At 35.6% G+C, this 121,896-nt stretch overlaps 2 protein-coding genes across 5 annotated transcripts; one reads left to right on the plus strand and one right to left on the minus strand.

Moving 5' to 3' along the window:
* Nucleotides 1-13,181: 13,181 nt before the first annotated feature.
* Nucleotides 13,182-93,719, minus strand: atp11a (ATPase phospholipid transporting 11A). 3 transcript variants are annotated; one of them, XM_067405382.1, is made up of 31 exons: nucleotides 93,275-93,719; nucleotides 54,066-54,188; nucleotides 52,701-52,790; nucleotides 52,516-52,596; nucleotides 52,314-52,421; nucleotides 50,686-50,814; nucleotides 50,102-50,205; nucleotides 49,816-49,866; nucleotides 47,880-47,944; nucleotides 47,241-47,322; nucleotides 46,621-46,771; nucleotides 45,509-45,706; nucleotides 45,239-45,412; nucleotides 43,286-43,452; nucleotides 43,012-43,083; nucleotides 41,389-41,462; nucleotides 38,974-39,077; nucleotides 36,118-36,299; nucleotides 33,206-33,457; nucleotides 32,939-33,119; nucleotides 30,847-30,949; nucleotides 30,566-30,711; nucleotides 30,227-30,286; nucleotides 29,249-29,376; nucleotides 27,100-27,235; nucleotides 26,503-26,526; nucleotides 23,423-23,488; nucleotides 23,217-23,320; nucleotides 22,971-23,136; nucleotides 19,108-19,207; nucleotides 17,212-17,351 (listed from the first exon to the last, which is right to left on the minus strand). In XM_067405382.1, exons 1-30 carry the CDS (start codon nucleotides 93,311-93,313, stop codon nucleotides 19,118-19,120), a joined length of 3,450 nt encoding a protein of 1,149 aa, XP_067261483.1. In that variant the 5' UTR covers nucleotides 93,314-93,719; the 3' UTR covers nucleotides 17,212-17,351; nucleotides 19,108-19,117. The 3 variants fall into 3 exon arrangements, with proteins under 3 accessions (XP_067261481.1, XP_067261482.1, XP_067261483.1); XM_067405380.1 differs by lacking the exon at nucleotides 19,108-19,207 and having other exon boundaries at nucleotides 13,182-17,351; XM_067405381.1 differs by lacking the exons at nucleotides 19,108-19,207; nucleotides 26,503-26,526 and having other exon boundaries at nucleotides 13,182-17,351.
* A 1,202-nt stretch (nucleotides 93,720-94,921) lies between these two features.
* tubgcp3 (tubulin gamma complex component 3) lies at nucleotides 94,922-120,041 on the plus strand. 2 transcript variants are annotated; one of them, XM_067404627.1, is made up of 22 exons: nucleotides 94,922-95,137; nucleotides 95,801-95,908; nucleotides 97,834-97,901; nucleotides 98,028-98,111; nucleotides 98,207-98,418; nucleotides 100,948-101,120; nucleotides 102,324-102,436; nucleotides 104,211-104,336; nucleotides 105,917-105,985; nucleotides 106,411-106,543; nucleotides 106,708-106,874; nucleotides 109,036-109,146; nucleotides 110,659-110,767; nucleotides 112,647-112,836; nucleotides 112,968-113,103; nucleotides 113,206-113,274; nucleotides 115,158-115,293; nucleotides 115,400-115,488; nucleotides 115,577-115,708; nucleotides 115,828-115,968; nucleotides 117,286-117,402; nucleotides 118,707-120,041. In XM_067404627.1, exons 1-22 carry the CDS (start codon nucleotides 95,062-95,064, stop codon nucleotides 118,866-118,868), a joined length of 2,721 nt encoding a protein of 906 aa, XP_067260728.1. In that variant the 5' UTR covers nucleotides 94,922-95,061; the 3' UTR covers nucleotides 118,869-120,041. The 2 variants fall into 2 exon arrangements, with proteins under 2 accessions (XP_067260728.1, XP_067260729.1); XM_067404628.1 differs by having other exon boundaries at nucleotides 102,327-102,436.
* Nucleotides 120,042-121,896: the final 1,855 nt, after the last annotated feature.

A 121,896-nucleotide genomic window follows, 5' to 3' on the forward strand; every position in this document is an offset into this window, starting at 1 on the left:
TGTCCGATAAGTCACCAGCCAAAGCATCCCAGAATTCCTCTTGGGAGCTTGCCAAAAGATGTCAATCATCTGTAAACCAATCCAACATAAGAGTAGGAGGGTTCCAGAGATCATGTTCTGGTTGGTTTAGGATCTATGGATCTGCACGGCACCAAGCGGCCTTCAGCGATTACTGAAGTCAAACATCAACCGTCTCACGTTAACCTGCCTTCTGATGAAACTGATAAAACCTTTCAGGAGGCAATAATGAGAAAATGCAACCAAGAGAGCCACTGTTTTACAATTCCACTGTGTTGACAGGTTGACAAATTAAAAACGCTGGATTATCTTTATGGAGTCTCTAAATGTGTATTTGTTTGTAAAAATGTAATGATTTCAAACATCCACCGACATCCTGCAATACTCCATAAATCACAATCACCCATTTCAATTACGATAGCAATGGGAATGTTCTGTCTGCAGGTTACCTGATTGAAGTCTCTTGAGTCGATGTGTATCTGATGCGATATGATGTACCTCAGGGAGGGTACTTGACGAGAGAGAGTGTCTCACAGATCAGAGATATCACTGATCCCATAATAATCCCATGATAATCCTACTGTGAGACAGCACTTAATCATCCTGTTTGTAATGTGATATGGATTAGGCCATTAGCAATCAGCATGAGCCCTAAACTGACACGCCATAGGCACTAATATAACCCAAACAGACAGGAATTGAGCCATTGACAAAAAACTGGGCCCAGTCAAACCACCTCATCTCAGGTCACTGTTAACATGCCTCTCTAAAACACAATTCTCCAAATGTCAATACAAATCAAGTAAACAAAAATACTCAACACTAGAGGTAAAATCTAAAGAGGAGGCTGATGGCCACTGTAACTGTTTTTTATTTGAATATATTTTAAAACTATTCCTGTGATGCAAAGCTGAATTTTCATCATCATTACTCCAGTCTTGGGTGTCACATGACTGCTCAAGAAACATTTTGGTAACACTTTAGTTTGGGGACCAATTCTCACAATTAACTTGCTTATTAGCTTGCATTTTACTAGCATATAATATTAGTACTTATAAAGCACATATTAATGCCTTATTCTGCTTGACCACATTCTCCATCCCTTAATCCTACCTTAAACTGCCTTACTAACTTTTAATAAGCAGTAAATTAGGAGATTGAGGCAAAAGTTAATGTGTCCCGCAATCTAAAGAGTGACCAACATTTCTTATCATTATCACTGTTGAAAACAGTTGTGCTGCTTAATATTTTTGTGGACACAAACCGTGATACATTTCGTTCGCCCTCAAACTCATAATTGTCACATTGATTTGTAGCCATAAGTACTTCTTATGTTTCATATTTTTGCAGAACTGAAGAGAGGGAGAGAAAGTCTTTTGTCAGAAGACTTAGAAACTAAATATGGTCATTACCAGTACTGTAATGCAATTTGGTCAAAGATGTTGAATTGGTTTATTTTTTTATTTTATTTTTTTACTGTTCTGTGATTTATGTTCAATTCTTTAGTATTTCTTTTCTTTTCTAGTGCTTTTCATCTACTGAAAGATCTCTTTACAGTGTAATGAAAATAAACTTTTCTTAAAGCTTACTGTTGAATTTCACTGTATCTGCTATATATAACATATCTGTTCTGTTTATGTTGTAAAACTGTGATAGACATGGATCTGTAAAATGATACCAGGTTTTTGTAACACTGTTTTGAATTGATCTCACTAGTGTGTAAGACTATATTGCAGTGTGTGTGTTTTTGACGGCCTGTGTGTTTTGTTCGAGGGCATGAGTTTGGTTTTTCAGCAAGATTGAATGGTTTTGAGTGGAGACCTTCATTTTGACCTGAAATTAGGAAGTTTGAGGAATTTGGATAGAAGTTATGGATTAGTGTTTCGAGTTTCGAATAAAGGAGGCACAATTTCAAGAAATGTGTTTAAGCAATTGAGAAAAACTGTATATTCAACATTATATATAGTAGTATATTTTAGTACTGACACTAAAACTCTGTAAACTTGGATTTTTTTCTCACGGTAATTTTCATATTGTCACTATCCACGATACAATATTGTTGCATTTTTGTATTGCGATATATTTTGACACAATATATTGTTACACCCCTAGTAACTTTCTATAGTAATAACAGTAAATTATGCATAATTACAAGTACTAAACCTTACCCTATATAGTACATGTAGTTAATTGATATTAATCAGTACTTATTTGAGTAAGTACAATGTAACTATGTCACCTTAAAATAAAGTGTAACTGGATTCTTTGATGAATAAAATGCTCAAAAGTACAGTTTTTATTTGAAAAAGAAACCTTTTGTAACATTATAAATGGGTATATTTGTAGCAATATCCAACAATGCATTGTATGGGTCAACATTTTAGATTTTTGTTTTACGCCAAAAATCATTAGGATATTAAGTAAAGATCATGTTCCATGAAGATATTTTGTACATTTCTTAACATAAATATATTAAAAAAAATATTTTGTGAGTGGATATGCATTGCTAAGGACTTCATTTGGACAACTTTAAAGATATTTAGATTTTTTTGCACCCTCAGATTTCAGATTTTCAAATAGTTTGAATCTTAACAAACCATTAATCAATGGAAAGCTGATTTATTCAGCTTTCAGATGATTAAAAAATTGACCCTTATGACTGGTTTTGTGGTCCAGGGTCACAAATGTCACTTTCAATGTATGTAAAGCATCTTTGCTCAATAAAAGTATTAATTTCTTTTAAAGACTCCCAAACATTTATACGGTAGTGTAAATAAAACAATTTAATCACAGCAAATGAGTCTCAAAAAAATCTTAAATTATTCCTTATTTTACACATTAACTTAAAATTCAACACAAACAATGCCAATCAGTTATTTAAATGTAATAATTTCTACCAGATCTGTTAATCAAGTGGGCAGTAATCTCAAAATGGCCAAATAATGTCTGAATAATCAGTCTTTCCAATATATCAGTCCATCATTAGTACTATATGAGGTAGAAGAAATGCATGCATGCCTTTCCCTGCATGTAAACTGATGCACTGCCAATGAATCTACTACATACTCCAGATATCCCTAACCAGGTTTGTGTGCATGTGTATCAGTGACTCCATGCAGTAAAAGCCTTTAATTTGACCTGTATTGTTCAGTTAATTCACTATACCGTGAGTGTCCCTTTCTTCCTGTCTGACACACAGCCAAAGGGCAACTTTCATCCCGGATCAGGTGACTGAGTAAAGCTTCATCAAGTATGATCGCTGCAGCGGAGGGACTCATGAGATGATCCTGCACACAAAAACACACAGTTAAACTCAATAACACATGAGCTATTCTTTGCATATAGAGAAAAATACTATTTAAGAAAAAAAAAAAAGCATGGTACAATCACAATTTAATGCAAGGACACTGGTTTCCGAGAAAATCCTCCTATGTTCCTCTTAAATTCTTACACTGTATTCAGTGGACTGCGACACACAAGACTCCTCTCTCGGGTCCTTCAGAACGGTTCTTATTATGTGGGACGGTGAGATCAGAGAGACCTCAGTGAGAAAAGGAGCCCTAACGCCCTATGAGTGATATCTGGCAGCAGAGCTCAAATACATGAGCTCTGCATATTGTGTTGATGAATTGAGTTTGTCTTTGATGACCAAACCCGGTCGATAGTGTACCATACCTCGGTCTGAATGCTGCTCAAGGCTACGTTCCCGCTCTAAATGAGAAGTTGATTGGGTCAATACTCACGCACAAACATATATTTCTTTATGCGTGTCGTATTAGATACGCGTGTGTCGGTGTGAGACGGTACTTCTTTTCACTTAAATAGACACCTCAGCCTTGTGCACTCTTTTGATTCAAAAGCAAGATATTGCTGAACAAAGAACTGTCACCCATTTTCTCAATTAGAAACTCGCTGTGAAAACAAGTCTTTTACTGAGAAGACATCTTTGTGACATTCAAACAAAAAACAAATGGCAGAATTTGCAAGGCCTGGAAAGAAGCGAGCTGCTTTAAAGCCAAGTCTTAATTTCCTTGGATTGTGCTCATGACTGTTTCTTTTTCTGAAAAGTGTGCAAGCACCAGTTTGCTTTCAGTGCGATGACACCAGGACAGTAGACAAAAATTGAATGAACATAAAGGGTCATGGCCTGAAGAAATGTAACTTTACAGTCCCTATAAATGGGAATATGTTTCTTCAGTGAACACACACACACACACACACAGCAAGGGACGGTCATGTGGGATGTTCAAGGAGCCGTGAGTGCTATCCTGTTTACACTCTCTCAGATGGTACCCCGAGCACCTGGTAATTAAAATTGCTAATCATGCACAATTACCCATCCAAGCTCCCCACTCTGAAAGTGGCCTCTCACACTCCCTGGAAGTGTGGGGTAAAAGGGGGAAGAATGTTAGTCATCTTTTGATTAGCGTTCTGTGGCAGGAGCACCTCTCACCGCAGTTTTGTCTTGCGGAGCAGCCACCGCGAAGTCAGCGACAAAAGAGAGATGAACATCTGCTAGAGGTTGTCCGATGTTGCCAAGACCACCAGGCCAGGTGCGGATTTTACTGAGAGAGCTCGTTCCAGGGGAAAGGAGCACGCCGAGGCACCCTCGCAGGGCAAACATCCCTACGCCGTCACCTGTTTCTTTGTGCGGCACCAGCTGAGCGTGCAGGATCCACAGCTGCCTCCAACCCAAATCCCCCTCTTGTGTTTGTTTTCCTTTCCAAAACGAGTCACCTGTTTTAAGTTGGTCACCTCAGGGCCTGTTTGTAATGGAAACCATTGTTTGATCAGAAAACATAAGTAAACATCATTTCTGCTCATCATATTTTAGTTGATAAAATCAGTCAGTACATTTTAATAAAAAAAAAAAAAAACAGCAAAAAGAACTAACTAATTATTTGATAACAGACAAATAATGACAGTATAAATAATAGGGCAAATATATTGAATGTACAGTACTGTGCAAAAGTCTTAGGCACGTTAGTATTTTCACCTCCCAAAAATGGATTTAAGCCAGTTATTTATATCTTTTGCTGTAGTGTGTCAGTAGGAAATATAAGTTTACATATCCAAACATTCCCTTTGCCATTAATTGTAATAATCCAGTGAGATTTTTGTATGCACAAGGAGTCTGTCAACAGATCTGATCTCACCATCATCAAGTCCATATGAGATTACATGAAGAAACAGAAAAAAATGAGAACTGTGGCAATGTCTCCAATACGCTTGAAGATACCTTCCTGCAAAGATACCTGAAAAACTATGTACAAGTGTACCTGGATGTACTTTAACTGTACTGTAGCATTGGATGTAGTTTCTTCAAGCGTATTGGAGATGTTTCTGCAGTTTTTTATGGATTTAGTCTGTCTCTGTTTTTTCTGTTTCTTCATGTAATCACAGAATGACTTGATGATGGTGAGATCAGATCTCAGTGTGGAGCACACCAAATGTTGTCAGACTGCTTATGTATACAAAAATCTCACTGGATTATTACAATTAATGGCAAAATGAATGTTTGGAAATGTAAACTGATATTTCCTACTGACACACTACAGCAAAAGATTTTATTTTAAAAAATTGTTTATACAAAAGACAGCAGATTTTACAATTCTATATAATCTATATCTCACTTCTGGGTACAAATTTGTCCCTAAAATATGGTTAAGCAGGTACACACACACACACACACACACACATTAGGTTTACATGTTTTAAGGGAACTTTGATCAGACATATTTTTTATACTGTACAAACTGTATATTCTATACTGTAACCCTAAACTTTCTGAATTTTTACATATTCAAAAACATAATTTAGTGTAAGATGTTTTCATCATGAGGACCAAAATAAAAAATAATATTTATTATTTAATAATATTATTTGATAGTATTATGGTAGGCTAGTAGCCTATTATTTTATATACTGGTATTATTTGTAGGGACATTTGGTCCCCATAACGTAAGATTTACCATGTCCATGACCACACACCCACACACACACACACACACACACACACACACACACACACACACACAAAAGATGTATAAGCCTAATTGTAACGTAAAAACAAATACATATTTGTAAGACCCCACCAACCTTTCGTTTTAACTTTTAGGGAGGTCCAAGTTTTAATTAGGGGGTCAGACCCCTCCTGCATCCTGGTTAGGTGCAGTCCACTGAGTAATTAGCAAGGCTAGTTGGGGAGGGCTGCGGAAAACAATCGCTCCTGCTGTTTGCTCAAGTTCGAGCCCGTTGAACTGACTTAATTGGCCGTGTAATAATGTCGACCTGAGGAAGGCTTGCGTGAAAGGGCTGTCCCGGTTCCCACAAACCCCGGGGCCAGCGCCAATCTAGCCCCTCGCTGAAAGACTGACGGGAAGAAAAGCGACACCGTACAATGCCTCGCTCCGCTCGCTCGGGCGGGTGAAGGATTTCGCCGTCTAATTAGGCGCGCCCTGTTTCCATAGCCACACACGGCCCAGCAGGCCTGCTGCGCGCGGGCCATGCAGAACACTGTGGGTAGTCAAATTCAGACCGGTCGCTGATTAGGGTATTGTTCCCTTGTTTATAATCGGGGATGTTAATTACTTCGACGAATGGTCGTTATTAATGAATTTCAATTGGATGTTGTTTCACTCATATTAGGCTTAAATGCGTAAAATCTAAAGTGCAACATTTCGGAAGACCTTTCCTATTATATCAGACTGGTTTGTACTCACAACAAACACAACTGTTAATTTTGATGACTCGCAGGATAAAATTACAGGCATATTATGACATTTTTTTGTATTTATTTTTATCACAAGGAATATTTCCTCTATTCAAGAGAAATGTGTCCACCATCATCTATCATGTCATCAATTAAAAAAACCCACTATATTCAGACATGATGACAGATAAAATATTAAAGAGAAAAATTATAGGCCTAATATTAGTTTCAAAAACTGTCCCTGCGTGCTTGCATTATAAAAGTGACAAGCAATATTGTAAGCAATCAGCATTTCTTTTCATTGTAAAATATCTAACACATGACATGTCTCTCACGCTGGTTGTCAGTAGCATAGCGTCCTCCACTGGCAATGCTTGTAAAGAAATGCTTTGACTGAAAGAGAACCAGCCTGTTCAATCATTATTAAGATCAATAATAGGTAATTATGTGTTGTATAATACACACTGTAGCTCATAGGCATATATGTCTCACACGGGTGCATGTAGAGACTGTCAACACAGATTGTTATTGACAAAACCAGCAGCTTTAAATAATACCGTCTGTCAAAAATAAATCTATTTTATTAGGACTTTGAAAGAATACAAATTCGATCATAGTCTGAAAATTTCATACAGCGTCTGTGTCGATTAAAAGAGCCAGAACAATCTGTTTTAGCACTTGTTCTTTTATTTGTAATATTCCTCCGCTGGATTTCATTTTCTATATTGGTCTTTAAAAACACTTACGTGTTTTGGCCTTTTAATATGATCAATATAAGAAGGCATATTCTTCTTTTGATATTCAATCTTCTAAAGTCTGCTTAGGCAAATAGTGGCTTTCAAATCAAGTTTGCTTTCAACTTGATCCATCCTTGCTTTTGAAAGTGATGTCTGTAATCCTCTGATATAATTTAGTGCTAAACCTGCATGTCTCTCTTCATCAGAGGAGAACCTCACGGTCACTCTTTAGACCTGGGCACTATAGAGGCCAAGACACACCAAATGATGGGGTATTCAACTTAGACAAAACAAGGTTTTTGATAAAGCAGTTTAAAGGTAATAAACTGGCCTCTGGTTAAAAAAACAACAACAAAAACACACTTTGCATAAATGAATATTGCATGTGAATTTGTCATGTCTTTAGATGACCAAGGTGCAGTTCTAAAACTGCTGTGGTCTGTGATTGTCTACAGAATGACATATATATATATATATATATATAATATATATATATATATATATATATTTTTTTTTTTTGCAAAACCCTCTAAGTCCTCTTCTTTGGACAAGAAGACAGTAAAACATCCATTTTTTTACAACAGCACAAGGAACACTGTTGTGTTTACTTTCTACTCATGAAATCTTGTCATTGCCATTGTAACAATGGACACAACCAGACTGTAAATAAATATGGACGACGCACCTCCAATCTCTTCCATTGAAGCCGCCAATCTCCCAATATGGAGTTGACATCTTGATTCGGGACCGATTCTGCACAGTACAGTTAGCATCAAGTTTGAGCCGCGGTATCAAGGCCCCGCCCACACTCCCGCAGAATCAATTTGTACAGTTTACTGCAGAACAACTCATTATGTTGGTGTGAAATAAACAGTTAGGGAAATGTAGAAATTAAAGTTGAAGCTCCAATCTCCTACCAAAATCCTGAAAAGGTCACTCAGAGAAGCTGTCAATCTGAGCTGTCAATCATATAGTCAAACCCCCATTTTTATAGCATCAAATAACTAACTAAACCCAAACTTTTTTAACTCCTAACTCTTATTTGAAGTGTAATTTAAATGCTTAGTTTGTCTCACGTCCCATTAAATTACATGGAGAGGGGGGGTTTATGACCTACACTACGACCAACCACCTGGAGGTGATTGAGAGGCTTTACTTTTCAGGACTTGTGCAGCACGCTTGGACAAAACATGATAAAAACTTGTAACTCGGCAATTGAAAGCCAGCTCATGTGCGCACCGTCATTCATCCTGAAATCATATGATTTGATTCGCATCTTCTGATTGGTTCTTCTGTGAACTTAGAGGCTTTTGTTGACAAAGGGAAGTGGCGTTTAGCGGTTTCTGTCAACCGTGGAGCACGTTTTGCTTTGGATGGATGCACTTTCTTTAGCTTCATACTCATTGGTCCCATTCACTGCCATTATAAAGCTTAGATGCGGGATATTTATTTATTATGACTAGGATATTTATTAATATAACTCCAATTGTGTTCATCTGAAAGAAGAAAGTCATATACACCTAGGATGGATTGAGGGTGAGTAAATCTTGGGGTAATTGTCATTTTAAGGTGAACTAATCCTTTAATTGCGATTAATCGCATCCAAAATAAAAGTTTGTGTTTACATAATATACAGTATCTCACAGAAGTGAGTACACCCCTCGCAATTTTCTAAATATTTTATTATATCTTTTTATGTGACAACACTGAAGAAATGACACTTTGCTACAATGTAAAGTAGTGAGTGTACAGCTTGTATAACAGTGTACATTTGCTGTCCCCTCAAAATAACTCAACACAGCCATTAATGTCTAAACCGCTGGTCACAAAAGTGAGTACACCCCTTAGTGTAAATGTCCAAATTGGGCAATATTTCGTAATTTGTCATGTGGCCACCATTATTTTCCAGCACTGTCTTAACCCTCTTGGGCATGGAGTTCACCAGAGCTTCACAGGTTGCCACTGGAGTCCTCTTCCACTCCTCCATGACAACATCACGGAGCTGGTGGATGTTAGAGAACTTGTGCTCCTCCACCTTCCGTCTGAGGATGCCCCAGGGTGTAGGTCTGGAGACATTATTTAGCAGGGCAGTGGTCATCTTGGAGGTGTGTTTGGGGTCGTTATCATGTTGGAGTAGTGCCCTGCAGCCCAGTCTCCAAAGGGAGGAGATCATGCTCTGCTTCATGTCATGTTACATGTTGGTATTCATGGTTCCCTCAATGAACTGTAGCTCCCCATTGCCAGCAGCACTCATGCAGCCCCAGACCATGACACTCCTATCACCATGCTTGACTGTAGGCAAGACACAGTTGTCTTTGTACTCCTCACCTGGTTGCCGCCACACACGCTTGACACCATCTGAACCAAATAAGTTTATCTTGGTCTCATCAGACCACAGGACATGGTTCCAGTAATCCATGTCATTAGTCTGCTTGTCTTCAGCAAACTGTTTGTGGGCTTTCTTGTGCATCATCTTTAGAAGAGGCTTCCTTCTGTTACAACAACCATGCAGACCAATTTGATACAGTGTGCGGCGTATAGTCTGAGCACTGACAGTACCTTGTAACACTAACGAGTCACATGACAACGGGGAGAGAAAATGCCTAATTGGGCCCAATTTAGACATTTTTACTAGGGGTGTACTCACTTTTGTTGCCAGCGGTTTAGACATTAAGTCTTGAGTGTTGAGTTATTTTGAGGGGACAGCAAATTTACACTGTTATACAAGCTGTACACACTACTTTACATTGTAGCAAAGTGTCATTTCTTCAGTCTTGTCACATGAAAAGATATAATAAAATATTTACAAAAATTTGAGTGGTGTACTCCTGTGAGATACTGTATGTGTATATTTATTATGTATAAATACACACACATAACATGTATAAATGCATATTTGTATATGTATAATTTATATTATAAATATTTTATATATACATACACAAACATATATTATGTAAACACAAACTTTTATTTTGGATGCAATTAATCGTGATTAATCTTTTGACAGCACTTATATTACTTACAGCACCTTCAACATTATCATCAGTTGTGGTTCATGCTATGATTTATCTTGTCTGCTTTAAAGGTGTATCTCAGTGAACTTGTTCAGCATCTCCATCAATGCACTTCAAATATAATGAGAGAAGAGTAGGAACACTATCAAATGTCAGTACAATTTGTTTTTTTACATTAAGAGGTTAAGAGGCGACAGTTTGACGACTCACTCGCTCTTTCTCTTATTTTTTCTCTCTTTGGCTTTGCTCTCTGCTGCATTCATTGCTCAAGGTCAGTGCTGGAGGCAAGCATGAGGTTACGACTGTGACGGCAAGGTCAGAATCTTCCCTGCTGTCTGACATGCGTTCTGCCATGGAGATGTAGAGGTGAAGATGGGGTGAGTCGAATTGCCCTGTTGCATGTAACCAGACATTTTTTTAATAGGCATGAAGAATACTTTCACAATCCTTGACCCATTTAAAGCATTCTTAGTGTGTAAATTATAATAGCCTCATTCCGTACCATATATGCTACATATTTACACTATATGAGGGTCGGTTTCGTCCACAGAACTTGGATTGTAAATCAGTTGAGAAAGAGCTTTGTTTAAAATCCATTCACCAATAAAATGGATGAAAGATTGTAAACATGTACCATAATTCCCTTCCAGGAGCCACAGTGATCCCCACACAAATCAAACGAGTGTCTGTCATCACATCATAGACATCCAACTCAAATCAAGAGTTCTTCAGCACCACCTCTATGTGCTCTGGACCATTGAAAAGACATTTTAAATCAATAATGAACCAAACCACTGCCAGAGAGAGCGCAAAAGTTAAATGACTCATAAATAATCTTAGCAAATAACAGCAATTTCAGATCTAATAGAGCGATTTCACAAGTCAGTGAGCATGGCCACACACACAAATTTAAGAACACATAACCATACACTCCATTAAACATTTTAAATGAAGACTTAGTCAGAGGATTACAACTTCAAGACACCTCCAGCAGTGCATGTGGACCACAGTCCTTATTTATCCTGATTCATTTTAATTTAATGAAGTGGCCAATTGTTATATTTTAACACTGACCTGTTGAGTGTGTTGACTGGACACATCAACACGATATACAACAGTTAACAACAATCGTATTATCATAACCTGGTCTTCAGCAAAGCTTTTCAAAATCCTTATGGGTCTATATTTAAACAGTATTACATGACTCTTTCGTAGGCACAAGGCTGGAGGTAAGCTACTGTAGCTGATTGCAAATGTGATTTTACTTTTACACAAGAGTTAATATGGATCTAAACAGTACCAAATTAGAGTTCTTTGGCTTGTAACAATAGCAGAACTCTTTTTGGGTGCTAAATAGAACCCTTTTTCTAAGGTTCCATAAGGAGCCATGCTTTGAAAGTGCTGTATAGGACCTTAATGGTGTTATAAATAACCTTTTTATTTTTATTAATATCAGTATCTACGGTTACAGTTACAATGTGTCGCTTCTATTTGTAAAAACAATTGTTTATGAAGGCCAAAATTAGCATGTATGTGAGTGAAAAAAGCAATAGATAAAGACATTTTTTTTTTTGTGACTGCATGTTTATGCATAAAATAATCTAACAATATGGATCATAAATTCAATAGTCTATCTCTGCTACTTTGTGGAAGAAGATATGATAAGTATCATTAACTGAATAGAGTTGCTCACACTTTGCTGTTAAACTAAAAAGAGAAAAAGACATGACTAGTTAGAAAACCATTAACAACTTGAAAGTTAAAATTTATAGACATTTTAAGAAAGAAATAATTTACCTGTTGAGAGTCTGTTGACAGATTGTGTAATTGAATGGCTGCAGATAATAATAAGCTCCAGAAAATCAGTAATGAGGTGGCTTTGACAGTTACAGATTTGAAAAACAAAAAGGCGGGAAAAAAGAACCCTAAACTCTAACACGATACGGTTCTAAATAGAACGGTTACTACGTGTAAAAAAACATCTTTAGTTAAAGTGTACTATTATAACTTCCATAAAAGTAATTCGTGTAAAGTTTCTTATGTTTATGACAAACACTGTTCATATAGACTTGACGCATTACCGTTATAGCCTCATTTAGACTTTACTTTTCAATATCATTGAATTATGAAACGACTATAACCCAGTCGTTATGATCTTATATTAAAATGGGCTTAATGCAAAAAATTCTATGTCTATTTGTTAGAGTATTACTGTTGCCAAGGTAATATTCTAACAAATCATGTGAAGATAGACCTATTTCCATATCCACAAGTTTGTCGCACACTTAATGTATGGGAGGTCATAACAAATATAAGTAAACATAAAGAGGCTTTAGCTATTCCAAAATGGTTATGTCAAATAATTTTTGTCAAATGATGAATGAAGGGTCTCTCTATAATATTATAGACCTAAGATATGAATGAATTCTCTTGGATTTAATCTTACCAATTAAATATTAATAATAATGACCAGTAAGGTCCTGATTGTATCGAGTAGTAGAAGTGAATTGTTGAAGCAGCTTCAATATGTTACAATTTGCTGCCACCTAGAGGTCATAATATATAACTACACCTGTTGTGCCATGGGGTTTCACCAGAAAAAAATGGCCTCTTGATGTGAGGTAAAAAACAAAACAAAATCCCTTCTGTCTTAAGACAAAATAAAAGGCACAAGGCTTTCAAACATTTAAATCTCTTTCTTTATTACAAGCAAATGTACATTTTCTTGCTGTTAATAGCTACAGAAAAAACTGGCAAAAATCCACATATCTACAGATATCAATCTTTTAAAAACTTTTATACAAAATGAGCCCAAACTGTACATGAATATTACTACATATATGCTGTAAAGTGTACAGTAGTATACATATATATAATAAATTTATGAGCAACATCACGCTTTGTGCAGATAAAACAACAAAGAAAGCAATAGATATTTAGTTATTCTGAATAGGCTGGCACAGATTAAGCCCCACTACAGGCAATAAAGCCTTTAGTTATAGCAGTAGACATCTAATCAAATATTTGGTCACACCTGCTTTAAAAACAGTGAGTGTATTTCATCTTCCTACTGTCAGTGTGAGCAATGACCATGCACGTCATATTTAAAACTACCTCAAACATATTTAAATTCATCTAAGGGGAAAAAACAACAACAGACTGTTAAAGCTATTTTTTTCAAACTTTCATCTTTACTGAAGTTGATTTCTCCCATAACCTTACATTTGGTTTTTTATTTTTATTTTTAACTGAACAGTAACATTCTAACTCTTAGAACAGTCTGAGTTCTCTTCATCCTCTAAATACAAAAGTAGCAAAAAGACATTTTTTTTTCACAAGATATACAAAATACCTATTTCATATAGCCTTTTTTTAGACAGACAGAATACAGTGTTCGCCAGTGCCTGAACGCACCCCTGAGGCAGACAGCGTTCAGTGATCAAATTATTCTTATATCACAAGAAATAGTTCTGATTCAAAACAATAGTTTGTCAGAAACAAGAAGAAAACACATTTATGAAGGGACATTTGTTCTGGAACCACCTTCTTTTAGCTATGGTAGTTTGTAGTTGTCATTCGTGGCTATCCAATTAACGCTCTGCAATTTTTGCTTAGAGCACAAAAGTGGCTTTTTTCTTTTTTGTTACATTCAGGAAGCCAGAGATAGTGTAATAGTGAACACAATAGGAAATACAGTGAAACGCAAAACAAAAATAAAAACAACTGTAAAAATTACTTTACCTCTATTATATTAGTCTTGGCTACTTAAAATCATAAGTTGAGAATCTGTGGATAAACACATTCTTGTTTTGTTTCAGATCTACCAGCATTGATTAGTACTTGGTATCATAGAGGTGCATCACTTAGACTGGAAGTTTGAATCAAAGTTATAAAAGTGGTTTATATAAATAAGAATATGACTCATAAATGTTTGATAAAGCTCAGTGGTTGGTCCATCACTACGGCATGCAAAGTTCAGACTTCGATAATCATTAAAATAGACAGTGTTTGACTTCAGACAGATTTTACATTCATACAAATTAAATACACTTTTGGAGCAGAAACAAAGTTATTCAGTTGACATGTTAGAACATTATGCTATTTATTCATTCATTCATCCACTCAGCCTTTGTAAACCTTGACATCAATATACTCATCAATATATAGTCTATATTTAGATATAATGTGTGCATGAAAAGAGACATTCTTTTGTTACTATTCTGTGACTTTTCATCAACATTAACCCAAAGATGGTGTTCAAAAACGACCCCTACACCCTTTAACAAACTAGCTATACCCATAATCTGACATTCTCTGTTGCAGGCCAACTGACGGGCAATGAAAACACATGTATGTGCACACTGGAGTTTCCCAGAATGCAACGCTTCACTGAATTGAACGCATGAACATACATTGAGGTTAAAAAGCACCAGAAGGCACCTACTCACAAGAAGCTTGGAGTAACCATCAAAACCGTGATCTTGATGGTCTTTGACACCACCTAACTTTTTCTCTCTTTAATGGATGATGGTTAAAATGGTGAAACGGGCCTCATCATGAGAACTGAACGACAGGGTGACAGAAGGAAACTCATGCGAGGAAAGAAGTCGAGATGAAGAGATGATGCTCCGGGAAGGAAAAACTACATTCAAGAATCAATGTAAGAAAAAACAAAACAAGAAAACAAGCATGGAATGTGAAGGACAGCAGGGAAAGAGGCTTGCAGACAAACATCTGTGGTTTTGATGAGCAAATACGCTGATTTTCAGTTCGCTTCAGTTCCATATCCATTTCTTTCGTGTTGTAATGTAACTGGAATTTAATCTGAATTGCATTCACACTGGATTCCAATTCAAATTCAACTCCACGGACTTGATGGAGATGGAACTGAACACACTTCATAATATTATTATGAGAATGCTACATTAAACAAGTAGGTCGTCAGGTGTGAGGCACATTTCCTGGGATTCATTTTAAACGGCTCATTTTCTGTGTCCTGGACACTAGAAAGAAGCCATTTCTCTGAACACAGTGCCCAAGATAGGCCATCTTTGATGCTGACCTTAACTGGGCTGTTAGATTAATGAGTTGTTTGTGAACACTAGCATCTTACATCTGACTTATTTATATCAGACAATCATAAATCAGTAATGTGCAACAAAGAAATGATAGCAACCCAGCACAGGGCTCCAAAAGTTCCATTAATACAGACAAAAATGCTTTGGGAACAATCATAAAAAAATACGCTGACAAAAAAAAAAAAAAAAAGTTGGTTTGTACTTTTTGTGAATGCACAAACACGTCTATACCAGAACAACAGAAATGTTACAATTCATTTGTTTTTCCTCAGGAGCCCTGGGTTGTGTTGGTGGCACTGGAAGATGTCGAATACTGCTTTTATAATTTCTCCATCCTCAGCTGGTGCAATGTCAACTTAAGGCAGTGTGGTGGGATTCTTGGGAATGCCATCAAACACTTTCCCTCCTTTTCTCTTAAAGCATAAGGCAACTAACACACACTTATATACTCCGTATTTCACTTGGATTACAACCTTTGGTTCCAAACTGTGGTGTAAAAGATGGGAAACATTAGCATTAAGGCAGAACAGTTAAGCTAAGATGGCTAGCGTAGCCTTTAGCATCGTGTATCTGGTTCTACTCTAAAAAATAAAAAACTAAAAGGACTGATTATAGGGAACTAGAGAATTTTAAAGCAAATCGTCGAGCAGCTAGGACAGAGTAACTGGTTGTCATGATGACACAACGTCAATGGTTTTAAAAACTTTGGAACAGTAGAATGTGAGTAGATTTCTACCTTTTTGAAAGTTAAAGGGTGAAACAATGACAGTCCAGTTACAATTTGTCTTCTCATAGTTGTTCTAACAAAGGCCTACACACACACACACACACACACACACCTAGTTCACACTAGTACAGTGCAGCAACAGAAATGGCCAAGTTTAGCCACTTACAATGCAATCGGACAAAGACATTCGCAGCCTATGGAGTGTTCCTCGTTAACAGGTTTGCACAAAGGCAACACCAGTTTGTTCTATAAAAAAAGTAGGACAAGAAAAGAGAAGGAGCACGGGATAAAAAAGGGAAGGGGAGACGACAGAGAACAAAGAAAAGAAGAAAAAACAGGACTGTCAGTTTTAAGAGCATCCAAGGCCATTTTAACTGTCATCCACATTAATATTCAGTGGTAGAGGTTGCGTTTGAGATGGAAAGATTTGTGCTACTACTGCCCAGTGTTGTTTTCAAGTAATTTTTCACATGAAGGATTACAAGGGTAGGTGAGCGAACACGTAAACCCACAGTCTAAAGGGAACACGCTCACACGTACACGCACAGAAAACAAGGTAAAGAGGTCCCAAGGCCACTTAGCGCAGTACGCAACACTTGCAGATGGTGCAGCCAATTCTGTTTGGCCTTCCTCCAGCTCCTAAATTAGCGCACAGAATCACTACCGTATACCACAAGAACCAATTTCAGTGCTTTTGTTTCAGATAAAGGGGGGCAAGTCAAGATTGGTCTCCTAATAGTCGAATTTGATTGGATAAGTAGACTATTTGCTTTAGAGAGACTGTCATACAGACGTCTCGGGACCCGGTGTGCTGTAGGCGTAAGCTGCCCCAGAGAATCTTGGGTTTTCTCCTATTCGGAGAAAGGAGCTGAAGGTGCAGTAGTCAGGCTTGCCACCCCAGAAGGTACACATGAGTTTTTTGGGAGGGGAGGAGTCAGACCTGCGGTGGGTGTGGTTCTGGCTTTCGTTGCCACGTCTGTCATGTTTCCGCGCAGGTGGAGCATGGAGGGAGGACAGGGGGGTGAACTCGGACAGGTGGCCCTTATACAACTTATCAGCATCCTGGAGAAAAGAACGAGGGAATAGAGAGAAAGAGAGTGAGTTAGAGGTTTGCATCATATACAGGCGTGTAAATGCAGGCATTGGTCACATCACAAGCTGAAACAACACAAATCCAAAGCCCCAGCAAGAAGCAATGCAAAAAAAAAAAAAAAAAAACAGAACAAAATATTACACGTCACAAAATCACATATCCATTGTTTACCACATGCAAAAGCCCAGTCCCAGAAGATGCCATACTGATCGATTGAGGGGATGTTAAAAGATATACTGTTGAAAAAAGAAAGCTAAGGCCAGTGAAAAATACTTTTTTTCTTTCTTTAAAGGAGGGCGAAAGGTTACAATTCACCCCAAAATCAATAGAAAAAGTACGTTTTTTAAAATTAAATATATTTACTGTAACGTTCAAAAGTTTGGGGTCAGTAAAATGTTTTTGAAAGAAGTCTCTTTTGCTCACCAAGGCATTTATTTGAGTAATTTTGTGAAATATTATTACAATTTAAAATAATAGTTTTCTATATTAATATATTTTAACATAGTTTATTTCTGTGATGGTAGAGCTGAATTTTCACCATTACATGTTTTTTTCATTATTTTCATAAAGAAAAAGCATATTCCACCCCCATTCCATTCACATTTTTTTACAAAGGCGATTCATTAAAATTCTCATTACTGTAATACTGTGAATTTTTTTTAAACTTTTTTTTAACATTAATTTAATTTATTTTATTTTTTGCAAAATGACAGAATGCAAAAAATGCAAAAAAAAAAAAAAACCTCAACAATCCTAAAACAGATTTCATTTTCTTTAAGCAAAATATAATTTATTGTTTTTTGTTTTGAGTTTGCGGTTCTACAAAAAGAATAATAATAATAATAATAATAATAAAAATAATAATAATATTAAATGAATAATGTAGTAAAGTAAAAAAAAAAACCTGTATTATAGTAATTTTTATGAAATATTTTTCACAGTATTACAGAAATGAGAATGAATCACCTTTATAAAAACACATGAAAAAAATAAAATTGAACTATTATAATGCATGATGTTAATTAATAATAATGGTGGTGGAATATGCTTTTTCATTAAAAAAAAAAAGAAAATAATGCAAAAAACATGTAATGGTAAAAAACAAAATGGTGAAAATTCAGCTCTACCATCATAGGAATAAATTATATGTTACAATATATATATAAAAAAAAAAATTCTGAGATTTTCTGAGATTAACAGAAATAACAGTAACAGAAGTAACAGAAATGATCATAAGCATGTTCTAGGAATGGACATTTAGAAATATATCAAAATAATATTTTCACTGATGACAGAAAGATCCAAGAAAAGTAAAAATACTCATGCATGCCAGTGTGTTAGATGTTAAACTGTATGTCAGTCTGCTGTGTGTATTTGTGTACGTGTCAGAGGCCCCAGTCCCCATGTCCTGTTAACTGCATATATACAGTACTCCACACCCCAAACCACAACCCAATACCTTCATTCTGAAGCTTTAAACCAAACCAAACCAAACCAAACCAAACCAGTCTGTAGGATTCACACCAAACAACAGACCCACACATGTGCAGCAAAGGCTTTTTAATCCAGCGTGCTTTCACTGGAGGGAGCCAGTTAGCAGGATTCTAGAATTCTCAGACTGGTTCTAGAACTGCACACTTCATCTGAGAACTCTAGAGCTCCACCGGAGTTGAGTGTGGATTAGTTCTTTCTGGCTTTTAGTCTTCAACTTCACATTCTCTTTACCATAGAGTTGCTAGGCCTCAGTGGTGTTCTGAACCCCATCTAGCAGTGAATCATGAATGTTTGTCTCAACCCTTTGAAAGATCCTGTCAGCCCTCATTCTCTGTGAAACATCACACACACATAAATTGACTCAAATGTGGCATAACAGACCCATATGCAGAATATTTTCTAGAATTTGTTTTGACACTGAAGTATCTTGCTGGAACTGAAAGTACAGCAGCAGAAAATGCATTTCCATTAAACAACTTCAGATCTGCAACATAAAATACACATATACAAACATAAACATGCACGTTTCATGCACGCAAACGTGAAGATTGATGGAATATAAGGCTTAGAACATAAACAGAGACACCACAGGGTACTTCGACGGATGCTATTGGCATGTTGGGTAGTTTGTGATCCTCAGAAATGTTCAGTAAGTCCCGTGATACTCATGACCCTGTTGTGTCTTCACTCACTGATACACACACGCACATGCAGAGAGAGTGTGTAGGTTCACCTCCGTCTCAGTTCAGAAACTGACACTGCTGGAGGTCTGGGAGAGCATAAAGATGGTGGACTGCTCAGCAGTGAGACACTGCCGCTTTGTCTGCCGTTACCACAGGTCACAGGCCAAGGGTTAAACACACAGGGGAGGGGGAAGGTCAAGCATCAGAGAGAAAAAGAGAGATGGAAGAGGAATATAAGAAAGAAAGGGTTTAGAGAGGTTAACAACCTGACCAGTCCTCAGAGATTAATAAAGGAATTTTAGCAGTGCAAGAGCACTTTGTTTTTCTTGCAGAATTATTAGTAAAACTTTACAATAAGGTTCAACTCATTAACCAGTTCCGTTATGGTTAAAGCTGCTCTCCGTAACTTTTTTGTGTTCAAAAATTATATAATGAGAATGTACAACATGAATCCATTTTCCAAACCGAGTTTTTGTTTTACCCTGAATCATTATGGTACACTTATAATAAGTGTTTATATTCGGACTATTCAGACCGGACTGGTAGGACCCGCCGCAGAGCATCACAGTAACTCGCCATAGACATACATGGAGAAAAGTAGCTCCGGCTACAATGCTCCTCCGCAAGACGCGTGCAGTTCTGTTTATTAACCACTAGAGGACTGCAGCTTCACGGACTGCAGCTTTAACTAAAACTATTAAAAATCATTTTTGTGAATTGAAATGAAGCTGAAATTAAACATGCACATTTTAAAAACTTAAACTTGGCAACTAAAATAAAATAAAATATATAATAAAATAAAATAAATTTAAGTTGAAGTACTATAATTACTAAAACCAAAACTCAAATTTAAAATAAAGTTAAATATAAAAACCAATAAAAATGGCAAATGCACAAAACAAAATGACTAAAACAAACTAAAATTAGAACGAAAACAAACATAAAAGCTAATTAAAAATATTAATAAATACTATAATAATATTTAAATAATACCAAAGTAACAATCTTTCATTAAGAATCGTGAAATAACTAATCTAATTTAATTAATTAATTTTAAATTAATTTATTATTTATTCATGTTCATTCAAAATACATTCATTTGCATTTGATCATTCCTAAAACTTAAAAGAGTATAACTATAGCAATAGAAAAATATTTAAAATACATACAGTACAGTATATATTTACATTAACCAAGATTGATAAAAGTGTTCATTGTTAGTCCATGATACCGAAGATATTAAAGGTGCTACAGAGGATGTTTTCGTCGACTGAGAAACCAAAGACTGTTACTGAGTTTTTGAAATGAGCGCATGCGTAAGAACAACCCCCCTCCTTCACAGCTGATTTCGAGGGAACGCCTCCCAAAACTCGTGCACGAGTATTGGAACACGAGTGTTTACCACCGGCATTCGCTGTGTCGTGTTAGTGGATTCATTATGTCGGACTCACCGCAGGTAACTCATAATCTGCAGTTGTTACTCCTGTCTCCTGACAAAAACATTGCATGCGGCGCCTGTGGAGTGTGGAAAGTTACTGGAGCGCGCAGCCGGGCTCGTCTCTCACAAGGAACGTCATGGCAGTGATTGACAAGCCAGAGGGCCAATCGTTTATGCGATGATCGCTGATGTTTTTAAGGCCCTACCTTGTGCACAGATGATGTATATTAATATTATTCCTTTCAGTGCACCTAATAAATAGTCTTTTATCAGTTAGTAAAGACAGTTTCAAGTAATATTGCAAAAATGTATAAAACAAAACATCTTCTGTAGCACCTTTAACTAATGTAAACAAATTGAACCTTATGTAAAGTGTTACTGAAGTATCATATTGTACAGTTAGATCCTAAAGTTAACATGAAATCAAAACTGACCCTATTTACTTTCTTAATACACATTCTTATACATGCTTGTTTTCACTCCTCTTATTTTAACCCTTCCCCTCCCATCCAGATTTGTAGCACCTACCGCTCCTGATCATTTCCCCAAAGATAAAATCTTGTCTATGTATTAGATTACATATTATTTATTTTTTTGTTGAATATGCTGTTGAACTCAGAAATGCATCACATTATGGATGTTTCATGTTGACGTTAATGTGGCAGTAAAATTAGCGCACTGGGAAATTTTAGAATTTAATAGGGAAGGTGAGTGAGAGGAAAAACATCACATGGGTTAAACCAGTGGTAAGGTAAGTTTATCACACACACACACACATTCAATTTCTTTCTGAAATTTTTCACCATAGTATGGTGACATACTATGTGTGCCAACACAGTAAAATACACAGTATACGTTGTCAAAATACAAGTCGACAGATCGAATAAGACCATTGAATGTCTCAAAGAGTCATCCAATGAAAAGAAGCATCCACAGCTGAAGAGAATCGTGAACTGCACCCAGAATTCACTTACATCCAACACACTGGAAACCAGTCCCCCGCAAGTGTAAATCTGAAGACCAGTTAGTAGCCATTATCGCAAACTATAGCACTATTGAGCTGGTTCAGATCAACAGTTATTTAGTTAAAAATAACAAACATTTCTCTTAAATAGCCGTATTATTACACAATTTTTGGTACATTTTGAAGTTGATGTGAATTAAAACAAAGCTGTTATGGATAGTGCAATCAGTTCAATACACTTTATCTTAAAAAAAAAATCAGCTACAAACTACAAAATGCTATAACTTATGATCTTTACAATGGAACTGAATCAACACTGAACTGGCTTCAGCTGAACAATGACACTATTTTCTTTTAGAGCTGCTGTATAGCAGAACTGATCTGTCTGCATCATTGAATCATTTTCCTGTTATCATTGTAAAACTGCTTTGAAACAATCTGTATTGTATAAAGCAGCACTATATAAATAAAGGTGACTTGACTTGACAAACTGTGCAGAAAACATGGGTTGTGAAAATTACATCAATATCAATAATAAAAAAATGTAGGTAACACTTTAGTATAGGGAACACATGGTCACTTTGAACTACAACTTTTGCCCCAAACTCCTAATTTACTGCTTATTAATAGTTAGTAAGTCAGTTGTTATGTTTAGGTATGGGGTAGGATTAAGAATTTAGAATAAGGTCATGTAGAATAAGGCATTAATATGTGCTTAATAAGTACAAATAAACAGCCAATATTCCAGTAATATGCAAGCTGATAAGTAACTAGTTAAAAGATGGTAAAATAAAGTGTTACCAAAATGTATTTCTATCCCTCACTACTTTGTTATAATTTGCATCAAATTAAATGTGGCATCTACCCAAACTAATGATCATGGTCATATTTTTTAAAACAGCTGTCTATTACTGCAGTGAAATATAGACACATTTATATACGTTTGACATGCGATCTAACTGTATTCTTGCATCTCTACGCACATGTACTGTAGATACTGGGGTCGTACCTGTATTCTCTCTGTGGTGGTGGGCCATAGAGCTCTACACAACACTTTCTTTACCACATCGGGCAGCAGACTGACGATAATCAGCAGAATTATACTGAGCCATGCGGGACCGCTGGACAACATCTGCATGAACACATAGTACATCCTCTGATAGTTCAGGAAAGGCCTATAAAGAACAGAAAGATGTTATTAACATGCATTTGATTTGGTGATAGTAAGTATACAGTCTATTGGGGCAGGCCGTACCAAATGATGCCTCCCCACAGGAGGGAGAAGATGACATAGAAAAGCAGTGACCCCCATATGACAAAGTGGTTGATCCACGTCCAGTAATGTGTGTCCAGGGCAAGCTAAAGCATGCAGACACAGTGAGAAACGGGAACACAGAGATGGTTAAGTTGACGCCAAATTAGCAACAGTCAACATCATAACACATGCGTCAGATGTATTACCTTTAGTGTGACTGTGAACACGAGGATAGTGAATACAAGTGTTCCAAAGGTCCAGTTTCCAAACATCTGGAACAGAGAAATATTGAAAAAGGCAAAAAGAGATTGACACTGATGTAGAAACAGCCACTTGAATGGGTGTTAGTGCGCAACTCACCCTCTCATCACCATAAAAACATGGTTATACATGTCAAAAGCTTATGTGCCTTTAATTAAACAATGAAGCACTCGGGAGAAAAAGAATATATAAGCAATACACAAAACATCAGTATCTGCCTTTAATATGCTAATGGCTGACCTAACCTATCGGGTGCATCTGTAGTCGTATCAGTTGCGCTCAACTAAAATTCTGCATCAACACCGCATTCACAGAAGCATAAAATATATACACAGGACACTCATCAAATGTTCCTTTAAAAAAATCTTCTGTGAATAATTTGCAAGAAATAGTAGCATTGTGTCGTTATATTTTAATGGCACTGCAAATGAAAGCACTTTGGTGACATCCTATATTGTTTTACAGAGATTATTAATGATTCCTGGAGCTCGCTGATGTCAAATGAATTTTAAATTTCATCTATAAAAGCATCATAAATAAATAGTGAGATTAGAAAGCCCCTTAAAATGTTATAATGGATTCAGCATTAGCGTTTGGGCTCAATAAACCTCTGCTCGGGTGCGGAAAGCCTTTCTGTGTGATTGTTTTTCTCTTTTGGGGGGTTTTGTTCCCTCATTGTTTACAGTCTTGGCAAATGGTTGAATTTAGACACAATGGATATCTCTTCTAGAACTTTCCCCTGTCTGCGGACCGCTGTTGATGACACTATGCAAAACAACATTGACACTATAATGAAAGCGCTTTATAAAATCACTCGATGTTTACCTTTAAAAAAATACTAATCGCAATCAAAGTCAACAAACCATAGCAAAACACGAGCAGGTCAAAGATTGTACGGCACCAAAGTGAACAGTACAATGTGAACAATTTTAGTGAACAATACAATGTTGATGAGTAACCAGTTTAAATAAAAACAAGTACAAGGACACACAATAGATGTCAACAAGTTTGAAGAAAATGTATTAACTTACCTCCATGAGCAAAATCAAAATGAAATTTAGTGTTAAAAGAACTTGTCAAGGGCAAATGATATTTAAGGATGTGAGGTTTTCAAAATAATGAATTTGATATTTCAATTGAAAAAAAAGAGAAAAGTGAAAAGTTTTCTGTTTAATCTGATAATAGTTAATCTAATAATGTTAGATTATCTGCCACTTTCCACAAACAGGGTAAAATCAATAGGGGCTGAAGTTCTTTTATTTATTTCTTATTCAACAAATTGTCAGTGATAAGAGGTGCTTAAACTTAACATTAATCATCAATTTTTGGAGGTTATGGAAGCTTGTTTCCACCTCAGAATAAAAAATTGTGATATAGTTGCAATTGCAAGTTATAAAATCAGAATTGCATGATATAAACTATTTCTCAGAATTTTGAATCTTTTTTTCCTCAGAACTGGAATTTATAACTCGCAATTGCGAATTTATCTCACAATTCTGAGAAAATAAACTCACAATTGCAAGAAAAAAGTCAGAAGTGCAAAAATAGTCAGAATTGTGATATATATAAACTCACAAATGCAAGGAATAACATCAGAATTGTGAGATATAAAGTCGTAATTGCAAGTTATAAAGTCAGATTTGCGTGATGTAAACTCGCAATTCTGAGAAACCAAGTCAGTTTTTTTCCCCCTCAGAACTGGATTTTATAACTTGCAATTGCAAGGTTATGTCTCACAATTCTGGGAAAAGAAGTCAAATTGTGAGATATAAATGCGCAAATGCAAGAAAAAGTCAGAAGTGCGAAAAAGTCAGAATTGTGGAAAATAAACTTGCAACTGCGAGAAATAAAGTCGGAATCGTGAGAAATAAACTTGCAATTCAGATTTTTTTCCTCACAATTCTGAGAAAAAAAGTTAGAATTGTGAGATAAAAAGTCACATTTATCTTTTAAATTGTTTTATTCCATGGCGGAAACAGGCTTTCATAGGAAGTCGAACTTAATACTATATATAAGCTATTTTATTTTCTCTAAATTTTATACAAGGTTTGCAATTTTTACAACCCTATAACCAAAATTACGTGACGTTTGGTGCAATTTTTCTAAATGTATAATAATAATTTCTATAAAATATAAAAATTTTGGTTAATGCATTAACTGTATTAACTAACAAACAATGAGCAACACACTTGTTACTAGTTGTTACTAGTTAATAAAAATATAACTTCAGTGTTAGTTCATGTTAGCACAGGTCAATTAAATAATATTAACAGATAAAACTTTTGATTTAAATAATGTATTAGTAAATGTAATTAACACAGACTAAGATTATTAAATGCTTTAGAAGTATTTTTTATAATTAGTTTATGTTAATTAATATAGTTATCAAATGTTAATTGGAACCTCATAAAGATAACTTTAAAACAATTCTTTAAATCTAATATATTATCTTAAAAAAAGATCTTAAAAAGATGGTTTACAAAAGCTAACGAGACACCAAAGTGTACCCTATTTGTGGAAAAAGCCTCCAGAATTCCTTCTAATTAAAAGTTTCTGAATAGCTTCTCTTCCGTTCAACATGTACCAAATGAAGCAAAATGCTTAATCCACATTTCCTCTTGTTCATTCATTTGCCCTTGCAGTGAGGCATGAGAGGATGGACGTGTATCCTACGGGCCAATGAGGATGAGTATGACAACACCCCTCCAACCCGGGCGTTTGCAAAAAAAACACAGTCGCAACGTGACACACGGGACGACACAAACTCCTACTCGATCACAAGATGATAGACAGAGGAAGATGGACAGGGGGGCTCGCTACTCTATACCTACAGTGGCTGGTCCTCGGTACAGTGGACACTGGGATGTTGTACGGTACTGTTTGAAAGCTACGATGGCAGTGAACGATTAGTGTTAGTAGACACTATGTGAGTGGGGGTGGCTTTAGGATGAGGGGAGGGGCTGAGGAGGGAAACAGTCAAACTAAAACTAAAAATAGGATGAGAAACAGATAGGGACAGGCTTACCATCTGTGTGTTGGTGGCCATTAGCTGAGGAAAGGAAGAGAAGCAGAAAAGAAAAGAAAGGCAAAAAGGAGGTAGGTAAAAGGAGGAAAGAGAGAGGGAGAGATATAGAAAGAGAGATAAAGAAGAAAATGAAAGAAAAGAAGGGGACAGGGAGCAAGAAAGTAAAGAAAAATTAGGATGTTATAACTTAAAGTAAATCAAACAGGTAAAAAAGCAATCCAAAAAGGTTACTATGATTTAACTTAATGGCACAGAGAAAGATGTCTGATCTGACTGATTAACCAGCATGCTTTGTGTCGCATAAATGAATGGAGAAGCACCTGTAATGACTTCAAACATACGCAAAGGAGGACAGACAAAAGTCTGCAAGCTGGATCAAGACGTCAGTTAAACCACAAAAGTGTACATTATAAGCACTTTAACCACAAAATAACTCACTCAACAAGCATCGGCCACCCATTCAATCTGTATGCGACTTTTATTTGACTGAGAAAAAGATGAACTAAAGGAAAAAAGTGCTGGTTAAGTTGATTAAACAAAACACACACACAGAAAAATGTTGAAACAAAATCGTGGTTTAGACGGTGACTGCATTACCTGTCCGTTGCTGGTGAAGGTTGTGTTGTCAAAAAGGAAGAAAGCACCAAAGAAGAAGACCACGGCATCAAAAAGCCCCAGAAATGTCCAGTAGATGAAGGTGGGCCATCTAAGGAGGGAATTCTTGGCAATATCTCTGTAAAAAGAAATTCATTCAAAATTAGAATATCACATAAAACATTTGCGAATAAAGCACCGTTTCCGTGTGTTCAAGAGTAGAAAAAGGTCACTTCCTGGAAAACTGGCGCAAAACGTCTTGTTGCAATCAGGGAAACCATTGTAGGTATTTTTCTCCCCCCTTCATAAATGACTTGTGTCTGTGCAGACAAACGCAATAAGCGCGCTCGTGTTATCTTGCGTTCAGATGCCTGGCATTTGGGAACACAATCGTGTGAAACGCTTCTGGAAGGTCATTATACCAAATCATTCTGATGAAACACTTTGGCTCAGGCATTTCAGAATGATCAAACCAGCATTTGAGATGCTGTGCAATGAAACTGATCCACTGGTTAGTTCAGTTATCCAATCACATTCAATTATTCAATATATGTGCTTCCATCTTATAGTTTATACACATGCCTTCTTTAAAATTTATGCAATATCACAAAATATGCATACAAATTGGTGGATGGAAACATAGCTAATGTCTCAAACTGTGCTCAGATTTTCCAATAAACTGAAGTCAAAGATCTGACCTCCAACTCCAAGATCAAATGATCTGAGCAATGCTATCTGTTCATTTTATACTGTATGTCCACAATAGTCTTAATAGTACATAAGAAATTTATACTAAATGAAGAGCAATCTAACATTTCATTACAAGATCATATGGTTATTTGTGAGCACTCTATGAAACGTTGGTTTAGTCTTCAACCGTACTTGAGACTGGATGGAACATTTCAAATGAAAGTGCTTCATCACCGCACCACAATATTCAAAAATGAATGTTAGATCAGCTTTTTCTAATTAAAATGTCCTTGAAGTGCTGCACTGTGTGTCAGTAGCAAACACTGTGTATAATGTACATACTGAATAAGCAATGCAGAGGAATAAGAGGAAAAAAATTGCAGCGTCAGGACATTTTGTTGAAAAAATGTAGAGTGGTTCTAACAGTATTTCTGCCCAGTGCTGTGTGTAAATTGAGTTTAGTGCAAGAGTATACGCAAATATGTTTGCCAAAGGCTGATTGAACTGTCCAATTATTGCAGGCTTGTATTTGGTGGCAATGTGTTCAAGTGAGAATACCTGGAGGCTCACAATCAGGAAAAAACATTTTATTAAAGAGGAAAATACAGAGAGCAAGATTGGGCTACATCAGGCGGTGTGTTAGTTACAAAAATGATGTAAGGAAAATAAAAGTTTTTCACTATGACTTGCAAATAAATTTTGCTGATTAAATATCTTACCTGGGTGACATTAAAAAAATAGATGTTTATGATTCTTTATTAAATATAGATCTAAAAATAAAATTCTGAACTACTGATCCAACTGGGTCAGTCAGAAAAGCATAATAATAATAATAATAATAATAATAATAATAAAATCCCATACTTCCATCATTTATTTTTGCTATTTCAAATGCTCTTTACCATGTATATTTGTCGTTCTTTTATGATTTTATTTTTTACACTTGTCCCAGAGCCAGGCTTTCAAATAATTTAAAAGCAATGATAATACTACTACTATTAATAAAAATCCTGTAAACATACACAATCACATAACTATTTCAAAAGTGTAGGTTTGTCTCTGGGAAAAAAAAGGTGTGACAACAAATGTCAGGATGTGAAACAATGTGTGTTATGAGTCTCAGCAAGCCAACAGTCATGCAAAAAGGAGGCCAAGGTTGGTATAAATAGCCTGCGTGTAGACAGGGATTTATCAGTAGGTCTCAAAGAGGGAACCAGAAATAGATGATAGCGAACATGCTGCTCCAAAATACCTCCCGTGTACACGTGATGAGATGTATCACATCACGTATCGTCCATATATCTGACTAAAAACAACTCAAAACTAACCATATAATTCTTGTTTTTGGGGGGAAATATTATTTTATGATTCTCCTCTTTGTTTAGGCCTATGTTTTAAAGTTTAAATTATAATCACAGTAGTGGGTAATGGGAGTTGTTGGTGCAACCAGAACATTCCTCACCTGTAAAGAAAGGGGTCCCGTTTGAGGATGTCCATGTTGATGTGCTGCTCCATCAGACTGTAGAGGAGGATGGGTAACGAGGTGAAGCTGATATTGTACAGGGTCAGATATGCCGTGTCGTACAGTGGCTGCAGAGGGAAAAAATAATTCAACCGTTTTGCCATTGTTACAGTAAATCAAGTGAAAAAAAGCACAACAACTTGCACTTTCATTTGGCAGGTGTTGACTTACTAACAGATTGATACTTTTCTATTTTTGTTATATGAGGGTCATTCATTTTTCCCCATGCTTCCATCATTTATTTTTGCTACTTATAATGTATATGTTTTTATTTTACAATTTAATTTTTTTTACTCTTGTCCCAGAACCAATTTTAAAATATCTTAAAATTATCATTTAAAAAAAACAAAACACTTTTCTTCAAAAGTTTGGGGTCACTAAGATTTTGTAATGTTTTTGAAAGTATTTTATGTTTATATTTACCAAGGCTGTATTTATTTCACCAAAAATACAGTAAAAACAGTAATACTGTGAAATATTACAACAATGAACTGTTTTCTATTTTAATATATTTTAAAATGTAATTTATCCCGGTTTATTTGTGGTGTTATAAAAGTCTTTACTGTTACTTTTGATCAAATTATTGTATCCTTGCTGAATAAAAGTACTAATTAATAATATTAACAATAAAAAATAGCAGTAAATATAAGTTGCAATTGTCAAATGATAAAAAAATTAAATAAAATTTTCACACTTTAAGAAATGCTACCTATGAAATTACCCGAAGCAAAACAAAAGATTCTGAAATGTTATTTCCATAAATGTTTAAAATATCATTCCCATCATCAACATTTCCACCAAAGAACGAAAAGTTTAATTTCTAAAGGTGCATTATTGAAGAAACTCAAAAAATATAAAGACAGAATGTTCCATTTCAAATGTCGTCTAATGTGATAGACCTTTGAGATATGTGTTTACCTGCTGAGAGAAGCCACAGAAGAACTGATAGAGAAACTGAGGGAAGATGAAGCACACATTCTGTGGAGAAAAAACAGACCCTCAGTACCTGATGAACTAAACACTTTAGGGGGTTTATGCGTGTGTGTGAATTATGTTTGCTATAAATAGTGTGGCATTACAAAACTCCTGGGAACAAAATAGCATCCACACACATTAAGCAACTTTTTTTCTGTGTTTACAACTGCAGGTAACGTGGTTTGTGTTGTGTTGTGTCAGCTAGTGATCAGCAATTTTGCTTGGGATTATCTTACTTTTTTTTATTTTGTGTGTCTACACATTTTGTTTGTTTGGGTTCACCTTGTAGAAGAAGTACTGGACCAGCTCAGCGATTCTGATGTAGTAGTAGTGCCCGTGAACCAGCAGCATCTTCTTCAGGTGTTTGAACTTGGTAATTGCATAGTCGCTGTTACGGGCCGCCTGACGCCCCTCTTTACCCATGATCCCTAGAGGCAGAATAACCAGTCAATAGGCATGTAACATACTGTTGCTATAGCTATTGAACAGAATTCTATCAGGGAAGACTGGAGAAGTAATGACATCTAAAATGATTAGATTTTTGTATGCGAGCATGAAATCACCTATGCCCACGTGAGCTTCCAGAATCATGCTGACATCATTGGCTCCGTCCCCGATGGCCAGCGTAATGGGGTGTTCTTTTGACGCTTTTATCAGTTTAACAATCTGAAAGAACAGTTTTGTTTCCACAGGTTAAATCCAGAACAAATGAGAGATTATAAATCAGGGTTTTTGGCTGAGGTGATGGGATAATATCATACTCATCAGCCATCTATCTTTTCTCATATGAAGCCACTAAAATATCAGTTTGGCTTTTAGTACACATGAATTACACAGGATTTTATTGTATGTTTGAGTCAGTAATTGTCTTGTAATACTGTGAGTTCTCTCACTTCTTGACTTTACAGTCTCTGGCTTTCCCAGCAGCCCCAGAGAGTGACTGACAGGTTTAGCATGCAGTAAATTAGATAGAGAAATAGACCAGAGTCTCTTTTGATTGCATCGTGTAACTCACAGACTGAGAGATTACAATAAGTGAACAAGGACAACCTTTCTCTGGCAGGTGGCTGTGTGTGTGTGTTCGAGTGTGTGTATGGCTATGACAAGGAGAGGGTGACTTATGAGGACATTACCCCATGTCCCCATTTTTCAAAAGGCTTATAAATCATATAGAATGAGTTTTATTGAGAAAGTAAAAGTGTGCACAGTTTTCTGTGATGGGTAGGTTTAGGGTTAGGGGTAGTGTAGGGGGACAGAAAATATGGTTTGTACAGTATAAAAACCATTATGTCCCCACAATTCACAAAAACAAATGTGTGTGTGTATGGGTCAGGTTTTATCATCATTGTGGGGACAAAATGTCCCCAAATAGATACTAAGACCTTAAATCACCCATAGTCACTGGAACCCACAAGGAGAATGGCTTAATAAACAAACTAAATAACATTTAATGAAACTGTCTTTATGACTAAGTCATTGAGTTCTTCACTCAATTGATTTGTTTAAAACCACTGATTCATTCAGGATTAAATAAGCCAGGGGTTCTCAACTCTGGCCCTCAAGGTTTGCACTTTCCTGCAGATTGCACGTTATAAACTCGCAATTCTGACTTCTTTTCTCAGAATTGTGAGATATAAACTCGCAATTGCATGTTATAAAGTCAGAATTGCGAGATATAAACAATTCTGAGAAAAAACGTCAGAACTGTCAGTTTATATCTCGCAATTCTGACATTATAACATGCAATTGCGACTTTATATCATGCATTTCCGACTTTATATCTCTCAATTCTGACTTTATAACTTACAATTGCGACTTTATATCTCATAATTCTTAGAAAAAAAAAAGAAGTCAAAATTGTGAGACAAAAAGTCACAATTATCCTTTTAATTTTTTATTCAGTGGTGGAAACAAGCTTCCATAGAATACCATATCCCAGTTTCCACAAAAATATTAAACTGTTTTCAACATTGATAATGAAAGAAATGTTAATTTGAGCAGCAAATCATCATATTAGAATGATTTCTATTAGAAGGATCATGTGACACTGAAAGTGATGCTGAAAATTTAGCTTTGCATAACAAGAATAAGTTACATTTTAAAATATATAAAAATAGAAAAACAGTTAATTTAAATTGTAATAATATTGTTATGGCTGTCAAACGATTAATCACGATTTATCGCATACAAAATAAAAGTTTGAGTTTGCCTAATATATGTGGGTGTACTGTGTGTAATTATTATGTATATATAAATACAAACACATCCATGTATATATTTGAGAAATATTTACAAGTATATGTATTTATTTATATTTTTATATAATTTATATTATATATAAATACATTTTTTGTACATAAATAACATATTTCTCTTAAATATATACATTCATTTGTGTGTATTATATACATATTATTTACACACATTACTCACACATATATTATGCAAACTCAAACTTGTATTTTGTATGCGATTAATCGCGATTAATCGCTTGACAGCCCTAAATATTTTACAATATTAGTTTTTTTTTTACTGTATTTTTGTTCTACTAAATGCAACCTTGGTGAGACTTTCCTAAACCATTTTAAAAAATCATACCAACCACAAATGTTTGAACAGTACTGTACACTCTTAGTGAGTGAAGCGCTGCATTACCTGTGCTTTCTGTAAGGGTGCCATGCGGCAGCAGAGAACAGCACTGCAGTTCCTGCAGATTTCCAGGAAAATTTCCTTGTAGTTCCCTCCGTTGCTGTTTCCATCCTGTGTTGGCTTCAGTACAGCTGACAGTGTTGCCCCATCGATTATCAGACCATAGTCTTGGAAATCACCTGAGAGCCTGTGGGGACCGACACATATGTGTGAAGATGTCTGTGTGTGTGAGTGCCTGTGTATAAGTGAGAGCATGTATTCCACCGTACCCACCCTGAGAAAGTGTCCCTGGTCATGCTGCCATGATGTCTCAGGACAGTCCTGCTCAGATCGAACAAAACATCATGGAGACTCTGCTCTTCTGTCCGCTTGGTTGTCAGTTCCAGGATCTGTGTATTGCGATGGAACAACTTGCTAGCATAGCATGTGGCTGCTGCAGTCTCCATTTTGTCCCCTGTGAGGACCCAAACCTTCATACCAGCCTTGTGCAGGGACTCGATGGTGTCGGCCGCTTTATCCTGCAGCCTGAAACATCCAAGAACATTTTATAAGCATTTCATGTACATGATTAACACAATGCAGGTATATTGAGCAAGTAAAGGTCCCTTTTTAAATGAACAGTCGCTAGCTAATGCACTTCAGAATAAAATCTCCAATTTACTTAAATCAGACAAATTCTGTAAAACTTGGGGGTGGAGCTTCATAAAGGGTCAAAGTACTACATAAAATATCCAAAGCATTTGTTGCTTTTTGACTGCCCAACTGTCTTAACTGTATAGTAGCAGCAGCAAGATTTGGCACAGTATGTAGCGATCCTGTGTGCTTTATTCTTTGCGCAGTGGCGGAGTGAAAGTTAATGGACAGTGCTCTGCATGGCTCGGTGGCGGGGAGGTCTTATACGGCAGCGTGATGTCTCAGCCCACTTCACTCAGTAATTAAGCAGCCCAGCAGTCAGGATTCACAGTGCCACACTGCTGCCAGATAATTAAGACTCCACCCCCCACTGCACCTCACTCACAGCCCAGCCATGCAGGAAGTGACATTCTCACAAAGACTCCCGGGAAGAAACGACAAGACATTCTATTACACTCCTTATTAAACATTCTAATAACATGAATTGCATTTCACTCAACAACATTATATTGAAGTTAAACAAATTCCAACATTCTAATTAAGTCATAACATTCCTTCTTACTTCCCCAACATTCTATAACATTCGAAGATTCTAAAACCTTGGCTTAAAGACTGCATTAAAGTCAAAGGTCACCTTTCCTCTGGAACTCGACTCTCTTGTGAACGTGCATACAGCTGTTCCCCTAAAGTCAGTTATTATAGTTTATAAAAAAAAAAAAAGGATATTTTTCTTACAAAAACCCCTCGCTTTGCTTCAGAAGGTCTTTATGACCACAACTTTACAGAAGAAAAATGATTTACTTTTGCCGTTCCATGTTGTGTACGAATGTTTTTGGATTTTTACATTTTTTTAAAGCTGTTACAAACAGTCAACAATGACTCTTAACAAATTAGCTCCCTGTATATTTGACAATAACACATGATCTTGAGTGACCTCTTGAAGACACAAACAGGCTGGTGCCTACAGGGCACTGATTGCAACTAATTAACATAGCCTGACAAAATAAGTTCCCATCCAGTAATCACTATTTGTTTGCTCTGTCATATTCATTAAGGCAGTCGACATGGATTGATGTGTTTATTTATAATGTTGGGTTGGACGGCCTCCATAAGTGCATAAGCCCAAACAGTAGTTCATCAGAACCGCGTCTGCCGGCCCCCGATTGATTCAAGAGGGGGTCTAATTACGTTAGCTGCTCATTATCAGGACACTGGAGCCTAATGGATGGACTCTATTGATTGCCTGTGCAATTAACGTTAACTCACACTGGTTCTGTCGGGGCCGCGGGTGCTCACGTGTGCTTCAGTTGGACGCTGGACCTGTAACTTCCACCCAGTTGGGCCAATACTTGGCATTCAGCCAGTTAAAAATCTAATACTGCTAATGCACATCTATGCTCAATTTCAGTACAGCGTATCTTGTTTACTTAGGTAAATGCATGACGCACTTTATTGAAAACATGGGGTCATTATTAACATGCTGATGTTTTTACTTGGCAACATACATTGGAAAGCAATATCGGACTTGCTTAGAAATGCATTGGACGTCATGGTTCCATATATCCCGACACTATGGATTTTTTGATGATGTAGTGCAGGCATCCTCAAATAGTGGACCTACTGGACAGTGGTACAAAATGACAACTGTCGCACCATTTTACGGTTTCTACGGTTTAAACTAAGCAGGGTGTCAAAACAACAGATTTGTTTACACCACAAGCGCTCAGGACCATTTATGGTAATGACCGTTCAGCGCTATATCTTCTAATATTTTTATATAGGGCCAAACACGCTTCATTCAAGCCCATGCATTTCTTCTCTATCCCGATAAAGATGTAGATGGCAAGGAAAAACGATTAAAACTTACAATTGAAATTACTAGTTAAAGGTGTAGTTCACACAAAAATGAAAATTATCCCATAATTTACTCACCCTCGAGCCATCCTAGGTGTATATGACCTTGATTTCAGTCAAACACAATCAGAGTTATATTAAAAAAATATTCCAAGCTTTACAAAGGAAATGAATAGTTACCAATATTTTGAAGCCCAAAAAAGCGCATGGGGATAATAAAGGCCTTCTGAATCGAAGTGATGCGTTTTTGTAAGAAAAATATCCATACTTATAATTTATAAACTAGAATCACTATTTAAATGTACTATTCACTATTTACTACCGAAAATGACAACATCACAATTCTTGCTTTCACTGAAGCACAAGATGCTTTTTGGATCATTCTCAAATCATGCTGGAGAACAATACTAAGATTTTTTTTCAAATTTTCACTCAAATTATATATTATGTACACATGATAATTTGTTAAAAACATGAACCTATTAAAATGCAGATGTTTGGATCTCACTGTATCTTAGTGGCAGAGTTATTTGTATTTGCATTCTGGATTTGATCTTGACAAGGGAATACCGAACATGAGATAGTTTGGATTCCAGTCGGCTTGTGTTAATTTCTGAACTTTGAAATCACTTCAGTACAAGTCAATCAAACTTAGACGGTATTTGGTAAATGTTAATCAGGTTGACTGAGTGATTCACCTATCTTCCACAGCCGTGGCTCCCAGCAGGATGAAATCCTTTTCGATGACATCATAAGCTTCAGACAGTTTCTTGTCTCGATCCTGCAGAGCTAGTTTAGCGCTGTTGAGGAGACGGCACGTTTCTTCATACTCCTCATGAGTCAGCTTCTTATAAGCCACACAAAGAGTCCGTAAACCCTCCTACAAGGGAAAGATTTGAAACAAGTTGTCAGCTTAGCCTTCCAGGATTTGAAACAAGTTGTCAGCTTAGCCTGCCAGGTCCATTCATTTACAAAAAGAGCCCAAATTCAACACCAGAATTCATTCTTTGTCCTAAAACTGCATTAATCTTAGATTATGACTAAATATAGGTTAGCTCAGAATAAAACAATATAAAAAGGAAAGAACAATACCAATGCTAAGAGACATGAAACGTTGACATTATTTATTCACTCTTGTATTTTTCTGTCTTCTGTGGTACAACAAAGACATTGTGCTCACACTGCTCTTTTCTATAGATTCAATTATGTGATGACCACAAGCTGTAATGCTCCAAAAAGGCCAAAAGCAAAACAAAAATAGCCCATTTGACTTATGTGCAATATTTAGAGTCAAATGTTACCTTTTACCTCTTTTTTTTAAATTTGACTTGCTCTTGTTGTATGCAAAAGAGCAGCGTGAACATTCTGAAAAACATCTAATTCCATGTAAGAAAGGAAGTCATAAGGGCTTTTCACACTGCAATTAACCCCGGGTTATCGTTGTATTCATAAGCTGATGTTTCACATTGTACATTCCTAAATCCTGAGTTAGTGTTCTTATTTGCATATTTGCGGAGTCAGTGTCATTGATTGGATGAACTCAGCATGCGACCTGTTTACATTCTTGTATTGCCGACTTTACTATTGAGTTTATACTGAATGGACATTTCAGACTATAAAGGTAAGAATGAAACCGTCTCTTCTTCACTCAAACTGTCATGTTTTCTGTCAGCATGTTTTTCCTCTCAAACGCTGAATTTACTGTTTATATACAATGCACAGTGTTTCCGTGACTGTCCAAAGCAGGCAAATATAGGTACGTAATAGGTTGACTGTGCGTCTAGATGTAACATTCTAACACTGCATTGTTTCATACTGTACAAGTTTGGCACTGCAAAAGTGGAAAACCCTCCAGAGCAGGGTTTCATAAAATTAGAAGCGTGAAACGTTCTTTTATCCAGGGTTAAAAGTGCTATTTAGAACGATGATAACCCGGGGTTAAGTGCATTGTGAAAAGCCATATTGTTAACCCCTGGTTAAGTATGAGCAATGAAAAGATAACTCAGGATAACCCAGGATTCTGTTTAACCAGGGTTTAGAATAACCCAGTGTTGACTATTTTAAAGCCCTATTCAGACGGGATTAGTTTTACATGGGGAGGTGGGGGTAAAGTAATTATTACCAGAGCTTCTCTGTGATTTTAGTCCCGTCCGAATGTGCCATCTCGGTAATCATTACGGACAATGTCAGTAAAGATTACGACGACTTTTACCTTCTGTAAAAAGGTCCGGAAAAATTACCTCAGGTAATACTAATACCGTCCGAATAGACCCGCTGTAAATATGTACGGTAAAATTCCATCATTTCCTGTTTAAATGTAGTTTTCTGCGCATTTATCAAGCATGGAAGCACTTGAAGAAACATTCATTTGTGTTGTAGGTGGTGGGACAAATCTGTTGCAAACCTCAAGTATTTTCTACATACCATTCAGAGCAAAAAGAAGATCGAAGCACTTATCAGAGGCACAAAACTAAGTGCCTATTACCATCATAATCCAATCAGAGTTTAATTAATAAGTCATTTGACCGGACCTAACTGTTATATATAGTTTATATATTGAGATTATATGTGTTTGCGCCATGTTTGCGCACATGGTGTGAGAAAGCAACATATGATTGGGAGGGAGGTGACGGCAGTGCGTATATCGAGTTACCCCCCCCCCCGCTTCTGCTAGTTTTACTGAGATATCTTGTCCCGTGCGAATTGGCCAATTAATATTACAGACGTCCTGAGGTACAGTTACTTTACTCCTCATCCCCATGTAAAACTAATCCCGTCCGAATAGGGTTTAAGTGTGAAAAGCCCTATACAGGTTTAAAACTACATGATGGTTACATAAATTACAATTTTCATTCACTTTCAAATGTAGGTTATTAAATGATAAAATGCTCTAGTTGAAAAGTTGCCATTATGACTGTTAATAAAACACTACTGACAGAACTGTCATTTTGAGCTTCCTCACACTGTCTTTAGAACACAGATTCTGTTTAGTCTGCCTCTACAGAAACCTTTTCACTATGGCTACCAAAGTCATGAATCAGCACGATGCCAGTGCAACCAAACCCTTTCTAAAGTGATGTAATTCCTGACCCAGATCTGTGAGTAACACAATGAAGTAATATAGAGCTGCATCAATCTATGACATTAGATCCGTTCCTTATGCCTGGAGCCAAAATTATAGAAATTTTCCTTGATTTAATATATTTGATAATTATATTTATTAGATTATAAATAGCAAAAAGTACTAATAAGTTCTGCTGCTACAGGTACATAGAGATATTAAACTAATAACAGTTGTTTATAATACTCATCCCTCTTAGGAAAGCTAATGAGAACATAGTTGGGCTGCGGTGCGAAAATACATAACTAAGAAGAAGTTCTTTCTGAAGAAAACTCTCTTTGAGGGTGATGCTCATGCTAAACAAAAGTTGCAGAAGCAAACACATCTGAGATGAGCTTTTTTTATATCAAGATCTATAAAGGTGCTTTTGTGGCCTATTAATAGCTCTGCTAAAATAAGAAAGAAGATGAAGATGTTTCCGATTTGTGCTCACCACAGCATTGTGCTCCACTCGCGCTCTGACCTGCTCCACCTTCCCAGAAACCACCCGTGGGAAAACAGAGGAATCTGCACCTTTACAGAACAAGTAGTACTCTCCTAGAACAAACAAACAATTATGATCACAGAAAAATGTTAACAAATATAAAGAAGAAACTGTATAACCACCGGTACAGCATGCTTTCAAATTCAAATTCATAATAATAGATATTAAAGAGATAGTTCACCCAAAAATGATAAACAGTACTGCGCAAAAGTCTTAGGCCACCACCAGATTTGTTGTTTTAGCAATGTTTTAATGACCATCTATATTTATTTTTTGGTCGTTATTACGATACAAACAGAATATACAGGAAATAGGTCTCTCTTTTTTTTCTTGGACTTGCAGTCCTTTTCCGTTCCATTTAGGTTTAAGAGAGCCAGTTCCTGCTATTGCTCAAGTATAAGGGGAGGTCACTAAACACTTGCCACTTTAGCCTATAGAAGTCATTTTTTTCTGTTTTTTAATACTGCATACAAATTTACTGTATTTTCTGGTTATATTCTAATAAAGAAACTGAGAAATAATTATATATGTTCATTATACCATTGCTAAAACAACATCTAATGGTGGCCTAAGACTTTTGCACAGTACTATATATGACTTTTTTTAGATAAACACAAAGATTTTTAGGAAAATAATCCATCTCTTTGAGTCCATATAATGCCACTGAATGGGTGCCGCTTGGTTGATGCTTGAATAACAACACAAAACATTTGTGACGGTAATACATAAAACCCCAGTGGATGAATTAATGTCTTCTGAAGTGAAACGATTGGTGTGTGGAAGAAAAATACTAATATTTTTAACTTTTAATATAAAAATTGTTGCTTCAAATCTACTGTCATAAGAGCGTTCATGAGAGGCATGTTGTGACACATGACGTAAGTGCGTTGTGAAGTTGGCGCCAGAAGTGGTGGTCCTCTATGCTTATGCATTACTTATCGTGTGAACTTCACAACGTGCTTACGTGCTTACAAGTTGAAATTGTAAACACGCCTAGTTAAAAGAGTGTAATATATTAGTATTTTTCTTACACCTATCATTTTGCTTCAGAAGACTGGGGTCGAATGGATTACCATCACAACTGCTTTGTGCGGTTATCAAATGGCATTATATGGACTCACTATTTTCCTAAAATTTTTCTTTGTGTTCATCTGAAGAAAGAAAGTCATTTACATTAGAGATGGCATGAAGAAAAGTAAGCGATAAGAGAATCAATTTTGGGTGAACTACCTCTTTAATAATTGTAGCCAAAAAAAAAAGTTAACATTAAGTAAATATTGACCCAATTTTATATCCAGTTTCAATTACATATTAGTTATGCGGTCAGGTTCTCTCAATGTATTCAAGGATATCTTATTTGCTTTTTAAATGAGAAGAGTAGTAATCAGGTCAATTGTATGTGACTGAATGGATTCAGGAATCATAGAGATGTCTAAATCTAGCTCTCGTTTGTATGCTAGTAGCACATTGACCCACTTGCATTAACCAATTTGGGCACACATGGTGACTCAGACACTTTCACTGGAATGTGTAACAGTCACTTGCTGTTCCAGTATGAGTGTGTGTGTGCGTGCGTGTGTGTGTGTGTGTGTGTGTTTACTCAGATATGATTTGAGGACAAAATTATCCATCAGCTAAATCCTTTTGAGCATGTTCTCAGATGGGAAAATCATTCATAAATAAAGTGAATAATTAGGGCTGCCAATCTCTAAATATTGTAATCAAATTAATTACATTATATGCAGATTAATTAATCAAATGGATCAATTAACTGCATATATCAATATTTGCAGAGATAATACAAAGACATTACATTATTGTGTGAGAATAAAACATTGAACAGACATAAAGTTCCCTTGTAAGTTAATATATTGTTTATTTTATTTGCATTTCATTAAACATTAATGTATAACAGTATGGGATTAGATTACTGTTCAAGAGGCATGATTAGCTGCATTCAATTTTGATTTCTTTTTAAATAAATAAATCACACTAACATTAACATGTTAAACTGACATATTATTTCTTGTATTAGAAAAGGGCATAAAGGTTTCCTATAGTCTATAAAAATATATAATAATTATAATTAGCTTTATATAAAAAAAACAACATAAGTGTAAGGCACGTCCTCATTTAGATTGTACGTGTGTTTGTGTTTGTGTGTGTGTGTGTGTGTGTGTGTGTGTGTGTGTGCACCTTCTTAACTTTGGGGACATATTTGGACCCAGAAGTGAGCTAAATCAAATTACCCTTTTGGGAACATCCTCATATGTAAAAAGCGGTATCAAAATAGTAGTAGTATATAAAGTACATTTATGTAATGTGATCATGTGTGTGTGTGTGTGTGTGTGTGTTTCATCATACCTGAGCTTGATCTTACGATGACACTCATTCTCCTCCTCACTGAATCAAAGTTCAAGACCTCCAGCAGCTCAAATCTGTGAATGCATAAACACAAACAGACAATGTAAGAAGTCTTTAGATTTAAAAGGAGAACTATAAACACAGATAAATCAAAGGTATCGGTGGCTCTGACTGGGTCCTTTGGGATACATCTTTATCACAGACGGATTTTATGCGAGTGCGCTCTGTGTTGACCCTCATGTTCTCAGCTGTAGGACAGTGTGTATCTGCACTAATTATGGCTGATCCTTGTCATTCAAGGACACTCACAAACACAAACACACACACACACACACACACACACACACACACACACACACACACACACACACACACACACACACACACACACACACACACACACACACACACACACAAGCTCTCCATCACACACACTCATAAACACTGGTCCCTTCACAACACTCCCTGAACAGGGAAACGTCAGTGCCTCCCACAACATACTGTATAACGGTGTTATTTTAATAAACACACAAATACATTAATATGACAGCATGCTGAGTAAATACACAGATGATTACAGATTAGGCTGAGCAAACTGTTCCTTTGCTGAGGTTTCCTTCTCACACCACATGTGGGAAAAATACATAGTATGACAAGAAAATTAAAGCTGCAGTCACCACAGGGGGTGTTTGCAGCCCTGCTAGTGCTATGAAGCTAAATGCTTGTTTGAAAATTCTATGAAACAAGAATTTAAAATGCCTAAAGGTGTGTAAACACACACACACACACAGACACATATATTACTATATATATAAAACTATTAAAAACTATTATTTTACTAATTATTAATTTCTTTTTTTAAGTAAAAAGTATTAATTCTCATATTTGAATCTATATTAAAAAATGTATAGATTTGCAGTGATATGTAGATTAATTAAATATAAGTATTATATAATGTATTTATATAACATATTATCATATGCAAATCTATATTTAACAATCTTATTTTTTTACTTTTACAGTCTTATACTCATTTTACTATTATTTTAAAAAAATACTATCACAAGCTATTAAAAACTGATGTTTTACTATTTATTAATTTTGCTTCTCTTATTTTTTTAAGTAAAATGTGTGCAAATTTAACATATCAATACATGTAATTTTACAGTAACTATCGCAAAATACTTATACATAATAATTTTGCATCATTGTTAACATGTATTCATTACTTCCATGAGCTCATTGTTTCTGCCTTAAATTAATACATTGCTTAAATGAATAGACTGTTAGCTAACTGTGTGATTTGTATATGTACATTTCTGAAACTACATAATTTAGACACAGTCACCTCTGATAACAGATTACTCTAAACTGTAATGTTGACATGCATTTTCTGTAAAGCTGCTTTGAAACGATATGTATTGTGAAAAGCGCTATACAAATAAATGTGAAATTAAATGAAAATGAAATACAGACATAATTTTTTTGATTGTGTAGTAAAGTAGGATTGGGGGTAAGACCACTTTCTCAGACTGACAGACTGGGCTAACTGTCAAAAAGACATCCAAGTGCTGCTAGTTTCCTGTTGTTCATTGCGCTCATGCTGTTGTCCAGATGGCTCACCTCTCCATTTCATCTTCTCTGTTAAGAATCTCCATGTGACTGTCCTTCAGACGGAGATAGGTGAAGCCCAACCTGAGCAGGTGAGTGAAAGAGAAAGTTTGTTATTGTGATGAAGGGGTCGTGTCATAATAAAATCAACTTTTCTTTTGACTGTTTTTGGCACAAAAAATGAAACATAAGTGGTAACACTTTACAATAAGGTGAACAATACAATACAATAAGGTAATGTGAGTGCATGTTTATGAGTGTGAGCGTATGAATGCATGTGTCTTGCCTTTTCATGCCCTCCACCAGTGCAACCTCATCTGGAGAGGAGGAGATGTAGAAGGAGGTGGATTTGCCCTGATGGATCCCTCTCTTAATGCCATCCACCGTCTCCTCTTCCTTCACCTGGACTGTGTGACACAGGCACAACGCACGGAAAAACAGCTCCTCTCGCTCCTGATGAGTGACACACACACACACACACACGCACACGCACCAAGAGTCAGAAATGATGCCATGCTATGAAAGATTAAAAAGACAATTGCTTAAAATTCCTGATTAATTCAAGAAGACATGTTTGCCCTGAAATGCTGTGCACAAAACTGCTCAAAATGTAAATTTGCTACAATGAGTTTCTAATTCAAATAGAGTAATATAACGGTAATATACTGTATTGTAAAAAAGAAGTCTCTTCTGCTCACTAGGGCTACATTTATTTGATCAAAAATACAGTAAAATTGTGAAATATTATTACAATTTAAAAAGAACTGTTTTCTATTTAAATATATGTTAAAATGTAATTTATTCCTGTGATCAAAGCTACATTTTCAGCATCATTACTCCAGTCTTCAGTGCCAATCATTCTAATATGCTGATTTGGTAAAAACAGTTCTTTTAAACTTAAATAATAATAATATTTCACATTATTGCTGTTGTGCTTTTGATCAAATAACCTTGGTGAGCCAAACTTTTGACCAGCAGTGTACACACACAGGTTATGTGACACTACCTTTACTTAAATGTGAGTCAGTCAGCTCAGTAAAACAGAATCATTCATCTGTTTCCTCACACACCAGAAGAAAGGGAAATAGAGAGACTAAAAAGAGATTAAGTGACAGAGACAGAGATATAAAAGGAGAGAGAGAGAGAGAGAGACAGAGACAGAGAGACTATTTGTGTCTAACTCGGAACAAAATGCATTCAACATACCCGTGTATCCAGTGAATATTTGGATACATTTGATACAAGCAGGTATTAAAAATCTCAACAACACTGAACTCTAATATTTCACTTTATGCACATGCACACAATATCATCTTCACAGAATCTAATTTGAATGGAACAAATTGAGTTTATCCATTATTCACAAATCACATGCAAAAATACAACTGACAAGAGATCTGAGGTGAAATTCCAGTTACCAAATTCTTTAATAAATGTTTTAGCTAATCTTCTGAATTAATGTGTCACATTGCTCTAATCTCATTTATCAAAGATAAAATTAGAATCCATCCATCACTCCACCCATCCACAGCTAAAATATTCATGCAAAAACTTGCCTTGGTGAAAATATGATTCATCTGTGCAATGGAACATAACACGTTCATTCTCTAATCTTGTCCAAAAGTTATTGTAGCTTCTTTAGCTTCTCTTATCAAATGTTTAAAAAAAAAAAAAAAAAAAAATCACCTTAGAACCAGATGGTTAAAAGTATTTGCAAAAATAGAAAAGTCTGTTTGTTTGAAATATTATTTGGTTTAATATTTTAATGATTATGTACAAAATCATGAGATTGGGGCTTTAAAAAAAAAACAATTTTAAATGACTGGTTTCTATTTTAAAATGTAATTTATTTTCTGTGATGTCAAAGCTGAATTTTCAGCATCATTACTCCAGTCTTCAGTGTCACATAATCCTTCAGAAGTCATTCTAATATGCTGATTTGATACTCAAGTAACATTATTATCATCAATTTTAAAAACAGTTTTGCTACTTAATAATTTTTTGGAAATTGTGATACATTTTACCAGTTCAAAAGAACAGCATTTACTTGAAATAGAAACCTTCTGCAAAAGTCTTTACTGTCACTTTTGCTCAATTTAATTTCCTTTCTGAATATAAATAGATCAGAAAAATCAAGAGTATTTCATGAGAGGAGTACAAGTGCAGTACAAGTTGAATATATGTCCAAATATGTCCAAATGTTAAACAGAGGTTATGGAAACACAAACAACAAGCTCACCTTTCCATCTACACCCGGAGAGGAGTCGATCATATCCATTCCTGCAGCTCCAGGTAAGATCTGCCCGTTACAGATGGCATGTGGCACGTAAACGTGCCCGTCCACACAACATTCCCTCAACTCCATGTTATTTTCTGTCAAAGTGCCAGTCTTGTCTGTGAAAACATATTCCACCTGTGAAAAAAAAAAAAAAAAAGAAAGCGAGAAAGTGAACAAATATTGACCCAGACAGATCAGCAGTTTTGGAGTGGACTGAAATGTTTTTTGCACCTGTCCAAGCTCCTCATTAAGATCTGAGGTATTGACGAGCGGTCTCTCTCCGAGCTCCTCGTCAAACATGTCATCATCCCACAGGATGAAGTACGAGCCCAAGAACTTCTGCATTTCCACGGTGACATACATGGACACAGGAATGATGTAGTTGAACAGAACCATGAAGGCCAGGAAATCTGTGAATGCCCGGATTAACTGAGGAGACAAATGAAGGGAATCAAATAGTGTAAGTTTTGTTTTGAGCATTTGTTTTGCTGTGTGTGTATGTAAGCTTGTTTCCACCACTGAATAAAAAATAAAAAGGGTAATTGCGACTTTATATCTTACAATTCAGACTTTTTTACTTGCATTAGTGAGTTTACATCTTGGAATTGCGATTTAAAAGTCAAAATTGAGTGATATAAGGTCAGAATTGCGTGTTATAAAGTCAGAATTGAGTGATATAAAGTCAGAATTGCAAGATACGGTATATACTCATAATTGTGCGTTATAAAGTCAGAATTGCAATTTATAACGTCAAAACTGAGTGATATAAAGTCAGAATTGAGTGATATAAAGTCAGAATTGTAAGTTATAAAGTCAGAATTGCATGTTATAAAGTCAGAATTGTGTGATATAAAGTCAGAATTGCGTAATATAAATAAAGTCAGAATTGCAAGATACGGTATATACTCATAACTGTCCTTTATAAAGTCAGAATTGCGAGTTATAAAGTAAGAATTGTGTGATATAAAGTCGAAATTGCGAGTTATATTTTTCCTCAGAATTGGACTTTATAACTTTCAATTGTGAGTTTTTATCTCAATTCTGAGAAAAGAAGTCAGAATTGTAGGATATAAACAAGTTTACATCCCTTAATTCTGATTTTATATCTTGCAATTCTGACAGTATAACTGTCAGAGTGAGAAGTCAGAATTGCTAGATGTAAATTTGCAATTGTGAGAAAAAAAGTCTGAATTCTGAGATTTACATTTTGAACAATTAAAAATGTCAACTTTATCTCCATTTTTCTCATTTTTAAATAAAATAAAATAAAAAGAAACATAAATAATAATAAAGTATAATAATAAAAAAAACTGTAATAATAAGCATTATTTTATAGCACGTACTACATGCCGTTGCCTCTCAGTCTCAGTTTTCTGGTTGTACCAGGGCTCATCTCTGTTTGGGTCAGCCTGCCAGACGTATTTCAGGAGCGTATTGATCAGAGCTTTACTGATCAGAATGCAGAGGTACACAATCAGGTAGGCGTTCATAGACCTGCAGGACATACAGTGATGAGACGATCTCAGACCCATACAGTATATGCATAATCATTTATGGACCTAATGTAAAGACACGTATCATACATCAGGGTGACAAAATCTATCTGCAATAACTTTCCCTTAGGGTCTCGTATCCTGTCCGAATGACATCTATAATATTAAATTAAGGACTAAAAAAATCCCCAACATTTATTTGATTGAAAAAGTCAATGATATCCAAACTTTGAAAGAAGATCTCTGAAAGTACACCTGCTTATTCAATATAAACAGTTTTGATGTATTTTCTTAATGGCTGCATCTATCTGTCTGACAGAATTGTCAACGAGACACATGTGAGAGGAACTTGATACAATTCGTGACATCAAATACAGAGGCCCGCAATTTGCTTTACAAACAGGACACTAAATGCATTACACAGTACATGCTGACAGTGAGATAAAGCCTATCATATCATTGTGTCTTACTTTTCAACAGCGGAGCGTTTCTGGGACTTGGACTGGTAGTTGAGGGCCATCTTGGTTTCCATGCCTGTGTAGATGGCCACAGCTAGAGAAACAAGAGAAGACAAAGAGCATTTTTAGATCATAATTCTCTTATGACCATATCTATGCAGCCTCTTTGATGTTATGATAATATAAAAGCCGTTGTTACATAACTGAGCTCTTTTTGTCTTACCGTACGGTAAGTCATAATGGCTCCTCTGTAACAAAGTTACAACATTTTTAGAGCTTGCCCTGCACTTAGAATCCTCACGTGTATACTGTGACATTCATCTCCCTCTCTCACCCTTTCTCTCTCTCTCTCTCTCTCTCTCTCTAGCAATTAAGAAGTTCTCTCTGATCTCACAAGCCTCAGTGACTCATTTAATTACAGTGGGAACGGAGTGACAAAATGACTCAATCAGCAACTCTCTTCTCTCATTCTCCTGCCCTTCCTTTTGCCTTAAAAAAAAAAAAAAAGAAAAAAAAGAAAAGGTATACACAATATACACCTTGAACGCACTGCATGATATTCAGGATAAAATGCATTCAGGATTCAAATGCATAAATATAAATGATTAAGTGTCTAAATGAGATGTTAATATATAGTGTGGATTTTATTACCATGTATGTATTCAGTGTTTTTCAGAGTGGCTCCCCGCAGCAGCAGGTTCTCAGAACCCAGGGGTCTAAAATAATCAAACAGATAAAAACTAGCATTACAAATATGAAAATAAATTATGCTCACATCTTTTAACAGTGAACACACTGTAGCGCAACTTCATTAGGCACACTGCATGGCTATTTTAAATAAAAAATTAAGGTAAGAAAAAGTGATTGAAAATTGTGAAAAGGTGAATGAAATGGTAATTGACCCTTCGCAAAGACCCGCCCCCCTTAGTTACTTTTGCTTTGTCCGACAAGCTGTGTCCGACAATGCATCACGGAGCAAAGAGGACATTGACAACACGTCGACAGACAGGACAAAGTGGGTTACTTATGATCTTAAACAAAGCCCCAGCTTTCAAACTGTGTAGTTTTTTAAGAAATTCAAACAATAAAAACCGTTTTGTGGCTCTTTAATATGGCTCTTTTATATCATCTCTTACTACTAGTTCATGTATAGCATCAAATAAACATGAATGAACATGAGAAGGAATGTTGTTTCAAACGCGGAAAGACGTCAGTATACACAATTTTTCAAGTTTATCTCGGCCGAGGTTAATCTTCTAACTACTGACTGCTTTGTCGGACAAAATGGCGGATTCGGCGTTCTGATTGGTTAGATCGCTTGTCAATCAAACTCCCTATGAAGGGTCAATTGGAAATGGAAAATTAAAAGAAATGGTGACCAGTAAAAAGCAACAAAGCAACTCACATATAATATAATTAATATAATATAATATAATATAATATAATGCAGTATTATATAAAATATATATATATATATATATATATATATATATATATATATATATATATATATATATATATATATATATATATATATATATATATATATATATATATATATATGTATATATATATATAGATCTGCTGCTCAAGAAACAATTAATGTGTACAATTGTACAAAATATTTGTGTACAATATTTTTTTTCAGGATTATTTGATGAATAGAAAGTTCAAAAGAACAATGTTTATCTGAAATCTAATCTTTTGTAACATTATAAATGTCTTTACTGCCACTTTTGATTGATTTAATGCATCCTTGCTGAATAAAAGTATTCATTTCTTTAATTTCTTTTCAAAAAAATAAAAATAAAAATTCTTACTGACCCCAAACTTTTGAACGGTAGTGTATAATGCTACAGAAGCTTTGTATTTCAGATAAATGCTGTTCTTTTGAACTTTCTATTCATCAAGGAATCCTGAAAAAAAAAGTACACAACTGTTTTCAACATTGAAAATAATCATAAATGTTTATTGAGCAGCAAATCAGCATATTAGAATATTTTCTGAAGGATCATGTGACACTGTAATGATGTATGAAAATTCAGCTTTGCATCACAGGAATAAATTACTTTGTCAAATATATTTAAATAGTACACAGTTATTTTAAATTGTAATAATATTTCACAATATTACTGTTTTTACTGTATTTTTAATTAAATAAATGTAGCCTTGGTGAGCAGACAAAACTTATTTTAAAAACATTAAAAATCTTAGTGGTTCCAAACTGTACTGTATATAAACATATTTGTATATTTGAAGTGCACCAAGATACAAATATTTGCATTATTTATATTATATAAAATGAAATACATAATATTATATTAAATATATTATTATATAATATTAGGTATTTATTTTTTAACACTGTGTATGTTCATATTTATTTACATATTTGTATCAAAATTATTTATTAAAGTTAGAGTGGACTGCAAGGAAATTTGAATGAAATGATGGGAGTATTTCTTTAGTAAGAATCAGAATTGGAAGAGAGAGCTGTTCTATGAAAATGATAAATTGTCCCTCCTGAATTCAATCTTTCACATACTGGCCCTTTAATTAAGAGTCAATTTCCTGAGTATAGATTTACCTCGCGATGGGCTCATCTCGATCCAAATAAATATTGATGCGTCCCACAAATCTACAGCGGGAGAGGAAGAAAAGACAGAAATTAATGTAGAGTCTGGGCTCTGTGTCAATGTGTGTGTGTGTGTGTGTAGTTAAGACACCATGTGAGGATATTTATGTGGGGTATCTGGAGTGTGTGGCATGCTGTTGTGTCAGTCCAACAGCAGTCCTATGCACAGCGTGTGTTTGTAAGAGAAAGCGAGGGCTTGTTTATGCGTTTACTGTTGATATATGTGCGTATTACTCACTTGTAAAGGTCTGGCTGGGGTTGTTCGCATTCTATCGTGGCGTGCAGTGTGTCCACCTCCTCTGCTGTGCTGAATGCCTTTGTGTCCTGAACTGCATAATAGGTCTTTGTGTAGAGAGGAGAGCACGAGAGAAACAGTCGGCATTCCAAGGTCAAAAACTCTCACATACCTCCCATCTAATAGTAACTGGCAGTGAGATGTAGTGCGACCAAAACATTTCAGTCACAGTGTAACATTTCAGTCACAATGTATGAGAACAAAACTTGAACTGAGTCGTGCTGGATGATGACACTACTGTCTTCTGCAGAGCTGCTTTATAGCTGACACGACTTTGTTTCATAATTGATGAATTTTGCAACATCAACAATGAATCAATACTTGAGCTTGAGCTGAATAATATCACTATTGGCTTTTTTAGAGCAGAACTTGAATTCTATTGTTTTCCAGTTGAAGCTGCTTTGAAACATTCTGTATTGCATAAAGCGCTATATAATGGTGACATGACTTGTAAGAGTTTACAATAAACTCCTAATATTTAGGATTAATAACCATGATGTTTGCCTTTCTATAAAATGACAAATCACCTTATGGCTGGACTCTCCGTCTAAGCTGGCTGTTGTGACAAAACATGTCCCGTCTTCTCTACTGGTGGAGAGCAGAATGAGGTCACATGGAAACGTCTCATCCTCCTTCACCTGGACAATATCACCCACCTGAAGGGTCAAAGAGCAAGAAAGGGTCCAATACAACATTTATGTGGGACAGATGGTATCTACATACACTTACTTCTGAATAAAGTAAAGTATACCGTTACACCAATATCAACAAATCAGCTATAGATAATGAGTTGCATCTTAGGTCACAGTGGAATGAAAAAATATATATATTCATGAATCTACATAAAAGAAAATCCTGATTCTGCTAGTCGTTCCCACTGGCCTGTCTGCATGTGTTGCGTAACGGATTACAGATGCTGGCCGGATTATCAAAAGCTGTAATGGTAAGTATTTAAGCACATTCTCTCTTTATTGTTACAGCCAGTGTTTTTTTTTTTTTTTTTCTTCATTTTATTGCATGAAATCATCCAGAATCAAATTCAGAATAGCAAAAATACCATGGAATACAAAAAAAAATTTAAGAAGCAAAATGTTCCTAACATAAAATACTAATTATTTCATATTGAAAGAGAGTGAGAGAGCAGTAGTACCACAATTAAATAACAAAAGATTCCCAGTGCATTGTGGGTAACGTGGGCACACTGTCATCCTGCTTGTTGACATGCCAACATTCTGTTTCCAAACAGCAAGCTGGCTGTGTAAGCAGAATGCTGGTTAGCAGAGCGAAACTTTGTTGATTTATTTCTCTGAGAATAAAATAAAAACGCATTTTCAGACTAGAAGTGTGTCATTTTTTCAGCATTAAAATATTTTCTCTGATGTCAGCTTAATATGCATAGATAGTAAGCCATTTATAAATGGGAACACTGTGGGACTTTCAAAACACTGCTGTTTATTTAAAGGGGTAGTTCACCCAAAAATGAAAATTCTGTCATTAATTACTCACCCTCATGTCGTTCCAAATTAAAATATTTTTGATGAAATCCAAGAGCTCTATGACTCCTCAAAAGACAGCAATTTAACCACCACTTTCAAGGTTCAGAAAGGTACTAAAGACATCATTAAAACAGTTGACGTGACTGCAGTGGTTCAAACTGAATTTTATGAAGTGACGAGAATACTTTTTGTGTGCAAAAACAAAACAAAAATAATGACTTTATTCAACAATATCTTCTCTTCTGTGTCATTCTCCTACAATGTTTTTGTTCAGCGCTTCCAGGTTCAGAAACAGAACGGCGACTCTTCATTGGCAGGCTCCTGCATCAGCGTCACACGCATGCCTCGTGCTGCTCACATGTACAGTATGAAGGTCTTACGGGTGTGGAATGACATGAGGGTGAGCAATTAATGACAGAATTTTCATTTTTTGGGTGAACTAACCCTTTAAGTGTCTCGACAAGTCCCAACACTGGCTCAACCAATGGGATGAGTTTGGGGCAGGTCAATTTGTTTGCTTCACCAATGGAAAAATGAAAAGGACTGTTTGGGAAACCTGTTTGAAAACAGTATTTTTTTCAAATCCATGTGGTGGCGCTAGTGACACTTCACCAAACCACATGTGAGTCATGACACATTTTATACGTATGCTTACGCACCCGTAGCTTTTGACTCTGTTTGCGTACGACTTTGCCATGCTGGATGACGTGGACTGGACATTGGTTTATAGCATTGTCCGCTCTGTGCCTGATCCAGTCTTCATAGCCCTGCAGAGAGGAAGTGGGGAGAGAGAGACGAGTGAAGGAGTGACATCATAATTAAGACACCTATTAGAGAGGAAAGTCAGGGGTCTTTTCTCACCTGTTTAATGGCTGTAACAGTGATGACAAAGAAAAGAGGCAGACCGCTGGTCATAGGACTGGTGGGTGTGTCAATGATCAGCTACAGAGAGAGATGGTGAGAGGGGAAATATCACACATCACGCTGTCACAGAAAGGTCAGCTCATGCTAATAGGACAATTTCCATAAGCGACACCATCACACACCTGCACTAGAAAGATGATCAGAAAATAGAAATTGGCGATTCTTCTGAACTGCTCAAAGAGATTCTTCGGTATAAAATTCCAGAAAGTATACTGTGGAGAGAAAGAGAGATGTTTCAAAACAATACAACTGAAGAAAAGCCAGGAACTTGCTACGCCTTAAAAATTGTCCAATGAGGTGAGTGGACCAAAAACTCCAATTAAAGGTGCTAAAGAGGATCTTTTCGTCGACTGAGAAACCAAAGACTGTTAGTGAGTTTTTGAAATGAGCGCATGCGTAAGAACAACCCCCCTCCTTCACAGCTCATTTCGAGGGAACGCCTCCCAAAACTCGTGCACGAGTATTGGAACACGAGTGTTTAGCACCGGCATTCGCTGTGTTGTGTTTGTGGATTCATTATATCGGACTCACCGCAGGTAACTCATAATCTGCAGTTGTTACTCCTGTCTCCTGACAAAAACATTGCATGCGGCGCATGTGGAGTGTGGAAAGTTACTGGAGCGCGCAGCCGCGCTCGTCTCTCACAAGGAACGTCACGGCAGTGATTGACAAGCCAGAGGGCCAATCGTTTACGTGATGATCACACAAACGATTGGCTGATGTTTTTAAGGCCCTACCTCGTGCACAGATGATGTACATTAATATTATTCCTTTCAGTGCACCTAATAAATAGTCTTTTATCAGTTAGTAAAGACAGTTTCAAGTAATATTGCAAAAATGTATAAAACAAAACATCCTCTTTAGCACTTTTAAGGAAACACTTCAAAAAAGCCTGCGCACTCTAACAATGAAGGGGAACCACCAATAGTAAGATAAAACCAAAACAAAAAAACAAAACAAACAAACAAAACAAAAGGAAATAAAACAAAACAAAAAAAAACAAACCAAACAAAATAAAAAGGAAACAAAACAAAAGACAAACACAAAAACACAAACACTGCAAGTATTTTTATAAAATGACCACTAAATTGTATATACTGCGAATTTTGTTTAAATCATATCAAAGCAGCATAAGAAAACTTTTATTTTTACCTGTAATTTTTCAAGTTTATGCTTAAAACAAGCAAAAACGGGCCAATGTAAGAAAAATAAACTTAGTTTAATATATATTTTCTAATGCAATCATTATCCTTTATATTATTACAATTATTTAGATGCAATTATTATCTTTTTCTATATACCTTTTTTATAAATATAAGAAAATGTGTTTTTCTTCAGCCGGTCATGATGATACAAGACCACCTGATATGTCCTGATCATCCTTTCAGTGTTTATTTTGTGATAACGACCGGATGACTGTACAGTACATCTACCCTAACGTATTGTTTTTGGCTCAGATAGCTGTTTGGCCATGGAGCACATCTAACCTTTGAGGAGACGATTCTGTTGTCAGGAAATCTCTGTGGAATGTACGCTTCTGTTCCTGGTGGAGGCTCTTTTTGTCCAATATAAACCGTCCTGCTGTCCACCCAGCTCTCCTCTCCTGTACACTGAAACAAAGAGACAGAAAGAGTGGACTATTTATTTATTCATTCATATATGCATCATCCATTCATGTGACTACTTCCTGTTGGAGAGCACACTCTTTAATCAGTATTGACACAGTCGGCCGGCCTGACTTGAGTTCACAGGTCAGACCCACGCACCGGAGGAAACAGGTGCATGAAATGAGGAACCGGCTTTGAGCTACAACTATAGAGTTTGCTCTGATGAGAAAGAGAACAAATACAGAACTTATGGTTCCTGTCATGCTTGATTTGACTCTCAAAGGCAGAGCGAACATAGTTTCATAACAAAGAGCGAGAGACCGAGAGAGCGAGTGGGGAGAGTAACAGACAGGAGAAAGAACAATATAATACTAGATTTCCTATAGAAAATGATGCCTAGGCAAAACTCGGCCTGAAGACGCTATGGTGGTTGCTAAGGTTTTCTGAGTGGTTTTAAGTGCAAAGCTATGCATTTGCTGAGGTGTTCTGGTGGTCACTAGGTGGTGGTCTGTATGATATTCTGGTCTGAGTCCCTACTTCAGTGTAATCACCCGTTTTATCACACACTAGGCAAAAATTGCAAGCCTGATTGCAAACTGCATGATTTTAGATTCATGTTGTTCCAAACCAGGGTTATTATGGTTAACTAAAACTATTATTTTGGCTAACTGATATAAAGATGAACTAAAAAAAAAAAATATATATATATATATATAAAAAAATTAGGCGAAAAACTAAACATAAATAGACTTAGCAAATAACTGAAATAAGTTTATATTGGAGCACTAAAATTACTAACTGGAAATACATAAACTAAAACGTAACCAAAACTAGAAATTAAAATAAATAAATAAATAAAAATTATAATCTACGCACATAACAAAATTACTAAAAAGTAAACTAAAATAAAAAAAACAAAAACAAAAAAAAAACCTCTAGCAGGGTTTTCACAACAAAAACTGCTGAATTGCTATTCAAAACTGGTCCAATCGGGGGTCCCCTGGTAAAAAAAAAATCGCATTCTGGGGGGTAAAATCAGCATTTTTGGCAGGGTTCCCTGGTAAAATTTGCATTCCAGTGGCTAAATATCATGTTATTTGGGCTCGCTTTAACCTGCGGACATGAAAAGAAAAACAGAGGCAACAGGGGAACAGGGAAACTGCAGACTTGAAAACACTGATTATTACTATATATATATAATTCTAAAAACACAATGTTCGAAACCTGTATGAGGACGACATGAGGCTGATAACAGAATGTTAATTTTTCTGTGAATTTTACTGTTAGGGGTTAAATATATGAGAAACAGCAAAAAAAGATGCCAACTGCTACTGTCTTCAACATTCATTTCTCATACTACATTAACTAAAAGCAAAAAGCAGAAAACTATGTGGTAATAAAACCAACAGCATGAAATATTCATCCTAGCAGGTCTGCACACATCTTAATTTCTTTTTCATTTTTCATTAATTATACTTCTCTCAACATGTGCTATTCTGAAGTATCTGCTCTTGCTACTGTTGCTGACTTCATATTGCTTTAATAGGTTTGGATTATGCAAGGAAATGTGATCTTGGATCAGGGTGAAGGGAGTCACCCAACACCGTGTGTCTTTACATTCCAGCACTATACAACCTGGCTGCAACCGCAGCGAGTGTCAATGACCGTGATGGTATTGGCTGCCGCACAGCTCCGCCTTTCCCTCTCCGTCAGGGCGGGATTAAACCAGGCAGAGCCTCTTAAGCTCTTACGTAAGATGAGAAATATGAGCTATTACCACTTCAAACACTGCCTGTATCCAGCACTGCATGCAACAGGACATGCATGCAGAAATCTGTCATATTAAGGCCATTGAGAACATGTCAGATGTTCTTGTGTTTGGCTTTGGCAGGGATTTAAACACATCTGAGGTCAACTGTTGACAACATCAATTAAATAAATTAAATCCTAAACCACTCAGACTGACGTCATGAACCACAGCAATGTCAAATTCCTCGCATCACCTTGTTCATCATGGAAAATCCTAAGAGACCCACGGGAAGTCAGTCTGAAGTTACTCTTTGTGACTCATGCATCTCTATGCCTCTGTGTATTTGTGTGTGTGTGAATGTATGTCTGGGTGATTTTGACCTTGCAGAGTGAGCTCAGACACCATCCACTACACAAATTACTCAAAATGTCTTTTAGCTCCCCTAAAATGAAAACACACATTCAAAGAAAACAACTTCAAGGATAAATCTCATAAAATACTTTCACAATAAAAATCAAAAGAAAACAATATAGCATGCGTAAACAAAATGAACCCTATTTTAGCAATTATTACAGGCATTTTCATGACAAAGATAATTTTTCAAATTCTTATTATAGTAATGCATATATAATAATTCTCATTACTGTATTGTGAAATATTATTATTCATTTATTATTGATATATATTTAATATTAATATTTTAACACCATATACATAATGCTGCAGATCAAGTATGGACTTGTTACTGCTAATAAATACACAGACATGCTGCTGTGAGCGTGTAAGATATGCAGCTGCTGCACAAATAGGCATACAAAAATCCCACAGCAAATCTAGGCAGGTGGAGCTGGGGGAGGTGGAGGGGTTCAGAGGACTCTGGATTAGCCTACAGCAAACAATGAACCAGACTATTTAAATGTTAAGCAAGCAATATCATTGGCTGAAGGATCAACAGAAGCCAATCAGATTGGGCCATACGGTAATGGTGTGATTGCTTGCAAACTGCATGTAAAGAACCTATCAGACCGTGCCCTCTAGAGTTCTTAATAAAAAAACAATGAGAACTAGATTTTCATTACTCACTGCCACTGGAAATAATAGGACTTACAAAAATCCAGATTAGTAATGTGAAAACATGCTGAATTGACATTATAATAACGTCACAACACACACACACACACACACACACACACACACACACACACACACACACACACTTCCACCCAAACTTAAAGGGTTAGTTCACTCAAAAATCAAAATTCTGTCATTAATTACTCATGTCTTAATTTGCTTTAGAAAACAAATTAAGCTATTTTTAATTAAATCTGAGAGCTTTCTGTCCCTCCACGACAGCTACGCAACTAAAACTTTGATGCTTCAAAAAGTTCATCAAGAGATCGTAAATCTAATCCATATAAATTGAGAGGTTCAGTCCAAAATTTCTGAAGAGATTAGATCAATTTATATGATGAACAGATTTAATTTAGGCTTTTATTCACATATAAACATGAATCAGCAAACATAAACCGAACCTGCAAGAACAAAACTCTTCTGGAAGCTCAAACATGCTGTGTAATATGAGAATGAACCTCATTGGTTCTCGCTCACCAACCGAACTTGATGCTTGAGCTTCCATTGTGTGAGTTGATGAATGTTTATATTTGAATAAAAGCCTAAATGAAATCTATTCAACGTATAACGCGACTGAGTCTCTTCAGAAAATTTTGGACTAAACCACTCAATTCATATGAACATTTTGAAGCGTCAAAGTTTCCGATGCGTAGCTGCGATTTCATTAAAAAGATCTTTATTTCTTTATTTGTGTTCTGAAGATGAACAAAAGACTTGGGGGCCGTTCACACAGAAAGCGTCTTTGCGTCTAAAACGCAGGAGTGGTTTTAAAAAAAGAGCAGCGTAGAACGCGAGTGTCTCGAGACGCGCTTTTGAAATGTGATGCAATAACGACAACAACGGAAATAATAAAAATAGGTAAACAGCAGAATTGACAGATACAAGTTTTGACATGGAAAAAAGAAAATAAGATAATAATGAGCGCCTCCTCCGCCATGTTGCCGTCATATAAAACAGTTGTCATGCCAACTTGCTACTGTAAACAGAAGCTTGCAACGTTCGCCCCGCCTCCGAGTTCTTCTGATTGGTCCACTGTTTTCGAACTGACATTGATGAGCGGCGCTGCGTGTAAAAGTTGAAATTCTTTTAACTTGACACGGCGTCTTAAAAATGTGGCGCTCATGTGAGAGGCGCTTCAAAAGACGCGAGACGCGAGCTTAACGGTCATGCATGTCCGTCAAGCGCGTGTTTACATAGAAAAACAATGGGAAAGTAGCGCAATGGAATAGAAAAATGCGTTCTGTGTGAACGGCCCCTTACAGATGTGAAACCACATGAGGGTGAGTAATTAATGACAGAATTTTCATTTTTGGGTGAACTAACCCTTTAAATAACTCCATAAAAAAGGCTATATTTTCTTTTGATGGACTTTTTTTTTTTATCAAATAATGTATTCATATTTTAATTAATTCTTTTTATGAGATTCCCCCTCAAATATAAAGCTGCTTCACAGAATGTGCTAGAAAACGATTAAAATGAGTCATAATTCCAGTAATGAGACTCCTTCAATGTGGCCAGAGATAAAATTCAAATACAGTAGAAACAGACTGAAATCACATAAAGAAGTCTTCTGATTTCCTCTCACTCTCTCTGTCTTTGTGTTGGAGAGGTGGCTTTAAGCAGACGGAACCGAGCATCTGGTCAAAGGCTCAGTGAACCCTGAGCCCCCATAATCACACCTAATCCACTGCCCGAAAACACACTCACACCCACAACAGCCAGATCAACACTCGCACAACAAATGAGTCTGTTCTGTGTTCTTCTAGTCACCTGATGGATCCGGACTGACCCAAATAAACCAGACATCCTCAGCAGATAGCTAACAAACAGTTTAATTATGGATGAATCATGGTATATGAACTGTTAAAGTAACAGCTTCTCTTTATTTAGTCTTTATTTACTCGCCCGCATTTTGTTCTAAACTCATGTGCTGGTATTTTTTTCTCCCCAATGAACACAAAAGAAGAATTTTTATGCTCCTCTTACACAGGAAAAAAAAAACCTGCATGGCAAGTTCAGGATGAAATGAAGGTGAGTAAATGATGAGAAATTTTATTGTGGGATGAACTACAATGCAGTCGAACTATAAGACTGATTGTTCTGAATAATAAAAGAAACCAGACCATAAGCTCCCATGTAAACAAACCAAGTACACAACCTCATAACCGAAAAGCAAACAATCACACAGGAATGAGAGGTGGCAGTAGACTGTTCACTAGTCAAAGGGATTATCTCATGGCCGACTCGTGCCTGAGCTCCTGAGGAATAGCTCAAGTTACCCTTACACACACACACACACACACACAAGCACGGCATTGCCAACTCTCTGAGTAAACAACGGGTGAAAATTCCTCCAGCCGACGCTGATCTGTGCTGATCCAGGAACAGCTATCCCTGCCTATGACAACAAATATATATTTTGATGACATACTTCAGGATATGAGTGGCAATAACTGATCCTCGATCAGCACTTTCCGAGTCACCACAGGTCATACACACTGAAACATAATGCTCTCCATGACGACATTTTCCAGTAATGACCTTACAAGCTAATGACAGTTTGATATTTTGCTATCAAACCAAAAACAGCAGGACGTTTGAGGATATAAAAGGCACATCCAAATCAGGCAACATAGATGCAGTCCTGTGTATGCTGTTCAGTGTTTGGTGTTGGAAGTCAATTATATCATAAAGTACATTCATTTTTTCAATTTCTTCCATTCGGAAATCAGTTGTTAAATCAGTTGCTCTCATAAAATAATCATAGATCATTAGATGTGATGTTATGGTTCATTGAGAGTTAACATTGTACTTAGGAGACAACTTTATACAAAAACACCAGGTAATTATTGCAAAAAAGAAGCAAAAACATTTATTTTAATTATATAATATTTATTTAAACAATAATTATTATTATTATTAACAAAATTATATTATATTAATATAATTATTAAAAGAAAAAAAAATAAATGATATATTATTTTAATAAAAAATCTATTGTTTTTATTATTATTTAAATTCCAAAGTATTATACTTCCTGTCATATATGCTGACTAAAAAAAACTTTTTTTATTTTTTTATTTTATATTATTTGTATTATTTGGCATACAAGAACAAAAGAATGTCAGAGTGAGTTAATTAGTACAAACAATTTCAGGTAAAAATGTATTATTATGGATAATAAATAAAGATTATTTTATTAATAATGACATACATTGTTTCATTATTTAAATAATAAAAATATATATATATTTATATTATTTAGCATATAGAAAGAAAAATATGCCAGAGTGAGTTACAGTACAAGCAGATCCAGGTAAGAGTTTTTCTGTGAGTTTGATGGGGTTTTTCTGGAAAATGTGAACTACAACCACTGCTTAACACACACTTTTAAAGGGCTTCAGGGCATCACTGAAATTGCATGGGGTAAAAATAGGTCTGCTGCATGATTCCTGTAACTTAATGCAGTACTGCCTGACAGACTGTCATATGTGAAACATGATATAAACAATTAAATAGACGACAGGAACTCATTTCAGACTGAAACACTGATGGTTCTCAAAAACTGACTTAGGAAATTATTATTGTGGCAAAATGTATCTGTAAACAATTTGAGTGGTCATAATTGAATAGAGTCATATACAGTAATAACTCAAGCTGTCATCAGCTTCTAGGTCAACATCTAGTGACTCTCATTTAAGAATGGGATAGTTGGGTCACATGCTTGAGAGGATGAAGATTTGGAGATAAGATGGAAATGCAGAAACAGAGGGAAGAGTGTATACAATTTGCTATACGTACGGGGGAAAATTTCTAATTCGTCATCACAATATAAAAAATACTGCTGCTGTACAATATAGCGTACATGAATTACCTGTAGCAGATCTATACAGGTGGAGCTGGGGAAGGTGGAGGGTTTCTGAAAGCGTGCTGCACTGCTAAGGCAAATGCTACTCATGTATTTGAAGACTGAGCATGCAAGCTCATTGGCTACTAACACAGCAGGAACCAATCATCTGTGTCCTATAGATAATGATGTGATCACGAGCAATTGAGTTAAGGACCTATTAGCCTGTCCATTTAGAGTTTCATGACAGAACTTTTTATTTTTCTTTCATTGCATTGCTTTTGTGTCGTTATTTTGGTGGTCGAAAAAAATATCAGTTTGATTTGCATTTTTGACCTGTTTTTTTAAATCAATTTGATATTTTTTTTGGCATCAATTGGACATCAGCGTGTGGACATCAAATTGACGTCAACAATTTGATGTCAAAATATTGATGTCAATTTGATGTAAAAAACTGACGTCAATTTGATGTAAAAAACTGACGTCAATTTGATGGCAAAAAAACTGACGTCAATTTGATGTCAAAATATTGATGTCAATTTGATGTCAAAAACTGACGTCAATTTGATGTCAAAATATTGATGTCAATTTGATGTCAAAATATTGATGTCAATTTGATGTCAAAATATTGATGTCAATTTGATGTCAAAATATTGATGTCAATTTGATGTCAAAATATTGATGTCAATTTGATGTCAAAATATTGATGTCAATTTGATGTCAAAATATTGATGTCAATTTGATGTCAAAATATTGATGTCAATTTGATGTCAAAATATTGATGTCAATTTGATGTCAAAATATTGATGTCAATTTGATGTCAAAATATTGATGTCAATCTGATGTCAAAATATTGATGTCAATTTGATGTCAAAATATTGATGTCAATCTGATGTCAAAATATTGATGTCAATTTGATGTCAAAAACTGACGTCAATTTGATGTCAAAATATTGATGTCAATTTGATATCAAAATATTGATGTCAATTTGATGTCAAAATATTGATGTCAATTTGATGTCAAAATATTGATGTCAATTTGATGTCAAAATATTGATGTCAATTTGATGTCAAAATATTGATGTCAATTTGATGTCAAAATATTGATGTCAATTTGATGTCAAAATATTGATGTCAATTTGATGTCAAAATATTGATGTCAATTTGATGTAAAAAAACTGACGTCAATTTGATGTCAAAATATTGATGTCAATCTGATGTCAAAATATTGATGTCAATCTGATGTCAAAATATTGATGTCAATTTGATGTCAAAAACTGACGTCAATTTGATGTCAAAATATTGATGTCAATTTGATGTCAAAATATTGATGTCAATTTGATGTCAAAATATTGATGTCAATTTGATGTCAAAATATTGATGTCAATTTGATGTCAAAATATTGATGTCAATTTGATGTCAAAATATTGATGTCAATTTGATGTCAAAATATTGATGTCAATTTGATGTCAAAATATTGATGTCAATTTGATGTCAAAATATTGATGTCAATTTGATGTCAAAATATTGATGTCAATTTGATGTCAAAATATTGATGTCAATTTGATGTCAAAATATTGATGTCAATTTGATGTCAAAATATTGATGTCAATCTGATGTCAAAATATTGATGTCAATTTGATGTAAAAAAACTGACGTCAATTTGATGTCAAAATATTGATGTCAATAAATTGACGCCAATTTGATGTCAAAAAACTGACTGAATTTTTTGACAATCAAATTGACGTCAGTTAACCACCGCCCAAGTATATTTGGAGACACATTTTTGCTTTTATTATTTTTATCCTATTATATTTTTATATCCGCCCAAAATAATGAAATCATTCGCGATAGATTAACTAGTGGAAAATCTCCCCTCTCCCTACGTGTTTCGTACCTGCTCGTTGTGTGTGCGTCAGAACTGTTTACTCTCGCTGAAATTCCCACGGGCGCTGCAGAGACGCGCTGGATATTTCATAAAGAGCGCAGCATGTTGCAAAGTCACAAGGTGGCGCTCGTTCTACAAGCTCACCCAACAGCGCTTCAGACTGCTTCAAAGTGATTCTCAATCAATGAAAAGCGCAGATTCATGCCAAGCAATTGCTAATGAACTGAAGTTGATAAATTATTACAATGTCTATTTTATGACCTTTATATAAAAAGTTTTAGATGGTTGTAAGAATCTGAAGGATCAGCCTGAAATTGTGTAGACATTTCAAAATTAGAGTCCCGGTGTATTTGGGGCTTGTTTATAATTAAAAGTCACACGCTAAGTTTTTTCTTTTTCTTTTGGGCATTATTGGTATTTTGGTTACACAATAAATTGTATTTAATTTGATTTCAATTTAATTCATAGTAAATTACTGTAGTCTCCCCCACAGGAAGAAAAGACTAAGAACATTATTTGACACACATATTATTCATTATAAAAATTTTACTAGTAAAAGACTTTTGAAAATGATGCTGTGGCTGGATCATTTTCATTTTAAAACAAAAACGCACTAGTGTAAACGGGGCCTTAGTATTGTACTACTTGTATCCATGTTGGTATTATTTGGTTTTTCAAAAAACTTTTATACCTTTAAGAAAAAATTAAAATACAGAAAATGACAATTTTTTCCCCTCTCCTTATATCTCGAATATATCTTTATCATTATTCCCAAATAAGTTTTTAAATATACTGTATATTCTTCAAGGTAAAATATATTTTATAAATATCATGCATTATTAATTTATAAATAAAAAAAAATGAGAAGGGCAAATTTTATGACATTGCAAGAGATTTTTTTACCTTTACATAGTAACAAAGGTCAGAGGGCTTCTGCAAGGAAAAAAAAATGATCAAGAAATAAGACATTTTTTTAATTTCATTAGTAATGTAATTAATTTGATATAGAATTTGATCAGGACAAAAAAAAAAGTTGACATTGACCCTATTTTAAGAATAATGTCTTATTTTAATACAAAATTAGTCTAAATCTACATGTCTAACGGTAACTGAAAAGTGAAGTGGATCTAGATCAGTCAGTTGTCTGTTCACACTCCTCTGAACTGGATCTAGATTGTGTGCTAGAGTGTGAACTGGAACTAACTAGATTGTCCTTTTCTCGATCTCTCTCTGACCCCTGCTTAACCTTGGTAATGAGTGAAACCAGTAAACCCAGGCCTCCTGTCCAAGTATCTCTTTCTGTGCTATTGTTTGATCACATGGGTGTCAGCTTCCCATCCAAATGTCCTGTTGTTTCAGTACAACTCACCAGAAAAAAACAGAAGAGACAAAAGGGGAACAGAGGAAGGGGACTTCCTCCTCCCCTGAGTAAAAATAAACTTGCTGTTTACAAGACGGAGATGTGCGATCGACAGAGAAAAACATACGTGTTTAAGGACGTTTCTTGCATTTCAGAGATAATTGGAGCCTCAAGGGTTTTAAAAAGGACAAACATCCACTTTCTCCTCTAAACAAAGTGGGACAACATTTGTTTGCATTTCAAATAATCTGTGGGAGGACTCTAATTTCGCCTCCTCTCTCCCGTTTCCTTTCTTACTCATTCTACACGAAGGCAACCTGTTGTCTTAAGCGAATGCCAGAAATAAACACCCACACACACATTCACATTGTGCCTGGTAGGCCTTTCACTCCACCCTCCACACACACACTCAGCAACTTTTAGAACTACACACGTACACAATCTCACACATCCGCTCCACAGGGGAAAACATGCCCTTTCAGGAAAATAACAGCATAAAGACCTTTTCATGGATGTAACTGGCCATTTGAGAAGGAGGAAATCAGGTTTAACTTTGAGTGGTAAATGACTATAATTGCATGTTTAATGCTGCGCTGACTCTGAACTTAAAACCCTTTTTAATATCAACCTGGCAAGATCAAGAATAACTAATCTCAAATATCATGCAAAATACTACCGGGTTAGTCTTGCCGAGACAGACTTTTGAAAGTCCTGTTCGTTTTGCGTCCTGTTTTAATCACACACTGCCTACTTGGACAGGAAGGCGATGTTTAAATGGCCAATGAAGCATCTAACTACAATCTGTTTAGCTTACATGACGTTTAGGGGCGTATAAATCTGAAATCGATGCCTACTAAAACAGACTTGTGTACTATATAGTACTAGCTCATTCAAAATAGACTGAATCATCATCCTCAGACTGAAGGAAACACAGTTTTTGTACAGTATGTATTGGTATGTGAATGATTCATGGGTGGTCCATCTAGAGCCAAGATCATTACTGACTTGATCAATGAAGAAAAGAAGAACTGGGATGCCACTGAGCCTGTAGTACATGTCAAAAGTGCAAAGAACATATTGCGGTAGATATCTCTTCTTAAAATGATTGTATAAATATTCATATTCAGGACACTTTGAGGCTTTGAGATCAGGTGGTTCAGATGTGGTTCAGTCTTAAGAGCAGCAGACAGCTGGTGAATCCTCTTATCTATAACGGATTAACTATAAGGCTAAGACACATGCCGATGCTAAGGGTGAGCCAATTATAGAAACTAGTAGTACAACGACAAAACCAAGCAGAAAGGAAGGGTGAGACTGGGAAAATGCTTTCTCTGTTGGAAAGTGAGGGAATGAAAGAACGGCAAAAACAAGGCTGAAATAGCAGCATGATTGAATGGTGTTTTTCTCTTTTCACAGAGAAATCGCTTTGAAAATCAGAAATTGAAAAAATAAATCTGTGAAAGAGAAAGATTTGACCTGAAAACTCCAAATCCAAATGGTTGTAATTCAAAGCACACACCATTCAAGTCATCTGTTGTGTCTTGTATCAATGACGCAACCTGTCAGTTCTTTTAAAACAAAATAGACGAGAGATTAAACTGCCCCGTTTATGACCTCGACCTTCAGCATGGCTTAATTTCTCCTGGAACAAGTAACAAGTACAAATGTTGTGATCTGGGTCAATAGTTCTGTGCAGAATCTCAACAGCTCCATTTGTCATCAAACACCTCAAAACACTGTGAAAGAAGTCTCTTCTGCTCACCAAGGCTGCATTTATTTGATCATCAATACAGTAAAAACAATAATATTATGAAATATTATTACAATGTAAAATAACTGTTTTCTATTGTAATATATTTTAAAATGCAATTTATTCATGTGATGGAAAGCTGAATTTTCAGCATCCAGTCTTCAGTGTCACACATGGGCGTAGGTTTAGGGGGGGGACGCTAGGTACTAGTCCCTATCAATATTTTGAGATGACAAATTTGTCCCCACCAATATTTAGCAAGTTCCTTTGAACTGCTATTTGGATCGATTCTAACGGCCAGGACGCCGACAGTACAAGAAACGGCGTAATTTGATTGGCGGCGGGGTATCTGACAGGCTACACGCGCGGGCCGGGACTACTTTTGTGCTTGCACTAGCAGCGAGTGGGTGGTGTGTGTGTGTGTGTGTTCGCGCGCGCGCGCATGTTGACGACGCCGACTGTAAGTTACTGTCTCTCTACCACATACAAAGGCCAGAGTAAAAACATTTTAATATTCCGTTTTTTGCCCCTTTTTGTACTTTGTAGATGCCACCCAAGAAGAAGAAAGGGGACATAAAGGGGACAAATTATAACCCCGTTATGGCTACTTTCCACATTTTACTTTCCACATAAGAAGCTTGTCCCCTGCATTTGCATAGGGGACAAGCTTCTTATGTGGAAAGTAAAATGTGGAAATTAGCTATAATGGAGCTATAATTTTGAGTGCCAAATAGTAGAATAAAGATTTTTTTTGCTTTGTTTTTTGGTATATTATTCCAAAATAATCCAAAAGTTCTCAAAGTCTACCTCTTGCAACAGCGTTTTTTTTGTAAGTATAAATAGGTTACTAACTTACATAGTAAATTATGTTTGTTTGTTAATAAACCATATGGTTGTTCAGCATTTCACATTCCCAGGTATTAACGTGAGTGTACTGGAGGGTAAATAGTGTTTATAATAGAAAAAGTGATGTGTGTCCCCACCAAAGCTGAGACCAAACCTACGCCCATGCTGTCACATGATTCTTCAGAAATCAATCATGCCTATTTGCTGCTTAAAAAACATTTCTAAAGGTCTATGCACAGAGCCTGAAATTCGCCTCTAAACTTTTTGCACGTTAAAAAATAAAGACGACCTCAAGTGTGTGAATCATGTTTACACACCGCATCAGAAACTTCTGTCCGTCATAAAAAATTTCGGACCAGGTTGAATTTTCTGCATTTTTCCCATCTGTAGCATGCATTTTGAGAGGTGTTTTGAAAATTCAGAGCCACCGTACAAGCGCATGCCAAAATCCAGAAAGACAAGTTGATACACTTGATCTTGCAGCACAAAGCACTGTATGACAAACAAAGTACGGAATGCACAGAGATGGAATATAACGTTTTTTATGACTATGTGTAACACCAGTATTTCCTACACCTACAGTGATTATTTTGGGATAAGGAGGTGGAACTCTTCTTCCTCTCTATGCAATCTCAGGATTGGATGGACCCGATATTTCCTCTTTCTTTTTCTCTTTTTAGGAAGAGAGAGGACAACAAAGTCATCCTCGCTGCTTGAAGACTACATTTTGTATTGTTTTGAGAATTTTTCGCAAAAGGATAAATTAATCCGCATCGGACTCAATGTGCAAGCTTTCTGTGTGTGACGAATTTTTAGGATGACGAATATGAAAAAAACAAACGCATACGAAAATTCAGGACTCAGTGTGCAAAGACCTTAACACTTTCATTTTATGGACATTAGCAAAACATCTTTTTTTGTGTTCCACAGAAGAAAAAAATTAAAGCACATTAAAAAGTTCATAAAGACAGTAAATCAAGACCATTTTAGGTGAACTATCACTTTAAGGCCAGATTTACTAACAGCTTGCTCCAGCGCACACCATCTTTTGGTGTTAAAAAAAAACTACCATCAGGATTTACACCATGCAAAATTAGCGCTGAAAAAAGGTGTGGACAGTTGTTTTTGCGGCTGACCTCATTGCGTATGCATTTGTAGGAGTTTCCCTTTCAGACGCAAAATTTATGGGAGGAGAGTATTTAAATGAATCATGCAAGGTGATTTACTAAGGTTTGCGCTAGTCAATTAACTGTTATTTGTGCCATAATTTACCGCCCCAAAAAGCATTTCTTAAACCAGACGCTAATTTGCGCTGCTCTTGGTAGATTGCGTTGGTCATTATGGAAATGATCCGGCTGCATCTGTGCTCTTTAATTTGCGCGCCGTCAGTAGATCCACTCCCATTGCCGCTGTTTTGGAATTGCGCGCACAAGCTAATTTGCCTTGTTTAGTAAATCTGGCTTCAAGTGGGAAAAAGGATATTACTTGTCTATTCAGGTTATGAAAATCATAAAACATAAATGCAGATGTAAATTCAATCATATGAGCTGTTGCAGTGCAGTAATGGTTAAAAGTTATCTGCTTAAAAGAGAGCAGTTACTGTCATTTTATTTTTATATGGTATGGCAACAATATTTTATGACTGGAATAAAAGCAGACAGCAGGTATCCACACAGTGCAGTATGAGCGTGTGGATTTTAATAACATGATTGAACATTCCATTATGCTACACTGACCAATGGAGCACACGGCAAGTTATATAACCTAGAAAATCTGTTAGATTACATTTCTACAAACTTCTCAATTAGTCTGAAAGCCTCTACTCTGTTATATGTGTTTTATCAATGCTTAATGATACACCAGGAAAAATCTGATTAATGTGCATCCATGGATCTTTTCTTGCTTGTGTGCATTCTGGTAAATGCATGTGTATTAAAGACATTCTGTTATACAGAGAAAGCAAGTCAGCAAATGTGTTTCCAAGCAACAATGCAATACATACCATATAAAATTAGCAAGGCAAGCCTTAAGTGAGGCTAAAAGCATAATGTTCTTCTTGCATTTAAAGACAATAAAAACACAGCAGATCATTTCATTGCTGCTAAGTACAGCTAAAGTGGAGATCACTGAATGTGGTTCTGCTATTGATTTGGTTTTAGCTTTTAAATAAGTCTGGATTTAAGAGTACATTACAGAGTTGTCTGTGAGTGATCACATTAAACCTGTTTCTAATCCTGATCTGTTTTATAAAATCAGTTTTTGGATTGCACAACAAGGATGCAATGGGTGTGGTATAGTGGTAAAAGCTCGGGGAGGGGTCTGGATCGAATCCCATACTGAACACTTAACCTCAGGTTTCTCCAGTGGGACTGTCACTTACAGTAGTAGTGTCTTCTAAATTAATACTTACAGGAAAGTATTTCTAGATAAAAAGAAAGCACAGAAAAGAAAAATCACTGGGCTTATTTTTAATGCAGTCTGATAAAATATAAGCATCATTTATGCCTGAATTACTCTATTATGGAAAATGATTGCATTATATGTGGAAAAATCACACATCCACATAACAATTTTGTATTATGTGCTCTTATCTATCCAATACAATGCATAAGAATTACGCAATACATTTTGTGACTATGTGAGTGGGGAAAATATATCCTATATATAATAAAAAGCAAGAGATGCTTTTAGCCTGTCTAAAGTAAAGTAACACAAAGATCGGAGGAGGATAGATGACATAATATATTATTTAATAATTGATATGACAGTCAGTGGAAACACAGAGACAAATATCACAGAGGATTTCTATTAATTTTTATCTTAGTTATGCATGAATTTTAATTTGTGATGTATTCTGGCTAATACTGATAAGCTGATATTTATGTTCATATTATGACTGATAACTGATTAATAGCTGATATTGAAATTCTGTATTATTTTGTCTAAATGACAAAACACTTGTCTAAAACACTAAAAAATAAAATCCATAATTTTAAACGCTATCACAATATTATATGCATTATATTTTGATAAAGATTACATGTAATTAAATTATTAATTATTAATGTTTTAAACCATTAACTTCAAGTGAGCTAAAATGTAAAAATGCAAAAAAGATAAATATTTTGTAAAAAAATAAAATAAAAATAAAATAAGCATAAGTAATAATAAAAATATAAAAACTAAATATGAACTAAACTAAATATGAAATAAATAAATAAAATAAAAATTTAATTAATAACTTTAAATGCTGCATCACAATATTATGCACCACATGTTTGACAAAGATTACATTTGATTAAATTATTAATTATTAGTATTTTACAACAATTTCAAATGAGCTAAAATGTAAAAATGCAAAAAAGAAATATTTTTAAGACAATAAAATAAACATAATAAGTAATAATAAAAATGTAAAAACAGCTAAATATGAAATAAATAAAATAAAGTCCATAATTTTAAATGCTGCATCACAATATTATGTGCATATGTTTGATAAAGATTACATTTACAAGTAAAGATTACAAGATTAGCTAAAATTAAAAAAAAAAATGTAAAAAAGGAGTAATAATATTTAATAAAAATGTGAATAAAATAAAAATTAAGTAAAAATAACAGCATACACAATTAAATATCCAATATCATCTGATAATTATATCATGAATCCCTACCAAACAGTAACATTTACAAGCAATCAGCAACAGAAAAATGTCTTTCATTAAATTCAGAGTTTCACAAAGTCCATCAAATACACGAAGGCCTTTATTTGTAATTTTAACATGAATAAATACAGTAATATTTAGTCACAAAATGAAAGTGAAATGCTTTGTTGTGGCTCTGTTGACGTTACAGAAATCAAGCTGTTCTTGTGTTAGCTCTTGTCTAAACCAAAAAAAAAAAAAAAAAAAACAGACCTTCGTGTGTTTTATCTCACCCACTGATAAGCACAGCGAGAATGACTGAAATACAGCCGTTCTAACACAACCCACACACATCCTGGCCATTGATTCAGTGGTAGCTCTGGTAACGTTTGCTAAACACTTGTGTATAATTCATGGATCGTCCACAAAAGTAGCTAGCGATAAGAGCTATCATGCTTGTCCAGTCAGCTCATCTTTACGGTTAACAACATTTTACATCACAAAAGGCATTTTAAATATAGTTTGTTGGAGGAGGCAGACAGGCCTGTACAGGACTGAGATTAATAGGGTTGTCAACAGGCCAAACAATCAGTCCTCAGCCAAGAAACAGGCCAACAGAGAGAGAGAGAATGTGTGCGGTAAACAACTCCAAGACGCTAGTAAGATGCTATCGAAAAATGCTAACCAAAGTGTTAGACCGTTTTTCAGTCTGTTGCTGATGTATAAAGTACTATTCTGCTTTTCACTACTTACTTAAGATATGTTTTGAATCATTTTTTACATCAAGATCCACTGATAACGTTAGTCAATGTTTCTGGCACCTAAAATATTAATTTAATTGTATATGACCATTTCTGTGACCCTTAAAATTAAACAGTGCTGCTATACCTTTAAGATACTGCAATTAAATTAAATGTAAAAAATAAAAAATAAAAAAATCATTTATAAATCAAACACCACTAAAACTTATCTTAAGTATATATCTTTTCTTACTTTTTACATTTTGTCCCAGAAAGTATGAAAATATTTTTTTTAGATAATAGAAAAGACAGGCTGGCAAGCAAATGTATAAAAATCTACAAAAACAATGCTGGCCATCTGTGGAGATCACGCTACGTTCGCTCACTGACCGAGGTTCATGCTGTTGCTGGTGGAGGTGTATCTATGGTAAATGCTACACTTGCTCTCAAATGCGCTCCATCTGTTGGCTACTTCCGCCCCCGGAAGAGAGCAGAGAGGTCTGGAAGCTTCTAGATTTGAATGTCATAATGTTCTTCTCTCACCAAGCTTAATCTCAACTGTCTTTACAGAACCCCATTGCCATTTACATGAGAAGACTCTCTCACTGGTGTCTGCAGTCTCATGGGGAACGCCGAGCCAATGTGCTACATGTGCACATAAAACATTTAGGGGTCTGGAGTGAGTAGCCATTAGTGTAAAGTGTCCTTGTGTATCACCATATTTAGCAGCACTGTTAATGGAAAGCACAAAAAGACATGAAAGGATAAATGATGTAAACTGCAAGTCTAAGGTATTTTTATTTAAGCTAGAACATAAAGAGACACCATACATGGAATGTAATAATATACCATATGATATGGCACCATAATAATAATAATAATAATTTTAGGTGGAAACTTTTAGCAATTCTAGCAATTCCTTACAACATGAACACAGTATTATTCAGATACAAAATGGAAAATAAATAAATCAATATTTTATGATTATTATTTTTATGATTATTATTAATAATACTAATAATAAAAGCTGTTGTATACCTAAAGGTACAATTTTTCCACATTATTTATGTGTACAGATGAGACAGATGCTTACAGCCCCTTACAACGACAGGCAGATCAGTCCAGGTGAACAATAATCTTGAGGAGTCAGAAATATAAAAATCTGTAAAAGAATAAATGGCTAGTGCCTTCCAGAATGATATAAGATCCCCCCCCCCAACACACACACACACACACACACAATAATCAAACTGTGCTAGCATGTGACCAGCCTCAGGACTTGAACCACGTGGACTCAAACTCATTCCAATCTGTCACGTTTGGAAAATGTGACCACAATGTGGCTGAATCACACACATACTATATATTAAGGGGTGTAACGTTACACAAACGGTTCGGTACGTACCACGGTATTGAAGTCACGGTTCGGTAGGGGTACAGTACAGTGGGGGGAGAAACTAAACATAAAATTGCTTCCTTTTTCTTCTCATTTATTAAACAGTGGTTTATTGAAGAGTGTCTCTTTCTTAAAATAAATTCGATTATAATTAACATTTTCTTAAGGATAAAAAAATCTCTCAGCAAATGTTAAACTACACACAGGGAGCCTTTTCTTGCACATTACTATAATATTAAAGGTTACAATTAACAACAGGGCCCAAACTATTACATTCAGTTGCTATTTACTTTTTAGATATAATAAATCAAAGGAGATTTCGCAATAACTTCTAAATCTAATAATACAATTATTTTTCAATTATTTTTTCTAGTCCAATTCATTTTTGAAATATGACAATTTACACAGCTACTGTCATAACTTTTTTTCATGACAATTTTTTTTAAACATTTATTAAATAATTAAGATATTACAAGTAAAGTAAATTTAATAAGTATATAAGCTAATATAGTGCATATATTTAGTGAAATGCTCCCATCTAGAGTTCATTTCTCTAGTGAACTAACATGCTGTGGACACTAAATGACTTGCCTGAGGTAAATGTAATGCTGCATGAGATATTATTTCCATGGTTGAAACAATGGTTGAGACTTGAGAGATTTCACGTAAACATATCTATGCATAGATAATTTTTTATTCTTCTGCACTTTTTCCTGTTGTGGCCGTTAGCAAACAGCGTTACATTGCATTGGATCGGATTGCCTGTGACTGACTGTATTTGTTGTCTGACTATATGCACCGAACCGTGACAATTCAGGATGAATACACGCTACTCCCCTAATATATACTGTATATCTGTTTGATCATTCCATTTAAAATTCTATGAAGCACAGAGCCATATCTGTGAAATCTCCAACTGAAAACAGACAAGCATATGTCAAGAGCAATAAAACAGAAGGAATATCACTTCTTATGTACTCCTGCATTCCTGCAAGTCAGTATTTTTTTTGTGTTTATCAGCAAAATATATATATATTTGTATTTCCAACTTCTTGTTGAGCTTGACATTAAAATATATATTTGTATAATTTACCTATATACTGTATATATTGTACAGTTTTGATGACCAGAAATAAGTTTTACCCGTCATACTCAACGGTATATGATTATTCAGACAGGAGGGATCCTTTCTTGATCTGACTTGACATTTAATGTATAGGATACAGTCTCTTAGCGCATTCACCAGCTCTCAATGGTCCCGACCTGCAGAAAGCACTTTTATCATTAACCTAACATTAAAACACATGTTTGCTCCTCTTTAGTGGGTCACTCTAATTAACCCACTTACCAAATGAGTCATATAGAAGCTCTGCTAGGCTAAGCTTCTCTGTAGTGCAATATCTTGACATGAACAAATTCACACTAGGGGTGGGTGATATTAACAACAACAACAAAAAAAAAATAGACAATATTTTACTGAGTTTGTTTCTGTGCTGGTAACTTGGCTGATCTAGGCCTGTCATGGATAAATAAAAATGAAACTAAGGGGCCGTTTACATGCCACCATTTTCAACTATATACTTTTTATGCATTTTGGCCATTCATTTACATGACAATAGCATTTTGAGGGCCTGAAATTGCATGTTTTTGAAAACGATAAAGTTATCGTTTCCTTGTAAACTACAAAATGCACATTTGTGAAACTGGCTAGGTCATGCACATGCGTATTACGCATTCAGCGTAGTGTTTCTTTAAAAAGTGACATCGCCAACTACTGGGCTCACATGAATAATACAGAGATTTTAATCATTTCTGTGGAACAGGGATTGTTTTGACAACATTGTTATCTGTATGTGAAAAACACAAAGGAAAAACTTTTCCATTTTTAGTACGTCGTTGTCTTGTGAACGTACCCTAAAACCGCCAGTAGGTGACTGAATGAGTGATTTAGTGAATCATTCATTCAAATGATTTGTTCAAAACATAAATCATTTAGAAAAGAAGCAAATGACTTTATGAATGGGTCATTGAATCATTGATTCAAATAACTCAAAAACACAGATTCATTCAGGAACAAAACACTGCAATGTGCTGTTCCGGCTTTGTTTGGAACTATTTTCATTGGCAAAACAAAGCAAAAACAGACAATATTGTCTAAAATGTAACTCACTCAATGTTAACTTGTTATATAGAATCAGTGTTAAATTTGTGATCACGTTTACTCACGTGAACTCTCAAGATGTGTTTTTGTTTGTTTTTTGCAAAGTTAGTGACATAATCTCACATATTGTAAAAAAACACACATCTATAGTGAAAAAGCAAATTTTCAAGCAGTTTGTAATAAGCAACTAGATAAGACAGCTTAGGGTGTGAGTGTGTGTGGTGTATGTTGTAGAACAAAACGTCAAAGTATCGTCAAGATAGAGAAAGAAAGAAAGAAAGAAAGAAAGAAAGAAAGAAAGAAAGAAAGAAAGAAAGAAAGAAAGAAAGAAAGAAAGAAAGAAAGAAAGAAAGAAAGAAAGAAAGAAAGAAAGAAAGAAAGAAAGAAAGAAAGAAAGAAAGAAAGACTTGATTCAGACAAGGATCAATGTTCAGCTTATCTCAGCCATGGATCCTGCATTCCAGCTAATTGAAAAATGGAGCCATAGGTTTGTAATTGACAGCACACTGCAGTGGAATAATTCACTCTCGCCCCCACTGTGAACCCAGAGGAAGAACAGATGAAACCGAACATGAGAGAGTAAACCTGATTTGTCGATTTACTGGTGGAGAAATCTCTTCACCAGTGCAATGGATACTGAAAACTTACTATACATTTAAATCTGTAAAAATATATGCTTCAACAATTAAGACAAAAATATCTATCTATCTATCTATCTATCTATCTATCTATCTATCTATCTATCTATCTATCTATCTATCTATCTATCTATCTATCTATCTATCTATCTATGATAGTTGAGATAATGTATTATTATAATGCCTTGTTGTATAAAGGTTGTGTACCATTTTTTCCTTTTAAAGTAATCATAAAAAAATTACTTTTTATTACTTTATCTTATGCGTTGTTACAAATAATAATTGAAAGGTGCATAGCGGTAGAAATATCAGCATAAAATCTTCATTCTAAGAAGCATATTTTCACGACCTTGATTATAAACTGATGTCAAACTTGTCACATCTTTCAAGGCATAAATACAGTCAAACCAAAAATTATTCAGCCATTTTTTATATTTTTGATATATTTTTACTAGTGGGTGCAGGACACTATAATTCATTTATGTAAGTGAGGACAGCAAAATAAAGTAAACTATAGTGAATAAACTGTATTAATGAATGAAATGTTCAAGGTGTCTGAATACATTTTGGTTTGACTGTATATTCCAACATGTATTAAAATGTATTAAACTAGAATTAAATGGAAAAAAATGCAGTTTATTAACACTACATAAATTATTATTATAATTAAGATTTTAAAATCTTACAAATACTTTCATTTAAAAATATCCTTATCAAACTGGAAAAGGCACAAGTCACATAATGACCCTTAGATTAATCAGAACAGAACAGTATAAGATCTATCCATCAGGTTGGCTACAATCTCAACACAAATCTGGATGTCCTTTCTCCCTGTTTATTAACACTTTCTGCATTTTAAGAGTGTTTCAAAAACTTTTAAAGGTGCCATCGAATGTTTTTTTTACAAGATGTAATATAAGTCTAAGGTGTCCCCTGAATGTGTCTGTGAAGTTTCAGCTCAAAATACCCATAGATTTTTTTTAAATTAATTTTTTTAACTGCCTATTTTGGGGCATCATTAGAAATGCGCAGATTCAGGTTGCGGTCCCTTTAAATCACATGCTCTCCGCCCTCGGAGCTCGCGTTTGCCTTAAACAGTGCATAAACAAAGTTTACACAGCTAATATAACCCTCAAAATGGAGCTTTACAAAGTGTTCGTCATGCATACTGCATGCATGCGTCGGATTATTTGAGTATTGTATACTGTTATATTGTTTACATTTGATTCTGAATGAATTTGAGGCTATATGCTCCGTGGCTAACGGCTAATGCTACACTGTTGGAGAGATTTATAAAGAATGAAAGGTGTTTATGAATTATACAGACTGCAAGTGTTTAATAATGAAAATAGCGACGGCTCTTGTCTCCGTGAATACAGTAAGAAACGATGGTAACTTTAACCACATTTAACAGTACATTAGCAACATGCTAACGAAACAGTTAGAAAGACAGTTTACAAATATCACTAAAAATATCATGTTATCATGGATCATGTCAGTTATTATTGCTCCATCTGCCATTTTTTGCTGTTTTCCTTGCTTGCTTACCTAGTCTGATGATTCAGCTGTGCACATCCAGACGTTCTGCCCTTGTGTAATGCCTCAATCATGGGCTGGCATATGCAAATATTGGGGCATACACCCCAACTGTTACGTAACAGTCTGTGTTATGTTGAGATTCCGCTGTTCTTCGGAGGTCTTTTAAACAAATGAGATTTATATAAGAAGGAGGAAACAATGGAGTTTGAGACTCACTGTATGTCATTTCTATGTACTGAACTCTTGTTATTTGACTATGCCAATATAAATTCAATTTTTAATTCTAGGGCACCTTTAATAAAGTTGCTCCCTAATGCCTCAGAAACACTTCCTGTATAAACATAAAATTGAACTGTGGCATAAAGTTTCATCTTCAAATCACTGGCTATAAATTCTAAAATTCAGGTAACGTCACAAATGGTGATAAACCTAAATGAATTGATTCAAGTGTGCTCAGCCCCCATCCCATTCAATTCCCATGCAATCAGTGATATAGCTTCAGCTTTTATCTTCCTGCAAAAAAATGGGAGCCTGCTTCTTCCACCTGCCAGTGACTTTCAGTAAACCCAGGGTATGGCAGAAATCTACCATTAGCGTTATTATTAACACACATCTGACTTACAGATTGTGAGAATACTCAATGCACCCGCACCAGACCGTTGAATAAAATATAAGATGTCCAATTTAAGATGCTGGAAAAATAAAACATTTCTGAAAGTCATAGGCAAACATTACATAAGCAGAGCATGCACCTTCAAGAGAAGCAAGAGAAGCAAGAAAAGGAAATCTGAGAGGACTTTCAGTTATCGGTTATACAGCCTCAAGCCATCTGACTGACTCCAAAAGTCAAAGCTCCATTAGAATCCCACATTGAGTGCCAAGAGTCTCCTCCACACAAGTAAGAGCATTTCAAAAAGAGAGTATTTCTGCTCAAAAGGTGGGTGACGTGACCAAAGTTTTATATCGATATAGTAATTGACTTTTACTGTTTAGCATCCCATTATTCTCATTATACTACGAGTCCCCGGAATGCACCCTCTTACTGTGTAACACAATGAAGGTCAATTTCGACTCTCAGACTAACATTACTAAAGTGGCTTAATCCTCCACTTCACAATGAAACCACTATGAACTCTCTCAACCTGTTCCTCAGTTCAAAGAAATTACTTCATTCAAATGCTTTATCATCCAGAGACTCATAGGATTGTGGGGTTTTATGAGGTCCCTGGCTCTATGTTGTACCCATTAACGGCTTTTCCCTGTGTGATTTTAATGTTACACAACTCTTGATCCGACTATTGCTTCCACCAACCTCTATGCTCGTCTTCAGCTCACACAGTTAAGTAAGTTTAGCTTAATTTGAGAATGAGATACAGAGTGAAAGTGGAGACATTCCTGTGTGGAGATATAAGAATGCTCGACTATCCATAAGAAGATGCGCAAGCAAAAATCCAGGAGTGTTAACAACTCTATCTATCTTTGGGCCCTCATATTCCCCTAGGGAAGGTAAAATAGGTCAATAGAACAAGATTCTGCTGAGCCTTAATGTACGGATACCTGTTCATACAAATATTTTCAAAATAAAGGATAAAGGAGGAGCAAAAAGTTGTTGTTGTTTTTTTTTTTTCAGCAATAACGTAGAACCACCATTTTGGGTTCCCCAAAGAACCTTTCAGTGAACAGCTCTTAAAAGAACCATTTGTTTCTTAGTGTGAAGAACATTTTAAGAATATAAATAACATTTTCCCACATCAAAGAACATTCAGTCCAATGGAAACATTCCATGGATGTTAAAGATTCTTCATTAAACCATAGATGACATTTAAGAACCTTTATTTTTAAGAGTATAGAATCATCTGGGATCAGTTTAGAAACAGTACTCCATACTAGAGGTCTTCACGGGTCCAAAAATTCATACCCGAACCCGAAGAGACCCGTAAATGTGCTTCACGGAACCGACCCGGCCCGACTATTATTTTGAAAGTTGGACCCGAACCCGTGCAGAACCAAGAAATGCCATAAATGTACTACCCGGACCCGTCTAAACTGGACCCGAACCCGACCGGACCCGTCTGGACCCGATCGGCACATAGGTCTATTCCACAGCAAATTGCTATTAATAAGTCAATAAACAAGAGGTGAAAATAAAACGTGTTGTTTTACCTAATATTAGTAGGCTATAGCTTGTACCTGACTGTGATGCACTTGCCAAGAAAGTTCATCCGTTATTCCTCTCTTGCCGGTTGAAATGCTTAATCCACTCATTATTCCAGCTTTAAAAAGTTCACTTGCTGTCACGATGACAATTGCATTATTTCGTTGTATCTAGAGACTCGAGTCAACTCACATAATAAAATAACTTTGACTGTTTGCCCTTTTGAACTACAATAACGATTGCTTGTTCAGTGACATGGCCGCTGACGTTAGCATACTTATTTGCGGTCATTTCTGTGCTTTCTGAGCCGAGTGTGACCAAAACTTTAGATATAACAAGACGGCATAATGTTATTATAAAAACAGGAGAAAGAAAGTGTGCTCGCATGAGACATGCGCGTTAGCTGGAGCAACCTGAAACATAAGCTTTAAGCGTCACAGATTCGACATTCATGTGATAGTTCATATTTTGTTAATGATTTGAAATAGGTTATATTATTTAAATGCGAATGTGCAAGGCTACAAGCAGTTCTTGAGATTTGAATTTTGTTTGCATTACTGTTGCACGCGATAGGAATAGTAAAACTCAATGATCACCGTTTGCTTGCATTAACTCCGCCCGCTCTGCTTCTGATGGCTGGTGTCACTCGTGTTTTTTCACCTTATTTTTTCACCTTATTTTCATACTTTGCAAGTTACAAAACACGCACAGCACTGACTGACTCCCAACACGGCCGGGTAATCTCCGAATCAAATCGGCTCGGGTATACACACAATGTTAATCAGACCCGGGAACCGAAGTAATAGATTAGGACCCGACCCGGACCCGGCTTACCATTTAAAATATAGTCCCGAATACGGGTCCCGGGTCCTCGGGTCTCGAGTCTTCTTTGTAGACCTCTACTCCATACTACAGTGATTAGGAGAAGTAATATGGATCTGGATCCAGAATCTTCTCTCAAGCAAGCTAAAAATAAGAAAAATATGAGTGTTGACAATCAGGAATTAGTTTCTTCAAGTAACTACAGTAAAAACCTAAAGATGTTGCTTTAGGCCTTTAGTGTCTCCAAAGTCTAAAGTGGGTCAGATGGGTCCAAATGGATATTAAATGTGATGATCATGACCCAGTACACATGTCCGCCCTGTATTCAGCAATGGAAAAAAAGCAGCTTCCTATTTAAACTGACCACAGGCAACTTCTGGCAATGATAGCCCCTTAATATTCTCATACATTACAACTTATCATTGTCAAAACAATAAATGGCCACTCAAAAGTATGGACTGGGTTTTTAAGGAACTGCATCATGGGGGAAAAAAGTTCATTTTCAAATACCCCATGGAGGAAGATGACAAATGCCATCATCACACAAGCAATGCCACCAGTTAATCATGAGTAATTCCAGAGTCTAAAACAGCATATTCTCTTGGAGTCAAAGAGAGTCACAGACGGCGGCGACTATTATCCCTCTGTTCATTAATGTACCATGCTGGCAAATGGAGCTGCCGAAAAAGCCAGGTGTTCTCATAAGGTTTGGTTTAATTTGCCAACTCTTAATAAATCAATGCTCTTGCTTCCTGTACTTCTGTGAGCTCCTAGGCAGAAATGGCCCACGGTCACGGCATGTACTCAAATGAGGAGAGTTCAAAGTAAATGTTAGGAAAAGACGTTTTCTTTCTTCACACCTTCTTATCCAGCCAGCTTTATAGTTTTCCAAGTAGTGCTCCTACAAGTGTATTGGGTATGATCTGGCAACAGTCAATGCCTCCAATAGTAAATTCTTGTTCTCCTTCTGCTTGGGTAAAAATGACAAACACGTATCTCATTTTCTATTATTATTATTATTAACCACCTTTCTTATTCTGTCCTCAGTCTTTGACAACAAACTTTATAATTCTATAATCAGATGCACGATGCAAATTGCAACAAGTCAAGCTCTGCGATCACTAAATCAACTTTTCTTGGCTGTAGAGATCTCTAATAGGCAGTGTGGCGCCTGGCTAATTAGTCTGTGCTCATTAAGTAGCCTCCTCACAGGGAGCACTAATCTTGTAATCATCATGAGTCCTGGGCATGTTAATAACATGACTTCATCCGTGACTTTGATCTCATACATAATTAAGCAAACCAGCAGGAAGGCAGACAAACACGTTAGTCTTCATAATCCACCCTGATGGGCACAGAAATTTGGAATCAGGCAGTAATTGCCATGTTTACATTTAACAGTGCTTCTAAAACAACAAATTTAGTGGAATGGGACACTGGATGGATGGATGGATGGATGGATGGATGGATGGATGGATGGATGGATGGATGGATGGATGGATGGATGGATGGATGGATGGATGGATGGATGGATGGATGGATGGATGGATGGATGGATGGATGGATGGATGGATGGATGGATGGATGGATGGATGGATGGGATATTACATATTTTACTATATAAAACACTCATAGATTTGGCTCTGCTGTCCATTCTTATATTACAAGTCTAAAAATTGCTGCCTGACAGAATACGGCACTTTAAATGTCACTATGACCTGAAAAGAGAGCATTTTATTATTATAGCTTTATACAGATCCAGTATGTGTGTGTGTTGATATGTGATAGTGCTGTGGCTATATCTGCATGAATGAGCACAGTTAGACTGTTTTTGGCTGTGGTGTTACTGTTATCTACAATACTTTCCTATTTTTCTTGCACCTGCATAAAGAAGTTCATCATCAGAACATGTGGAGAGTCTCTTAGGAATACTGTGTTACAAAGTGTGACGTTTTGTTTCCTTTCTCATTATCAGAAGATATAGCACAGGTCTATGGGGAACTGGAAGTCACTGGGTCACATTGTTAATGGCCATCCATTTTGTGCTGTCAGTTTCCATCCCCTATGTTTAGTTGTGCAGATCCCCAACACAGTGCGTCACATGCTCCGTTTGTGAGTCGCTCAGACAAGGACTGCTTGTGTTGGACTGATGCACACACACACACATACTCACACAATGCCTGAAGGGCAATGAGATGATACCAGCTCTCTTGATTGGCAGTCTTATAAGTCTGTTGCCTATTTTGCCCCTCTATTCTATTCAAATAGCTACACTGTTGGACTGACAAAAACTTTTAGCTACAGTACAAACAGACCTAAATGCACTAACATACTTTATATTATAAACACACTTTAAAGAAGTTGTTTTTGAATCTCTTATGCTCACCAAGGTGGCATTTATTTGTCAAAAATACAGTAAAACACTAATATTGTGAAATATTATTACAATTTAAAAGTACTATTTTCTATTTATATTTTAAAATGTATTTTTCTTAAGCTGAATTTTCAGCATCATTACTCCAGTCTCTGGTGTCACATAATCATTCTAATAAGCTGATGTTCTGTTCAAAAACATTTCTTCGTATTGTCATCAATGTTGAAAACAGTTGCTGCTTAATATTTTTGTGGAAACCATGATACACTTTTTCAGGATTCTTTGATGAATAAAAGAACAGCATTTATTTGAAATAAAAATCTTTTGTAACTTTTTTGTAATTTTAAAAAAATCAAACCAACCCCAAACTGCGACAAATGCAGTATATCCAATATTTAATATAAAATTTATATTTAAAAAAAAAAAAATATATATATATATATATATATTTTTTTTTTTTTTTTTTTTTTTTTTTTTTTTCAATAAATCTCTCTGTACCTTCCTGACCAGAACTTTTGGCAGCTTGGTCTGCTGAACTCTCCTGTCAGGTTAATCACTTTTAGTGCATTCAATGTCTCTAGTGATGGTGGGTTGGGATGAGACGAAAAAGCGAAAGAGGACAAGTGAAGGTTAGATGGCAGTGCCTGATAAATAAAGGGATATATTAAAAAACACTCTTTTATATTTCACATTCATGAAACTTCCATCTGGTCACCTGTGAAAAGCCAAATGACCATTACATGCTAAATTTAGCTCTTTCAATCTAACCTTTCTTTTAAGCAAAATCATTGTAATTAATTCCAGGCTATTTATTTAAAAATGGGACTTTCAAGATTAGAAATACAAAGTCATTTCTAAAAATAAATAATTACTTCTATTTTAAAAAAAAAAAAAAATCAGGTCTATATGTGCAATACCCGAAAACCTCACTGAATGCATATACTCAAGAGGATGTCCCCCAATCTTTTAGCATGGACAAAAAGGGACAATTCTTAATCTATATCCTATAGAAGGCTTAGAACTTGTTAGAATGTTCCCTTTCACAGTGATCTGGGGCTAGTTTGTCCATTCTCTACCAAAGGCCCTGTTTCCACTTGGTATTAAGATGCCTTTTGGTCGATCGGATCACAAGTGGATGATGCTAAATACAGGTATAAGCAGGATCTGGAATGTTTTGAGGTTGTCGACCACTTCCAGAGGTAGTCGAAAACGCATTAGACTAGATTGTTTTCATGGTGTAAATGCTCATGTAGTTGAATGTGTTCGAACAGCCACAAAAGATTGTCAACTTTCTGCCTACTGACCTAATGCATAAAGATTATGGGAAGCGCGATAGCCAGATGGAATTTAAACTTTGTAGGCTGAAGACCTAAGTTTGGTTTGAAGACGAAAAATGTACCAAGCACAATGTTCTCTCAACACTCCTGATTTCTAACACACACTAACAGCATTCGGTGTGCTTATAGACCCTCCCCTCGAAGAAATCAAGATGATTTTGAAATCGCTGGTTCAAAGCGGACAAAAGACGGATTGAAATACCAGGTGTATGTGGGAATGTGTCTGCCTCGTCTCCTTGTGATCCAATCGACCAAAAGGCATCTTAATACCAGAAGTAAACAGGGCTTAAAATCAGATAGAGTGTTTAACTGATCTCAGGTCAGCAAAGAAACAAGTGCAGCATGAATTTCCATTCAGGGACACCTGGATCTAAGCAGTTGAGCCCTTGTAAATGCTTCCATCGATCTGTGGGTTCACTGCATAAACTCAACAACACGTTCATATAAAGACAGTCTGACTCAGCAAAGAATGTCTGTTGAATAACTCAAACCAAACATCATTTTATTACTACACATCTTCTGTACAAGGATGCAGGGATTTCTGGAGAAGGGCTGGCAGTTATTTTATGTCATGATGACAGATTCATTTTTCATTTAGATTTAGTATATACATAAATGTAGTATACAGGATAACATTCCCAAAGTTTAAGGGAAATAAAGTGAAAAAATATCACTGCGTATTTCACTGAAGGTCATGTTCTGTTTCGATTCAATCCCTCCACTCCTACTCCACTCTCCCTATCTTAAAGCTAAATGTAATGCCCAAAATCCTCTCTCAGATAAATACCTGCCCATTCAATGGCATTCAGACTTCTCTATTGCTATCAAGTGGAGGGTCATGTGTTCTTTTAACAAGCACAATTCAATTTCACAGCCATCAATAGGCCATTATTCCAGTGGCTTTTTCCTCTGACTGTTGCATTGAGAGTGCAGCAAGCCCTCAAGAGCTACAGTACTTTATATGGGAGCAGAAGGTCTACAACAACTGAGTTTTTATCAGAGCATTTGCAGTGGCTTTGACCAGTCTAAAGTATGATTTAGTCCTTCCTTATCCTGATTTAGTGGTAGAAATCTTTCACTTTTACATGCAGTTTGAACATAAATGTGTGTTGGCAGAGTGTGTACACAACCACCCTATAATCATAAAAATCCACCAGCTCCTTTTTTTAATCCCCATAAAACCTCAACAGTCTCATAGAACAAGCCGTTTTCATTTTCTGGGAAACACATTCAGCAGACCCCACCCACAACTGCTGACGGACTCTGCCGTATTATCATAGTTTCCGCCCAGAGCGAGTTGTACAATGTCCGCCATTGTCTCGACGGCCGGAGCAGCTGTAGTGACAAGAATGTCTCGTAAGCGATTGAGGGGTTTTGCTGTTGGATGTAAGAGTGAACATAACAGTCATTTACTCCCGACATCTGAGCCGCTGAAAACGCAATGGATTAGTTTTGCTTTTGAAGGGAATGCGGCACAGATCTAATACACACACGCGATTTCTCTCCCTGCTGTTTACTTTGACAGACATAACCCAACTCTGTTTGAGAACTTTGTGTTTTTGACCGTTTATAAATACAAGAATAAATACATGTCAACAACAGAAAACATCACCAACAATAAAAAGCAGAAGAAAACACTTATAGAAAACAGCTTAGATCGAATTCAACATTCAGACCGTAGGGAATAAGAATATGTTTTCTGTTGTTGACATGTATTTATTCTTGTCATGTATATTGGACAGTTTTTTAGAATACTTAATTGATTGATTGTATATTTGATTGGGATTAATTGTATGCACCTGTTGATTGTCTATTTATGCTCTTTCCACTTGGAGTGAAAGTATACCTTGACAAAGGCTTCTGCCAAAACGTTGGCTAATAAATTATTCGCAAGTTGAGTGTGCGGTCATATATCCCTTTTTTATATACATTTGAATTCATCTCTTTTGACTGGCACCTCATACGGTAGTGCGTTTATTTTCTTTTTTTCTAAAATTTGACCGTTTATACACAACAAAAAACATGAAAAAGAAGTTTAGTACTCACAAGACGCGCTGTCTGACAGACAGCTTTCTGTGCGCGTGCTTTAGATGTGTGCACTCAGAAAATGATAAATTAGAAGTTTAAACTAATAAAGTTTTAAAACACATGCAGATAATAAACTTTCATTATGAAGAAGAACTGCAATGTTTGTTAGCGTGATCACGATATAGATGATAATCAAAACCAAGCAGATGTTTTCATTTAGATACAGATACACTTCATTTAACCCCCCCCTGGAAAAAAGAAAGAAAAATCCCCATCTTGAAGAATGAACAACACTCTCTGCTTGTTACAGCATGTTGGTTTTTTCTAAGGACAGGTGAAATGACTCTAAACAGGGTTACACCCAAGATCTCCAAACTCCAGGTCTTTTGCTGGTTTCTATCTTAAGCTTCCCTTTCAAATGTAATTGTCTCTACACTTTTTCTTTGGCTGTAAAGTTTGATTAAGACTGAAAGGTTTGGTTTTTCTGTAGACCACTGACCTACAACTTAGTTCCAAGACTTCAGATTTAATTGCTCTCTGAAAGAACAGGAAACCCAATACAAATACCACAGACTTTCACAGTCACTGTCATATGATTTTCAAATGACTATTTAATATTATCTTGAAGAATAGAGAGAGAGAGAAAGAGAGACACTATTTTCTGATTGAGAGAAGAGAGACTGATATTTTTATGGAAGGTGACAGTTCTGTCAAAACATAAGCATGTCTTTCTGACCTTTATTAAGTTTTCTTCAAGAGCGAGTAAAAAAAAAAAAAAAAAAAAAAAAAAAACAAGCATTTTTCTCACTCTCACACCACCATGTTTCCACCCCAAAGCTACAACAAAGTGAGCAAACAATTATACCCCCCCCCACCCCCACCCCCAGTTTTTGAATGCGCTTTTCTTTACTGAACTCAAATCCAGTGAGACTTACACTGGGGAACAAACATCAGCATTATTACATCATGTTTGACCACAGCAACAGTCATTAGATCATTCTACTTAGAAAAGAATCACATGATGCTGCTGTTTGACAGACCCTGAGGGACCAGGGTTCGGCTGACAGTTTGCTGTCACTTATCAGATGCTCAGAATGGAATGCAGCTGAACACTCAAATGGGAAGATTTTAAATAAGAGTTTGAGAGAACACATTTAGCCATTTCATTGCAAAAATCATACAGTAATTTTCTCACAGAGCTCCCAACTCTGTAAATAAGGGTGCAGACCGTGAACTTCAGTTGAACTATGATGGACACGTCAAGCGTGAAGATAATGATTATCATTTCATCACCCATATTGATTACCAACAAATCATTTATCATCCCTGGATACGGTTCACAGGTCAGCATCCGTTGTCAGCGGGATAAATGGTGAACAAGCGTGAGTGCCTGCATGTGTGCACATGCACACCTCCTTCAGCAGTCTAAACCAGCAGTGTCAAAAATGTAAATTCAGTATAATATAAGGAAAAGAAAATGATGACAGAAATTTAATTTGGGTGAACTGGTCCTTTAACACAGTGTTTCCCAACCACTGTGCTGCAGCACGCTAGTGTGCCGTGACAGGTTGTCGTGTGTCGTGGAAAATTACCAAATGCCAAAAATACTTAAAATAAAATAAATGCTATACAGTTAATAATATATAGTCACTCTCAGGTGGAAACCTCATCTCTCTATATTTCTTTATTTTTGTTTTATTTTATTAAAAATCAATGCTATTGGTCACCCTTTACGTATGTGTGTTTTATAAATATTTAACCAATGAAAAGGATTTAAAAGAGCTTGTTACAAAACCTCATAACTCCATTGGATCCTCAATCTGTCAGTCAAACCTCATAACTCTGCCCGCCTCTATCGTGAATGAAGTGCCTCACACAGTTTGGAGATAGATCTCCTCTTGTTTGCAATACAAAATATGTCATTTGCTGGTCAAAAACCTTGAAAAACTCCATGTGAGCTTGATTTAAAATGTTAATATTTTAATAACACCTACATGTGTTTGAATTATATATAGAGCCACAATACCACCATGACACAATGTTTAATTATTTAAAAAATGTGAGGTTTCCCAACAGTGACGATATGTAATTTTGTTTTTATCATCACCAACAACATCATACCTACATGACCTCATTGTGTTCCTACCTGACTTAAGCTCAAGTTTCACATTAAATGTGAGTACTACTTTTAATATCCAGTTTTAATATGCCTTTTGAAGCATGTTTGTGCAATTTTGTTGTTTTAGTGCATAGTGGTGTGCCGTGGGATTTTTTTACTGTGCCGTGGCAAAAAAAAAGCTGGAAAACACTGCTTTAACAACAGCATAACCCAGATCTACTGCTGTTGGCTTTATTAAACTAACCTGATCCATCATAAGAAACTCACTTACAATAAATACCCATATCTGGTTTGTTCAAATTTGTTGGGTGTTACTATTCAGACAAAGGTTTAAAACATGACATACAGTAAGCAAAGATACAGTAACACCAGTGGATGTCTTAATGATGTATATTTATTTTTCTTTGCTTGGTCAGCTAGTTTCTGGCATGCACTGTATTGGATGATGTGCTCTAAAGTGTCGCATTAGGTTGGTTTTATTGATAAAATGTGTGTTGATTCACTTGTTTGCACCATTAAATTCCATTAAAGCTATTTAAATATGTTTTGAAACAATGCAATATGTTATTATGTTCGGCATAACTGGCAAGCTTACTGCATACCATGCATTATATGCTGTATATTGCATATAATTGTTTTATAATAGTATGTGAAATGAAACATAATGCAACAATGAATATTTAAATATTAAACAATGGGGCAGGATGATGTCAAAACCTTGAAGACTAATTCGCCAATCACCACTGGTTCCTTCAAGATTTCCCTATGGGGTTTTATAATGGGGTTTTTCAATTTGAGAACAATAATAATAATAAAAAAATGGCTGCATAATCCAAATAATACTACCCTAGACAACTACAGTTAGTCTAATGTCATACTAAATGGATTTTATGAAATACTGTAAAATCATCATGTTCAAAGTTGTAAAGAGATACATTGAAGTATGAACTTTCTTATAATGACTTTACATGTTGTTTCACTGTCAAGTAGGATGCCTTCCAATAAGTCTTTCCTGATGCTGACCACAGACGATGAGATTACTTCTGTACAAAGAGCTCAAATTACCTTGAAGCCTCCTGAGACAGGATATAGGCAGTCATGCTACTTCCTGTCCAAGGATGGAAATTATTCAGAGTCCAGTGATGGCTGGAAGTTGCCTTTTTGTGCAGTAATAAAGCGTTGGAAACCAGTTCTGTCAAGTTAACCCCTTAACATTCGGGTAAAATTTGCCTAAAACGCCTAAAAAGGCATACCCAAAGTAAATTGCATTCTGTTCTTCAACCATTTGGAGTATATGCATGGTCTCTTTTAAAAGGCATGTGTAACGCTAACAGGTTAATAATTAAGTGTATTGTTGAAGACAATTATTCTGTATTATTAAATCAAAGTGATGGTTAAACAAAAATCAGCTAAGAAACAGTTAATTTGCTATGTTCGGAATAGGACAGTATGCATTTGCAGCAATAGTATGATTTTTATATATACTGCCTGGCTAAAAAAAAAAAGTCCAAAAAGTTTGGTTTTTAATAGGCAACTTCTTAAGAATCTATGAATGGATCATTATTACAGTGATTATTATGTTTCTAGCATGTTATATGTTTGGCAACGGTTCTTTTAACCCTAAAAGATTGAGTGTGTAGCTTTTCATTTCTTAGACAACCATGTAGGTAGACACATCATGGCCATATTCCAGGATGACAATGTCAAGATTCACCAGGGTTAAAATTGTGAAAGAATGGTTCAGAAAGCATGAAAAATCATTTTTGATGGAAATAAATGTTATTTATGAAGAGGTGCATCAATTTTTGGTCAAGATCTTGTATTGACAATGCACTTCGACACATCCCAAAGACTTTCAATTAAACTAAGGTCCGGACTCAGAGGTGCCAATTCATGTGTGAAAATGATTCTTCATGCTCAGGTAGTGTGTGTGTATATATAACTCACACCATTAGTTGAAAATATTGCTATGTTAGGCTGGTTGGGATGCACAAAATTTTGAAAGCACCACAGAGTTTACTCTTTGTGCTAAGGAGAATGAACCTACTTTTATTACGTGAAAGTATTTTAAATATTTGAATGGCGAAAAAAAAAAATTACACTTCACTTCCGAATAAGCATATTTGAAATGCAACTGATGATTGTGACATGCTTGAATTCTAATCTAATTCAGAAACACTCCGCTGGACTTCAAAGAAGACAATAATTTCCATTTCTCTAACCTACTATTCTAGCTGAACGAAAAATGGTGAGCTTTGCATATTAAAACAGGTTTCACATTTCCATTTCATATTTATCTTCCTACATTGAAAATGCCCATTCAGCAGACAGACTCTACTACAGGTGGAAGCAAATCATTCCACTGTCACTTCCTTTGTTGTCTGAGCCAGTCAAATCCACACAGGGACTTATTTCTCATCTCCTCTGACCCATCTCATTCTCCATCCTTCTCTCGCTCCATCTCTCGTCTGCCCGGTACTCTCATTTGCCTTTCTCTTCTCACTCTGCCAACCTGCATTACCACGCATTAGATCAAAGAGCAGTGGGGTGGACTGTGCTTTTCACAGGCTATCACACACACACACATTCATGTGACTAACACACTCCGTCCGATCTCATGACACAGCTCTCTCTAAATGATTGGTTAGGGTGGGATAAGCAAACTGCTTGTTTTCCATAAAAACTGACTTGTATTTACCTTTCATAAATGTTTAAACTTTTCCTCGGGATTAATTATTTCAAAGCTTAGAAAGAGAGACTTGCATTTTATTGCTTTACATTTCAAATAAAGCATTTTTTTTCAAAGCTCACTGAGGCAAATATGATTTTGGATGTTTGAGATACAAACATTTTTTAACTGGATAAATGATCTTTGCAAGGCATAAAAACCCAATATGATTAACAAATGTAATATTTTGTGACACAAGCAGCCCAGGGCCATTATAGTAAACTAAAACTAAGACTGAAATAACTTATTTTATTTTAGTTGGCAAGGCAACATTTGTCATTTTCATTTAGTTTTAATTAAAACTGAAATAGAAATGAATTACTACCTATAACGATAAGTATATAGATATTTAAGGGTGAATTCAAGTTAATTGGGACACTTTTTGTCATTGGGAAAAGTGTCCCAATCAACCTGAATTCAACCCAGTAATAATGACAAAAACTGAAAATACAAAAATAAAAACTAATTCAAAAATTACACTAAAATAACACTGAAGCGATCAATCTGTCCCAAAACTCTCTCACACTGGCCTTATTGTTGAGCCCTATGCGTTATATGGTTTACCGTAAAAACCCGAGCAAACAAAACACAATCATACAAACAGACAGGTGAGAGGTGTTTGTGACATGACACGACCATTATTGCTCACGTCATGTTTATCGTACACTTTTTTTTTTTTTTTTACAGACTGTCTAGACAGCGCAAGAGATTTTGCTCATCTGTTCCCATGTCAGCTTGATTACAGTGACAGACTACAGAATAACAGATTCATATGGCCTTCAGTGATGGAGAACTAAATGCTTATGCAATTAATTTTATAGGCTTTTTCACCATTTTAGCCACTATAAACCACTTAAGTGTTGCTTCACATCGCATCTAACATAATTAATACAACATTCAAGATCAGAAACTGTCCTTACATTAGGCTCTCAGCAGCTCACATACATTTTGCATAATATCTTGCATAATATCTGTATTTACATATATTTTTTAAACCACAAAACCTGGCTTATAATATGCAGTACTATATAATTTAAAAATAGTATCTTTTATGACGTTAGACACTCTTTTCAAAGTGTCACTCTACTCTAAGTGAATGTTGTCTATAGTAAAATGTCCTTACATGCTCGCACATATCTAAATCAATTTCAGTTACTGAGCAAATCTCTTTCTCTAACCCCCAACAGCTTGGACAGTTGGTTTAGCATGTACTCTTGCCTATACTGAGTGCTAAGTGGCTTAAAAGCAGGTCTAATCTGTGTAGGATTGACATACAGTACCTATCGATTGAACCCGTCTATGAAAACGATTTGATTATATAATATAACAATGTAGAGCAACAATGTTAGTTTTTCTGATGGAATTTAATGTATTTTTTTACTGATGCACAAAATAACATATAATTCAGCCTTTGTAGCACTTTCCAGTAATAAAAAACAATAAGTAAAATTTACTAAATTTTTCTTTTGCAAGTAATTTTAACTTGGCCAGTAAAAGGTTGAGTAATTTCTACTTAGTTGAAGTTTCTTTTGCAATACATTTTACTCAAACAATATAACCATGCTTTTAAAGTGTATGCTTTACTTTTTTGAGTGTGAATGTGGCATTGAGTAGAAAATGAACTCCAAATGTTATAAAATGGCAAGTTACTAAACATAACCACAAAAGCAATGATAAAACAGTGTAAAAACAGCTGGAAAACAGTGGGGGAAAAAAAATAAAAAAATCAACCTAATTAATGATTCAAGGTCCAGTGCATGATGGGAACACCAGTATCAGAAAAGTTTAGTAGTTTTACTTAATTTTATAATTTACACTTTCATTTCTACATGATTAAATTGAGTACTAATATAGAATTTACTTAGTTTTTTTAATTCTTGCCTGAACTAACTTTTTCATGTAAAAATTAAAATTTGTTTTTCACCATAAAATCATTTTTTACAGTGTATTTTTTTATTAATTTCATCCCATTTATAAACAACCAATAAAAGAGGTCGATCTAAATGCAATATCTATAGAAAAAAATAAATAAACCAGGATTAAACAAACAAAATTAGCTAAATTAATTCACTAGATAGTTTGGAGCAAATTTTGGTTTGTAGTTATTGATAAAATTGTATTTTTCATTGAATTAAAGAAAAATACATATTCAATTGGAAAGGTTGTATAAAACACTAATTAGATTTAGCCAAAACTGCCATTTAAGGGAGGAAACTGACTCATTTGATGTGTTTAAATTTAAATTGTAGATTTTATTAGATTGTCTGTTAGATTTTAGTTTAATAAAACACGTTCTTACAACCAAAACATAAGATTTGGGATTTCATTAGGGTGCTTATAATGGTTAAAGATAACGAATTATCTTGGTACACGAACGTCTTCAAACAATATTGTCAAATCGCATTCTTTTTCAATGACCAACACCTGTCCCTCCGCGCCTGTTTCAGTTCAATGAAGCCAATTTCCATTTCTGATATTTCATAACACACGCTGTGGTTCTCAGTCATGAGCTCAGCCGGTGTCATCATGAGGCATTAAAATATTACATTAGTGACTTCGCTCGAGTATTCAGGTCACAGTCGACCGGAATCGGAATTGAACCGCAGTGATAACTTCATAACAAACGCCTGAGATTTACAGTAACTGTAAATACCGGTTGCGTCCATTGCTAGCAGTACATATTCACAGAGAGGCTCAAAAGTGTTGCACACACGCCTTGTGAACGGACAAACGTGTCATTTGCTGCTTTAAAGTACAAAAAAAAAAGCACTGCAGCCCTTCGGCGTAGAGCAAACCAAACCAAACCAACAAGTTGGGAGAGTGATATGGTCTCTACTCACGTATCTAGTGATGAGGTTCCGAATGGTGCTGAAATCCATTCTGCTCGAGCCGCTCCAGGTGTGCTGTCTTCGGTTTCTCCTCTAATCTTGTAGATTGGGTACATAAGACGCTAGCTGATCATTGTACCAAGTCTCTGTTCCATGACTGTCTTCTGCGATCTTCTTCTAGGGTTGACAACTCACAGTCCTACACGACTCTTACGATTATTATATCTATTGAGCACCTTCTGAGATGAAGACGGATACTGTGTAAAGTCCAAACGTTGTCATGGTGACATGCTCCGGTGTCATCTACATGTGCACTGACCGAGGAGAAGAAAAACAACAACGGCGAGCTCTCGTTTTCCAAGGTTTTGTCTTAATATTTTAAGGGACCGGCCACTTCTTCCTTGTCAAGCGTCCCTTCGGGCTGTTCTCTGATGTACTGACGTACTCGCTCTCCTTCTCGGTGTAGTAGAGCCCTCCCGACCAGTCTGGCTCCTCATGTGCGCATGCGCACTCCACAGCTACACCCTCCCGCCCACGGGGATTTTTTCAGCCTGCCCTCCAGTGACTGCCAATCAAACCGGGAAAGGGTGATGACACGGTCAACCTCTTAACAAAGAAACTCAAATATTTTAGGTGTATCTGCATTATGTGTCCTGACATGATGTCTGACTGGAAATTTCATGCAAAAATGGGAAGAAATGTGGAAAAGTAGTAGAAAAAGACTTACAATAATAACAGCAACAACAATCAACAAGGAATAATCTTGCTAATAATTATTATCATACTAAATATTATATTAACTATAAATTAAGCCATTTATAAATTATACAATCATTATAATGTAATAACACTCAATCTAACAATTATTAACAAAATGTATGTTGTTTTAATACAATAAATGTATAGTATTTTTTATAAATAATAAAAAAGCACAATAAATAATTATTTATAATATTATTTCATAATTATTTGGTTGCTGTTATAAAAATCAATGCAAATATTGATACATTTTCAATTTATTTAAATCAATTAAATTATTATAATGTGTAATGTTTCATTTTTATTCATGTAAATTATTGTGAGTTTTTCATTTGTGGACCTGTTTAAACATTTATCCTTTTTTATCCTATTTACATCTTTTATTTAAAAAATAAATAAAACTTTTGTTATTGTTGGAGTCAAATATAGGATATTAATTAAATCAATTCAGCTAAACTACTACTTTCTTTTTACTCTATACATTTCTTCAACACGTTCTTCTTCATTAAATGTATTAAGCATTATAATAATAATAATAATAATAATAATAATAATAATAAATAATATTACATAATGCATAATTATTCATATAATTTATGTGTGAGTGCAGAGTTTTGTATTCAGTGTTGTTGTTTTATATGAACAGGTTTGAAGTCCTCTGCGCCATAATTCATCATACACATCAAAACTAGTCATTTACCCTATTTCAGCATTTAGTAAAAGACAACAAAATAATATTATTAATAACAACAACAACAATAACAATAATAATTTTCAAATGTTTTATTATATTTTGCTTTTAGGTAACGTTTGTAGACAGGAACGTTTTCCGGGGTCTCGCTTTACAGCCGGCTGTTTTTCCGCTGCGCACCGCTGCTGTGTTTTCCGTTGTGTGTCCGATGTGGGCGCTTTTCGGCGGGTTCCGTTAAAATGGCGCTGTTGTTGCCAGCAGCTGAGACCCACCGGGCTAAAAGCGACAGCGGTTAAAAACACACCGCGGACCGCTTCTGCTCGTACGGGAGGGGATATATAAGTGCACAATGGCGGCGCTTGATCAGAAATCACCCAACGTGCTTCTGCAGAGTCTGTGCTGTAAGATCACGGGCAAGAGTGAAGGTAAAGAAACAGATCTCAGCCGGTTACATCACTGTCACACAGCTGCTTAAACATCATTAGTGTGTGTAGCGATGAGTACATGTGGTGTTTCGTTGAAGACAGACAATGTGATGTGATAATGTATGCGACGGAGGGTCAGATCTCCACCGATGAGATGCTGTAAGCGGACAGGTTAGGAAAACATCAGGGAGATGCTGGTTAATACAGGGCCCCTGTTTCAAATGGTCCTTCATGTCAATAAAGACCATGATGATTCAAACCGTCTCACACCCGGCGCCATTATTTCTATGTTGTCAGCTCACTGATGCTGCTGTCATATTTCAGTGGTAAACCCTCATAACAGACATAACAGGACACGAGCAGCTCATTAGTGGAGCTATTAGAGTTAGAGACAACAGACCTACAGGAATATGATCCCCGCTATCAGTTTAAAAAAGACGAGGTAATGCCTTTATGTATAACCAGATACCCATTTCATGCTTGATATAGATTTTGACATGCAGTAGATTTTCATTTAGATCCTGTTATAAAATTGAAATGTGTCTTGTGAATATCTATGAAAATGCTTTTGTGTCAGATCATTTTTAAATCTTCAGTTCTTTAGATTCTTGATAAAATGGTTATGAATGCATCTGTTTGTGTTTTTCCTGTCATTGTTCTCAGCTGATGTGGCTCATCAGTTCCAGTACGCCGTGCGGGTCATCGGAAGTAATTATGCTCCCACAATTGAACGGGATGAGTTTCTGGTGTCTGAGAAAATTAAAAAAGAATGTGAGTAATCTGAAACCCTGTTCTTACCTTATTCAAGAGCAATTGTCATTTCAGGAGGTGTGCATAGATCATTCAAAAAAATAATAATCTTGTTAGATTGATCTTGGTAGTTCACATTTATACTTGCCCTGCCAATACAAATATTTTTCACAACATATAGTTATGTCAGAAAGAAATATGTTTATCATTAAACATTATTGTTTAATCATTCATAACAGTTGGAAATTAAACTATTGGATATTGGATATTATAATAACTCACAATGACAAGTATAAAATCATAAGCACTTTTTGACAGGAAAATTATGGTATATGGTGATTTATTTAAAATATTCAACCCATTATAATTGATTTTCTCAAAATTTCAACAAAATCCCATCTTAGATAGCCTGCCTGATAACTTTCCTAATGCTGTAAAATGATTCCAGTGGACTAGGCATAGATGCAAACTCCTCACCTTTCAGTGAGAACTCACCTTTTTGAGATCAAATTAGGTCACCAGTGGGATTTGCATAGATTACAAGGGCAAATAAAGAACTGGTTGTTTCAGTAAGTACTGTACAGTGTTTCCTTTACTCTTTACTTTATATTTACTATGTCTGTAGTGGGTAATAATTTATGTATTTGAGGTCTGAGATGTGGCAAACAGTATTGCCGTCTAATCAGCCAACATTGTCTTAAATATCCTGCATAGCCCTTTGTCTTTTATAACATTAGATTTTAACCAAATGTTGATTTTGGTAAAATGTTGCAACAATATGTTAATGTTTTTCATTAACTACAAATGAGCATGTAAAGCAAATAACTTTTAAAAAAAAATCTGTGCCCTGCCCCACGCAATGTTCTCACCTTTTTTCCCCCTTACCTGTTTGCATCCCTGACTAGTTGTCTTTACTCCTTAGACTAATAAAGAACGCCTAAACATTAATTTTAAGCTGTAGTTTAAACAAATCATTACATTTATGAAAAATTGATAGACTCCTTTTGTCATTTATGTTCCCTATTTGAAAACATTAGACTGTCAATTTATGTTGCCTGTTATTTAATTTATTATGGTATTTAATTTATTGTTCTGCTGCTGATGTTTTTGTTATATGAAGATGAATAATATTGTTAGATGGATAATATACACACACATACACACACACACACTCATAAGTCATGGCTCAACGCTAAAGATTTTTTCTATTGGCCAGTGGTTACATTTTTTTACTTGCCCTGCCACTCATATAAATTTAAAATATTGTTAAAGACAAGTAAACACTGACCTTTTTGTTTGCCATGTAAATAACCATGATGCTAACATGGTGTAAAAACTTAATAAACAAACAAACAAACAAAAGACAAGTAAACTCTCAGTAATAAAATAAGAACAAATAATCAATTTACAAGCAATAGCACAAATACAAAAGAACAAATAAAATAAATGCTGCTTTTCATGTTTTTAAGGTAAGTCGAACAGTAATTTTCAGTTAGAGAAAAATAAATAAATGTAAAATAACACTGCATAGTCTGTATAAATGTATAAATTAAATATAGATTAATCTTTATTAAAGTTACAAAAGTTATTCAGTCAAAAGCGTGTGTGACCTTTTTTTCTTTGTCCTTTGTTGTTTGATAAATATTAAAACAAAGACAGCAGCGGTCTTCTTGCACTTGAATATTTAAATTGGCAAGGCTTTAAAACACGTGCAAGTGATAAAATTCCTCACTGGCCTGATCAGGCAAGTGACAGGTGTGTCAGCTGTCCCGAGCGATATCTACACTGACCCCGGGCCATCGGCAGTCTTTATTGTCGAGCCCTGCATGTACACACAAACAATCTATATCGGCTCCTTCAACAGGTCTTAAACTCTCAGGCTTATGTGATTCAGATGCAAAATAACTTTTCTTTTTTTTCTTTGTATTTTTGCTAATTTATTGTAGTGTTGAAACAAAGACGGGAAGCAGATGCCGCCCTGTTCTCTGAGTTGCACAGAAAGCTTCAGACACAGGTCAGTATTCAACCTATCACCAATGTATTGAGTTCTTAATATTTCCATACATGATGCATGGATTAGATATAACGGACTACATATTGTTAAGTTATAAATGTTGATTTTGTTGTTTCTGGTGAACAGGGCATATTGAAACATAGATGGTCCATCTTATACCTCCTGCTCAGCCTCTGTGAAGACCCAAGGAAGCCGTCCAACCGGGTTCCTGTATGAAATATTTCTCCAGTTATTCAGCAGATACTGCACAATAACATTTTACATTCATATATAAGGGCAGAGGTAATCTTCTTTCCTGTCAACAGGTGTGTAGTTATGGAGCTCTGCTTGCCCAGGCTTTGCCCCGTGATGTCCACTCCACTCCGTTCTACTACGCCCGTCCCCAGAGCCTCCCGCTCAGCTACCCAGAGCGCTCTGCCACCGCCCATAACTCCAGCATGGCCACCAGTGGCATCAGCAGTATGGGAGTGTTCTCGATCAACGGGCCTGGACCGACCCCTCCGTCTCTGCTTACTGGGTGAGTGACAGAGATGGACTTCATTCAGTGAATGCAATTCACACTGCTGTTTACCATATAGTTCAATGCAGAAATATAGTGTCCATGGGCTGTCAAGTTCCAAAAAGGACAAAAATCAACATACAGTTTGCATATGCCACATGTTGCTTCTGCTTTGAAGCCAGTAAATCCAAATGGCAAGTAATTGCATTGAATGATGACAAAATTTAAATCCATTGTGAAGTACACTAACCCACAAGCTAACGTTCAAAAGTTTGGGGTCAGTAAGCTTTTTTTTTTTGGTTGTTGTTTGTTTTATTTTTTCAGAAATCACTTATGCTTACCAAGGCTGCATTTGTTTACATCAAAATAAAACAGTGATATTGTAAAGTATTATTACAATTTAAAATTAAAACTGTTTTCAATTTGAATATATTGTAAAGTTTATTTAAAATCCTATGTTTTTTTTACACTTTCAACTTTCTTTAGTGTGTAATGTTGCTATTTAAGAATGAAAAAGGTCTGCAGTGTTACAAAGCACAAAGTCACTCCAAAGTGAGTTATTCTCTATATCAGTGCGCACTGTTTCTGAATCCCTCAGACGCCTTGATGGTTGTCTTGAGGCTTTTTTCCAAGAACGTACATGGCACAGACGGAATCCCTCATTTAAATAATTCCTATCCAAGACATATGCCAAAAAAGGGGTGGCTAATCCTGGTTGAGTTGCATTAGTAGCGTGTTGTCGCCACGAAATATTGTTTTTTCCTCCCCTGCACAAGTCTTGCATGCAAAAGTGTTTTGGGTTGATCAGCTTGTTATTCTGTCTTTAACGGATTGGCTCAAACTGATACTGATGGCATATTACAGTAGTGTTTACAGTGTCTCTGGAGCGGATACTCTAAGACTGGGGCAGACTGACCAATGAGAGCAGACTTTTTTCTGATGGCAGGTTTTAAAGTCATCATGTAACGGAAATTACAATAGTCCTTTCAGTGAAACTGCTTCTGGAATGAAAAAAAAAGTAGGGTGGGACTTTATTCCATCCTTGTTAATGAATTTTATGGAAATGAATTTTAAAGAAATAATGATGTGCATGGATAAATAACTTATAATAAACATTGCAACATTCTAAAAAAATAAGTATGGTCCATTTTGATTTTATGGTGACTAAAGAAATGAAACTAAAACAGTATACAGGCAGATGGTGCAACAATGTAAATTTTAAGAAAAAATTAGTTTTTTGAACATTAAATGCTGTATAGTAGACCCCATAAACAAAATTATGAACATGTCAATGAGCATAATAGGACCCATTTAAAATGTAATTTATTCCCTTGATGCAAAGCTGACTTTTCAGCATCATTACTCCAGTCTTCAGTGTCACATGATCCTTCAGAAATCATTCTAATATGATTATTTGCTGCTCAAGAAACATTTATTTTTATTATCAATGATGAAACCAATAATATTTTTTTTTCAGGACTTATGTGATGTATAAGACAGAGATCTTTTGCAGATGGGTAGAATTTTATTACAATCCATTAAGAAATGTTCCATTTCTTTGTTTCTGATTTGTTTTAACACCAATATTTAATCTTTTTTTTTTCTAGTAATTGTGTTTATCTACAGGGAAAATAATCATGCTTGTGTTTTAAAGTGGTTATCACTTAATGTGTTTACTATACATTTGCAAAAAGCTCTCTAAAAAGAGCTTTTCTAAGAAAAGATGTAGCAAATTTTTTTTTGCAGGTGCTACTTGGTTTGATATTTTGTTTTAACAGAGTGTCTGTCTACATATTAGACATGAGCAAAACTAATATTGCTTCCATTATCACTGAAACTGTTTACACTGTAAGTGGCTGTTGCGTCATGTCGCAGTGTTCCTTCAGTTGATGCATGCCATGTTTCATAATATTTAATAATACATGTATTATGAAAAATAATACATATTATATAATATTTAATAAGTGCTTCATATTGTGCTTTATTTTGCTTCATATTGTGCTTTAGCCCAGTGACAGTCTGACAAGAGCGTAAGTTTTTTTTTTTTTTTCTCTCTCATTTTCATAGTAATTTGTTTTCAATAATACAGCTATTTTATTTGTACTGTATTGTGTTTAATTGAACTGCCACGCACTCATCTATTATTAACACAGCTGTCTAGCACCTACAGCACTCAAGATATTTTAAATATGACCATGTACTGCAAGCCCTGAATTAATTGATTATTGGATCCATTTCACAGTAAGTCTGTCGAGCCAGCAGCATCATTAAAGTGTCTGAATCAGTGTCATTATTTGTTTAAAGCTCACCATTACAAGGTAATTACTGAATTCCCTCAGGTGTTGCTAATGGGTGAAAAGGAGGCATCTTAAGACAATGAAGTTTGAGGCAAAAATTTATGTAGCTAAATGGCAAAAAAATTATCACTTTCCTAGAGTTTGACCTTCTGTAGTACAGTCTAGGTGTTTAAATGAAGGTTTTCAGATAAACATGAGCGTGTTTATAGGAAGCTTTTGCCATGAATGTCATTTTTGGTTTGTTTTTCAGACCTGGACCCCAGGCCGTCGGTGAGTCTATGAGAGGGTCTCGTCTAGCCTGGACTCTCCCGGTCTCCAGTTCACCCTCTGGGGCAGCTGCTGCCCCTCGTCCCCCCAGCGGACCCTCTTCCAGTCCGGCACCCAGACCCCCACAAAGACAGAGACGGGATGGAGATGGCAGCGGTGAGTGTCTGCAGCAACAATCACTGTTTTGTTGCAGGAAATGGTCTGTTCTGGAAAGAATTGGGTGACTATATACTGAAATAAATGAGGATAGTATTTTAAAGTCAGCATGAAACAGAACTTGCAATTAGTCTTTTTTTTCCCTATTGTGACGTATATCCGAGTGAAAATGCTTCTCGAACAAGAAAAAATTTGGGGTCTGGACTTGATTTTGTCCATCGTGAGTTGATTGGATGGATGTGTTTTGCTATTGGTGTGATGTCATGTGAGTGACAGATTGTCTCGCCCTTACGCTAGTTAAAGCATCATCAGAGGGAAGGGTAATTTTGTTTAAAGATTATGAGGGAACACGAAATTCACAAAAATAATGATTTGCACAGATAAATAATTTTTAATGAAAATTGCAATAATGCATAGGGATTCACTGAAATGAATATTCTGGGCCGAAAACGAAAATTCAGGATGCACTTGGCCGAAAACCAAAACTGAAAATAAATAATAGATTGATTAATCAAATACTTAATCAAACTTATTTAATAATCAACACTGAGTTGTACAAACATATAAATTGCACATAATTAAGGCAGTTTTTATATCAACTAATAACAGAATTGTTTCTACTCCGGTTTGTTGGTGAAATATAAACTAAAATGTTTTCATGACTAATTTATTTAAACATAAATTAAATAATTAAGACATCACTAAAAGGTTAAATAAAAATGCACAATGAATATGTATTACAGTTAATATGTTTAGCAACTTGGCAAATAAAAATATGTAAGTTGTTATAGTTAATAAAGTTATAAATATGCATATTTTTCTTACAAAAACCCATCGCTTAGCTTCAGAAGGCCTTTATTAAACCACTGGAGCTGTATGGTTACATTTATGATGGGGCGGGGGGGGCTTCAAAACAGGCCCCCCGTTCACTATCATTATAAATCTTGGTAGAGCCAGGATATTTTTTAATATATCTCTGATTGTGTTTGTCTGTAAGAACATAGACATATACACCTAGGATGGCTTGAGGGTGAGTAAATCATAGCATAATTTTTATTTTTGGGTGAACTAACCCTTTAGGATTCAGTTGGCCACATTGCACCTTTTCCTGTGACAGATATAAAAGTATGACATTTACAGCACTTAATTTAAATTCTTTTTTTTTTTTTTTCACAAATCTTTCTATCTCTTCTTCTTGCCCAGCAGAGATAGGGGAGGCTGCTCTCGTCCGAGACATTCTTTATGTTTTCCAGGGAATAGATGGAAAGTTCATCAAGATGTGCAGCCCAGAAAACTGCTACAAAATTGATTCAAAGGTGATGCTTTATTAGCTGTTTATTATCTTTTTTTTTTTCTTTTCTTTTTTTATGGTTCTGTCTTTATTTTTCTTTCTTTCTTAGATTTTTGTTGCTCACTCGCTCACATGGAGACATGTCAACCTTAAACAAATTCAATTCAATTTTGTGAACGGTACTTGGCACATTCAGAGCTACTGGCAAATTTACAGCTTCAAGTTGTGCTGTATCCAGTTTAAAAAAAAATAAAGGAATAAAGGAACAGCATATATTAGCACAAAATGATAAATGAAGAAATACTGTGGCAAGGTCATTGACATTGTAAAAAAATGTATGAATACATCATTGCCATTTTATGAGGACATGTTCATAATATTATCTTGCTGTGTTCTTATAAAGCAATTGCTTAATTACCACACACTTAAATGCCATCACAAATAAAAAGCTTAAGAAGTTTTATTTAATCATAATGAAAAGCAAATCAAATCACTCAGTCGTTCATGATGACTGTGTTTTGTGAATAAAGTTAACCAAGCAAGTGTACTTTTCAGATTTATAGGCAAGTACCTTTTTTCTTGCATTTTATGTTCTTCATTTCTTTACTTCAGCTACAGTACCATCACTTTACATGTCACACTGAGATGCTGGGAAGTAATTATGAGCAGAATATTCTTATTATAAAAAGTACTTGTAATGTGTGTTTAAGTGAGTTCTTATTAAACAAACTTAAGTAGGGGCACCTGTAGTCACTCTTGTAAGTGCATAATAGGAAATGTAGAAACATTGATCTCATTATCAGCTGGTTCTGTCTGGCTACAACTCATGTGGTCTGTCTGTTTGAGCCAAGCGGCTCCCCAGGCTTTTTTTTACATTCCTGGCAGACGTTGACCGTGAAACATCGATCAGCTGTCCTTTTTAAGTGACACTTTTAAAATGCTGCATCAATTTGTTTGGAAAAGAACAATGTGCTTTTTATGTCCAGTGAGATGCGCTGGATAAATAAGCACTCTGATGCGCCAGACCTGTTTGTTTTGGTGATGGACGTGATATAATGTTAACATTAGACCTCAGATGGAGATAAATGCATTTATTTTATAAAACCTGAAAATCAAACTCCATATCAATGTTATTTTTTTCGTATTAGCCCTATATGATTATATGGAGCATAGAATCAGTCTTAATATGAGGACGTTTCTTGACATTTACCCAGACACCAAGAGTTGAATCTATGAATCATTGTTTTGTAGAACTCTTATTTTCCATATTCCTTTGGGATATTGAATAAAAGAAATCAATCCTTCCTAATTGTATTCAGTCTGAGATTTGCCATAGCTTCTTGGTCTTCATCTGTCTTTTAGGAAGAAATGTAAAAGAACTGGTTGTCTGTTTAGAAACCGTTTGCATTGAAGTCTTGGTGACCTTTCCAATTGAACACTTGATCAGAGGCTGAAATACGCCTTTTATTAAACTCTATTAAAGAGTTTTTGTGATGAATGGAATGGATGTAGCCCACAAAGGGCCAAAATAAGTAACAGTCGAGATTAGCTAAAGCCATTTCTTCAAAATGATAGAAATGTCTTTGCCACAGTGTCACAAGGGCAGATTAATGGCCAGTTAACAGACAGAACACATTAAAACAGACTGATTTCACACACATTTCTACAGCAGATGTTTAACTTAAAAAAAACAAAAAACAAATTACATTCAGTAGTTTTTGTTGCAGTCCATTAAGTGATCATTAACTGTTCTGCATGTTGTGAAACAGTAAATAATGGTATTTTTTTTTCCTTTGTAGGTTCCACTGTGTAAGTCTCTGAGAGACACTAGCAGCAGGCTGGCAGAGCTCGGCTGGCTCCACAATAAAATTAGAAAATACACCGATTCCCACAGCTTGGATCGAGCCTTTGGCTTAGTCGGACAGGTAGGAAATGTATCATGACTGGCAGTGAACACATTATATATACAACCTTAACCCCTACACAGATCTCATAATGCTAGATTCTGCATTTTATTTATTTATTTATTTTGAAAGAAGTTAATACTTTTGTTTCACAAGGATGCATTAAAGGCACAATATGTAAGATTTCTGGATTAAAATATCTAAAAACCACTAGAACAGTGTTATATATTTTGTTGACTTGTGTACTTACATTATCCCAGCTGTTTCCAAGAATGTTTAAATCCAGAGAAATAAGCCATTTTAACCAGGACACCGACCTGTCCGTGGCGTCATACCTGTGTTATCCTCGATTTCAGGCTTTATTTTGTTGAAACCATGGAAACACCAAAGATACTTAAATATTTTATAAATTTTATAAGACAAGGGAACAACTGTTTGGTTACATTTATAGACAGAAAACTAATCATTGTTATATAGCTTAACACTGTTAGTCTTATTGTTTGAATCTTATTTTCATGATTTTCCACAAATACCATGCAGAGAAAAACACTATTTTGTCAAGTGGCTAACATAGCATAATCAGATGCAGCTTTATTTTTAGTAACGGTAATACAGCATTTTCTCCGTCATACAATATATTTTAAAATTAATTGCATGCCATTTAACAATACAAGCCCATCCATTTATTAACATGATATTCTAATATGGATCTGGCTTACTGAAGTGTAACAAGTGTCTCACAACATCCACCCAGGGAACGCACAGAGTAACGTTATAATATCATTTTCAACACACTCAAATGTATCTGATATGATAAACAGCCTTGTGTTACCTCATACGCTTGAACGGAAGAAGTGGAAGTGGTGACTGCGGCATAATAAAAGTTCTGCTGCTCTAGAGCCGTGTCGTGTGTCGTGCTTGTCTCTCATTAGCAATCGCTCCAGCGGCCTCGTTCAGCTCCCACAGCACTCGACCCAGCACTGCTTCATACTACTGTAACGTTAATAATCTCACCCATGAACATGATTTCATGAGTCCTGTCCCGATTCTTTTCCACCGCCTGTGAGGTCTCCCATCTCCTGTGATTCTCAAACTCGGCATCATCAAGCTACGACTTTATGAATAGGTGACATCTAGCAGCGAAAAAATAAATATTGTGCCTTTTAAAATGATCAAAAGTAAAGACTATTACATTTTTACAAAATACTTCTATCTCAGAGTCCTAAAAAAAATTTCAAAATGTTCTTAACATTGCTAATAATAAATTATTCTTGAGCAGCAAATCAACATATTAGAATTATTTCTGAAGGATCATGTGACATTGAAGACTGGCGTAATGATGCTGAAAATTCAGTTTTGCATCATTGAAATAACTTGCATTTAAATTATAATATTTCATAAGTACTGTTTTTACTCTATTTTTAATCACATAAATGTAGCCTTGGTGAGCAGAAGAGACTTCTTTCAAAAACGTTTTAAAAATAGTACCGACCCCAAACTTTTGAACGGTAGTTTATGTTCAGGAATAATTCAGGAAGTTTGCACACTATAATTTCAGTAACACTTTTATTTTGTTCTCTGCTCTCACTGTTAATTCTCAGAGTTTTTGTGCTGCGTTGCATCAAGAGCTGAAGGAGTACTATAGATTGCTGTCTGTACTTCATGCACAGGTGAGTACTGGGCAGCACTTAATGCGTAGATGAGAATGTGTGTGTTTGACCATGAAACATTCATTTGATCAAGCCCCCTTTCTGCTGCTGCTTCATTGCTGGAAAAATCTGCTGGATAAAAACAAAAAGCTTTGTTACAGTCCGCATGTAACAGAAGTTGCGATAGTCTATTCCTCCCGATTGTGAAGTATATCCGAGTGGAACGGCTTCTCGAACAAGAAAAAATGCAGAATTGATTGAAATTTTGATTTCATGGTGAGCTCCAGCCAATATATACACCCCATCTGAAATAAAACGAAATGTACTTGTTACGCTTTCTGACTTGCATCAAAAGCAGCTTGTGATAAAGACGCTGAAACAACCAAGTTTGAGAACCAACACCATTTCTTTGTAGGAGTAACAGTCGTCTGTGTGTGTGTGTTTAGCTCCAAGTGGAAGACGATCAGGGTGTAAACATGAATGCGGAAAGCAGTTTGACTTTGAGGAGATTGCTGGTGTGGACCTACGACCCCAAAGTTCGGCTGAAAACACTAGCCGCCCTGGTGGATTACTGCCAAGGTTAGTGATGATGCAACTCATTTAAAAGATACAATCTGCAACACAATACACTTAAAATGTATTCAGCATTAAAGTCAGACTCCTTATATTTCACAGTAAAAAGGTGCATTTAGCACAAAGATTTTTGAGTTTAGATATCTGCCTTACCCTGGTTTCTCTCAAAGGGCGTAAAGGAGGAGAGCTTGCCTCAGCTGTACACGCGTATGGAAAGACGGGTGACCCCCACATGAGAGCGTTGATCCAGCACATCCTTGGTCTGGTGTCCCACCCAATTCTTAACTTCCTGTATCGCTGGATCTATGATGGGGAGTTGGAGGATACATACCATGAGGTCAGGACATACACACACACTGCTTTTCTTTGCAAAGTCACTCCCAGATATCCTTGTTAGAACATACTGTATGTGTTCAGACTGTAATGAATTACTTGAGCAGTTATTTTAGAGTCAACACTGCAAACATGTGTACTCTAATCTTTACTCTGTGCCTTTACTGTAGGCCAGGGCTGAATATTCACAATTTATTTGCTATGATTTTGCTTGCAGTATGGAATTAAGGGACTATTGCAATGATTTTAATTAACATTAAATTTTGTTGTTAAGTGTCCTGAAGAGTGTCACTAGCTTCACAAGCCTTGTATCTCATTAGGAGAGTGTGAAGACAGATTTTAAATAACTTCATTAGTCATATAAGAGTTTGATTCACTTGCTTTTTATATATATATATCAGTTTTCATTTAAATTTTGGCAACTTTATGTGCTTTTGTCATTTATTAGTTTTTTATATTTTTATTTAGTTTTTATGTTTAGTATATTTAGTACTTCAACTTATTATATTTCTGTTAGTTGCTATGGCAACATTTCTCATTTTCTCAAGTTCTTATTTTTATATATAGTTTTAGTAAGCATTAACAACACTGGTTCAGACAGTCAAATTTAATTAATTGATTTAAAACTCTTATTGAATGCTTAGTTGCTCAAACATTTTCATAGAAGTCTCTTACGATTATTCTGGTAATCGAGTAATTGGTCAATTAATTTATGGTAATAAAAATAGATCGAAGCAAAGAATAGCTTAAAATACACATATAATAACAACGAGGCAATTTTTGGTTCAAATAAAGTATCAAAAGCAAGTAATCATGGTTTTATAGAACAACACTGATACGTAATATAAATAATCAATTATGTACATATTGAACATAGTATAACAAATGCCTGCAGAGGGCGACAATGGCCTGGTGTTGTTACACTTTACAGCAGATCAAATCCTTGTTTAATATTGGCCAAATGACATTTAATTACTTCACCCAAAAATGAAAATTGTGTCATCATTTACTCACCCTTAAGTGGAGGTGGGGGGTAAATGATGACACAATTTTCATTTTTGGGTGAACTATCCCTTTAATTTAATCTGAAATATTTGGCCACTTCTTTACGATAGAAATGCTATAGCCACTGTATTTCTTGAACACAAATATGTGGACATGCAAACTCAGAGCAAGGTTTTGAACTTTTATTTTAAAAACATATCCCTTATTGTTATTACATTAGATATTTTGTCTACTTGGTGGTGGCATTAAAAATACCACTTAATTGATGCAAAGTTAATAATAAAAAAAAAAACTATATCGTTGTTTGATCCACCATCTAATGTGCGCTGATATCAGGCCAGTGCCCTTAAATTTACTCTGCTGACTTGTGCACAGTTGCAGTTTGAGAAAATGGCTGCACTTGAGTTTGATTTAGATTTCCAGACACAGTGAACCACAGTCTCCTACACACAGACACCCAGATGAGGACAGATGAGGCTGCGCTAATGGGCCCTTCTCCTTCCACTTCCTCTGTGGCCTTCTGCCTCTCTTTTTCTCCCACTATCACTCTCACATCTACTTCTCCTTGTCCTCCACCATTACCAAATAGTGTCAATGAATCTTTCTTTACTTAGTCTATGCCCACTCAACTAAGTCTGAAGTCGTAGGGCGTAGAAGAGTTATCGCCCAATCAACTCCCAGCTTCCCCTCCACACGGGCACCAATCAGACGCTCCTGCCTGTAATCACAGGATTTAATCTCACCCTCACTGAAGTGTAACAGGCTTTTTCACAGTGTAAGCAGTGTTGAGGGTGGAGGTGACGGAGAGGGTTATATCACTAATGTACACTCTCTTCCTGGGCCGAAGGTTTACGAGCTCCTCGTTTCGCTCGGCATCGTTATTCTCAGCAATAGTCATTTTAATAGTTGCCGTGTTGAAAGTCCTGATGTAGTCTTCTACTTTCATTCTGTGTAATTACCACAGAAAGGTCACTGCACTACGGCAACCAGTTGACCAGTCAATAGAGGTCATTTATTTGTCTTAGACCTGCAGTGATGTTTCATCAGCGTAAGCATTATGAGATTGTATGTGTGTGTTACAGGCCATAGCATAAGAACTTTCTTAAATCAAACAAAATAAAAGTTAAGAAATCCTTCTGACAATCAAAATGTGTGTTCAGTTCTTTGTAGCATCTGACCCAACAGTGAAGACAGACAGACTCTGGCATGACAAATACTCTTTGAGGAAGAGTATGATCCCATCCTTCATCACCATGGACCAAGCCAGGAAGGTACAGCACTTATATCTTTGTAGTACATTATGTACTTTACATTGACTTAGGACTGGGCGAAATTACATTAACGATAATTATCGCAATATAATTTTTCTTAGTATCAAAACGATATCAAGTGTTCAATAAAAAATGTTTGATATAATGGTTATAAGTCACACCGACGGACCATTTATCCGCTCGGCTCAAAGTTCAAAAGGCAGCGCCGGCTTCCTAGCACTAAACAGCGCTGTGAGATCCAGCTAGAAACACTTGAATTCAGTGAAGAACACGAATGTCTCAGTGATTTAAGCTAGTTTAAAGCCAGATGAAATGGCGCTGACAAACAGGAGAATCACTGAGCAATGATATTACAGTCAGAAGGCTTTTCAATTTCAAATTGCCATAATTGTTTACCATGTAACGTTACTTATTGTAGTGACACTAACTGCACCATGACATTGTGACAGAATGTGGGATATACATATCAAATTTTATTATATTTTTAGAGTAATGGAATATAATTACAGTAAATTGTGTAAGCTATAGAATTTGCATTTATACTAAATACTAGGCTAAAATTTTTCATACAAATACCATAGAAACCATGTAGTTAAATTTTTACCATGTTTGTGTGTGGTTTTAACTGTTGTTGTCATGATCTAAATGTATGCTACTATGGATGACCAATGGTTAATTTTAATAAAACTCAATCAGCCAGAATATTTAAATTTTACCATTAAATTTTTTTTTTACAAATGTTACCGTTTTTGTTAATAAACCAATTTATTCTCAACTCAAGCTTCTGTGACTGTCAACTCAAGCTACTGTCTAATGTATTTTTTTTTATTTTTTTTTTAGAGACAAAACATGTAATATTTGAAACAATATCACCCGTTAGCACATGTTGAAACTAAGAATTTTTTTCTTTTAAAATATTTATTTTTGTTAAGGAAAAATGACAAGTGTAAAGAATTCAAAAACATGAAGTGTTTACCATGTTCTGACAATAAAAGATTGTACTTACCAACTTTAACTTAGGAACACAAATCTGCCTTTTAACTTGACAGAAATAATGATTTGACATTTTTGTGATAATTATCGATATTGACTGATAGGAACATTTTTATCGTGATAGATATCATTGTTAAAATATTAAAAAAATACAATGTTATATAATGATATAATTGTTTTTGAATGCATTTATTATTATTTTTGTGGTCATTTTATAATATAAGTATTATAATTATTATGCTCATTTTATAAAGTTTGTAAATGTAATTGCTTAAAGTATATTATAGCACACCTCTCCTCATGTTTGACCTAACCTATATCAACCAACCAGCACACACTAGGAAGGAAGTGCCTATGAGTTTTCACAGCCAAGCAGCACTCACATTTTCTTCATAAATGGCAAAAACCCAGTTTGATTGTTTAATGCAAGACATTACCTAACAGTGATTCATCATCAGATTGAAATGAGCATATAATGATGCCATCTGATGTGTTTTCTTCCTTTCTGCCGGTCTCCAGGTGCTACTCATTGGCAAATCCATCAACTTCTTGCATCAGGTTTGCCACGACCGGACACCGCCGGGAAAGATCATGCCCGCATCCAAATCCACTGACTCTCCCAAAGATGGTGAGTTAGCGCTAATGTAGTTACTTAAAATAGCTGCATTTATGCTTGCTAATGCGATATTTGTGGCCATAATGGCAGCTAATAGTAAAATAACCTGCTGAAAGTGAGGGATGGAGAAACAGGGGAGAGAAGGATTGATCTGTTGTGGAGGAAAGTGCTGTTTTTGACTGCCCTGTCTGTGGTGTAGTTGTCCATATCGACGCTGGCTGTATTTAACGTCTTTTCTAGCATGGTTAATCAATGCTCTTAGCCTCCAACGTACATTTCTGTCCTTCAGTGTGATTCTAGAAGGTTCTTTATTTTCTGGTGTTCTGTCCTTCTCTTTCCTACTCTGCATTGACTTTGTCTGTGTTACTTTTTCTGGCCTCAAAGTGGTTTGCTCTTTACATGTCTATCCTTTGTATAACCTTGCAAAAAAAAAAAATTGGCATGATTCTGCAGTCGCAATGCAGTCACGTTCACCATAATTTTGTAAACCTTTTATATACAGTCACATCCAAGGTTATTATAGTTTCAATTTTCCAGGTATTTTCTAACTTTTTTTACTGTAATACCATTAGGAAATGTACTTTTAATCTAAGCTTTGTTAAACGTTAGTTTCAGTATTTGTTTTAATAGTTAAAAAAAAATATCATTTTTTTTTTATGTCCCCAGGATTTAGCCTTTTATAGTTAAAGAATCACTTAGCTGACATATAAAATTAGTAAAAATCTTACTTTTAAAACCTTCTTCACATTATAATAAAGGCACAGTAGCTGTATCTTGCATATAAAGGATGAATAACACAACAAAAAAAATCACAACTACGGGAAACAATTTATAAGGTCAGTGCATCTGCCATAAGATGCTGCCTGCTTGTTGCGTGGGATTGCGGGTATGCGTATAATTTTAGTCATTCCCACAGGTTTTGCACTTACATCAAGCAAGCATGCATGCACACATAAGGCCGCCTCTCAAACAGCTCGCGAGTACCAGATTGAGTTCTTTTTTTGTGGCTTATTGCACTTAAATGGTCAAATACACACACAATGTCAAAATGCCGTCCTGGTCCGTTATGTCTTGAATGAATGTAAACAGAAATAAAGCATGTGTATCAGTATTCATTAAGTCGGTCTTAAAATGACAGCAGCCTAATAAAACTGCTGCTGTCTGTCATTAATGGCCATCCTTTGTTTATTTATTTTATTACTGACTATTTACTTTTGTAAATTCAATTCAAAGTTTGGAATCAAGCTACCTTATGCTGTGTGTAATTATATTGCAACAAAGTTAACCCATTGTAAAAACACAAATACTTAGAGTGAGCAACATTTAGGGCTGAGATAATTGTAATGATAATTGATCAATGTTTATATATGAATAAAAGCCTGAATTAAAATCTGTTCTTAAAATATAATGCAATCGTATTTCTTAAGAAGACTTGGATTAAGCCACTTGATTCATATGGATTACTGTTACGATGTGTCATGTAATGTTTAAAGCTTGAAAATATTGATTACCTAGACTTTAAATGGATGGACAAAAATGATGTATATGACAGTTTTTCCCCATGGTATCGAATATGGTATTGAATATTAATATTTTTCAAGGTATTGTGATGCTATTTATTACTATCTAAATTTAGTTTTGTCTTTGTAATACTTTTTAATATATCATTTCACTGCTCTGTTGCGTCTTGTGTGTAAAAATATAAGCTTGTAATAAATATCTGACAATGTTTGTCATAAGGATTTTCCAGAATACTATATTTCCATAAGGGTATTTTCAGGCTTTCTTTCTTGCTCTGCTTCATTTTTTGCTTCATTTACCACTTTTCTTTCCTCCTCTTTTTTTCTCTCATGCTCTTGCTTTCATTTAACACCCTGTATATCTTTCTCAGCAACAGAATTGTTCACTGATCTGGAAGGGGCCTTTCAGAGTAAGATTGATGCTGCATATTTTGAGACCAGTAAGTATCTGTTGGATGTGTTGAATAAGAACTACCAACTGCTGGAGCATCTTCAGGCCATGAGGAGATACCTGCTGCTGGGCCAGGGAGACTTCATCCGACACCTCATGGACCTTCTCAAGTAAGTTTGTTTGTGTAGCTTGACATGAATGTGCTTGATTTCATCAATGATTTATATACGATCTTTCTCCTTCAGTAAGAACATTCATTCTTGGAGTCATCCATCTCTCTTTATCTCTCGCTTTCTTTCAGGCCAGAGTTGGTGAGGGCTGCCACCACTCTTTACCAACACAATCTAACCGGTATCCTGGAGACCGCTGTCAGGGCAACCAATGCCCAGTTTGACAGTCCTGAGATACTAAAGAGGCTTGATGTCCGGCTACTGGAGGTACTGAGAAGAAACTGAGCCAAACAAATAGCTGTCTGGTGCTAAATTTCAGTATATAATTATGTATCACAATATATGGATCTGGTGTCCTGTTTTGTCCAGGTTTCTCCTGGGGACACTGGTTGGGACGTCTTCAGTTTGGATTATCATGTAGAGGGGCCCATTGCCACGGTAAATTTTCGTCATCAACACAGGCAGCTGGAGTCCCCACACACCGTCTGCACCCAGCATGATTGCTCTAACCCATTTATAACAATTTTGTCATAATCTACTGCTCACATAAGTTAAAATTTACAAACACTAATAATTTAATTACTGTTAACCTGCAACTCATTCTAGTCATTTTTGACCTGGAAGAGATTTTGCATAGATTTTAGCAGAAGTGTAGTCAGGACCCTGACGGAGGCCCATTCAAGAATCAGGCAATAGATTTCAATGAACCAAGATGATAAATGTATTGCAGCATTGATTTATAATATTCAGCATCCATTAATGAGAAGTTATTCATCTGATACAATATGGGTTTTGTTGAAAAATATTAAGTTATGACTATTTTATTAACTTACCTTCCACCTGGAATGCAGAAATAGTTTGTGTTAAAAGGATAGTTCACCCAAAAATGAGAATTCTGTCATAATTTACTCACCCTCATGTCGTTCCAAACACCATGAGATTTTTGTTTCTCTTCAGAATAGAAATGATTGTTCAATGAAATCTGAGATTTCTGTCCCTCCATTGACAGTCTATTCACCTAAAACCAAACCTAAACTTTCATAAAGAGATCATAAATTAAATCCATAGTGGTTTTAGTAGTTTAATCAAAGTCTTCTGAAGAGACACGATCCACTTTATATGATGAACAGATTTAATTTAGGCTGAACTGTACTTGCTTGACATGGAAGAATAAACCTCATTGGTTCTTGTGCGTCAAGCAAACATGCTTGAGCTTCCGATTACCAAATTTTGAGTGCTCTGTATTGGTGCTTTTGGGTAATGTATGGGGTATTTATTTATTTTATTTTTTTAATTTGTCCATTTCTAACATCACATTTTAGTATCAGTACGGCTCTCTTGGAATCTCAGCCGAGGTGGTACTAAAAAAAGTACCAGGTACTAGGTACTGTACACAGTGGGAAAAATGTGAGCCGTACCGAGCCGTACCATGCAGTGGAAAAGCACTATATGTTCGCTGATCAATGCTTATTTGTGAATAAAATCCTAAATTAAATTTGTCCATCCTATAAAGTGATCATGTCTCTTCACAAGAGTGGATTTAATCACTCTATATGTACTTCTTTTACAATCTCTTTTTGAACATTTTGAAGTGTCAGAATTTCGGGTGACGCTTTCAATGGAGGGACAGAAATCTCTCATATTTCATTAAAAAATATCTTAATTTGTGTTCTGAAGATGAAGGAAAGTCTTATGGGTTTGGAATGACATGAGGGTGAGTAAATAATGACGCTGTGGACTAGCCATTTAAATGTAAACTATACATTTTCATACTGTCCATTATAATATTTTGATGCCTTAAATAATTTGTAGCACTTTCAGTTTAATTTTTAATTTATTTAGACAAAATAGTACAGAATTTTGGTCCCACTTTATATTAAGTTGCCTTAACTACTATGTACTTACATTTAAATTAATCATTTGATACAATGGACTTATTGTGTACATACATGTTTTTACATTGTACTTATATTTTAAAAACACCTGCATGTAATTACATCTGTAATTAATTTCTGTAATTATATTTATAATTACACTGTTGACCAATCCCTTAACCCTTACCCCTACCCTTAAACCTACCCATACCACCAAAGCTTTTCCTTACCTTACCCATATCCCACCTCAAAAGCAGCAAAAGTGTTTTGCAATTCAATATGAACCCAATAAGTACATTGTACTTATTTTTTTGATGTAAGAACATAGTAGTTAAGGCCACTTAATATAAAGTGGGACCAGAATTTTAATATCAGACTTTAATTTGTTATTGTTGGAATGGGCAAGAATTTTTATAATAGTGCATCCCTTTGTCATATCTGCATCAGGTGTTCACCCGTGAGTGTATGAGCCACTACCTGCGTGTGTTCAACTTCCTGTGGAGGGCTAAAAGAATGGAGTACATCCTCACAGACATCTGGAAGGGTCAAATGTGTAACGCCAAACTGCTGAAGAGCATGCCGGGTGAGTGCACTTTTCATTCTGTTAGATGTTTTAGAACCAGCCCTAACTGTTTGTGAGATCTACCTTTCTCAGCAGACAGATAAGATGTCTGTTGTGTATTTGCCAGAGCTCTCAGGCGTACTGCACCAATGTCATGTTCTCGCGTCCGAGATGGTTCACTTCATCCATCAGATGCAGTATTATATCACATTTGAGGTACATCCCTCTGTATGTTTGTCTTTTTCTTGTTTCTCATTCAAGCAGTTGAGCTGTATTATTAATTGTATTGTGTGTGTCACTGTAGGTGTTGGAGTGCTCTTGGGATGAGTTGTGGAATAAGGTCCAGCAGGCTCAGGATCTGGATCACATTATAGCAGCTCATGAGGTTTTCCTGGACACCATCATTTCTCGTTGCCTGCTGGATGTGAACAACAGGGTACGATGCACTTACACAGGGTGATGGTGTGCCAGTGGTGATCCCTCATACTTGTCCTCCTTTCCGTAATTCTATTGTCCTCTGTGTGTGTGTGTGTGTGTGTGTGTGTGTGTGCGCAGTCTCTGTTGAATCAGTTGCGCGCAGTGTTTGATCAGATCATTGAGTTCCAGAACGCTCAGGACACACTGTACCGCTCCGCTCTAGAAGAGCTGCAGCTACGCATCCAATTTGAGGACAAGAAGAGACAGCGAGAAGAGATGGTATGTACAGAGAGAAAGAAAAAAAGTGCTTTTCCACACATTAAATGCAAGTTAAAAAGATGATGATATTGCAATCATTGTGCTTTCTTCATTCATTTTGACTAGTGCTGTCAAATCGATTAATCACATCTAACATAAAGGTTTGTTTATATAATACTATGTCTGTATATAATATATATATATATTAATATAATATAATATAATATATAATATAATATAATATATAATATACACACACACACACACACATACATTATCTAAACACAAACTTTTATGTTAGATGTGATTAATTACGATTAATCGATTTGACAGCACTTGTTTTGACACATTCTGTGATGTAAAATGAGTACATTTACCAGCCATAAATAATTCTTACTGGTCTTAAAGCTGTGCATTATTTATCTATGATCTATTATCATTATCTATGAAAGAACTAAAGTAAAAATATGAACTTCAAATTTCTACTTTAAAAACCTTACACCATATATTTCTATTGTAAATGCAATACTGTTAACAAATATTGCTTATAACAAAATCTTTATGCATATAGACTTTTTTTTTTAGTTTTTGTTTTTAAGAAACTAATGCTTTTTTCTCTGCATGGACACATTAAATTGAACAAAAGTGACAGTAAAGACATTTATACTGTTAAAAAAATGTCTTTTGAACCTTTTATTCATCAAAGAATCCAGGGGGGAAAAGTATCACAGTTTCAACAAAAAAATATTAAGCAGTACAAGTGTTTTCAACCTTTATAATAATAATAAATGTTTCTTGAGCAGCAAACAGTCATATTAGAATGATTTCTGAAGGATCATGTGACACTGAAGACTATAGAAATGATGCTGAAAATTCAGTTCCATCACAGGAATAAATTATATTTTAAAATGCATTCCAATAGAAAACAATTAAATTCTAATAAAATGATCAGCAAATTACTTTTTTACATTCTCTTTTGGTCATATAAATTAAGCCCTGGTAAGCATAAAAGACGTCTTTTAAAAACATTGTTAGACATTTTATTGACCCCAAAATATTACATTTAACTATATGTTCAAAGATATCTAGGCTTCTCATAGGCCAGAGCATTCCTAATTAAGTCACAAATTCAGAGTGTCAAGCACTGAAAATAAGAGTTATGATCCACTCTTTTATTTGACTCTGGAAAGTGTCCATTAGCAAATGTATAGGTCAGAACCAGAGTGGATGCTCCTTTTACGGGACTGTGTTGTGTCCGCTAAATTGCTGTTAAAATAAACAAATGTGAAAAAGAGTGTCTTTTTTGTGTTTGTTTATAGCTCTGTTTGTATATTTCAGGGCGAGTGGGGTGTAACAGCAGAGCAGGAGGCAGAGGAGAACAGACGTGTGAAGGAGTTTAAAGACACCATACCAAAAATGTGCTCTCAGCTCAGATTACTCACACACTTCTATCAGGTACCCTAAACAGCCTTTCATACATTTTAATATGCTCACCCAATAAACCAATATCATTTCATGCATGTGTGAAAAAGTGCTGAGCCAGCCGGTATGAGCGCGAGAGAACACGCTTAATGGTGTTTAGTAGAGCATTTTATGCTGATCCACACATTACATATGCTATGGTCAAACACTTAATGTGAGTCTCACACTGTTACAGCAAAACGTGTCTGTACTCGCCACATATCATGCTGGAATTCATAATTTTTATATGAACATATTTTTCTAATTAAAGCCCATATTGTAGTTAACTCTTAATTCTGGGAAATACATTTATATGCTTTAGAGCTATTGGATTATTCATGTATTCTACCTGTAATCAGTATACATCAGTAAGACATGCACATTCTTTTCTCACTGAGATATGAAACGTACATCATTTGAATATTTTCAAATTTCATTATTAATCAGAATTGTTATGCAAATGTGTGGATGTCTCTTTGCAGTATAGCAATATGTCTTGACAATTCTGATAATTATTTTTATTTTTTTGGCCGATATTATCAATCTGTTTATAATCCATTTGCATGATTGGAGTTAATTTTTTTTTTTTTTTATGTATATTTAAAAATATAATGCATGTGTAAAAAATGACATCTATTACAGTTGAGTTTATAGGAGATGTAAAATAAAATGATAAATTATATTTTATATCAATTTATATTAAAAAAATGATTAATACATATTTTTGAAAACAATTTGAAACCTGACGTAAAAATGGTTTATTATTTGAAATGGAGACAAATAAGCCCTGAAAAGATTACTGTAATGAAAAGTTTGGTTAGTTGTACTGGATTGTAACTAAGTTTATTGCTGATGTAAATTCTTCTGCATATATTTCAGTGGAGATCATAGGAGTTTAAAAATTATAATGAATATTAAGAAGAATAAATGTTTGAAACCTGACAAAAAAATAGTTTACTATTTGAAATGGGGGGGGAAATAAGCCCTGGTATTATCTGCTTTTAATACGAACCAATACCGATAATTTCAAAATGGCTAATGTTCAATAAATTGTACCATACCCCTCTGAATTTATTTAAATGTATTTTATTTATTAATTTCAGGACAAATCAGAGTACATGTACTGTAACATTATTAGCTTATGGATAAATTTTATCTATTTTCCTTGGATGGCAGGCACAATACCAAGAGATAAAAATGATCCCTTGTCACTTTATCACATGACATTTTACAAGTGCCTGAAGCTCCAACCCTGGATATAACCCAAAGATGTCTTCTTTCTTTCTCTTGTCCTTTAGGGCATAGTGCAGGAGTTTCTGCGGCTGCTAATGACCTGCTCTGATGAGAGTCTTCAGTTCCTCAGTTTCCGTCTGGACTTCAACGAGCATTATAAAGCCCGTGATCCACGCCTGCGGCCTTCGCTAGGGGCCACTAGAGGGAGACGAAGCTCCAACATCTGACCGTGCAGACTTTGGGAAAGTTAATGTTATTTGGTTGCCTGTCAAGAGACTGTTTATTAATAGGGCTACTCAGAACTCTTCTGGCGCTCTGTAAGAAACTCATATAACAGGGAAATTGTTTATAAAATATGCTAATTCAATGTCATGGCCAAATGATTTCAGTCACACACAATGGACTATCTAGTGGTTTTACAGTGTAACTGTCAGTAGCACAAGGTCGCAGGTCTGTTGTGGTTTCTTTTCAGTTGTGTAGTTAATGTGTGAATACTAGTTTTTGTTTTGTTTTTGATGTGGAAAAAAAATGTGTTTACAGTTCTGGTAATATTTAAGTCCATTTGTTATTGAGGTTTTTGTCTTGCCTTTCTTTTAGTGCCCTTTCTTTTTCACTTCGAAGTGAGTTTGTTTGTCTTAAAGTCTCCAGATGTCAAGAAAATACAAATCCGATTAATTTCTCCTCTGGTTCTGGATCAGTGTTGAAAGAACCTTTTTCCTCTCAAGTCCATTTCCATTATTATATATATATATATTTTGTTGTTGTTAAGTTTGTAATTATACAGGCTGCGACCTTTGTACTGAGTGTAAAAAAGAGGAACCTTAAACGTCTACCGGTTCTTTAATTTATATGAATGGACCTGTTAAATTACATGCACTTAAATGAACTACATGACCTCTGTAAAATCCTGTAAACTCACCTCATTTCATACATGTAAAAACAATTACCCACAATGCTGTGTGATCTTATCGAGCCTCAGGTTGATTCTGTGAGGACATAGTTACTATTCTGAAGTATTGGATCATTATGGGGAAGATTATAGATTACTGTTGTGGTGTTTTTCCCTTGTCTCTCCCATGTTCATGAAATGTATTGATGGAAGTGGCTTGGTAAAGCTGGTGAAAATCTCTCGGCCTAGCTCCTCCCCCGTAGTGCGCACTTACACGGTGAAGATGAAAATGGACCGATGAATTCGTTTTGTCCTTGGATTCAGTGGAAAAGATACCGAGGTGTCGCTGGAACTGTTTTTATCTGTATTTTAATGCGTCACAGGGAAGCGAGGGTGAAGCAGTTAAATGATTGTCCGTTAAAGGGTTTCAGACTCTTTCTGCATTGTATAGCACATGTGTACAAAGCAGAATTCAAAATGAACAAACATCTGTCATTCTTTTCTTGAACAAATAAACCTTTTTTTATAGTAAAAAAAAAAAAATGGGTTGCTTTCCATTTCCTTTCCTGTTTAAAGTGCCAGTATCAATAAAGAGCTGGTTCATAATGAAACCATGGAAGCAAGATATGTTATGACTTTAATAACTTTTAAGGCTTAAATTTAATATTTAGATATAACTATTGAACAAAATAACAGTGAAAACCTTATTTAACTGAATGCCTTTGTGAAGTTGGTATATTTGAGTTCACTTCAGGCTTTCTGTTTTGTTTTTTGCCTAATATTCACCTACAATAAAACAAACTATACAGCCAAAAAATAACTAACGAAAAGCTTGGTTATACATAATTTATTGCAATTGTAAATTGCATGTCAAGTCAAGTCACCTTTATTTATATAGCGCTTTTTACAATGCAGATCGTGTTAAAGCAGCTTTACAGTGATAACTGGTATATAATTTTGGCTGCACAGCAGCTCTTAAAGAAAATGGTGTCATTGTCCATTCAGTTAAGTACATTCAGTATTGATTCATTCCGCTGTAAGGATCAAGATATTAATTTAGTTAATTTATCTATATATCAGCACTGGTATCCAGCTCAGTTCAGTTCACATACAATGGTGTTAATGCAGGCAGATCAAAACATTGTTGAATATCAAATTTCAAGTCCCCAACTAAGCGAGCCAAAGGCGATAGCAGCAAGGAACCCAAACTCCAACAGGTGACATCAGGTGGCAAACAGGTGTTAAATGGAGAAAAAAACCTTAGGAGAAACCAGGCTTAGTCAGGGGGCCAGTTCTCCTCTAGCCAACAGTGCTTTATTATGAAAAATGGCAAGGCAACTATCATAAGTCCGATGGGATCGCAAGGCAACTATCATAAGTCCGATGTGATTGCAACAGTCCATTGTATATTAAAATGTTTATGATACAAGCTCATGCTTATGTTACATTTTAGTTTTGTGAGTTGTGAGTGGTTACTCTAGTAGGCACTTGTTTCATGACTTTTTTAAAGCAAAAGAAGCAAAAAAAACAATCCTTTTTTGAAACCTACTTGACATGTTTGATAAGTTTATCATTGTAGCTATAATAAGATATTAACCTTTGCAACCCTATCTCATAATTTTTCCTCATAATAGCCTATTTAATTCCTGGGAAGAAGTAAATACAAACCAACTTGTGGTCCAACCAACCATTCTGCCACAGATTTTTTATTTTAATTTTTTAATTTTTGTTTATTTATTCTTATTGCAAACTCCAAAATCGCAGAAATCAGGGGTTAAAACTGTACTCAGGCGTGTCCCTATCATAATCATGTATTCATGGGACTTGTCGGTAGCGCGGTAAACAGTACTTAGTAGTTTATATGAATCGCTGAAATATTATTTTTTAGTTCACTCGCGTAATCGCTGTCAAATATTTTGTATAATAACTGTATGAACCGTTATCCATATCAACATACGAGCACTACTGTATTTTCACATCTATCCTATCAACAAATCGCCAGTTTTGTCCAATTGGCGCCATTTTGTTAGTGGAGGGTAAACTGTAGACGTCACCGTCGACCGTTAGGACTGCGGTCACGCTCACTGAGTGGCAAATACTGAGCGGCAGCATTGGTTTTCAGCGTGAATGCTGCAAAAAAACATCCCAAATGGGAATAAGCTTTGCAATTGAATGTACAAATAGCTTTGACACAAAATCTGAGGTATATATTTAAAAACTGCTGAAAGCTACAGAAAAAGGAAGCAAATGGATTGCTGCAATTCACAGAAACAGCTCGACTCCAGGCAGAGAAACGTGGATTTGCAGTTATCATTTTGTGTCAAAATGTTGGATTTTGAGGTAAAAATCATACCGTATATAATTGT

This window comes from Chanodichthys erythropterus, chromosome 12 (genome assembly GCF_024489055.1).
Source record: "Chanodichthys erythropterus isolate Z2021 chromosome 12, ASM2448905v1, whole genome shotgun sequence".
Classification (NCBI taxonomy): Eukaryota; Metazoa; Chordata; class Actinopteri; order Cypriniformes; family Xenocyprididae; genus Chanodichthys; species Chanodichthys erythropterus.

Bases quoted from the DNA above. Each gene is read 5' to 3' on its own strand.
- atp11a (XM_067405380.1), bottom strand. From the start codon at position 93,313: ATGGATTTCAGCACCATTCGGAACCTCATCACTAGATAC. The intron at 50,206-50,685 runs GTGATTTGTCAT...CTCTACACAAAG, and splicing joins ACGGAGAGTCCAGCCATAAG to ACCTATTATGCAGTTCAGGA. The intron at 43,084-43,285 runs GCAAGACACATG...TCACCTGCTCAG, and splicing joins CTGGTGGAGGGCATGAAAAG to GTTGGGCTTCACCTATCTCC.
- tubgcp3 (XM_067404627.1), top strand. From the start codon at position 95,062: ATGGCGGCGCTTGATCAGAAATCACCCAACGTGCTTCTGCAGAGTCTG. The intron at 98,419-100,947 runs GTGAGTGACAGA...TTTGTTTTTCAG, and splicing joins CCTCCGTCTCTGCTTACTGG to ACCTGGACCCCAGGCCGTCG. The intron at 113,104-113,205 runs GTACTGAGAAGA...TGTTTTGTCCAG, and splicing joins TTGATGTCCGGCTACTGGAG to GTTTCTCCTGGGGACACTGG.